This window comes from Pleurodeles waltl, chromosome 9 (assembly GCF_031143425.1).
Source record: "Pleurodeles waltl isolate 20211129_DDA chromosome 9, aPleWal1.hap1.20221129, whole genome shotgun sequence".
NCBI lineage: Eukaryota > Metazoa > Chordata > Amphibia > Caudata > Salamandridae > Pleurodeles > Pleurodeles waltl.
The window spans coordinates 782218217-782362395 of NC_090448.1; the positions used below are offsets into that span (position 1 = coordinate 782218217).

The 144179-nt window shown below is 44.1% G+C and overlaps 1 protein-coding gene across 1 annotated transcript; it reads right to left on the reverse strand.

The window, feature by feature from the left end:
• Positions 1-40148: 40148 nt before the first annotated feature.
• Positions 40149-80017, reverse strand: LOC138259973 (mucin-2-like). Its single transcript, XM_069207986.1, has 5 exons — positions 79900-80017; positions 76493-76606; positions 63623-63772; positions 62748-62891; positions 40149-48786 (listed from the first exon to the last, which is right to left on the reverse strand). The coding sequence occupies exons 1-5, from the start codon at positions 79946-79948 to the stop codon at positions 43100-43102; spliced, it is 6144 nt and encodes a 2047-aa protein (XP_069064087.1). The 5' UTR covers positions 79949-80017; the 3' UTR covers positions 40149-43099.
• Positions 80018-144179: the final 64162 nt, after the last annotated feature.

The window sequence follows — 144179 nt, forward strand, 5'->3', positions numbered from 1 at the left end:
ATAGAAATATATACGAATGTAAATCAATACGATGTCGCAATTATACCTTATACTTCAAAAATACATGATTAAAAGAACAGCATATGAGAGTAAGTACTAAGTTAGAGCAGGTATTTGTGATCACCAAGAGATTACAGTCACAAAAGACAAGACTATGACAAGACTATATTTAACGCAGCCAAGGTCAAATAACATCTTCAGATCCAAAGGAAGAAGGTGTCAGTAGCCAGAACAGTGGTGATAAAATAAAAAATCTGTCTATTGCTTCTAACCTAGTAGATGATTAAATCCCTTTAATAGCTAAAGAATATGCTTTAGGAGACAAACAAAATTGGCTTGTACATGCTCAAGTGACAAGATGAATTTCATTTTCTCATTGCTCTGACATCAGAGTAACGAAATAGCGAACTGTCTGGGAGACGTTGACCAATGCCTTCCTCGGGTCTCAGCAGACCAAGGTGAGGAGGTGGATTGCAGGTGGCCCTCTTGCACCCCCACCTGCCTCCTTCTCTATGGTCTGTGGTGTGTTCAGCTCGCGACTAACACAGGGTTCCCGCCCCCAGGTACGAGTGGCCTTTGGTGAGCTGCTGCCAGTCCACCTGACTACGTCATTCTAAGCGACAGTGACGAGACTGATTAACAAAATAGGGATAGCACACTGCCCACTTCTGGGAAAAGTACACTCAAATCTTTTCAGTATTCTGAGAAAAGGCATGCCACATAATATTACCCTACACCCCCATACTCGATTCAAAACAGGGTACAGAACGATAGACATGGACATTACTAACTATAGCAGAGAGCCACAGCGTGCTCGTCAATAACCATTCACATGTCTTCAGTACTAAGAAAGCATCAATTATAGATAATAGTTTAAGTTTTGTTCTTTATGAAAAAGTGGATCTTTGTAGAAAGATGATTGCATTGCACATGGTTTCTGATAAACATAGCGATAAAAAAATTCTACAAAGATAAGACCCACTCCGGTGTGTATATTAATGACTTGCATCACTTCTAGTATTACTCTTCTGCAACATATCAAGTAACATGAAGTAGTAGGTTTTTCATGTTGTTGTTCTGTCAAACTTAGAAAGAATGCAGAAATAAAAGTCTCATCTATCAGGAATATTCTACTATAGCGAAATTGTGTGAAATTAGACCAGTCACTATTAACCCAATGACTAAAGGCAACGATAAAAATCATTGACGTTGCAGCTTATAACAGATTAACTACTTGGCGATCTAAGAACCGAGCTTCTTCACATACAGACAAAACACCCTCATGGATACACTTATAGATTGAGAGCTGGGTAGATCAGAAGAAATAGCAATTCTCAATACCACCTATTGCTTTTTTCTATCCAGGCCCAAAACCAGAGGTAGATGTTTTTTTTTGGGGGGGGGGCGGAGGAGGGGCTTGGCCCCAATGGATAACTATTGCATAAAATGGGTCTCAGGGTGGACAGGGATGTGGCTACCCATACAATAGCTTTAAAAAACACAATGTACTGAGATTTTAAACAATGAAAAACATTTGACTGTATTTTTAAAGAAATATGCCTTGACAGTTGTAAGTCATAAGTAATATGAAAATATGTCCTTAAAAGCACAGTGATAAAGAACAGATGGACCTTTCAGGAAATGTGAATCAAATGATGTTCTGAAAGCACCTCTAAGCACAATACAACTATACCTGGGGTTGGGTATTATCTATCAAGGTACCTTTGGGGACATGTGTGGCAAATGCTGCATTTGCAGGCACATTCAGTTATAATCAAGGATTGTTATTAAAAATCCTTGATTATAACTGAATGGGTTTTAAAAGCAGTTCTAAGCACGCTGTCACACGCTGTCACACGTGAGTACACCGACACGATGCATACAAAGATGTAATCCCAGTGTCAGCACTGCACTAACTTAATCTGCTTCTTGCAGGAGAGACCTCAATGAACAGAGAGCAGAACAGAAAGATAAGATAAGCAGAGGTTGTTGAGGGAATTTCGGCACAGCTCAGCAAGTGAATGTGGCAATGTGCCCACATCCAGCAGCATCCGTCGCATAACTCAAGGGGAGGGGCGGGACAGAGACGAGGTTAAAATTGAAAAAAAAAAAAAACACTTACCTTGCCTCTGTCACTGCCGCCTCCTGCCCCTTCACGTTCCTCTTCTTCTGGTGTCCCAGCATTGACTGCTGGGACACCAGCACAGGCTCCCCAGCAATCCTGGTGCTGCTTTCATGCAAAACCTAGCATGAAAGCATCACCAGGATTGGTCTGATCGGCAGTGACAGCCGCTCAGGCACAGCCCTTTGGTCTGTGCAGTTTCTCCAGCCCGGCTGTTAAATACACCCGAGCTGGAGAGACTTAAGTTAGCATGGGTGTTTGGCCAGTCTCAGACGGCCGGCCAAACACACTTGAGCACTTAAGTGCACCCCTCCCCCACCTCCTGTAGCCCAGCCCCACCCCTCCCTGCACTTCTGGCTGTGCCAGAAGCAGAACAATAAAACTATAGTAGACAATCGTTTTAGTTTTCTGCTTTTGGTTCAGCCAGTGGGGCAACACTCCTTCGTCATAGTGAAGAAGCTGCCCCTGCCCACTTACACTATTCAAAAGGAGCTAGAACTAGCCATACAGATGCTCATCCATAATTACAGAACATGGTGCCAGTGGTTTATTTGTGTGGATGATTTAAGGTGGTGGACACCTGCACTATTTTGTGTGGCCTTGGACTTAATTTTCATTATTAGGCTTTGACCCAGATCAAAAGACAGGAAAGTATACCAATGATGGAAGACAAATTTAGGGAAGCAGCGACAAAAGAGTATAGCAAGGATGAAAAAGCGCCTGCAAGAGTAAAGCAAATTACACAGGGAAAGTATGTTGGTAGAAGAAAGAGTCAAGAGGGGGAATCAAAATTATGGTGCCAAGGTATTCAGCAGAAGAGGGTATTCTGAAAAGTTTTTTATGGCCTCCAAATAAACACCTGCACCCCCTGCACTAATATGTTTACAGCTTAAGCACTGCTAAGGCTCTAAACCACTGGCAATGAGTGGCACTCGTATGATTTGGGGGCAGAAACTCACTTTGTAATGGTCACCTCAACACAAAATGTACAGGTGGTAGGCAGTGCAACTTAAATGATGAAGAAGGCTTAAACAAAAAAAGAAAAAAGAGTCTGTAGTCTCCTTCAAATGCTCCCGGCCTAGCCCAATTGAAGCCCCTCTTTCACTACTGTGACCACATAAAGCAAAGTATATGACATCCTTGCAGTGCTGTAAACTGTATAGGTTAAGGGAATGTACATTTTCTGAGGCAGAGATCTGGTTAATTTTTGTAGGGGCTAAATATTTTGTTGGAAGATGACAGGCTGCTTTATTGTCTCAAGAATACAATTTAGGAAGTATTGCTGATGACCAGCAAGTGCCAATGTTATGCCCGCTTGGTGCTAAGTGCTGTTAAAGAACAACTTTGTTTAGTTTGGACCAAAGATTTGCTTCTTCTTATGCCCATGATCAACGTGTTGATGGTCTCCCAGTTTATCTCCTAGTCTTTGAGTCCATGCACTCATGTGTCTGTGCCCTCATGCCAGAGACCTTGTGTAACTTTCAGTGCCCTTTTCAGTGGCACTGTCTGTCTGTATTCCCAAATTCCAATGTCAGAGTCAATGTGTGTATCCCACCGTCACTGTTAGTCACAAGGTCTACGTATCAGGGTCCATCATATCATTTTCCAAATGTCAATGTCTATGTAGCAGAGACAATGTCTTCATGTCCATGTGTCTGTTTGCCTGTTTATGTCCCCATGTCAGTGTCCCAGTGGCAATATGCACAGCTCAATTCCTATGTCATTGTCAAAGGTCAACATTCCAATGTTAGTGTTCCAAGGCTCCTTCATCATCTCGTGAATGTGCTCCTCTCAATGTACAATACAATATAATTAAAGAGTTCAATTTCGACTTTTGTTTCATGAAATAGCCTATGAAATATTTTGATAGGACACCAAAAAGGATAGGTAGAGGGGTGTGCATCTATAAAGAGTGTCTTGAGGTCTTGGGTTATCATAATCCCCCAGGGACGGAGTAGAAGCGCTAGTCTTAACATTTATAATATCACCTTATCTCTCCTGTAAATGCATTCTCAACAGGGGTGTATATTTAGCGGGTGTGTGGGGCAGACCACCCCCTAAACATATTTCTGAGTCAAGTTACAGCCATGCCAGCTGGATCCAGTTGTTACAATGCGGGGATGCAGAGTGTAGGCCAGGTTTGTAACATGCAGACAGAGCCCCGTGGAGGCCTAGCGTGGGTCTGATTTTAGAATGGGGCTCGGCTCTGCTTGGATGGCCACAGTGACTTGCCCTGATGTCCTCCAGGTAGACTTCATAGCAGAGCACCTGATGTATTAGTTTTCAAAACGGTGCTGCAGGAGTTGGGCTCTGGGTAGACACTGGTCCAGGAAACCGGGTCCTATGTGGTTCTGCACAGGCTCTTTTCTCCTGCCCCACTCCCCGCCCTTTAACAGGGGATGTGGAGAATATCCAACCGCTGCTGCAAGTCATGCAGAGATTTTAAGACAAAATCTCCCCTGGGCTATGCATAATGTGGCATGTATAAATTGTGCCTTTGAGTGGGCCAGTTTAGGCCCGTTCTCCGGTACAGCACTTCATTGCAAGGTATGACTGTTGTTCCATGAGAAGTTTATTGGTATAAAAAGAGAATACTTCTCTTGTGTGAAAACCACACAATGCTACCATTGCTTATATTAATCAGTGAAGAAGGACAACAGGTCAGTCGAATGCAGAATACTGACTCTCAGTGTACAAATAATTGGCTAGTAGTACACAAGTGGAAAACAATCAATTTGGTGGATTTAAGTTGTCAAGAGAAAACTGTTTACATCTGTTGAGTCCAGGGGTCTTCAAACTTTTTAATGTTGCGTCCCCGAGTGAAAACAAAATCATTGGGGCCCTTCTCCAAATTTTTCACAATCTATCTTTAAAACAGGTAATGTTTAAATATGTCTACACTTACCTAAACATTGCAGTTAAGTTCTGCTGCTTTTTTAAAAAGGTAATCAAATACATGATGTCAAAACACTATTCTGGCCAGGCAGGCCTTTCTAACGAGTAAAAGTATTCACAGTGTGATTATTAGAAGCGAGGGTGGGGATTTTGAAGAGTATTTGGTGTCCCTTCCCTTTTGACACATACTCCCAGCTTGGATATAAATGACAAAACATGTTAGTAATGGCCCATTACAGAGTGGTTGCCTGCTGCACGTTTTTTTTAGTTTGAAACAAAGCCCTGTTAGTAGCATATTACTTCTTTTGGCCGTAGCCTGGTGCCCCTCCAACCGGGGGTTCATTTGAGGCCCCCCTACAGGGACCCGCCCCCAGTTTGAAGACCCCTGGTGGAGACATATGCTGCCATGTCCGTACATAAAGGTCAAACATTTTTAGTAAGAGTATGCTGCACTTTGCAAAAAAATAGATTATTTGAGCCCCTTGTCATCTTGTGTTGTGGCTTATGTCTCCATGTGTATATTACTGCTACCAAGAATGCACTTTCTTTTCCAATTAACTATAAACTAAAGCCTCTACACTTCCCATTACACCCATTAACCGTGCTCACCCACTCCCCCTTTTAATCAGGATCACCATGCTGCTCGTTGGGAAATCTCATGCTCACCCCACTTAGCATTAATGATGTAGCCATGACCCTGATTCTCATCTACAGACCCACAGGATCTGCTGATATTTTTATCAATTAATTTTTGGAATCTGTGGGAGAATGCCTCCTAGATAAGAACACTTACTTTTGGCCATTACTGCTCTTCATTATATCTAGAAAGCATTAAAGAGTTTACCCATGAAGCTGGCCATACATTTGATGCCATTTATGTTCCCCTTCATTGACATCAAGGTCGAAGTACAGAGTTGACTTGGACTGATCATAGTCTGATATATTTTAACTTGAAGATTTCATATTGCCCTCCCCAGCCCTCGACCTCTTCTGCATTCCTGTCAAAAGCGTGAAACAAAACTGACCTCTGAAGGTTGGAATATAGCCTTAGAACCCGCCGAAGGCTAGGGCATTTAACAAGGGAGAGGGCCTTTAATAGCCGGTAGAGCCCGCTACGGCGGGTTCTAAGGCTATTAGAACATTCTGCCACTCAGGGCAGAATGTTCTATTAAAAAAAAAAATGTTCACGGAGCCCGAGGGGATTAAAATCCCCTCGGGCTCCATGAGGCTTTGTTCACAGCTGTTGCTGTGAACAAAGCGGACATTGGAATGTTGGCGCTGCGGGCTTTTACCGGCCAGTAAAATGTTACATCCCCCCTGTCCCATGTTTAATGAGGACAACTCCACACACAACTCTGATGCCATAGCGAACTGGATATCATCCTTGCTGGACCCAGTGCTACCAATAATCAATCAATTACTCAGTAGATTGGTAGAGCATGCTTGTCACTCGTTAGGATATCCAGGCACTGGAAGGGTCCAGCTGATTAGTCTTAATAAAAGCATTCAAACCTAGACAGACTAAACTCTTAGACCTCTGGTACACTGATTAACTGACAACACAAAAAAGACAATAAAAGGCTAAAAAACTTATGGTGGAAAGGCTATAAACCATTTAAAAGAAATATACTCCATCCACTTCCATTCCTATTAGAAAACAATCAGGAAATCAAGAACAGAGTTCTTTCAAAAACAGATATTAGAATTAAAAAAACACACAAGAGATCTTTTGAAACATATTTACAATCTCACCCACCCAGAAGTAGATAGAAACTCTTCTAAATTATCACAATTTATATGCAACAGTTTTTCTTCCCTAGTCCACAGAAAAAGTATTGGCCTGGCAGAAAACATCCGTCAGACTCCAGAGGTAGAGTCTTGTGTGATTGACCCCTCCCCGCACTGCCTCCTCTAGCCTCTCTGGGAATCTTTTCACCCCACTGGTGAATTAAATGGAAGGCAGCAATTGTTTTGCTTCCTATAATGAAGCCTTCTTTAGAGCCTACAAACTTTACAACTATCGCCCGAACACACTTGTGCCTGTCTTTGCCAAAATGACTGAGATGACGATTCATAACCAGCTCATTAGCCACCTGGAATCCAACAAGTTATTGCACAAAGCTCTATCAGGAGAATTCTTGTAAAAGCTATGAAGACATCAGACACACCTTGGATATCGTTGGAGTCAAGGCTATGATTTTACTAGATCTATCTGCAGCCTTGATGCTATCTACAACTCCATTTTACTCCAAAGACTTGAGACCACCAGAATCTCAGGTACAGACCTAGCCTAGTTAACATCATTTTTACTGGGCGGACACAATTGGTGATGCTGGCCTACTTACTCAGCTAAACCTATCCTGTTTGATGTCCCCCAGGGCTCCCTCATAAGCACCACACTCTTTAACATGTACAAGGCTCCTCTGGCTAATCTCATAGAATCTTTTAGAGTTTCTATCCGTACTTATGCTGAGAATACACTGTTGACCTTCAAACTACAAGAAAACCCTGAAGACACTTCACTTATTTTAAACACCTATCTGATTGGCATTGCCAAATGGATGAACACAGACTAAATCTGTGATCTTAGGTACTAAAACAGCTGGCCTCAAAGCTGTTGGCAGTCATAATTTGAGGCTGTTCACATTCCTTCACCCCAACACACTCTTTACCCTGCCTGCAATCTAGGGCTGATGGGCGAGTCAGAATTAACATTTACCCACTCCATTAGAAGCTATGTCCCACTGGTTTCTGCATTTTAGGAGTCATGAAAATATCCTTCCTTTCACTCCCACAGCAGCATGGAAGGTTTTTGTCCAGATCTTACTTTTCTAGAGTATGTAACATTATGATTCCCTGTTAGTGGGATTACCAAAACACCTGTTACATAAATACCAGATCTTACAAAACACAGCAGACTGTTTAGCCCTAAGCCTCCTGAAGTCTGCCACCATATCCTGCAAGCTCAAAGGCTCCTGCTTCAGTTAAGGTGTATGTTCAAGCCCTTATGTTCATGCCACAAATGTATAAACAACAGAGCAAGGCTCATACATGTCTTCTATATTCACCAGGTAACGTCCATCTCACCCTGTCAGACCACAAAATGCCTTCCTGGTCACAACACCTATTTTCGGAAATCTAGAATAACATCTAAAGTCTGTACAAGTTTGCCATGTAACCTATGCACCAAAGGAGATCTAACCTTTTTCTGATGCCAATTAAAAATGATCCTTTTCTCCATCTAATCAGCTAACCTGATGCTGAATAAAGTTCTTTGACAAAATGTATATTTTACTCCGTAAGTGGGTTAGCTTGTTAAGGACACAACACCACCTTCTGGAGGTAACATCACTTTATAAAACCTGTGATCAATAAATTAATCAATCATGTAACTTTAACTATCCCCGTATCAGTTTATTATAGTACCTGGGATTTTATGTCAGTGTGAGCAATGACCTTTCCCATGTACATGATAGTATTCCAGTATCAATAGTGATAACCCTGTGTTCTGTGTCAATGTGCCACTGTCAGTGCCCTTGTGTTGGTGCCCCAATCTCAGTATCCATGTGTCAATGTCCCCCATCAATATTAATGTGCAATTGTTGGTGTCCCAATGAATGTCTCCCCTGATAGTTTTCCTGTACGTCTGGTGCTCTAGTGCCAGTGGCCCCTATCCGTGCCTTCCTGCTGGTGCCCTGTGTCGTCTTAGCATTGATGATGTGTCATGCCATACTGTGTCAGTGTCCCAGTGCTGGTGTCTTTGTGTCAGTGTCTCGGTTTTAGTATTTGTGGACTTCTCAGTGTTCCTGGGTAAGTGTCCCAATGTCAGTGTTGGTACATATGAGCCAGTGTCCCTCTGTTTGTTTCCCACTGTCAGTCAGTGTTCCAGTACCAAGGTCAGCATCCATATTTCTCTGTCAATGTCTGTACCACAGCATCATAATCCCAGGACACTGTCACCATACTAGTTCTACTGTATCATAGTAAATGTCCCAATGGCAGCATCCCAATGTCATTGTTTCTGTGTCAGTGTCCTCTTGCCCCAGTGTCTGTGTTTCCAGGCAGCCCCACTATGGCAGTAACCTTTGACAGTGTTGCAGTGCCCAGTGTCCATGGCAGTGTCCCAGTGTCAGTATCAACGGGTGTGTGTATATGTTACTGTTTCCATGTCAGTGTACTTGTGTTAATGTCCCAGTGTCAGTGACCATTATCAGCAACCAGCCGATCAGTACCCCAATGTTGTGTCCCTTCAGTGAGTGCCTATGTGTTGGTCTCCAGTGCCATCTCACTGTCCTGGTGTTGTGTTGTAGCATCAGTATTTTAGCATGAGTAGCCTAAAATCTCCTTTTCAATCTCCCAGTGTCACTGCACTGCCCTACCATTCTGCCAATATCGATGTTTGGCCCCTGTCAGGATTCCTATGTCATATTTTTCAAATCAGTATCCAACATCAGAATTGCTGCCCCTGTGTCTGTGTTCCATTAACTGCATCCTTGTATCAGTGTTACAGTGTGATCAACAGTGCCCCTGTGGTGATGGTTCCGGTGTCATTATTGGTGTCCCCAAGTCAGTGTCCCTGTGTCAATGATTTTTACCCTTGTCGCTGTTCCAGATTCACTGTCCCCATGTGAAAATCCTCATGTCAGAGTTGGTGTCTCTGTTTCAGTTTTCTAGTATCAGTGTCCCAGGGGCAATATACCAGTGTCTTAATCTTTTTGTTATTATATTGGTGCCAGAGGCCTCTGTCAGTATACATATGTCAATAAACTGTCTAGTCCTCCCTGTCAGTGTCCCTATCTCATATTACTGTACCAGTACTGTGTCCTAGTGTCAAACTCCTTGTGCCCTAGAGTCTCTGTATCAGTGTCCCATTGAAACTCCTCATGCTGGTGTCCCAGTATTAGTGATTGTGGCCTATGTCAGCACTGGAAGAACAAGCACTACATAAAATTGAAAACAGAAAAAATAGTTGTGAAACACGTGGTTATAATATTCAAAAAGAAAAATATAATAAGGTTTCTTTAATCGCACGCTAACGTTCATGATCTAATAACAAGAATCTTATTGGTCCATTAGAAATAAATAAATGATGTTTTGTCCCTGGTCAGTTACATGACTTTGGAGATCCTACACCACTAATCACAACACTTCAATGACGGCCCCAGATCCAACTCCAAGTTCAACTCCTGAATCACTCTCGGTGCAGACTCATTAGGTGAGAATGCAAACAGCTAGAATCCAGATGGAGACAAAGCCAGGACGACACCGACAAGCGCAACTACAGATCAGCTGTTAGGCAATACCACCAAATACTCCGCCCTCACCTAGGGCATCAAAAGCAGCACCGCAAGCTCCAAAGAAATCTTTGCCATTGTGAAAGATTTCCCCTCTGCGGCAGCAATCTCCAACAGTGTCACACACCCTTAAAAGACCTCTGCACCCAGCTGACCCTCTTCTTTAGCATCAAGGTCTCTAGCATCTACAACAACTTGAGCCCCAACAGGACCCCCCTCCCATGCAGCAGCCCTGAGTCTGGTTCACCATCACCATTTTAGAAACCACAGCGACCATGCCCCCCACACTCGAGAGCACCATTGGGCATCTGCCCTCATCACATAGTCACTAAAGAACTGGACCCCATCACCTCCACCGTCAACCCAATTCCCAATCTTGAATGACTCTATCAACACAGTCGACTTTGTGGATACCTGGAATTATGACACAGTTCTCCCTCTTCTAAAGAAACACATAGTGAACCCTTAAACTCTATCCAAATTTCATCCCATCTCCTTGCTACCCTTTCTAGGGAAGGTCATGGCTACGATCATAAACAAACATCTAACCGCCCACCTCAATGACAACAACCTTCTCGACAACATGTACTATGGGAGTAGTAGGCACATTAAGACCACCCTGCATCATATTTTGTCCCAAGCTAGTATTAACCTGCACTGGACTCACTGTCCCATTAACCAGTGTCGGAGCCAAAGGATCAGCACTGGGGCTCGGATCACTCTCATGTGCTGCATATGGCCGTGGGCGATTTCTCAATATCTGTAAAATTAACTCATCATCATCTGATTCTTCCTCCACTATTGAAGACTTTATAGCCTCCCTACTTTCGGTCAGACTTTTGTTAGTCTTTCTAGTAGCTTTCCTTCTGTCTTCCTCAATGTCCTGCGTAATCCCTGGAAACAAGATAATTCAGTTCAAAGTCTCCATCCTCCAAACTATCTGAGCACTGTCCACCTAACCTCTGTTAAAGTCTTTTCTGCCTTTCTCATTATCCTCGAATTTATTTTGCTGTTGCTGTCTGGCTACTAGCTTCCAGATCGATAATGCCTTGAACTGTGCTGGTCTCGGAAGGGGCTTCAATTCATATAGCACCATACTTAAATGTTCTAAAACCCTCAAATTGAACCTCCCATTTGTAGGAAATGCTAGGTTCCCATCTTTCTCAGTCACTTTGCACCATTGCTTTAGCATACGACATGGCACAACACCCTTCTCTTCCATTACAATGTAAACTGGGGTACCTTCTGGATGTGCAGCCTCGCCTATACTCGTTGTAATGTATGTATCTCCCCTTAAAGCACTCTTTAAAGCCTTAACAAATGTCATATTTTCGACCTTTATGTTATTCAAAATCAAATCAGGAAGTGACTTTTAATCCCAGAATTCTCTTCACCCACTTTCTCAACCAATTGCCTCTCATGGACGGCTGCCAATCCGTGCATGACCCTTCTCACTAACTGACCTAGCCCAGCCCAGCTCCAATGACGTCACACTCACACGTACTGCGGCTGACAAAGTTTGGTGGCTTGTCCTCCCAAACTTCGATTCACACAAAACTACTGCAAACATTGCGAGCACTAACCCCAAAATCAAAAAACAAATCTGCTGGTTTACTACAGGAAAGGTAACACAATCGCTTCAGAAACTTTACAGATTTTTCACTGACGACTCTTGCAGCTACTCCTTCTTTCTTAGTCTCCCAGATTTGCAAGTAAAATTTGACCCACAAATTTTACTTTCAGCTGATCAGTGGAACTGTCCTGGTGCACATAGGACTCGCCAGGTGTCAGTCGAAATTTTCTTCCACTCACTTTGACTCACACTCTGACTTGTCGACCACACCCGATCGACCTACTCAACCAGACAAATTACAACATAAAACCAAATGTCTCATACACTTTTCAATATACTCGGGAGTCATAGACCAAGCAGGGTCCGTACATCAACAACCACGTGGACAACTTATGAGCACAAAGCACCACAAACATGTGAAGTTCGACGACTTCCCTACTCTCACACTGCGGAGTATGCACACTCCTTCTACAATTTCATTTGGAGTATGCAAACTACCTAAACCCTCACAAACATCACAATTCACCTGTGATTTGCATAAGTTGTGCAAGCGCAAAACCTACTTCATTTACCCTGTCACTAGAACGCCAAGAAAATCCTCAAACAACCATTGGCAGGCTCCAAGATTCTGGGAAAGTCATTTCTGGACTTAGGAAAATATTTTCTCTCAAATTAATATCATTTGAAAAATAAAATCCAAATCTCAGTAGTAATGAACTCTCAAAAGGACCAAATCATCAAACTACCACATCTACATTAATCTCTATGTCTTTCTGCTACCGTCTCTAGGACTCCTATAATAGCTTTTTAAGTAGATGAACTATCAAACTGTCACTATCTCTGATGGGCTTTTAAGGAGACAAACCTTCCGTCTCTGCTACCATCTCTGTTAGTACCTGTTACTCTGTAATGGACATCTATGATGGGCTCTTAGGAGACAAACCATCCTCTGCTACCATCTCTGTTAGCGCATCAGACCTTAATAAGTAAACTTCCAAGGGACGCGAATAGGTCGATGAACCTTTTGACTTGCAATTAAGATGTTCCCACCATAACTTCAGTACATGCAAGAGCAATAATCAGTAATCAATCAATAACAGTAATAATAATCAATAGCATTAATAATCAATAGAGTCAGTATTTGTCACACAGCATGACCTTTCAATCAGTCAGTCAGTCTGTCAAAAGAACTTTATTCCGGCGACAAGAGCCACAAAAGCACAACAACAATAAATAATTACACAGAATTAAATAAAATATATACTCCCAGCAGTCTACAAGCCGGGGGCCAGCCATTTCCTACGTGAGGCAGTGTATGCAGGGCAGACAAATAGGACGTGAGGGAGGTTTTCGATGGGTGCTTTACAAGCTGGGCAGGTGGTTGTTTCATCATGTGACCAGCGGCTAGTAAATAGTCTTAATGGCAGGGTGCCAATACGGAACTGGAAGTACAACTTCCTTTCTCTTGGCACCCTGATTATGTCCCAGAAAGCTTCATATTTGCACATCTCTTTTAGGCTGGTGAAGTCACATGATAGTGTAGAGTGAAGAGCAACCCTCATGTCTTCAGAGTCTACCATGTGCCAGTACAATTTTTTAAGATCACTTTTTGGAGGGAAGGAAGTAGTGGTTGGGGAATCCCAAAGTTCTCTAAGCCCAAGAGAGTAAAGTAGTCCCTTGATGTGTCGGAACCAGGGGATATTATGAGAGTGGTCCGCTTCTAAGATGACCTGCAAGGCTATAGTAAAAGAGGCAAGCTCCGGGGTGGTTCAAAGACGCCGCCAATACAAGAGGGGACGTAGGCGGACTTTGTGGTCAAACCGTTTCATGCCTAGGTCTTTAAAAAGGGGAAACAGTGGAGTACTTGGCAGGAAGGACACTGGATTCCTTAAGAAATTATGTTCAGAAACCTTTATTTCTTGGTCTTTGACATAGTCCCAAAGTTCAGCCCCGTAGAGGGCTGAGCTTATTGTCTTGGTTTTGTTAGCACGTCAGAGCCTTAATAAGTAAACTTACAAGGAGACACATTTTGGTCGACAAACCTTTGGACCACGTTGGGGGACTTCCCAGCACAATATATTTTCTTGGCATCACCAATCAATGAATCAATAAACAATCAATAATAACAATTGCTAATCAATAAACATTTAATAAACTTAATAATTGAACTCACCATAACTCCTCAGTTCACGATTAACCACAGCAGTTTAGTCAAAGTTAAGATATTTATTTCCCTATTGGTAACAATCTAACATCATGTCTGGTAATCTTATTAACAATACACCACGCCAAACAATCCTAATTAGTAATCAAACACGACTTTGATCAATGCATCAGTTATATTCATTCAGTATTTAGGCACATCATTAATATGAAGCAACTTAGCAACGTCTCATTAGTACATTGATTCAACAAAGCAAGAACTCAGTCATTTGTCTATTTGCACAGGATAATTGTGAATGCCTTAACTAACCACGAATTAGCATTAGCATGTTGGGTCTCATGCAAAACAATTTTAGCAAACACAAATTTGGAAAACATCTAAACTAAGACCTCTATCAAAATAGCAGTTGGTACCTAGAAAGAAAAGGCAAACAGACAATCACAAATTTTGCATAGGATAGTTACCAATCCAACAGATCAGCAAACAGCATCAGTCTTCGTCCTCAGGACATCAGTCGATTCACCATCAGCAGAGATAGGACGGGGTAAAATCTCAACATAGCATAGTTCAGCAAAACAAATTACTTCCCTCAGATGGAGGAGAAGTTAATATCAGACAAGAATTGTGGTAGAGGATGGTTTGAAGTGGTAGGACAATTTAACTCTAAAGTATGGGTTTGAAGTGTCCGGAAAATGGTAAATGACATAAGTCTTATGGCAAAGGAAAAGGCAAATGCCCCCGTCAAAGTGGAGAAGGAAAAGTGACCTAGGTTTCCCTTAGGTTACACCGTTAAATCAAAACCGACTAATTGTTCCCTAGTTCCTCATTGGATAAAATTTTGTGCATCATTATCTCTGTCCAATAATTCGGTAATCACCTTACTAAAAAGTTTCCTCGTTTGCAGTTCCCATGTCGCGGATTGGTCCATGTTATTGACGTCTTCACGGTTGGAATGTCAGGTAGAAAATGTGGCATTTTTACGCTCCAGTCAGTGTCTCCATTGTCTTCTCCTAGTACGATTAATCTTGCACCTGTTGCTAATTACACTGTTGCATCCAGCAAGAATGTCGTCTTGGGCAAGCCAGTTCTCATGAGAAAGAATTTACTATGGCTACACGCATATAGCCCCCAGAAAAATACAGCTTTGAGTCCTTCAGGAAAACAGTGCATTTACACGTTAGAAAAATACAATTCGATATGAGGCCAGGCAGCTAGGCCCCAAACCCTCGCTAAGCTAAGGCCCTCTAATTTAATAAAGCAAAACTCTTAACATATAACTCTAATTATGATATACTAATACAAATTCAAACATTATTGCACAATAAAATTCAGAATTTATAAGCTTTTCATTAGTCTTTGTATACATTGGTAGCCACCCCCTGTGTGCACATTTCAAACGCATGCCTTAATTTCTATGTTAACACATTTTCTATGCAGCATCATCACACAATATACTTGCAGGATTACATAATTAATATTCGTTTTAAAAGACACACTTCAACAGTTTCATATATCCAGATTGCAGGGTGCATTGGTTTAGTATGTAAGAGGTTAAGGTCCTTTATTAAGACCCCCGTTGTTTGCTTTAACTTCAGTGCTTGGTTGCCAATATGTGATTTCCAAGACATTTTTTCAGTTAACATTATGCCCAGGTAACTAAAAGTGCCAACCTTTTCGAGTGGAGTTCCCTCAATAGTGAACTTTCCTCTAAATGAGCTGTGTGGATTAAGTGTCATCAATTTCGTTTTAGAGGAATTGATTTCAAGTCCCCATTTGGAGCAAAATTCCTCAAAACACTCAAGCAGTTTACGTAATCCACTTGGGGTCTTGGATATCAGGAGTGTATAGTCTGCAAAAAGCAGGACCAGTATTTTCTGTGTGCCTAGCGAAGGTGCGTCAGCCTCCAGTCTGAGTAAAGAGGGGATGATATCATTTATGTACAGGGAGAACAGGGAGGGGGCAAGGACACACACTTGCTGAACACCCCTTGACACCTGAATTCTGTCAGTTAGCTGCCCCCTATCGTTCCATCTGACACATGCAAAATTACCCTCATGGAGCCAAGTTAGTAATACAAGAATGTGCTCGGGGATTCCCATTAGGGAAAGAACTTCCCACAGCTTGTTACGGGGTACTAAATCAAATGCGGATTTCAAGTCCACAAAAGCAACATACAGGTTCCCTTTACCAATAAAAACGGTTTTCCAGTATAAGTGCAGAAACCTAAGGGCTTGCTCAGTGGTGGATATTTTTTTGCGAAAACCTGCTTGGAGGGGACTAAGGATGTTGTGTTCTGTCATCCAGTCTTGAATCTTGCCCAGAAGGCAATGACAGAACACTTTCTGCTCACAGTCTATTAAGCTAATTGGCCTATAGTTACTGGGGAGGCTTCTGTCGCCCTTTTTGAAAATTGGGACAACAATGGCCCCCTTCCAAGACTCAGGGATTGGTGCCCCAGATGCTATTGCATTTGCTATGATGGTGATATATCTTGACTAGATTGCTATATTGGTTAAAAATAGGTCTGCTGGGACACCATCTGCACCAGGTGCCCTACCATGCTTTAGAGAGCCTAAAGAGTATGCTATGTCCGCTTGGGAAAATAGTTGCAACACTGGAGAGGTGGGTGTTAGGGTAATATTTGGGCAAATGCCCTTATGTTGAGAAGTAGAACTATCATTGACCTTTCAATCATGAATCACCACACCTTTAGTCAAACTTAGAATATTTAGTTCCCTATATTAACAAAGCTAACGTCACGTTAGTTAACCTCAAATTCAAATGATACGCATACAGAAAAAACACTGGCTTTCCAAAGTGTCAAAAGATACGTCATCTAATCAATACTTGAACTTTCACACATTCTAAGGTGAAAGTGCAAATCAATAACAAGAACAATTTCGCAAATGATATCACATACATTTATGTTCAGCAAAGAAAAGACATCAACTGTTGTTCCCTACAGCAGACTTTCCTTAGTGAGAATCCTCAACTAACACCAGATGAACATCAGCATATTGGGTTTCATGCAAAACAATTTAGCAAACACAAATTTGGAAAACATCTAGCTATGGCTCTATCAAAACAGCACAGTTGGCAACTAGAAAGAAAAAGCAAACATACATTGCAAGTCACATTTAGAAATTCATATACCTATCCTCAGTTGGATCGTTAGGCTAAGATAGTCTTTGTCAGCAGGACATCAGTACTTTCAGCAAGGCATCAGGATTCAGCATCAAAGTTCAGAAAACGCAAAGACTTTAATCAGTAAAGTTAAGCATGTCTCTGCGCAAGAAAATAACGACCTTTCGGCCAGAAAGAAAATGGGCAAATGTCCTCTCCTCCCTTGGTGCAGTCCGGCTAAGTTAGATTCCCTAAAACTACTTCCCAAGTCCCTATTGGTCAAGGGACTGCATGTTCACACTTTGTCCAATAAAACTAAAACTTCAAGTTTATGAATTCTACCACTAATCCGTTCACATGTCGCTGATTGGCTTCTCTTGTAATGTCCTCATGATCCGGCTCGTCAGGTAACAAAATTGTTGCAGCTTATACTCCAGCCAGTGTCTCCATTGTTTTCCACCTGAGAAAGTCAGTCTTACACACATTACACTCCTAATGTTACATTTAGCAAGAACAGCATCTTCTAGCAGTCAGTTCTCATGAGCAAAGACTTTTAGCTTTGAGCACATTTAGACAGTACAGTGGAAAATCACTGTTTAATTCTCTGAACAACCATTTTATAAAATGTTAAGAAAAACAGCTTGACATGAGGCCATGCAACTAGGCCAAGACCTCCGCTAAGTTAAGGCCTACAATTAATAAAGCTAATACATAATGCATAACCCCTAATATGACATATTACTACATTAATTAAAAAAACTTCATATTTGATATTAATAAGTACATTTCGTGAGCACTGGCGGCCACTCATCGTGATCACATTTTCAAATATGTGCATTATTTTTCTATGTTATTACATTATCTGTGCAAATCCATTTCTCATAATACATGAATACTCATTAATATTTTTATTTAAAAACCTGTGCTAGCACCTTCAAAACGTCTTCCCCAGCATCCTACTTCAATGCTTACACACTATCGGTATTCATGGACCAGCTCGCAGCTGGGTCTTCTCTTTCCTCACAGGACACACCCAGTCTGGGAGTGGGACTCCTTTCACCTTGGCCACTGCCAAACTCATCTGCAGAGTACAACAATGATTCTTGCCCTTCAGAAACATTTACATGACCTACATGACCCTACTCGCCAGCATCATTCGCACTCTCGGAATCAATGTTATATGACACCCAGCTTATCTCCTCTCTCTCTCTGATAAAAAAATCGAACACCCAGACCCACTTCTCTGCCTGCATGTTGGAAATTGCCAGATGGATGAAAACCAACCAGTAAATGACAGAAGTAGCCATTTTCACCAAAGACACCTTGCTATGGGACTCCATCTTTAGGCTTTCTGATCTCTGACCTACACCCTACCCATGTGAAGAACCATGGAATAGTAGTCAACAACCAGATCACTCTGATAGGCTAAGTGTATGCAATCTCCTCCTCCTGTTGTCACACACTGAAGACACGCAAGACTATTTTCAAATGGCTTCCCTTCAACACCTGGAGAATCATCAATCAGGCCCTTCACACGCAAGTTGAGCTTTGGCAATGCACTTTGTGTAGAAATCAATGCGCAACTGACTAGAAGACTCCAGACCATATGGAACTCAGCTGCCAGACTTGTGCTTAGACTTCCCCACTGCACCCATATCACCTCAGACTTGCCCACTGGCTCCTCATGCACAGACAGACACTCTTCCAACTCCTCACACATTCATTCAAAGCTTTGCACGACATGGGCCTCACCTACCTCAACAATCACATTAGCTTGCACAGACATTCAGTGGCAGCTCCTCTGCTATGGCGGAGGAGCGTCGTCCCCCCGCCAGCAGCAGAAGATGCAAACCTTTCACAACAAAGGGATAATAAACCATGTTTATTATCCCTTCGTTGTGAAAGGGGCAGGGCCATGGGATGACAAGCAGTGAAGGGAGTGCACTGTGTACTCCCCTCACTATGCATGTATGTTTGGCCGGCTGTCTCAAGCTGGCCAAATACACATGAGCAGTGTGCTCTCTCCTGCCCAGCACTGTGTTGCCGTGCTGGAGAGAGCAGAGACAGGCTCCCAGTCTGTGTGGGAGTGCCCAGCCAGTGGGTGCACCCAGCCAATCCTCGTGCTCCTTTTAGCAGTGTGAGGATTGGCTGGAGGTAAGTTTTTTTTTCTTCTAAACTTTATTAAAATTCCTTAACCGCCCCCGCGTGTGCCGCCTCATCCCCTGTAACCCTGCGAGCCGTGACTACTTACCTACCCTACACCTCCGCTCAGCCGGACTCTTACTCGCAGTCATCCCCTGCACATGCAGAACAGGATTTGGTGGCTGTAACTTGTAAATCGCTAGTCGACATCATAATGTGAGGGGTATTTGAAGCCTGAGCAACAGTTAATATTGCAAATAATAAATAAAAAGAATAAAAAGAACAAACAAACCAGGTTACATAGGCATGCATGATGGTTAAGACGCAAGAAGCGTTGCTGAAAAAAATAGTAAACACTTATGTGAATGGCGTTTGACAGATAACTGGGCTGGAGTGGCCAGTAAATATTCCGAAAAACTAATGCAAAAATGGTATCACTAACATGAACCTGAGATTCACCTTAAAATAGCTTGCATTGATGTTGACATCAGGCCAGAATGTATTTTGCAAATATAATTCAATCGCACTTTGTCAGTTTACGATGTTTTCATGATGATTTTTTTGTATGGTGTAAACTGATTTGTGAGGGTGTGCGCTAGGAGACTGGCTGCACGCTTGACCACCCTTGATCTAGAAATATACACTTTAGTGTTACTTTATTCTCAGTACCGGGAACTGTGGGCCAGATGTACAAAAGAATCGTGATTCTGTAATCTTTTGCACGCAGATCAGTGACCGATAAAAGGTACGTTTGGAATGTTTCAAAGTGGCTTTCGTCCTCGTTTGCAAAAACTGAATATTGCAACTATATTTGTAGCTGGGGTTTGTGATAACCTATTACCCTTTTGCATTTCTTATTTTGGAATGTACTCTTGATTCGCTAATTGTGAAAGGTCGCAAAAAAGTATTTTTTCCTCGGAAATTAATATCAAGTGGGAGCAACGGGTGATGATGTGCATAGTTTAAAAGAGGTGAACATTTTGATAATTTTGGCTGCCTTGTACGCTACGGTGAGGATGATGAGGCTATTTGCTCAAAACCACCCCAGCAAAAGGAAGACAGGAGAGCATTTTCAAAGTCGGGCTGACTTTGATTCAGCAGACTGAGAAGGAGCTATACACTAGAGGCTTGGCAGCAGTGCTATTTTAGGTTTATTTGCTAAGTTATAACCTGTGATGTAGAGGGGCATTCAGGTACTTTGCTGCCTACAATGTTTAGTCTCAGAAGGCTATCCAGGGGTTGGTGCCACAGGCAGAGGGGTTTTTCGTATTTCTTTGATCATCAAGCTGTCGCTATGCCACTGGAACCAAAGCACACACTGCTGATGAGCCTTAATAAGGTAGAAACCGGTCCTGGGTTGCATATGTTCCAGTTCAGGAAGGGCCCGGTCTGGCAGCTGGGGCTGGATTGTTCCCATTGGAGCAAATCATGGCTGAGTTATATTTAGCGGGGTCCAAGCTGAGGTGGCATGGTGGGCAAACAATGCTGAATTGTGTTGCAGCCCAGAACGATTGGAAGTGGCTGAGATTAATTAAAGCATTTCATCCCTCACCTTGTATTTGATGCCCTGAGTATGGCGGTATGCCTAGGCATGGGTCCCATGCCCACTGTGCCACTGGAACTAAGCTATACCTGGCTCATGAGTCCTAACAAGGGAGAAACTGGTCCAAGTTGCTTGTGTTCCAGTTCAGAGAGGACCTGGTCTGACAGTTTGGGTTGGATTGTTCATATTAGAGCAGGGTCAGGACTGATTTAGATATGGCTGGGTGCAAACTGACATGGTGTAGATGGGCAAGAAATGATGGATTGGGATGTGGTCCAGAGTGTTTGCAAGTGGCTAAGATTAATTCATGCATTTCATCTATCACTTTGTTTTTGATGCCCTAAGTGTGATGACGTTGCTCCACTGCTTAACTCTAACACTGGAACCTAACTAAACCTGGCTAAGGGGCTCTAATAAGGGCCCGGGATGCTTATGTTCTGGTTCAGTGAGAAGCTTCCCTGGCTTTTCAGACCTGACTTTTCCCACTGGAGCAGGGCCAAGACTGATTTGCATATCGCTGGGTCTGAAATGAGGTGCAATAGTGGGTGGAAACATGTGGATTCCTCGCTTTTGATGCCATTTTGTGTTTCTTTAGCAATTTGTTAGATTTAGTGCTGCCAAACAGTTATATACTGTATGTATGTTTCATTGCCAGCTCACAACAAGACATTCAGCAAACCACATTTAATTTGTAGTTGTCTGGCACATTTCCCACAGTTTATAGACTGTGTTGATGGGACACATGTCTTAAATTGCCTTCATAGTGCTACAGAGATTTTGTACACGGAATTGGAAGAGCCAGTACTCTTCAAACCGTTAAAAAGTCAAATTCTTTGAAATGCTGGCTCTTTAAATACTGATTTTGTGGTAAAAGTTCCAGGTTTCACACATGACTCATATATATTTCTGCACTCTCCCCTATACAACCGGCTTTCAAGACGAGACTTTGGTGATGATTATCTTTTAGGTATTTCTACATTTCACAATGATATATAATAATTCCATTCTATATAGGAATAGTTTTAGTTGTATATTTCAGTTGTGTAGGTCACAGTGCTTATGCACCACACACATGGAGTGTGTCCCCTTATATCAATGCAAATACAAGAGTTAATCCAGTTATTATGTTCCACACAAGCGGACAAGGGTACTTATTTAGGGTACCTTTGGGCTGCTTATGGCAAGGGTTTGCTGCCTGTATAAGACTGAGGGGGCCTTTCAGTAATCACCTTCAGGTGCACGCAAGGTTTTGCCAGTGTGTGCTTTGCTGCACACATAGCAATACGTAAGGAACTTCTATTACAGTCTGCGAATGTCAGCTCCGATGAAGAGGAAAGCTCCTCCCACCCACAAAACAGATCCCAAAACGCCAGCAGAGCAGCAGCTGGAAGGTGGGGACACAGTTACATCACCAACAAATTATTTCCAAGGTAAGTGTAGTTCGTGTGGAACATTCAGTGTAGAATGAGTTTGTCACAGTCAGAATGCAGAAAGGTAATTTTTATTTCCATTTTTTCACAGAAATATTAAGAGTGACAACATGGACTGGGTAAATCTTTTCTTTTTCACAATTTCTTTGAAATATACATTTTCAATTTCACTAAACATCCACTCAATGCTCCTTTCTTTGTTTGCTTGGAGTGAGTCTTTTTTAGGTCAGCTGACAACAGATCCACTTTCTAAATCAACTGCCAGATTGTGTCCATGTCTAAATCTTACAGCATCAGGGACAGAGAAACTACTGTGGCTAGAATCCTCCTCACTTTCTATATCCGGGGCAGATATACCTCAAGTACCTGTTTGGGTTGTCTGTAAAAATTCAAGACATGATATAATCTGCCCTAAACCTTTAGGTATATCTTTACAACAGTGAGACATTTTATGTTAGATGTGTATGGTGCAATGACAATATCCATAGTTTAAATTGTCAATACTATTAATCATAGCAGACATACCTTCATCCATGTTTCTTGCAAGCATGTTAGTTGCGTCAAATTGTTTTGTTTAGATGTCTAACATTCAATTTTCAATTTTCCCAAATTCTGATATAGATGATATGGTGCCTGTATAAGCAGATCTGGTTGGAAACCCTGGTTGCAGTTGCAAGATTCTTTGATGTAGGTGTGTAGCTTGGTTAGTCAGATTGGTGGGAGGGATGAACTTTAGATTTTCTAACAATCAAGCTGGCATGTAATGTTAAAGTACATTATTTAACTAGCAGGGTGCATGAGAGGGACTTAAGGGGCTGTTGAAAAGGAGAGAAATGCGGACTGGCAGGTGTAGTAAGTGGGGGGAATGCAATATTTTATAAGCTAACATTTTTGACGACCTTCAAAACGGAGAGAGAAAAAGTGTGTGTGTGTTTTTGTGTCTTTGTATGTATTTCTGGTGAACAGACAGACAGATCACAATACCCCATTGATAGCCCCTGTACCCAACTATTCACCAGAAAATAAATTTTTTGGGGGGGTGCAATACCTGAAACACCTCCCTAGAAATTACGCCCCTGCTTAGTCTCTGTATAAAGTAGTTTGATCTACGTCATGTAGTTTCGCCGCAATTTCTCCAAGGTCTAGGTGTGTCTCTTATTGTAGGCAAAGTTGTTTCAGACAATACTGGTGTTAGTGTGATGTTCATTGTTTCAACCATATCATTGTAGTTACACGCTCACCAGCTACACCTTCCGCATTGTGACCATCCTGTTGTTTTGCAATGTCTTCTATCTCTGCATATAAAATTAGATAAGTGTGAATAATATGTATGTAACTTTGAATGACTCATAACAGCCTCTACAGTCTAGGATGCCCTATTTTTTTCTTTCCGAATAATAATACAAGTGATTTATGTTATTGTATTCAATTACGTAATTATGCAATTAGATGGTACACAATGTTTGAATTTGGATTCTTTTGAACTGCTAAAACCGGTAAGACTGTCATTGGACTACAAATACTCTAATGCAATTTATTGAACATAAGAAATGTTAATGGACAGAACATTTACATGAGCGCAAAATGCCTTTTAACTGTCTTTATATAATGCAATTACTGTTATAATCACAAAAAAATCAACATCGAACATTTGTATTGTGTTAATGAACAAACAAACACTAATCTATGTGCTGCCGAGGTGATTCTGAAGTATCAATACGAGTGAGTCCAGACACAGCCTCCGTGGGTAGGTGCTTTTGATGGTTTCTTCTACTGCTATCGGTGATGGCTGGGTAGAGGTCCCCTCCAGTGCCTGCAGCTTCCTTCCTTCCTCCTACTGGCCAGCTTCTTGTTTATGCATCAGCGAAGTTTATATATTTCAGGAATACTGCGAGTTGTCATACCCACACTATAACCGTGCTCTTTTGTGGCTTCAGGCACAGTTATGGAGGCTCTTCCAAATAGTTGTTCTGTGTTAGCTACACACTCCTCCACCAGTAGAGAAATCTCATCATCGGAGAACTTGTGTTTTAGCTTTCTTGAGGAGTCCTGTGTTTGCTCCCAAAGTTGCTATTTTTACAGAACAGATAGCTGGGCCCAAACATGTCTTCACTGCAAGCTCATTTGCTTCAAAATAGCAGTACAACAGTGTATTTCCTGATTGTGATGTCATCGGTTTGTGTCTGGGTGCCTTCTGCAATTTGCAAACATGTCGAAATCGCTTGTGTCAATTGTGTATTTTTAGGAAGTGAATCCTAAGAAATGTCTGTTAGGGAACATGTACTCGATTTTACATTTCATTTACTGAGCTGCAAAATGTGATTATCTAAAAAAGTGACAATCTATGATTCGGTAAATTAGGTAAATTAGACAATCATACACCTGGGCCTACGTTCCTCAACTCGCTCCAACCTTGAATATGAGTATCCCATCAACATGTAGGGCCAGATGTATCATCACGGCCCATTGCGATTCGGTAATAGAGATTTTTAAGAAATCGCTATTACTGACTCGCAAAGGGCCATGTATCACATTTGCGAATCGGTAATAGCGATTTCTTAAAAATCGCAAATGCTATTACCGAATCGCAAATTGCGATACCGGCCCCATTCGCAGCTATGGGCCTGTTGGCCCATAGCTGCGAATTTTTTCCATTTCCAAAATTGCGATTTCTGAATCAGAAATCGCAATTTTGGAAATGCAAAAGGCCAGGGTGCTGGGGGCCTAAGGCCCCCCTCTCCTGCACCCCATTTTTCTTTTTTTTTACCTGTAAGGTACACACATGCCAAAAAAGCATGTGTGCTTTACATGTTCAATTTAAAAATGCAGTACTACTGCATTTTTAAATTTTGTACCAGGTTACCACCTGGTTGCAGATCATGGTATTTTGAATGTGCAAAATGCCATTCTGCGAAAAATCACAATTTGCGATTTTTTGCAGCATTGCCTTGCGACCTGGATTTTGCGAATCGTAAATTGCGATTCTCAAAATCCAGGTCGCAACGCTAAAAATCGCAATTTTAGCGATTTCTACTTTGTGGTCTGAGAATGCCTTTCATGCATTGCAGACCACTATTTTGCACTCGCAAACGGCCGATTTTACCGTTTGCGAGTGCAAAATATTTTCATACATCTGGCCCATTGTGTGTAATTTCATGGAAAATGAAATTCACAGAATAGCAATATGGAGGAACCATTTCACTTAAAATGAATTATTGAAATTTTCAAAGTGATGAAATGTGTGTCCTTTATTAGAAACCAATTTCACAAAGTCATAGAATGTTTTTTTTAATTGCCTTTTGCATGTGTTTTTAAGGTGTCATTTATTTTGAAAATGGCTTCTCTTTGATATTAGAGCCAACAACCTTTTTAACGTGTTTTGTTAAATTGCTCTTCAGGGAGCTATCCCTCAAGCACCCTTTCATTTGCATTACCACATTTATCAGTATCTTTCCCTCCTCCTGCTGACTCACTCCTTGTGTATTTTTAAATGGGATATTCCAATCCTCTCTTTCAGCCATTTTTGAAGCTATTTTTAACCCAGGTCCTCCTTTTATCCCTTTCTTCTGGCCCCCTTTCTCTTTACCCATTCCGCCACTTAACCATTCCCCATTCCAAATTTATCTCCTCGTCTTTTTATCTGTGTTTCTTTTTAAACAATGTAAAGACTTGCTGTGGTGTAATCGTTTGTTTTTAGTAAACGAATTTTATTTGTTTAACCAAATGGTACTGCCCATAGCTTATTTTTCATTGTATGAGTTTTCATTCATTTGGCTTATCAGAAATGGGTTTCAACCATTTTCTACGAATTTAAATACTACTTCCATAACCACTTTAAATTCAGGGAGGCATAAATGTTTGGCTGTACCCAGGCATATGACGTAATCATTAACAGATCGTATTAGAGGATTACAGCGACTTCAAATTAAAAAATGCTCAATTCCCTATTTACCTCCATGTGTAAAAGCAGCACCAGTTTCACAGCATCACAACTAGAGCAAATTTCCTAAACTCACGAAACCCAGGGCGTCCAACAAAGCCCAGACTACACTTCCAACTCCCAACCAATGAGAGCAATCAGGGTAGCCTCTCACCAAGCCACCCAGAAGATGGTAAATACTTGTAAACATAACTGTATTTCTCGTGCACCTCTCTGTGCTAATCCATGCTAAAGTTCAGCTACATTTTTGCCACAAAACGATTGCAAAACCCTCTGATCCTCACAAATGACACTTAGTACTTCCGACAGAAACCAAATTATAAAATCACACCCTACTTGCAGCGCTCAAGTAAGGAGTATCCTCTTACTCAACCATCTGGAAGCCCTTCAGTGCCTTTTAAGGGTTGAGAGGCTTTCTACAATGCTGTTACATTCCAAATGTGGTATCTTAATGTCTCCTATGTTTTGCATTTTTAAAATCTATTTTTATTGTTTGATTGTTAATGGATTGTTTTATTATGAATAATATAGGGGGTCATTCTGACCCTGGCGGTCACCGACTGCCAGGGCCAACGACCACGGAAGCACCGCCAACAGGCTGGCGGTGCTTCCTGGGCCATTCTGACCGCGGCGGTAAAGCTGCGGTCAAAAAAGGGGAACCGGCGGTTTCCCGCCGGTTTACCCCTGGCCCAGGGAATCCTCCATGGCGGCGCTGCTTGCAGCACCGCCATGGGGATTCCGACCCCCTTCCCGCCATCCTGGTCCTGGCGGTTTTTACCGCCAGGAACAGGATGGCGGGAACGGGTGTCCTGGGGCCCCTGGGGGCCCCACAAAGATTTTCAGTGTCTGCTTTGCAGACACTGAAAATCGCGACGGGTGCCACTGCACCCGTCGCACCCCAGCAACTCCGCCGGCTCCATTCGGAGCCGGCTTCATCGTTGCTGGGTCTTTCCCGCTGGGCCGGCGGGCGGCCTTTTGGCGGTCGCCCGCCGGCCCAGCGGGAAAGCCAGAATGACCGCTGCGGTCTTTTGACCGCGGTGCGGTCATTCGGCGGTTCCCGTCAGGCGGGCGGCTACCGCCGCCCGCCGCGGTTGGAATGACCGCCATAGTCTTTATGGAAATAATCGTTTGAGACATGGGACTTCATAATGTAGGGGTGTTCATTCTGCAAATCCTGGAGTTAACAATTCTGGGAGTCAAGTAAATTCTTGGGCATAGAATTAATGGGGATTATGGACTGAACTCCGAGAATCTCCTGAGGAGTTAGACATTTCCTGTGGAATCTGTAATTCCACACCTCCTTCAACTGGACATTTCTGCTACTTTCAGCAGCTAAAATTTTTGGCGAAAAAATGGGAGGTCCTGTTGCGCCACCGGAGCTTTTGGCATGGGGAGCGGCCACAGTTCATGTTTTTGATGGCCGGACATGCCGTCCCCTTCTGTTTTGTATTTCCTCGCAAAAAGCCTTAAAGTGGACATGGGGGCTCGTCGAGTTTTGGGCGTGGTGCGCCCGCGACATTAGAAATGGGCACCGACTCCCCATGACCCCTCACTTACCTGGTGCAGCCTGTTCCTTTCTTCTTTTCTTTATGTCTTCTCTTCTTTCTTTCCTTGTTTTTACACTTAGCAGCCATGTTCTTCTTTATCCCAGCATGCCTTTCTTTTTCCCTGCATGCTTTAGGACCCTTTTCCAAAATGGTGTCTTTCTCTATATTCTCCTATGGTTCTTTCCCAATCCAATACAGTGTATTTTTTCTTCCTGTTGGTCATTTCCTGTTTTAGGGTATATAAGGAGTGTGATTCTTGTTCTCCTTGAGCTACAACACTTCCTTGGTGGTGATCTTCACTCCAGTTGTTTTTTCTCCAGTTTTTTCCCTCGCTTGTTCCAGTTTCTTCCAGTTTTGTTTTCTTGTTGGAAGACTTACCTTTTTGCTTATTTTTGTTCCAGGGAGTTCCTGCTATAGAGGTTTTTCCCTTTGGGGTTTTTTCATCTGGGACTCCTGGAGGGCATGGACTGCCTTTGGCGTTCCATCGTCAGCAGCACCATGGCGACCAGAATGGGCCACCCTTACCTTGGTCAAGGCAGAACCTACAAGGATCAAGACTACTCTGCAGTTCCAGTTGGACAGAAACATAAACGACGAGTAGCCCGTGGCAGATTGCAGCGTCAAATGAACCAGACTTCATCGAGCAGTACAAAGAATACCTCAACGGCTGCTGCAGAACTCAACTAGTCGCTACTCTTCACCATTCAACAGCAAGCCCAGGAACTGCAACAACTATGAAATGAAAATGCGGCTTTACGACAAGCCTTGGTGTCCCGAACCACAGATGTTCCCACTGTCTCTGTCACTATGCTACGTTTTTCAGGAGATCCAAATAAGCTACGGAATTCCTTGATGCCCTGACACTCTATTTTGCCTTCCGACCAACACAATTTGCGCAAGAGAATACAAAAGTGAGTTATTTAATCAGTGCCCTGTCTGGTCCTGCCTTGGCTTGGGCGACTCCGTTAGTAGCCTCCAATGACCCTGTGCTGTCTGCTATTCAGCTTTCATTGCTGCATTTAAATGAATGTTTGAATGCCCGGGATTGGAGTCGTCAGCTGAGGAAGCTTTATGTGATATTCAGCAAGGTACCCAAGATGTTCTCCAATAAATAACACGCTTTAGACAACTGGCAGCAGAGACGACATGGGTAGAACATACTCTTGTGACTCTGTTTCGTAGAGGTCTTCGAGATGAAATAAAAGACAAACTAGTACATTCAGCTACAGTGGAAGATTTACGAGGACTGATGGATTTAGCGCTCTCCATAGAGTATCGTCTACAGGAATGCTGTCAATAAAAGACAAATAATTGTGGATCTTCTCATGCAGGGAACACGCATACAATCGCCCATTGTTCCGAAGAGTCTCGACCTGAATTAGGAGAAGCAACAGAAGGGGAACCAACACAAATAGACACCACTCATGCCTATCAAGCTTTTATTGTGGAGCTGCTGGCCACTTGCTTTGTACTTGCCCAGTCCGTCCTGTGAAGTCCTCGGGAAACGCCAATTCCTGTCCTTTTTGATAAGGGAGGGGACAGGATTGATCAAGAAGATGCAACTGCCCTGTTTTTGTTACCTTTTACACTGCAGTTACCAGGAGGTTGGGAAGAAAGAGCATTGGCATTATTGGACTGTGGAGCCAGTGGAATCTATCTGGATGAGATCTGGGCCAAGAAACACAAACTTCCACGACTACCGAAGGTTATTCCAGAACAGGTTCAAAATGAAGATGGATCCTTATTAGCAGCTGGTCCTGTCATCAGTACTACTCCTACCCTATGTCTTCACTTTGGAAAGCATCAGGAACATGTCTCCTTTGATTTGATCTCCTCTCCGAATCATACAATAATTCTAGGAATACCCTGGTTTAAACAATCCTTATATCAATAGGGAAACCAGAACTATTTCTCTGTCTTCCAAATTCTGACAAGACCATTGTAATGCTCCGAAACATATTGGTCCCCAAAGAAGATGTTATCCATGGATCCCGAATTAGGGTGTTTCATAAACTCTATTCAGGGGGTACCTAGCTGCTATCTGGATTATTTAGACTTGTTCCAAAAACCCACAAAACCAGTACTACCTCCACATAGAGACTACGATCGTACCATATTCCTGGAACCTGAGGCGGTTGTCCCCTTTGATAGAATGCACTCTCTTACGGAACCTGAAAAGAAAATACTCAAGGAATACCCTGCAAGAAAATATACAGAGTGGTCTCATTGCACCATCTTCTTCTCCCACTGGGGCTCCCCTATTCTTTGTGCCCAAAAAGACGATGGATCGACCTCCCTGTATAGACTTTTGAGGATTAAATAAAATTACTATAAAAGAACGATGTCCACTACCTCTCATCAAAGACATATTGGAAGCAGTTAGAGGGGCACAGATATTTTTAAAGTTCGACCTTCGGGGAGCATACCATCTTTTAAGAATTAAGGAAGGTGATGAGTGGAAGACCGCTTTTCGTACACCTTTTGGTCATTACGAATATAGGGTAATGCCCTTTGGTCTAACCAATACCGCCTCTATTTTTCAGAGATTCATGGATTCAATATTTTCTGACCTTTTAAATCACACCGTCATAATCTTCTTAGATGGTATCTTAATATATTCCAGGCACCCCAAACTTCACACCAAACACATAATGCAAGTACTAGACAGAATTGGGCAACATCAACTCTACTGTAAACCAGAGAAATGTGAATTTGACAAAACAGAGGTAAAATATTTAGGATTTCACATTAGTCAGGTCGGTATCTCCATGGATCCAGATAAAGCTCAAGCCATCCTAGATTGGCCATCCCCCTCGTCCATCAAAGAAACCCAGTGTTTTTTAGGACTGGCCAACTTTTATTGCCGATTTATTTCGGACTTTGCTCAACAAACCAGCCAAATCACAGAGACTCTTAAAAAGAGAGTTTACAAAACGGTTTCATCTGGATGGATGTGACAGAAAACGCCTTTCAAAACCTAAAACGAGCTTTCACCAAAGCGCATATACTACGGCATCCGGACACCAGAAAACAATTTATCTTAGTCACTAATGCTTCAGAAAGAGCTATTGGGGCCGCATTGTTACAAAGACAGGACGACTACGGATTACAACATCCAATATTGTATCTGTCCCATGTGCCCTCTGATTCTGAGCAAAATTATTTGGTGTTGGAAAGAAAACTTCTAGCTCTAAAAGCAGCTTGTCAGAGTGGAGACAATTCCTTATGGGTTCTAAGGAACCATTTGATGTGAGAACCGATCATAGAAATTTACAGTGTCTACAAAACTTTCAGTGCCGGAACAGTCGCCAAGCCCGTTGGGCTTTCTTCTTTAGCCAGTTCGATTTTTATGTTATCTAATTCCAGGTTCTCAAAATATCTTGTGGGACACCCTGTCTCGATGCTTCCCTGAAAGTACTAACACCCCTTCACAACACCTCATTGAACCAGATAGAATTATTGATCTAGTTCAGTCTTTCCTCGATAAAGTACGGTCTGAGTACTCAACCCACTCAGAACTAGAGATGAAAGACCTACGTCCAGAATTACTCAAGAGTGAAGGGTACTACTACCATAAAGATGCGTTATTTCTACCTTCTAAGATAGTGCAAAGAAAAGCACTACAAATGTGTCATGACTCTCCACTGGCCGGTCATTGTGGTATCAAAGCCACACAGAAATTACTCCTTCGTTCTTTTTGATGGCCTACACTTAAGCAAGATACTGAGAGTTACGTAGTATCTTGTCCCATTTGTGCCCAAGCAAAAATACCCCATACGGGGCCTGCAGGACTACTTCAACCTTTACCTGCTCCATCAGTCCCTTGGCATACTGTATCAACCGATTTTATGTGTTCATTACCACCCTCAGCAGGAAACCGAGTTATAATGGGGACTGTAGACTCATTTACTAAGATGGCTCATTTTACTGCCTTGAAGAAGCTAGCCTCTTCCAAAGAATTAAGCCAAATCTTCATACAAGAGATCTATTGTCTCCATGACCTCCCACAAGTTATTGTTTCTGATAGTGGCCCTCAATACATATCACATTTTTGGAAGCATTTCTGTAAAACCCTAAATATCGAGGTAGCCTTATCTTCTGGATTTCATCCTCAAACTAATGGGCAAACAGAACGCCTGAATCAAGGACTCAAACAATATCTCAGCTGTTTTTGCAACATCACTCAGAGTAACTGGTCCACGTATTTACCCATTGCTGAATTTTCATATAATAATACCGTACATAGCGCCTCAAAAGCCACTCCCTTTTTCTGCTCATATGGATTTCATCCCAAATCTTTTCCTGCTAATGCTGAGACCTCTTCTACACTTCCTGTAATCACCTCCTTTTCACAAAAATTACGTAGAATTCAACGCCTTATACGGTCTAATCTTTTGCTTACTAAAAGACAAATGAAATGGGTGGCTGCTAAGAAACGATGTTAGGCTCCATCTTTTCAAATCCAAGACAAAGTCTGGCTTTATTCTAGATATTTTCCCCTCCGTCAATCACAAAATAAATTCAAACCCGCTATTATGGACCTTTTTCAATTCTTCAGAAGATCAATCTAGTGTCCTTCCGTGATCGTTTGCCTTCAACATGAAAATTCATCCAGTATTTCACGTCTCTCAACTGAAGCCTTATAAACCTGACCCTTTTCATAGGCAATTTACCTGTCCTCCCCCTTTGTTAGTGAATGACGAACATGAACATGAAGTTTAAGAAATATGTGATTCTCGTATATTCCGAAACCATCTCCAATATCTTATCCATTGGAAGGGTTATCCTCTTTGTGAGTGTTGTTGGGAAGATGCTTCTTCTGTTCACGCACCACTTTTGATCTGTTGGTTTTTTCGTTTGTATCCGCACAAACCCAGGGCTCCGGGGGAGGGACCTACTGTTGCACTGCTGCCCAGCGCAGCTGCGGTTAATGTTTTTGGCAGCCGGGCGCGCTGCGCCCCTTCTGTTTTCTATTTTCTTGCACGAGACCCAAAAGTGGGCATGGGCCCTCTGCAAGTTTTGGGTGCAGCGCTCCCTCGACATTAGGAATGGGAACCCCCTCCCCTGACCTCACTTAGCCTGCTCCTTTCTTCTTTTCTTTATTTTCCCTTCTCTTTTTTCTTCTTTTCTCCTTTCTTTCCTTATTTTTACACTTAGCAGCCATGTTCTTCTTTATCCCAACATGCCTTTCTTTTTCCCTGCAAGCTTAGGACCCTTTTCCAAAATGGCACCTTTCTCTAAATTCTTCTATGGTTCTTTCCCAATCCAATATGGTGTCTTTTTTCTTCCTATTTGGTCAGTTCCTGTTTTAGGGTATATAAGGAGTGTGATTATTGTTCTCCTTGCGCTGCAACACTTCCTTTGGTGGTGATCTTTGCTCCGGTTGTTTTTTCTCCAGTTTTTTCCTTTGCTTGTTTCAGATTCTTCTAGTTTTGTTTTCTTGTTGGAAGACTTACCTTTTTGCTTATTTTAGTTACACAGAGTTCCTGCAATAGAGATTTTTCCCTTTGGGGTTTTTTCCTCTGGGACTCCTTCTGGAGGGCACAGACAGCCTTTGGCGTTCCATCGTCAGCAGCACCATGGCTACTAGAAAGGGCCGCTCTTACCTCGTCAAGGCAGAACCTACAAGGATCAAGACCACTCTGCAGCTCCAGTTGGCCAGAAACATAAAAGACAAGTGCCAGTGACAGGTCCATTGTAACTTTATAAACCTCTTTTTTCCTGATGGAGCTGGTAGCAGGTTTACTAGCCCCAATGGGAATTGCAGGCCTCTCATACTGATGGCATTTGTGGACAGAAAAGGCATTGTGATTTCATAAGGAAAGTCAGTTATTCAATTCTCCCCATCTACCAACTTTCAGTCTATGCCTTATGTCATGAAAAAGGCTTGCATCTCAATCGGTGGGGAAGTTGGTGGGTGGTCTTAGGCAAGCTAAAGGCGAAAAAGCTAGTGGAGACAGCCATGCCTTGACTGGTGGCGGCTAGGTCAATAACCATGTTGGGGATGAAATGGCTAATGGAGACATCCACGTTGAAAGAAAGTGGCTTAGGACATATCTATGACATACAATGGGTAGTGAGAAGGTTTTGCAGGTAACAGTGCAGTGGAAAATAGTGGCGTTAGCACTGCAGTGGGTTTGGTGGAATTGTGTAGACCGTTATGTTGTGTGAAAAAGGTGCAGTGCATTCTCATGTTACAGGTGAGGTAGATATTGGAGTTAGCCACAGAAACTGTGAAGATGGTAGTGGAGGTAGCAGTGTTGTGTGTGGAGGATTTGGAGAAGATAGACATGTTGTGGGTGAAGCATTTGGGGAATATAGCTGAGGTTGAAGAAGAAGGTGAAGATAACTATTGCTGAAAAAGCTTCAACAGGTAGGTGCCGATGGGGACAGACATATCATGGGTGAAGTTAAATAAAGAGCCATACCTTCAGAGAAAGACCTTCAGAGAAAGAGAAGGTAGGGATAGCAGTGTGATGGATTGAGGCAATGAAAAAAGCAATGATGTAGGTAACAGAGCAAGTGGAGATAATCTTTTTATGAGTAAAGAATGTGGTGGAATGAGCCATGCTGTTTGGGGAGGATCTAGTGAGGCAGACAAACTATGCATGAGGGAGGTGGTTGTGGTAGCCAAACCAATGGGGAGGGGGCTGATTAAGTTAACTTTACTTAAAGTTAATTCCAGGATTGTATTCAGTCCCAAGAGAAATCAGAGAATGAGTGAATTAGTGAACACTTTTACTCTTTTTTTCCAAAGCACTTAACATTCCCAAGATTTCTTAGTCTTTTATATATATTTATTAAGTTTTCACCAGAAAAAAAACCATACATAGCGCAGAACAAAAGCCATTCTCTAAACAACCATCAATCCACATGCAGTTATGAACACCTCAAGAACACATCAGATAGTAGAACAACATAGAATTGCATCATACTATTTCTTGTCACTAATAGTCTAGCTCCGATGGCTGAAACAGAATATAGGTGCAATATGTCAAATGTGGAATAACTCTTGGTTGAGAGGAGAAAAAACAGGAAAGAAGAGTACACTCATGTTAACAAACACAAAGAACAAAGACAGTGTTAATCTATCCATATCTCACTTATGTAGCCACAGCAGTGTTGTTCACATCTTCAGGAGAATACATTGCGTGTACTGTCACCTGTGCAAGTGTGTCACTCTTGTGCATGTATAAGTAGCTGAGCAGGGGGGCCCAGGCATTTTGGGGGCGTGACCCTAATGGCATCATATCCCAGTAAAACTGGGATTGTTCCTGGCAGTATGCAGTATCTTTTAGCCTTCAGATCTGCGACGAGATCCCCTATTGCCCCATCTCATGGCTATTCTACACTTGACCAGTAGCAGCAGCATACCCACCAGTTTTCAAGCCCCATTTCAGATGTTTTACACATACCCCAAGAGGGCGACCAAAGAAGTGCATGGAATTGCAGCACCTGTGACTGCGTCAACCACCTCAGAGTCCTCCCACCACAATCTATGCACCTCAGGACATTCTCATGCGGAATGCAAAAAGTCCACATTCACAACAGAGCATCGCCGAAAGAAGGAATCAGCACAGATTCCCATGAGGTGCAGTTGGGCCGGAGTGTAATAAACCTGATGTAAAAACTTGAAATGAAGAAGTCATAGCCGGTAGGTTGAGGGAAGTGCACAAATGTGTGAACAACAGCAGTTCCCACTAGAGCCGGTAAAAGCCCACCTAGATCTCTTCCATGAGCTAGGACAGACAGCTGGCGCGGTAGACTGTGTAACCGTGTACAGTCTAGTGACCAGCCGGCATGGTTTTGAGGAGGCATAAAGTGTTTCCAAAGCCTGGACCACCGGTGGTGCTGCCAGGAAATTATTATTCTGAGCTCAGAGCACAGCCCCTAGCTGGAAGCAAGTGAGCCTACAGAGCAGGGCATTGAAATTTCCCTGTGGCGCCAGGTCGAGAGTAATAAATTCACCATCTGAATTGGGCTCCCATAGTGGTCAGCTGCATTCCCTGTAGTCTTGAACGAGTGCCAACATCTCTTGCTATGGGGAGCATGGGTTGATCTAGAAGTGGCATGGAGGGCGTATCAAAAATAGAAGCACCCGTTCTGCAACATAGATCGTGCCTTGCCAGTACAGTAAGTGCAACAGTGTCTAGCCTAGTCCATGGCCTCTGCAGAGGCAGGTAGAGGGCTCTTGACAGTCAGCAGGGCCGTATCAAGTCATGCTCTGGAGCAGTGTAAGGTAAGAACTGTATTGCGCAGGAGTGAGCGAATTGCGCCAGGGCACAGCTATAGTACATGTCCTTGTCCTGCACCGCGAGCCCTCCCTGTTCGAAGGGCAGCGTGAGTAATTCCCAAGACCCTTGAGGTTGTCTGACTGCCCACACGAGAGAGATCAACAGTGAGCGCAATCTCCTTCGAAAGTACAGGGTGAGTGGTATCAGGAGATTAAGAAATAAAGGCATTTTGGGAGAACCACCATCTTATTGATGGCCAGTGAGCAAATGTGGCAGGGTTCTCCGGTAGTCCACCTTATTATCCAACCATGATATTGCCTATCTATAATTGGCTCCCCCACAGCTCGGCCAGCCCTGTTCATAGCCAGATCCCTAAGTATCGTACGTTCTGTTGCCCAGCACAGCGGAAACTCCCAAGCATACGTCACGGGGATATCTGTCAGTGGCAACACTACAGATTTTGTCCAATTCATTTTTATACCTGAGAGTTCCCCGAAGTGGATGAACTCACTTATGATGGGTCTAGATTAATCTGTGGGTCCGGAAGACAGAGTGCCACATCGTTCACGTATTTTGGTTCCAGGATAGTTCGGGGTGTGAAGGATAAGCCTTGATGTGTGGGATGCTGTCTGAGGCACATAGCCAATGGCTTCATTGCCACCACAAAAAAGCAGCAGCGAAAGAGTGCAACCCTGACAGGTAAAGGCTCAGTGACAGAGCCATTGATACGCAGTCTAGTGGAGGGCTCAGTGCGCAACAGAAGGACAAGCCGAATACATTTGGGGCTGAGGCCCAATGGGCCAAGAAGGCAAAAAGGAATGGCTAATCTAGCGATTCGAACACCTTGGTAGTATCTAGGAATATCGCCGTCACTTGTCTTTCCGGGTCAACTGAGAGTGCCACTGCAAAATAAGTCCACAGATGATAAGCAGTGGACATGCCAGGGATGAACACAGATTGGTACGGTCTAAAGATAGTCGATAATCAAGGGATCAATGTAGATGCAATCAGTTCAGCTGAAATGTTATTGTCCAAATTGATTAATAACAGTGGGTGATAGGAGTTGCACTTATTCAGATCCTTACCAGGCTTGGGGATAGTTACAAATAGCGCCTTCTGCAGTGAAGGTGGGAGAAGGCTGCACTCTAGTGATTCAGCGTACATCTCAAGGAGATGTGGCGTCAATAGTTCCGCATATTCCTTATAAAACACCCCCATCAGTCCATCCAAACCCAGAGCCTTCTCTCCAGGAAGCCCTTGGATAACCTTGACTATATCTTCCTCAATAAAAGGGGAGTCGATGAATTGTTTGTGTGCATCAAAATAGTTAGTGTACGCTTTCTCTCTAGGAGGAGAAGTGGAGGAGGACAAAGTGGCATAGAAGGACTTCATCGTCTGTTGGACCGCCACCGTCCCCGTCAAGCTGGCCTGCTCGTGCTGTAGTGAAACAATATGTTCACCGGCGCAGAGTGTGCACAGGAGATTAGCAAGCATTTTGCCAGTCCTGTCGCCTTCCCCAGGTAACACACTTCACGACGGGCCGCATCATCATACTGGTCATGATGCGCTCGGGCCTCAGCAAGGAGTGAGACATCGGCTGAGACACAGTAGTGCTTTTCTAGGTCTCTGAGCTGGTCCTCTAATTGTCGGAGCAGCACACGTAGGGTACCTTGCTGTTTGGCCAGGTAGACTCCCCTAATAACTACATTATAGGCCTCCAAGCGAGTCCCAGAGGTCTGGCTGACTTTTTTTACTGAAATGACTCTGCAGTGCCAGAGGGTGACATTTCAGTGAAATAACCCAGCCAGCTCAGCGGGTAAGTTAAAATATGCTGGGCTGACTGTGATGTGTTACCTCTGATGCACCATGGGTTTGAAAGTTGGCATTACTAGGCTGTTAAAATCAGCAATTTCCAAAGGTGGCTACTAGCTATTAAATCCTTGATTTGCTTCAGTTTACTAAAATGAAACTAACAGTGGCAGTAATTTTGCTTTCGTATAATGAAAAATGAATCTGGTTCCACCCAGTTTGGCCAAGTACTACAGGCTTTCCATTCACACCAGTTGCAGCCATGAAGCATTTGTGAATGCAAATTAATTGCAAACTCTGCAGTTGCAGATAAATCCTATTTCCTTCAGCGTCACATCCTAAGACAAATTCTATAGTTCTAATTACTCACTCACAAGGTGTCCATCTTCAACACTTTCATTTCCTTGGCACCGGAAAGAAGGCACTATACAGGTAGCAGTTAATTCAAAATAGAGGAACTCAAAAAAATTGATGATATGACCTCTCAAAGTCCAAGAATGCATCTAATATATGACACTTTGGGCCTGGTTTAGATCGTGGCTGTTGGGTTACACCATCACAATAGTGACAGATATCCCGTCCGCCGAAATCTAAATACCATTTAAATTTCGGCAGACGAGATATCCATTATCATTGCAACCGAGTAACCTCTCCACCAAGATCTAAATCAGGCCCTTTGTCTTATTCTGAGTGCCCCAGGAAACCTATGTTTTCACCTGTTTCAGGATTACAAGTTGTGCACAAATTTCACTAATTTCTCTCAACACAGATTGCTCCAGGTGAATATAATACCTTTTGTGCTAGGAGACATCACAACTAAATGAGTTTACAGTTCAGATTTGGGGGAAAGTCACATTAAGTATCATCCACCAAAAAGAAGGGAAGGCTTTGTAAGCCATTTTTGCTGAAACCTGTCCTTGCATAAAGAATAGAACCTTTTAGAATCTATAAACTCCATTGAGGTGTGGCTCCATCGCAACTACTGCTTGTTGAGTTTTCTTGTTGTCTGGCTCAATGAAGCCACAAAACCCACCCAAATTCAAATGTCTCATATGCAGGATTACCCAACTCTGAATCAAGATCTTCTTGGCTTTGTATTATGGACTAAAATGTTAAAGTAAAGTCTGTAGTGTATTCATCCACATATAGTACAATCATTTGAAATTGGGAGATATGTACTGTAATGATAATTGGGAGATATGTACTGTAATGATCAGCGTCTTTACAAAGAATCGAATTTAAATGATGATAAAATGTATAATTAAATAAATACATTTATATTTTGTGATGAAATACACAGCAATGTGTCGCAAAAAATACCTTGTGTAATGAAAGATTTTTGCTTTCATTGGAATTGTGGGATCGAAGAAGTAACAAGGGCACTGCAAGTTAGAGAATAAAAGTATATTCATCCTTAAGTCCACAGATAAAATAAACTCATCAATGTAGTAGCAACCCTGAGAAAGGGGTGCACAGGACCTCAGCTTACAATTTACAGTTCAAACATAAACTTCTCTTCTACGTTCCAAGCTTCACTCCATGTTCCACTGATATCACAGCAGAAAGTCTTGCGTTCTCTAGTAGAGGATGGTAATCTAGCAGAACAGCATAGTTGCAATGTTCTAGATAAACTAAGAAATTATTTAATTCTTCCCCATGTCCGATATGATTAGACAGATCTTATTTTAAAGATATGCCATTTCCTAGTATTGTTTACAAAAATAGTGTCCCATATATATTCCATATATAAATAAATATCTATCAATTAAAATATTTTCATATTGTTCCATAAATGTTCTCATTACCTCAAATGGACCCATTTACTTATAGATAGGATTCAGAACACAATATTGAAGTCAGGCAAAATTCTGGTACCAGACCATTTTTCTTTTTGACTCTCTCAATTTAAGTTCAGGGCCATGGTCCTAAATCAGTTGGACATTTTACCATGACCAGTTCTTCTACTCTTCCCTGGTATTCTACAACAATATCAAGTTTTATATATCGTTCTTCCATAATTCATCTCCAGAATATCTACTACTCAAATATCAGGAAGGAAAGCATATATTTATCACTCATAACTACACATCTGTGTATTCTGACAATATGTAGATCGTCAAGGGGACTAGATCTATAGTTATGAATATGCTGGCCTTCCTGATATTGTGGTTGTTAATATTTTGGATACAGTATTATTACAGCACTATTTTTGTCACTCGATAATGTGACATACATCCATACTTCCTGGTCTCTTTTTTCACTGAACCAGTGGTCAGACTTATTCATGCAAAATGCCACATTGTCATGGAAATCATCAAAACAATCTGGAAAATATGGTAGAGAATAATTTATTTATTTTACATATTTAAAAAGTGCAATTCACAACACATGGATGGTGTCATCAATGTAGAAAAAAATCAAATAAAGTGCTAAGTATAAATACTGCATGATAATCTATATACAGTGCTATGAAAACATTTTTCCATATTCTTCTCAGTCTTGTATTCTGCGTTCTCTAAATTAAGAATCAGTCAGGAAAAAAATAAAGAAAAAGGACATGTTCTGCTGTTCAGATCAGAGTCCGGAGGTTTTCCGCAGCTTATGGTAAAGATTTGATGGCAGATATCTCAGTTTCAATTGGAGTGGACATACCATATTTGTGGAAAGCCTAACCAGTGTTTCTCCCCAATAAATCCTTAGGGGGAAAAACAGTGCTGGTGATTTCTTTGATGCCTGCTTGAATTAGTTTTCATACGGAACCTGATCATATAACCACAAAATGGTCGTACATTTCCAATCCCAAGTGTCATAGACAGTTTTCTCCCAGCACAAAAGAGACATGTGTATGCTGTCCTTTGCCAGAACCACCAGGGTGTGACTGGTAGTCTTGCACGGAGTAGGTGTCATTGATTGGTTGCTGATTAGTTAGCCTATATTTGCTGGCTGATGAACATCATTTTTGTCACCATTAAATCACTCACATAATGTTCCTCATGGAAAAGCCAGTGGAAGGTCTAACGTCAGGAAAGTTGCCTTTCCTCAAGACAGGAAGTGCAGAGAGGGGGGACAAAACTGCTGCTATCTTTAGAAGACATGCTGTTACGGTCCTTATTTAAATTAGGGGCATATTTACAAGCCACTGGCGCCACTTGAGCATCACTTTTGTGACTCTGTAGTAGTGTTGTGCACTGCACCCTATTTACAAGGTGGCATCAAGCCACTTTTTGTGGCTTAAAGCCATCTTGGAAATAAGGCCCCTTCACATGCAGCCCTTTAAGAGAAAGGGGCGTGCAATGGGTATTGCCGTGGGCATTCCACAGCAACACCCATTGCATTTTGATGCTGCCTCAGATTTACAAGAAATTGTATATCTGTGGCAGCACCAAAATCTAACGTTACAATGGCGTAGCAAGGAGAAATGCTTTCATTTCTCCTCTTTTTTCGCTCTTTCTATGTGTGCTGTCTTCCTCCACAAAAACAATCTCCCCCGCAACGCAGCCATCCTTCCACCATGGTGCAAGAGTGGCTGCGTTGGGGCAAGGCAGCTAATTTATCGCAGGAGATAACACTGTGATGTGCTGTATTTTTGTAAATATGGTGCATCATGGCATTTCAGAACTGACCCAGCCCGGAGCTGCCAATTTTGACGCAGCACCGCGCTGCACCAGTTCTTTGTAAATATGCCCCTAGGTCTGTAGAATGGACGTCTTCCTGGTAGCTGTAAAAAAACCTTATCATTATTGCTCACATACATGGTGCTTTATGAAATCAAGGAAAGATGTAAGCACAGAAAAAGGCATATTCACAGAGAAAAGTGGTAAATCTGCACCCAGAGTAGCATAGTTTCTACTTTGTAGATTTCACAAACATTCCCAGTAGTACACCTAATAAGAAGGTGCAGGTTCCATGCTTACCACTAGAAACCTAATTGGACATATTCCCTATGCGCTATCTTTCCAATGTAGAATTGTACAAAATGTATAATGCTGCACTGGATGTAGACAGCCGTTGCCCAAATACACATTTTTTCTTCTTTATGTTCTCCTTGGTAAAGTTATTTGCCCCCATGAAGATACTTCTTTCCCTAGATCTGTGCCAAGTTTGGACGTGTGCCAACTCTGTTCCCACCCTCGAAGAGAGTTCTCCAGTCCTTTGCTAAAGCAAAACTCCATTTCCAAGTGCAAAGGTATTGAATCCCAGTTTATGAATTACCACACATTGATCTAACTCCCAGCCCCTTGTGTTGGCTTTGCTACTACAGAATTCTATGCAGTTGTTGCAGGGAATTCTGTAGTAACAAAAACATTTACATTTTTCAGGGGAGTCCTTCTGCGAATTTAAAATGAAGACACATAAAGCATAAAAAATATGTGTATGGCATAAAATGGCTTAGTGAAACGGACCCTGTGAGTTATATCAGAATACTATTACACTACTTAATGAAGAGTACCCTTTTGCCAACAATGGACACATGGGTGGTCCAAGCTTGTATCATTCAGAGCTGCATTCTGTTGAACAGCTGATATTTTTCCAGCGGCATTGAATGGACAATTCTAATGCAGTGAGATTGTGGCCAAAGTGCAAAATCTCCCTACTATTAAGTCCTATTCATCATGAATATTTTACAATTTCAAAATCCTTATATTTGAGTCATTCAGTCCAGTCTCCAACTAAGAGTAATCCCCCAGAATGGTAAGCATGCTATGATGTATGTGGAAGAGCAACATTGTGATTGCTAGTAAGTAGGGTTGAGGATGGTCCAAGACTCCTCCTTTTGTAAACCATTATGATGATTCAGCTGGGTTTAGTTGCCAAGTCCTGCAGAGTTCTTCCTGAAACAAAAAGGCGTGCATCGGGTATTAGTCCTGTTAAGACTACAATAATAGTGAGGTTTTTTTAAGTGGGTTTAGTTGTTACTCGTTTAATGGTCTGAACTTGAGCAGCGTTCCATACTGTAGTTAACTGCATCCATGTCTGATTGCAAGCTGGAGTTTGATGTTGAGTCTTGTGACAGCTATGGAGAGAGTTCCATTGTTAGCTTGCAGTATTGTTTCGTGAGCATGTGCAAGTCGTAATTACTGTCTTGGGGAGGCAGGAGTGTCTTTTCCTTTTGCATAAAGTGGTTTGTAAGCAGGCAAGTCTTTGCAGTTGATGGATGTGAGCTTGACCATAACTCTGGGACATCGCTGCTTGAGTAAAAACTGCACAAGAATCTTCTTGGACGTTTTGGTTTTGAACTAAACACGATTGTTGTTTGAAGTTTTGAAATAAGTCCAAAAGAGGTTAGAAAATGAAACTTATTAGAAGCCCAAAAAGGACTGGAATCAGCAGGCTGTGCAGTACTTGGCGACTGATACTTGGAATTGCTAGATTAGGGCTGGTGCTAACAGTAAATGCATTAGTGTTGCTGCTAGCTGTAGATGAGTTTACTTTATTGCTGGTGGTAGTGCTGCTAGCTGTAGATAAAGTTGCATTATGGCTGATGGCGGTGTTGCTAGCTGTCGATGATGTTATATTATGGCCGTTGACAGTGGTGCTAGCTGTGGATAGAGATATATTGTTGCTGATGGCTGTGCTGCTAGCAGTTGAATATGTTTTATTAAGGCTGTTGACTGTGCTGCTAACTGTAAATAATGTTGCATTATTACTGGCAGCTGTGCTCGTAGTTGTCGAAAGTGTTTTATTATGGCTGATCACAGTGCTGCTAGTTGTAGATACAGTTGCATTCTTGCTGATGGCTGTGTTGCTAGCTGTCGATAATGTTATATTATGGCCAGTGACAGTAATGCCAGGTGCAGATACAATCTCGTTGTTGCTGGTGGCTGTGTTGCTTGCTGTTGATAATGTTATATTTTGACTGGTGGCAGTGTTGACAGATGTAGATAGGGTTGCATTAAAGGGGGTGTCCACGCTGCCAGCTGTTGATGCTGTTCTGTTATGGCTTGCATCTGTACTGCTAGCAGTAAATAAGGTTTTATTGTGGCTGGTGACCATGCTGCTAGCTGTAAATAAGGATACATTATGTTGGGTGACAGTGTTGCTAGATGCATGTGAAGTTGCAGTAGGGAGCATGCCAGGGCTTCTAGCTGTAGATAGCGTTGCATTTAGGTAGGTGCCATTGTTGGTCACTGTAGATATGATTATATTAGGGTTGGCGAGAGTGCTGCTTGTTGCAGATGAAGTAACATTAGGGGGTACTGAAGGGCTATTAGGCACAGATGAGATCACAGCAGCGCTAGTGACAGTGCTGTTAACAGTAGATAAGGTCCCACTCTGTTTCGTGACTGTGCTGCTAGCCGCAGACGAGGTTACATTAGGTTTGGGGGGAGAGCTGTTGGCTGTAGTGTTTATATTAGGGCTGTTGCCAGTATTGCTCCCTGTTGTTAAGGTTACATTAGTTGACACAACATTGCCGCTGAATGTAGATGAAGTGGGATAAGGATTGATGTAGGTTACACTAGTAAGGGTGCTATTGCTTTTAGTAGTGGATAAGGTCAGAATGGCGTTTGTGACAGCGCTGCTAGCTACAGATGAGGTTACATAAGGGCTGGTGACAATAATGCTGCCTGTAGCTAGGCTTACATTCTGGCTGGTGCCAGTGTTGCTACCAGGCAAACTGGATTGGGTGCCAGTATTGCTACCAGCAGAAAATGTTACCTTAGGGCTATTGGGAGTGCTGCTGGCTCTGGAGACTGATGCATTAGGTGTAGATAAAATTATGTTAGGATTATAATTGGTAACAGTACTATCAGCTGTATTCGAGGTTGCATTAGGGTTGGTGGCAGTGATTCTAGCAGTAGGTGAAGTTAAATTGGGGTTGGTGACAGTGGTGCCATATGTAGTTAGAGTTATGTTAGGATTGTTGATAGTTACAGTGATGGTAGGATTGCGGACAGTGTTACTAGCTGTATTTAGAGTTATGTTAGGGTTGTTGACAGCGCTGCTAGCTGTAATTAGGGTTACGTTAAAATTGTTGACAGCACTGATAGCTGTAGACAGAGTTATGTTAGGGTTGTTGACAGCACTGCTAGCTGTAGTTAGAGTTATGTTAGGGTTGTTGACAGCGCTGCTAGCTGTAGTTAGAGTTATGTTAGGGTTGTTGGCAGCGCTGCTAGCTGTAGTTAGAGTTATGTTAGGGTTGTTGACAGTGCTGCTAGATATTGCTTGAGTTATGTTAGTGTTGTAATTGGTAGCAGTACCCCTAGTTGTAGATGGGGTTGCATTACTGTTTGTGACAGTGATGTTAGCTGTCAATGAAGTTAAACTAGGGTTGTTGACAGTGCTGTTAGTGGTAGTCAGAGCTACATTAGGGTTGTTGACAGTGTTGCTTGCTATAGTTAGAGTAGTATTAGGGTTGACAGCACTGCTGGCTGTAGTTAGAGACACATTTGGGTTGTTGACACTGCTGTTAGCTGTAATTAGAGTTACGTTAGGGTTGGTGACAGCGCTGTTAACTGTAGTTAGAGTAACATTAGAGTTGTTGACAGCGCTGCTAGCTGTAGTTAGAGTAATGTTAGAGTTGGTGACAGTGCTGCTAGCTGTAGTTAGAGTCACGTTAGGTTTGTTGACAGCACTGCTAGCTGTAGTTAGAGTAATGTTAGAGTTGGTGACAGCGCTGCTAGCTGTAGTTAGAGTCACGTTAGGGTTGTTGACAGCACTGCTTGCTGTAGTTAGAGTAATGTTAGGATTGTTGACAGCACTGCTTGCTGTAGTTAGAGTAATGTTAGAGTTGGTGACAGTGCTGCTAGCTGTAGTTAGAGTTACATTAGGGTTGTTGACAGCACTGTTAACTGTAGTTAGAGTCACATTAGGTTTGTTGACAGCACTGCTTGCTGTAGTTAAGGTAATGTTAGAGTTGTGGACTGCGCTGCTAGCTGTAGTTAGAGTTGCATTAGGGTTGTTGACAGCACTGCTAGCTGTAGTTAGAGTTACATTAGGGTTGTTGACTGCACTGCTAGCTGTAGTTAGAGTTACATTATGGTTGTTGACAGCACTGCTTGCTGTAGTTAGAGTAATGTTGGAGTTGGTGATTGCGTTGCTAGCTGTAGTTAGAGTCACGTTAGGTTTGTTGACAGCACTGCTTGCTGTAGTTAGAGTAATGTTAGAGTTGGTGACAGCACTGCTAGCTGTAGTTAGAGTTACATTAGGATTGTTGACAGCGCTGTTAACTGTAGTTAGAGTTATGTTAGGGGGGTGTTTGACAGTACTGCTTGCTGTAGTTAGAGGGATGTTAGAGTTGGTGACAGTGCTGCTAGCTGTAGTTAGAGTTACATTGGGGTTGTTGACAGCACTGTTAACTGTAGTTAGAGTCACGTTAGGTTTGTTGACAGCACTGCTTGCTGTAGTTAAGGTAATGTTAGAGTTGTGGACTGCGCTGCTAGCTGTAGTTAGAGTTACATTAGGGTTGTTGACAGCACTGCTAGCTGTAGTTAGAGTTACATTAGGGTTGATGACTGCACTGCTAGCTGTAGTTAGAGTTACATTATGGTTGTTGACAGCACTGCTTGCTGTAGTTAGAGTAATGTTGGAGTTGGTGACTGCGCTGCTAGCTGTAGTTAGAGTCACGTTAGGTTTGTTGACAGCACTGCTTGCTGTAGTTAGAGTAATGTTAGAGTTGGTGACAGCGCTGCTAGCTGTAGTTAGAGTCACGTTAGGTTTGTTGACAGCACTGCTTGCTGTAGTTCGAGTAATGTTAGAGTTGTTGACTGCGCTGCTAGCTGTAGTTAGAGTCATGTTAGGATTGTTGACATCGCTGCTAGTTGTGGTCAAAGCTATGTTAGGGTTGTTGACAGCACTGGCAGTTGTAGTTAGAGACATGTTAGAGTTGTTGACAGCACTGATAGCTGTAGTTAGAGTTACATTAGGGTTGTTGATAGCGCTGCTAGCTATAGTTAGAGTTACATTAGGGTTGTTGATAGCACTGCTAGCTGTAGTTAGAGTTACATTAGGGTTGTTGACAGCGCTGCTAGCTGTAACTAGAGTCATCCTAGAGTTGTTGATAGCACTGCTAGCTGTAGTTAGAGTTACATTGGGGTTGTTGACAGCACTGCTTGCTGTAGTTACAGTAATGTTAGAGTTGGTGACAGCGCTGCTAGCTGTAGTTAGAGTCACGTTAGGTTTGTTGACAGCACTGCTTGCTGTAGTTAGATTAATGTTAGAGTTGTTGACTGCGCTGCTAGCTGTAGCTAGAGTCATGTTAGGGTTGTTGACAGCACTGCTAGCTGTAGTTAGAGTTACGTTAGGGTTGTTGACAGCACTCTTGGCTGTAGTCAGAGTTATGTTAGGGTTGTTGACAGTGCTGTGAGATGTAGTTAGACTTATGTAAAGGTTATTAACAGTGCTGCTAGCTGTAGCTAGTGTTACATTAGGGTTGTTGACAGTGTTGCTAGATGTTGTTAGAGATACATTAGGGAGAATTCTGGTAATGATTGTTGTAGATAAGGTTTCATCAGGATGTGGAACAGTGCTTCCAGCTGTGTTTGTTCGAGTGCTATTCTCTGTGGACAAGGTTACATTAGCACCGCTGCCAGGGCTGCTGGCTGTAGGTGGGGTTGCATTAGAGAGGGTGTTAGTGATGCTGACTGTAGATAAAGTTGCATAAGGACGAGTGCCAGAGCTACTATTTGTAGATAAGGTTACATTAGAGTACATGGCAGCAGTGTTAGATATATATGAGGTTGTATGAGGAGTCGAGCTGGTGCTGCTAGTTGTTGAGAAGGTAGTGTTAGGGAGCGGGACGAGGATGGTAGACGTGGATAAAGTTACATTAGAGGAAACAACAGAGCTATTAGTAGTAATTGTGGTTACATTGAGGGTGGTAACAGTGATGCCAGGTGTAGTTAGACTTACATTATGTATGGAGACAGTGCTACTAGGTAAAGATACTGTTATATCAGGTTGTGTTCTCGACATGCTAGCAGTAGCTGTGGTTACATTATGGATGGTGTTAGTGTTGTGGGATGATGAGACAGTAACATAAGGTTGGGTACTAGGGCTGCTGACTGCAGAGAAGGTTACATTAGGGTTCCTGAGAGTGCTGCTTCCTGTCGATAACGTTATATTTGGGCCAGAGGTAGTTAGCCTATCTGCAGATAGTGTTACATTTGGGCGGGTGTGAGTGCTGCTGGCTGAAGTTATGGTTGTATTAGGGTTGGTAAAAGAGCTTGGTGTAGACAAGGTTGCATTAGAGAAGGCACTGGAGCTGCTGGCTGTATGTATGGTTGTATTATGGATGGCAAGAGTGCTGCTAGCTGTAGATAAGGGTAAATTAGAGTTGGTGAGTGGGCTGCTATGTGTGGATAAGGATATGTTGGGGTGAGTGCTAGATCTGCTAGCTGTATGTGGGATTGTATTAAGGTTGGCAAGAGTGCTACTACCTGAAGATAACTTTACATTAGAAGAAGTAAAAACCTTGCTAGCTGTAGATAAAGTTACATTAAGGTTGGATAGTGTGCTGCTAAGTGTAGAAAATCTTATATTAGGGCTGGTACCAGAGCTGTTAGTTGAAAGTAAGATTGTATTAATGTTGGTCAGAGCGCTATTAGCTGTAGATAATGTTATATCAGGGTGAGTGTAAGGCCTGCTAGCTGTAGGAATTGTTGTATTGGGATTGGTGAGTGTGCTGCTAGCTGTAGTTAGGTTTATGTTAGTGCCATTGCTGGGACTGCTTGTTGTATGTAGTGTTGCATTAGGACTGGCAGGCATGCTGATAGAAGGTGTAATGCCAGGGCTGCTAGCAGTAGATGCGAAAACATTACTTTTGGTGGTAGTGCTCTTAGATGTAGACATTGGTATGTAAGCACTTGTTGCACGGGTGGGCACAACTGTGGATCCTGGTGGCTTTGGGGTGCCACTGCTGCACTGAAACCTTCTCACTTTTACAGAAGCATCTGGGTAAAGAGCCTCGACTCCAGCTCTGCAGGTACTTTGAGTGGCACATCCCCTGAAGGAGGTCTGGAAAGACCCAGAATCTGCACAAAAAGAGAAATTGAGAGATACAATGTTTAAAGATTTTCGGATAGAGTTTTTACGTCATCACTTCAGCTTTGAGCATAATGCTGATACCTCACAACACTTTCATCTTCTAAAAGCACTCCAAAGCGCCTCAATGTGCTAAGAGTGTGTGGATTACTTATAGATACACCCTACACCAGGTCTACCTGCTAAGTATTAGCAGAACACTCCAAACTTTAAGGGGCTGAAGTGGCTCCCATGGGTTCAAACTGATCCCAATTCCAGGTCCTGAGCTTTATGCACAGGACCATCTAAATTAATCTCTGCAGAGGCCATTTAGTGTGGAAGCATTTACCTATGCCCAACCACACACGAGCCAAGAGCATTACCACTGATTGACGGAATAATTCACACTGGGCCGTCATTAAGGGGGTCATTATGACACTGGTGGTTACTAGACTGCCAGGGTCATGGTGGAGGTCTGACCGCTGTGGTCATGGCGGTCCGACTGCCACATTATGACCGTGGCAGGGCCACCACGGTCCAACTTCCGACACCTCAAGGCTGCCGCCAGCCTGCAGCCTGGCAGTCCTGGCGTTCCTGGCGGTTGTAATATGCCAGGGCAGTGCTGCAAGCAGCGCTGCCCTGGGGATTACAAGTCCCCATCCGCCAGTCTGTCCATGGGAATAAACACAGCCATGGAAAGGCTGGTGGAATGGGGGACTCGGTGGCCCCTGCACTGCCCATGCACTTGGCATGGTCAGTGCAGAGGCCCCCATGCACAGGCCCATCGTGCATTTCACTACCCGAATTACGGGCAGTGGAATGCGTGACGGGTGCTGCTGTATCTGCTGGACCGCCACATTGCAACCTGGCCCAGTAGGAGCCAGCTGCAATGTTAAGGCCCTGTTCCCCGTTGGGCCGGCAGGTGGAAAAAATGTTTTCGCCTGCCGGCCCAGCGGGGAAACCATAATAGGGCCGGCAGGGTTCAGGCCGGAGCATAATGAGGGACTAAGGGGGTGATTCTAATTCTGGCGGGCGGCGGAGGCCGCCCGCCAGAATTCCGCCCCCATAATACCGCTCCGCGGTCAGAAGACCGCGGAGGGTATTATGAGTTTTTCCCTGGGCTGGCGGGCGGTCTCCAAAAGACCGCCCGCCAGCCCAGGGAAAAACTCCCTTCCCACGAGGATGCCGGCTCGTAATCGAGCCGGCGGAGTGGGAAGGTGCGACGGGTGCAGTAGCACCCGTCGCGTATTTCAGTGTCTGCAAGGCAGACACTGAAATACCTTGCGGGGCCCTCTTACGGGGGCCCCTGCCGTGCCCATGCCATTGGCATGGGCACGGCAGGGGCCCCCAGGGGCCCCGCGACCCCCCCTACCGCCATCCTGTTCATGGCGGCTTTCCCGCCATGAACAGGATGGCGGTAGGGGGGGTCAGAATCCCCCATGGCGGCGCAGCAAGCTGCACCGCCATGGGGGATTCTGAGGGCAGCGGTAAACCGGCGGGAGACCGCCGGTTTACCCTTTCTGACCGCGGCCAAAGCGCCGCGGTCAGAATGCCCTGCGGGGCACCGCCGGCCTGTCGGCGGTGCTCCCGCCGACCCTCGCCCCGGCGGTCGAAGACCGCCGGGGTTAGAATCAGCCCCTAAGTCTTTTGTACTAATATACAGTAAAAATTAATGCACATTCACACTTTTTCTTTACTGCAAAGGTCACATCAAATTCTACAGCAAAGGTCACATCAGAGTATAATAAAACTTACATCCGAAAAGCACAGCTTACATCACTGTGATTTTACTTTACTGTATAAATGTAACACTTTGAATTCTGGTATGGTTTCAATAACTTTTTTAAAACAAATATTTGAAAAAATGCATGGCATATACCTTGAATAGAGATAAATATAGTGTAACATGGTATTTAGCACCTTTGTTGGGGAAAAAGGGGCATAATTCCTAAAACAAGGATAGGGCTCTCGTTGCCTGTGCCCCTCATGCCCTCCACAAGAGGGATATATAGCATAATACATTCTCTACCCTCTCTCTCTCTATATATAAATATATATATTTTCACTGAAAAAACAAATGTCATATGGAAGTTATAGTAAGATTCTGAATTTACTTGTGTAAAACCATAAAAACTCAGCTGTTATAGTTAGAGTTCTTTCAAGCAACTATAACTCATGCCCTAAGGTAACTATAACTCGCGCCCCACCCATGCACAGTTTGTTCCTCAAAAATTTGAGTGATAATGTTTAATTTATTCTTTTAATGATGTTATAGCAGTTGTCATTAGTGCTGTAATACCTGGGGTAATTATCAGTTCATGGCAAGGGCACGAGTTATAGTTACCTTAGGGCACTAGTTATAGTGGCTTGAAAGAACTCTAACTACAACTGCTGAATTTCTATGGTTTTGTACAAGTAAATTCAAAACCTTCCTGTAGCCTTTGGTGTTTTCAGTGAACTTCTAAGGTTTTTTGAAAAATTCGATTCCCTAACTATAATGACGATGTAACCTTTGTTTTTTTAAGTGAATGTCTACTTTTTTTTTTACATTAAGTAATTTTCTTTACTATATGTTAATCCAACCACCACTGCGCAAGGCCTTTGGCCATGTGTGGCAGCAGTTGGAGGCAGAGCCTGGCCTGCCTTCGGCCTTGTGCAGTGGGGTTTGGCCACAATGTCTGGCCTTCAGCCTGTCCCTGCAGCCAACCCCTATAACAACCCAACCCCACCTGACCCAACCCTACCCAATCTCTGCCCGAGGTACCCCATCCTCTGGGGCCTGGCCTAAATATTTAGGGGCCGATCTCAGCCAGGGGACCCCATTCCTGGTTGGGGACCATAGGGGTAAACTGAAGGTACCCAGTTGGCTCCCTCCTTCTGTGGGAGCCAGCATTGCTGTTACAGAGAGGAAGCTGCTTAAGCAATTGTACACAATTGTTTCCTGATGCAGGCAGGCAGACAGAGGAAACCTCCACTACGCTGTTTGACAGCTCTCCCGTCATCGGACCGGACGTTTTGCTGTAGCTTGGCGGCAGCTTCAAAGCTGCAGCCAAGCCACAGCAAACTGCTATGTCCTGGGTTTGGTACCCCAGGACATAGCAGGAGTCAGCCCTCGGTGTGGTGGTACCCAGGGCCAACAGTTGCTCGTCGAGGGGGGGCCACGTGGCCCCCCTCCAACATGCATAGCCCCGCGGAGGTGGTGGTCCCTGGGGCTGTAGCGGTGTCTGAAAAGGACTCCCTTTCTACGTTTTACACTTTGCCCCAGGAAGGTGGTTGGTCCCCGGGGCTAAAGGGTGGCACACAGCCCCCCTGCGTAGTATTTCAGTTATGACCCAGGGAAGTGGTGGTCCTGTGGGTGTGGGGAGAGGGTGCACAGCCCCCACATAGAATTAAATCATAGCCCTGGGTAGGTGGTTCTCCCCGGAGCAGAGGGGGGGCCAGGCGCCCCCCGCATGGGTTTTAGATGCCGCCCAAGGGAGGTGGTGGTCCCACGGGCTGAGAGGGGCCAGGAGGCCGCCCTTATTTAAAAAAAACAATGCCGTGTATCTGGCCCACCCGGGGGCTTTTTAAAAAACGAGTGCAGGAACCAGTCCTTTTTAAAAAAAAGAATTCACACAAATTTGTGACAACGGGGTCAGGGTGTCTTTACCCTGGCCTTTTTTTCTTTTACACTTTTTTATGGGACTCAGCTCACGCCTAGTCCAAAGGTGGCTGCCAGCACTTCCTGGTTTGAAGTGTTTGCAGTCAATCAGAGTTGTGCATTTCCCCGCACAAACTCGTCTTTTTCCATGCATCATCGCAAAGGATCCGCATTACTAGATTTACAAATGTATTTTCTCTTTACTTTCTCAAAAACTGCTGAACAAATTTACACCAAATAAGCAAAAGCGTAATCTGCGTACAGAAAGCTAGATTTCTGACAAATTTGCTATAATTCTGTCCTGTGGTTGGGTTGTGGTTGTGTCTAAAGGTCCTATGGGAATTAACATGGGAAATGCAACTTTTTTTATCCCCCTTTTCTAGACCCCTGCTTGACAGATCACCTCAAAACTTTCTGTGTACAACAAAAATCACTGGGCCACTTTTTTTGGAAAATTTGTGAAGATTTGTCAAACATTGCCAAAGATACAGGTAAGTCAAAAACGCTTTGTCCACGGAAACATGGTCCTAAATATAAGTTTAAAGTAACTTTATAGTTAGGTGAAATGTTCAGTAACAATGTAACGTTTTAAACTGTAAAAAAAACTAAAATTTACCAGTTATAGTTACAGTTTTTCCGAGTAAGTATGACTCGTGCTCTATGGTGACAATATTTCAGGCTCCTCCATTCACAGTTTTCTTGTTAATAATTTCACTGCAAATGTTGTCAGTGATGTCACACAAGATGTAATAAGTAATGTAATATGTGGGATAATCAGTAGTGCATGGCCTGTGGCCAACAACCCTAAAAGCATCCAACCCCGCACTATGCAGGGCCTACACTCGTACACAGTGGGGTTTAACCGCAGGGCCTGGCTGCACCACCCCTTGTATCCAGTCAACGTCATGGCCAGGCCTTGTGTCCCATCCCACAAAAGGCAGCCAACCCATGCTGCACATACTCTTCGGCTGTGCGCATCAGGGGTTGGCAAAAGGGCCAGACCCTAGGGACCCCATCCTTCAGGCCCCCCTCCTCAAGGAATTATATCCTCCGGGGCCTTGTGTTTAATAAAGGGGAGGGGGCATGTGGCCCCCCCTTCCCAAGCCTTATTAGGCCCTGGGGTTCCCATCCCCCAGGGTCTCATTTTTATTAAGGGGAGGGGGTCACTTGGCCCACCTCCCCCAGCTTTAAAAGGCCCTGGGGACCCCATCCCTCAGGGCTGTTTATGTAATTAAAGGGGAGAGGAGCCTTGTTAGGCTCGAGGAACAGCATCCCCCAGGGGCACTACTAAAATTAAAGTGGAGGAGGGCCACGTTCCCCACCTCCCCAAACCTTTTCTGGCCACTGGGGAGCCATCTCCCAGCACTCACATTTTTAAAGATTAGTGCTTTAGTGCCCACTCAGGGCACCCACCATACATCTGGCCTCATCTAGCTCCATGCTTTCAGCAGGAGATGGCATTGCTTATGCCCTCAGTGAGCAGCTAATTATGCTGCTCCCTCCAGACGGGAGCAATATTTTTATCTGTTTCTCTGCCCTTATCAGTGCAGGCAGGGAAACAGATCAAAAGTCTGCTCCTAGCCATTGGAAACATTTTCAAAGCACCTTTACTGCTGGGCGAAGACTTTTTTTTCTCTCGCATGGGGGGAGTTTTGAAAATACCCCCCCCCCCAAGCGGGAGCAAACACAGGTTTTCTGCCCACGCAAGTGTATGCATGGAAGCCACTATGTCCAGGGGGTGCGCTCCCAGGGGATTGGGTGCAAGGGGCCATAAATGGCTGAGAGGGGCTATGCTGCCCCTTTCCTTCAAAAAGTACAGTGGGGCCTGGGGTTGGGGTTCCTGGGGCCGAATACAGCCTGGGAGTGGGGACATAAGCAACCTTCCCACCCTCTCACATGAAAATATGTTGGGTGAGCAGGGATGGGTCCCCAGGGGTGAAATGGGCCTGGGGAGTGGGGGTGGAAGGAGCACATGTGACCATCTTGCCTAAAAAAATAAATGTGTCATTCCCTGGCCCTAGCCCACCCAGGGGTGTGGGTTTAAAAAAGAAGTGCGGGAGACCATGCTTCTTTTGTTTAAAAAATGTTGTTCCCGATTTGTGGATCCTCCGCAGATTTGCAGGAATTATTTTTTTTAAACAAATTTTTGGCCTTTAGGGACTCCACCACCAAGCCTAGGGAATCAGGGGATCCCTACCCTGCCCCCTTATGTCTTTTTTTGCTTTTCTTTTAGGACTGAGTCCTGAGTCCTAAGATGCTTACCACCACTTCTGCCTTGATGTGGTGGCAGCCAATCAGATCTTAGCAGGAGATCTGCCAGCTCTGCAGATCCTCCGGGTCCCTAGATTTACAATGTGTTTGAGTATTAATTGCTCAAAAACTACTGAACGGATTTACACCAAATTACAGCAAGCATTGGCATAGCCAATAAGTCTTGCCTTTGGGACCTTATAATGTTTACACATACAGCACGTTATCCTGGGTAGTTCACTTGAAAGCAAGGATTTTGAAAGGACACTGAAAGAAACAAATACCAACTAAGTGGATAATATTTGTAATATTGATTTTACTAATACCCTTTTTTAATTGGGTTGTTACAGGCTTGAATAAGGGAATGAACAGCACAACTTTCAGCCTTCTGAAGAAAATAGAGTCAGTAGCACTGAATTTGGTAATGGTAATACCCAATTAATCTGCAAGATAAATGCTTACATCGTCAGAGGTACATAAGGTACGTAACACAACAAGGGTCAGATCGCTAACAGACCTAAGCAGCATGTGCTAAAGCCACTAAGCTATCTCACAAGATCTATTTTAAGGAAAATGTTGGGTTACATTTCCTGGAGAAGATTGTGTTCATGACAGCTCCAATAAACCATATTTGTTGTTATAAGCCAGTGAACTTTTCAGATTGTTTCCTGATGAGATGGAAAGAAAATGAAAACATTAACTTTGTTATGTACTAGTTCCCTTATATTCCTTCAACACAGAGTTGACATTACTAATAGGTTTCCAGTCCCCGATATAGCACTCAAGGCAGCCCTTTCATCCTTGTATGCCTTTGTTGCTTCCCTAGAAGCAACTGTGAATGTCTATAAAAGCTGGAGTTTGAGTCTTAGATCACAGTGCCAAAGGAAGAAATACGTTTACTCATGGTGTTCGGGACACAAGAATGTAGGAGTTGAGCTGAATTGCTTACATCTATTTACTATTGCCTTTACAGAAGCTCCAGGAGACAATAATGTGACTGCAAAAACCAGGAGTGACCGCGGATGCCAGCAGGAACTTGGACTGAAAGTAAAGCTATTCAGGCTGCTCACATTTTGAGTTTACGGAAGCAAAAGGAAAAACAGGAAAGCACACTATGGGGGTCATTCTGACCCTGGCGGCCGGTGACCGCCAGGGTCACCGACCACGGGAGCACCGCCAACAGGCTGGCGGTGCTCCCAAGGGCATTCTGACCGCGGCGGTTCAGCCGCGGTCAGAAAGGGTAAACCGGCGGTCTCCCGCCGGTTTACCGCTGCCCCATTGAATCCTCCATGGCGGCGGAGCGCGCTCCGCCGCCATGGGGATTTAGACACCCCCTACCGCCATCCTGTTCATGGTGGGAAACCCGCCATGAACAGGATGGCGGTAGGGGGTGCCGCGGGGCCCCTGGGGGCCCCTGCAGTGTCCATGCCAATGGCATGGGCACTGCAGGGGCCCCCGTAAGAGGGCCCCACAAAGTATTTCAGTGTCTGCTTTGCAGACACTGAAATATGCGACGGGTGCAACTGCACCCATCGCACCCCTGCAACTACGCCGGCTCAATTCTGAGCCGGCTTCCTCGTTGCAGGGGCATTTCCGCTGGGCCGGCGGGCGCTCTTTTGGAGAGCGCCCGCCGGCCCAGCGGAAATGTTTGAATGGCCGCCGCGGTCTTTTGACCGCGGTGCGGTCATTTGTCGGCGGTACCTTGGCGGACGGCCTCCGCCGTCCGCCAAGGTCTGAATGACCCCCTATGTCTGTAGCACTTTTAACAACATATCGTAGGAGGCGGGGGAGCAGTAAGGAGCTAGAACAGGGCGCAAGCAACATCATGTACTGTTATGGAGTGCTGTAAAATGCAAATAGTAGAAAAGAACTGCCGAAAGTGTCTACCCACTTATAGTTTGGGGAAGCTCTGGAGGACATGTGACCACATCGGTTGTCCTCTGGCACAGTAATATGAGACTCAAACTGCAGATTTTGTAAACATTAAATATGGTACCTGTAAAGTCCTGCTATACACGTTCTAGTGTTTCCACCAGCCACTCTGCTGAGGGCTGGCTTCTACACTCACCCCACACCCATCCATCACAGGCATCACCAGTCAGGTGACCCTGCAAATAAAAAGGGCTGGGCACACGTGCCCTGGGCCAGTTATACGAACCTACAACTATGTCTCTGCGTCACCTTATTCAGTAGCAAGAGGGCCTAGTGCCACTAACACACAATGGCTACGAGTGGGTCTACCTCATGTGAGAGCCGGCTACAGCTTGGTCGCGCCTCATTGAGGAAGTGACCACGGCGCCCCTGCTTCTGTCAGCCGCCTGTGCATGCCCCTGCAGCAGCTGCCTGCCATTAGCCTGTGGGCAGATACAAAAGCGGTGATGAGGCACAGACAGCATAAGAAACCGACACCGTTTGAAGCGTTTTGCTGCAGCTCCTGTGAGTCAGAATCTGTGTCGTGCCTTGCCGCTGCCCGCTATATGACTGTGTGCTGCCCGGGCTGAAATCTCTGTCATCCCGATGAAAAGAAAAAGTAGCAGCGTCCTCCTGACTAGAAACAACCTGCAAGCTCAGGAAGAGTGTGAGCTTGCAAGCAGGGAAAAGAAGTAAAACTAAGGACCAAGCGCTGCGAGGGCTGCACGCTCCCACATTCAACGTTGCTGCCACTGCGAGGAAGGAAAGTGGTTTTTTGACTCCCCCAGTAACACTGATGCTCAGACCACTGAGTAACAGGAAGCACCGCAGGCACTACTGGTTATACTCCCTGTCCAGCCCGCAAGAACAAAGCCCGCAGCACTAGATGGGCTGTGGGTGGTCCCAACCGTTCACACAGCAGCACCAGCAGACAAAAACCTCGAGCGACGGCCCCAACCGTCCAAAAATTATGGCTAAAATAAGCTGCATTACCGCAGTCTACATACTGTAAAACCGCCTGTATTTCTGAGAACAGTAGAAAGAATTGTAGCACCCCCTCCCCACAAGCAACTGGACTGGAGATCGGACCGTCAGATTGCCGACCCCCACAGCATGGTGCCTGCCTCCCCACCACGAGTCTGAAAACAAAAAAGAAAAGAAGAAGAGAAAGTAAAACTGCACTTACAAGAGATGAGCTGCAGCACCGGCCACCAGGGAATGGAATCACCGGTATCTACCTTCAAGGCCCACAGCCAGAGGAAAGATTGCCTTGGCCTGAAAACAGTGCCACATTGCCATCTAGTAGCCAAACCGAGGTACTGCATCGTTTATCAAAAAACAAAACAAGCATTAGCCAAAACAAACTTCAGCACCAAGACATATGCCGTGCTCAAGAACAGTGACAAGCGCAAGAGGAGCAGAGATGTGTGCCACCCCTGCCCAGCAAACGGAGCGATTGCTGCCACCAAAAACCTGCCCCAGCTGAGCAGCAAAAGCATAAGAAGGACGCAGGTGCCACGTGAGGCACCAGGAGAATGTGCATGACATGCGCAACCCCTAGCGGCCATCTGCTACCGCCAACGGGAAGACAGTGCCAAATGCCCCTAGGGGTCATGGACATCACCTCAACCCAGGAGGATGGGTACACAAGGCACCAACAAAAGGCACCCATAAAGGAAAGCGACAATGTCAGAGGTGCGCAGAGGGCCGCGCCAGCATACCTGACAACACGGCAGGAGCCCGAGAGACAGAGCCCCCAAGAGTGTGAAGCAACACCAGGGAGAAGAGGTTGTGCCAGCTGGCCACACGACAGCACAAGATGGCCACTGTTGGCCCATTGTTCAGCATGTCAGCAGAACTGACCAACCCTGCCAAGCAAACAGAGGAGGGAGCGAGAACTGCAACAGCGGAGTCTCAAGGCGCAAGAGCGGCACCCTTGAGTGAAGAGGCAGAGAAGAGGACGGTGAACCCCCGGTCAGGGAGCAAGGCCACCAAGAAGATCCCGGAAGGGACCAGTCCTGCGAAAGGTCTGCGAGGAGAGCGGATCAAGTCCTACTGGCAGGACTCAGCCTGCGAGAGGCTGTGACAGAGCATGATGCACCGGCAGAGGGGCAGCACAGCCAGTTAAAGGTCCATGTGGCACAACATGTGGACTGTAGCACAACGCCACATTGAGAAGAAAAGAGGAGAGAAGAACGTGGTATGACGCCACGACGTGACTCGGTGAAGATAGAAAGGGTGTGACAGACTTGTCACACAGAAGATGAACATGACCACAGGTGCACAGGCAAAAGGGAGAAATGTGACAGGACTGAGGACTCGTGCTTGCATACAAGAGGGCATCCGCACTGCCAGACAGCCACTGGGGTGAACGGATGTCACTGGAGACAGATCCACAGGTGGACCAACTGTAAGCGTCAGCATGCACGAACTGCCTCCAGGCCCCATGCGTCTCAGCTTGACTGTCCTGTCACCTGTCACCAGCTGCTTGACCACGATGGCATACCTGATGCCAACCGCACACACCAGGCAAGAACCGCAAGTGGCCACTAAGTCCTTTAAGTCATCCTTTCACCATGGAAGATACTGCCACCTTTTGATCTTCTGAAGATGTAGCAAGATCGTCATCTTTACAAAGTACATCACCCAAAACACCTGAGGAGCACAGCACCACCTGAGTGCAGCTAAAGTTAGCAGCAACTTCTGCAGTTGGCAAGGCATCCCCTGCACCATGGAGGCTGCCCACTCAAACACCTGTCATATGCTCCCTGAACCGAACACCTGCCGGCAAGAGCAGACCAGATCATTCGGATCATCCACCCTTGGGGTTGCGCAAGGCTCAGACGTGGTCCTGTGGCAATCCAGGGGCAAGGGCCTCAAGGGAATTCCAGTGAGAGAAGAATCCCACCATGAGAGATGTGTCTGAGGCAGCTCTGCCACAGGCCCCAAGAAGCATGGAGGTCACCAACAGAGACTGGTCACCAAAGTCTATTGCACGAAGGCCAGTGCACCTGAGTCCTGATGGCCAAGCACACCAACCCTGCGAAAACCACCCTTGTGGGTCCATGTGTGACTGGGATGTGGCCCTGTGGGCAGTTCCCTAGCGACGCCTTTGCTTAGCCTGCACTAGGCCCGGCACAGTCAACACGGTCCCGTGGCACCCCGCCAAAGGGCCTCAAGGAGACTCCTGTCCAGTGGATTTTTGGCACAAGAGGGAAGCCTGGCGCTGCTCTAACAATGGACGTCAAGGCGCACAAAGGTCTTCGAGGACGACGCTTTCTCCATCTAGGTCATCTGCAGCCTTTAGAAGCTTGCCATTCCTGGAGCCGGAATACCTTCCAGAGATCCTTCAAGTGGACTCCCCACTGCTCCTGATGTGCCTTCATCAAACATTTTTCGTAGACTCCAGGAGCCCAGGCGGGACAGGACTGACAGGCCCCAAATGAACTGTGATGTCGTGGACAGGCAACTGAAGTATCTGGACAGCATCAACACTGCCATTTGTGTGCAGAGAAGTCTGGTTAAACAACAGAGGCATGTCGTGATGCGGAGTGCCAAGCTGTACCTGTTCCATACAGCATGTCCGGCGGACTGCCTGAAGAGACTCAGCGATTGTTATGTTGTTTATGTTTTCTCTCCCACAGGTTGGACTTGGTTGTTTGCTTTTCAATAAAGTTTGGGAGGAATGTAGTGTCCTGCCAGACACGTTCTAGTGTTTCTACCAGCTACTCTGCGCAGGGCTGGCTTCTACACTCACCCCACACCCATCCATCCCAGGATGCAGTCAAGTGATCCTGCTAATAAAAAGGGCCGGGCACTTGTGCCCTGGGCCAGTTAAATGAACCTACAACTATGTCTCTGTGTCACCTTATTTAGTAGCATGAGGGCCTTTGGCCCCCAACACCACAGTATAGGGGGCATAATAATCGAGCTGAATAGTTTCCATATGTTTACAGATGCCTTTACAGAAGCTGAAGGAGTTACACAAACGTACCCAAGACAACAAAATGAGATAGTGGGTGCCTGCAGAACCTTGGAGTGAAAGTAAATTTTTGAGGCTATTTACATTATGATTAATGAAAGCAAGAGGAAATACGGGAATGTGTGCCCATGACCACATGTGTCTACAGCACTTTTGAGCAACACAACGTGGAAGGCTGGGGGTGGGAGGGACGGTCAGCAAGTAACTACAGGTTATACCTCTCAATCTTGAAGGCAACCTTACAGTGAGGAAGCCTCAATGCTCACATAAACTTTGTCAAACTTTTGAATTCATATTTTTTCAGTCCAAAAGTCACTGTTTTGTCTGAAGTGCCGCAAACAACCCTTCATTTTGTAGCTGAAAACCATTACCAGAGTTGGGCCTACTATGGTACACTGGACATGATGCTTCAGTGACCACTGATGATGTCGTCCGGTCCCCACAAAACACGCATCAACCTGGTGACTTGCGTGGTTCCAATGAGAGGCACAGAGCCACTGATAAAGAGAGAGGGTGGAGCATGTGGAGACTTCCCTATTGGCTGATGTAAAAGGGGCGGCTACATCAGCAGAGATGATGCAGTGACATAAACAAAGTTAGATACTCACTTTTAGCTGGGCACAACGTGGTGCCCCGTAGTTAGCCTGAAATAGGAAGCCTGGAATGCGGCACTGCACACACAATGATAAGGGTTTTCCCAGAAAAAACAGCTTAGTACGGGGCTAGATCCATCCAGCCATTGTCTTGACGAGAGACTCCACCTCCCCGTGCCCCCACGGAGCACGCATGAGAACTGCAGACTAGCCCCAAGTGCTTCCAGGAAAAACATACAGACAACACTCACTCACTTTGCACAACACGTGGCGGGAGAAAAAGGATGTTTATTTATGTGATACCAATATGAATTGATTTTGCTGAACAGATTTAAAACAGAAAAAAATCAAATAACTTACATACACTCACACATGCTACATTGTTGAAAACCAACAGGGAGCCAAAGGAAAAAGTTACAATATTCTTGTGAACATTTATGGTTTGTGTCCTATCAAGGGAAGGGGGAGGTCAAGAGAGGGGGTGCTTTATAAAGATGGCCAGTGCCCTCATAAGTACACAATACTTACTCCTCCATGTCTGATTGCATTTCCTTTGTTATGCGCGTTCGGAAAAGCCATGGCTACCATGTTTGTTTCCATAAGACAAAAGACATAACATTCTGAAAACCCAAGCCGCAGCAAATGAAAAACATAGTGTGCGAAAGTATCTTAAATGGCCAGACGCGAAATGAGGCATGTAACAGGGGCAGTCGCATGGGAGGGAATAAAACACCAAAAGGAGGGACAAATGGCAATAACTCACCACTAAAAAGCAAGGAATTTCCAAAGGCACATGACGGAACAAATGAAAAGAGGTGGGCGTGGTAAAAGCCCACAGATCTAAAACAGCATGTCTTGAAGAAACAGCGCATGCGCTATCCCAGCGAGACCTAAAAAGCACTCTTTCTTGACTAAGAACCAGCATTTTGGCAAATTTAGTGTAAAACTGTTCAGCTGTTTGGGCTGTAGCTGTGTCTAAAGTTCCTATGGAAAAATTAATAGGGAAAACACGTTTTGCCCCCTCCCCTTTTCTTGGCTCCTGCTTGACGCATCACCCGAAGCCTTTTCGTGCTCAAGCTAATCAAAAAGTAGCACTTTTTTGGAAAAATTTTGGAGATTCATCAAACGGGGCCAAAGTTATTAGCAACACAAATATACATTTCCTATGGAAATACGATCCTAACTACAATTAACCAGTGGTGCCTGCCACTTGGTAATATATAAGCATATACATATATGTATAGATACCTGCACATACGCTGAAAAAGCACAGTTAAAGTGGAGCTGTTATTTCAAAATAAAAACAAAAAAACACTGATATTTGACAGTTATAGTTTTCTGATGATGTCCGCTGGAGTTTTGAGATCTGATGTGACATCATTCACCAGATGTCCCTTAAATCCCCAGCATAGCTGCATGGAATATGCTTTGGTGTCCATTTTGTGTAGCATTCCAGCTTGGAAACTGGCCACCACGAGTTTGCCAATTGTTCATCACACCCTCCACTCTAGACCTGGAAAGGCATGCTAGATGAAAAAGCATGCATAAGAGCTCACACAACCTAATATCTTTTTGGCATCAATCTGAAACTCTTACCTGTTTTCACAATCCCAGCAAAGCGAATGCATCTGTTCTCGCCTCCCCTGCAGTCGATGGTCGTGTTAGCATTGCATGAGGCTGCGTTACGTGTGTAGCAGGAGGGGCACTGGAGGCCATTGACAGTGGTGTTCATGGGAGGCCCTGCAAATCAGTCAGAAAAAAGGACATCAAGTAATAATTTTTAGCTACCTCACAGGGTGGACGGAGTCCATTAGTCAAGCACCTTTCCTTTCGGACAATAGTGGGTACAGCTTATTGCCTTTTTTTAAAGATTATAACTGGAAGAATGTGGTTCATTTGCTTAATTCGTGCAGTGGTAATTGGAGTCCTGTTGTTTCCTAGCTCCAAGGACCAAGGAAATGGGTCATTAAATTCATTTAATATAGTGAGTTCTTACTTTTAAAAGTAATATCAACGTTATGTCTCTTTTCAAAATTCTTCTTAGCCTTGAATTCCTTCTCTTAAAAAATCTTCAGTCTTGTCCACAGGTGAGGAACACTCAATGAAGGTCAACAATTGGCAGCAAATAGCTGCTGCTCCTATCTTGCTCACCATCAATCAATGAGAAATAGGACTAAGATGGAACATCACGTTAGCTTGGGTCTTTTAAAGTGCATGGACTCATCATACACACACAAGGTTTGACAGATGGCCAGGAAAAAAGCTACCATAACAAACTAACCATAGCTATGTGATGTAATTCTGCAATGTACACACTGATTCTTCATTCTGTGGTAGTGAAACCTTATTTTACCATTTGATTACAAGACCTGATGTTATACAGGACAACTTTATAGGTTGGCCACTTAGACTGGTTTCACAGTTTTTAATCACGCCTTCTTGATAGCTGGCTGTTGGATTTAGGTACTTACAATTTAAGGAGCCGGTGTTGCACAAGTTTGCACTGCAGCATTTAGAGTAGCTTGTCACACGAAATTTCCCAGCTGACACGCTGTATAGTGTGTTGCATGTGCTAGGCCCTTTAAAACACGTCCTTACGAAAGATGGTGTGCTCACCTTGCCTAGGATGAGAAAGAAGAGTCAATGGTGAGAAGATGCTCCCCTTTCCTGCCATAATTAAATAGGCGCTGTTACTAGCATGATACAGAATCAAAGGGAAGGCACCACAAACCGCTTCATTCGATGAGAATCATAATCCAGGCCACTAAAATTATGCGGAAAAGGAACAACAAACGATGCAACAGGGTTGCCTAAATTATGAGACAAGAAAAGGCAAATTATGCTTCATATTTCGTGGCAGTAATGTTCTACTGTTTTGTCATCTTAACACAAATGAATAAATTCTGAACAAATATCATTGGTACATATTTAACACCTGAATACAGGAATCAGTATTTATAGGGGGACCACATAACCTTTAGGAAGAGTCGGCTACTGCGAGGCACTATCTGTGACACGTTTTTAGGAACTTTTAATTCATTTGAGTTAGAAACAATATTTTTGTTGAATCTGAGGTATATTGCAGCTGATGACATGTTTGAGAAACCTATAATTAAGCCAAAATTGATGCAGCCAGAAAATTGCATATTTCCAGCTGCTCATAAGGGTGTTGGACTGGAGTTTCGGGCAGTCTGGAAGTGTGCCATTGCTAGATGGGCCAGCTTGAAAGGGCCAGTATGTAGTCTGTTTTTCAGTCTCCTTGGCCGGGACAAGACCAAAAACACACCTCACTCACACATCCCTTAAAACTGCCCCATCCAATCGTATTGAACGTCTGGCTGAGAGAAACCATAGGAACGGTGAAAGTGTACCAGAGTGACAAAACTGAATCTACCCTGTGTTCTGTATCCTGCCCTCTATCGTGCCCTGTTAAAACAGACATAGAACATATAAAATAATAGTGTGTTCACAAGAGTAATTTCACCGCATTCTTATAGTAGCAAGCGTGAAATCACACAAACGTTGACACAAAGATGACGGGAAGCACTATTTATATTCTGACCTTAGAACTTAATTACACTACAATAGTTAACATTTTAACAGCATTAATCCTCAAGAAAAGAAAGGAAACCGAAACAAAATACCTAAAGTAGGTGTAAACGAATTCATAACTTAAAACTTTCACAGAAGATTATGTCAGGAATGAAGATACAATGAAGGTAATGGAGTCACAGTAGCAAGCCCTTGTCCTCTCTAAAAGCCTTCAGTTAATGTGGGCATGGCCATCACTTCCTGACACAGATGTGCAAAACCCAGGGTCCTTTAGAGTGGTCCCTGTGATCCGGAGGTTTCACTCGCTCCCATTATATTGATCGGAGCCTTCACTTTCAAATGAGCCATACCTAGCACTCAAAGGAATAAAGTGGCAGGCTCTACAGTTGCAGCTCGCGGGTCGCAGAGAAATGAAGCGGCGCACAGCGGGGCACATTACATTAAAAATATGTATTTTTAAAAAACACTTACCACCTTTCCGCGACGCTCCTCTTCTCCTCCATCTCGCTGGCACTGCAGGCACAGGTACCCGGCCTTCCCAGCCTGCCCTGTGGCCAATCAGGACCCTGCTCAGAGCTGCATCAGGATTGGCTCGGAGCACCCAGACAGGGCACTCCCAGGCAGACTGGAGCCTGTACAGGCTCTCTCCAGCCCGGCAACTGTGTTGCTGGGCTGGAAAGACCCTTCTGCGCATGTGTTTAGCTGGCCCGAGACGGCCGGCTAAACATACATGCTCAGTGAGGGGGAGTGCTGAGAACTCCCCCTCATTGCTCGTCATCCCCGTGGCTCTGCCCCTTATCCCCAAAAACAATAATAAACACACTGCTGGCGGGGGCGGCGCTCCTCCGCCCTTATGGATGAGCCGCCCCGGAGGCTTTATGGTGCATAACCCTGGCCCAAACCAACTAGAGCAGCGGTCTTCAAACTGTGGCCACTCACGCGCTGGGGTCGGGCATCCAAATTGATCTAAGGAGGAGGGGTTGAGGGTCCCCAGGCTCTGGTCAACATGAGCATTTACTATGCCCATGGGTATCCAGGGCAAACAGCATGCTGTAAAAAATGTTTTCTTTTTAGTGAAAGAAAACAGAGTGGCGCTGAGCCCCTATGTAACGGCCATCAGTAAGACCTTTGTCACCGATGTCCTGTAGATGTCAAAGGAAAGTGGGATGCATAATAATCTTTTGGGTAGGATTACACTTTTAGAGAGTCCTAACTGCTAGGGGCATTCTGGTAATGATGGGACATATTTATGAGAGCGTTGCGTAACGTTTGCACCATGCAAAGTGCTACACGTGTGACACAAGGCTGTAAATCAGATTTAAGAAGCCAGCAAAACCACTGAGCCTCAATCGAGAAGGAGGGCTTCCTGTGGTTCACCTCGCCTGTCCAAGACCTCAGCACGTGGGATAAATCGAGTGGCTGGGTTTTATGTGCATATGGTATTTCCATTGTTCAATTCTAGCCAAAAGGCAGCGGAGTGCTGTACATGGTCCTACATAAGTCAACGAGTAAAAGGTGATGCAGCTGGATGGAGGATGGTTAATGCACTGTGATGTAATGTTCTTTAAACAGCATATTACATGGCAGAGCTTTGCTAATCTAAGCATAGCTCCATAAAACGGTACTGTGTCGAACTGAAGACGAAAGGTGAGTTGAAATGAGGGACCAAGGGGTCATAAATGCTGGTAGGATAAAGGATGCTTCGGTAAACTGGGCAACGGGCAATGTTTAAGCCGGGTGAATGGGAGGTTGGGAAAGTGTTATGCGAAAAATACTGATGCTGCACTAAAAGCTTCAGCAGTAAACATGTTTGCAGAAAAAAAAAGAAAACAAAATCTCAAAAAATGTAACTAGGTTCTCAATGACGCTGAAGAGACTACGCAAAATGCCGTTTATGTCTTTTTGGTTTTAAATATAAAAGTATTTTCAAGCTTTAGATGTTATTCTTAAAATAATATGAATGCGGGCTAAGATAGAATTGCTACATTAAAAAAGGAATTCAGATGGTTTTACTCAAATGATTTTTCAGACACCAGCTGTGAGCACCTGCAGAATCTCAAAACGTGAACAAATGTCTGCTATTTTTAGCAGGATAGGTGTCAGCTCAGAAAAGGGAAAGGACACAGCCATAGCCACCCACCCCAAACAGGCCAGGATTTTGCTGTGTGATAGTTAAGTACCTTACAATGCATAATTTGGGGGTTGCAGTGCTGGGCACCAACAATCATTTTTGGGAACTCATTTTATCATCATTATATTCTGAGCTTCAACAAGAGAGAACGACTCAAATGGACAGAGAAGGAGAAAAGAAACTGTGGAAAACAGTGGCAAAGGGAGAAAGTGGGAATAATAAAGAATCTGAAAGAGTGAGACGAAGAGACATTTAGGGGTATATTTACAAGATCCTAGAGCCACCTTGCGTCGCCTTAGTGTTATTTTTTTTTTACCCTAACTGGCTTTTACCATGTGCCGTATTTACAGAGTGGCACAACCCCTTGAACCACATTATGCCTGCGTCAGGCATAATGTATACAAGGGGGCATTCCGACGCAGAGAACCTGAAAAAATTCTGCAGTGAAATTTACAGCATTTCACTGTGCCATTTTTTCCATCATTTTTAATGCCTACTCAGACCAGGCATTAAAATGATGCACCCATTTTAATCAATGGGCCTCCATGTGCTTTGCAGCTCTAGTTGACACTAGTCAAACAAAATGCCACAATAGCATCACAAATGTTGACGCTATTGTCCTAACAACCGCCATGGTGCTCCGTATTGTAAATACAGCGCAACCATGGTGTCGTTAGATGGGGCACCGGCAACGCAAGAAATGTGGCGCATCAGGAGCGACACGCCACTTTCTTGTAAACATGCTTCTAACTGTAAAGATGGGAGAAAGAAGCATGAGGTAGACCCAAGACTAGACAACTTCAAAACTTGGCAACCCAGAAAATTTTGCAGATTTAGGCTCCTATGAAAAATGTTGGGGACCCGCTTTTATCATTTTTTTTTAAACACAATAAATAAATAATTATCTTGTTTAAACGCGTGAGAAGATTAGATGTGGACTCTCCAACGGTCGCGTTCTGGAACAATCTTTCTGTGCTGATGGAGAGACCCTAGGCCGGACTGAGCAAAGCAGCAACCGCCAGAAAATGGAAAGAAATATTCGCCTGCCCAGACATAGCCCTAAAAACGAGGGCTTGCAATCAGCTTCTGAGGGTAAATATTTTTGAACTCTATAGATTTTTCCAATTAGATTTACTAGTGAATAAACATATTAACGCCCACCTAAAACTGCGGGTACTCACAAATGAAAGCTAATATCACCTCGAAGGTGAAGGTGTCGATTACACAGTTTAATTAAAAGACGAGATTAAGTTCAGCAAATATGAAAAACACTTCATTTCCACACCATCTAGTAAATAAAGTCTGTAACTCAACGAGACAAAATAACGTATAAAAGCAACAACAGCTGGACTGCATAACCACATTTAGATTGTGACACCCAAAAAATATAAAATGTAATGAAAGGCGTGTTTAACTAACCCACCCAAACTGAAACAATCACCCATAAAGCGATTCGCAATGAAAAAGGGAGTCGAGGCACGGAAACGTGCGAGTAAAAAAAGTATTTACTCGAGCCAAACAAACACGAAAAATACAAGGGGCCAATGAATACTGGAAAAGAGCGAACGCCCAAATCACAGAGCACTACGCAGTTAAATGGAAACACCTGGAACATTACTTCCATTGCTATTGAAGAAAAAGACTGACGTGCCACTGAGCACAGACACACACCATCAAACTGTATAAAAGCAGAGATGCCGTCGTCACCAACCACACCCTAAGGCTTGCACGAAGGAGAGAGAGCACTGTTGATAACTCCAATGCAGACAAACTGCCAGGAGTGCTCAACCTCACAGACAACCAACTGGAACTGCACACATGCTTAGACAAGGTATCAGGAAGCGGAGGAGGTGAAGCCACCGGGAAAGAAGGTTCATTTAAAGGTCAACAGTGTGACTGCATGACCATGAGGGTCGAAAGAGATGCCAGCAAGGGGGTTGCGAAATGCACTGCAATGTCCTTAAATTATACAAAATTGCATCAAATTGCGCAAAATTATGCAGAACTGGCATTGTGTGCTATCTTTTAGTGCAAAATGTATCATTAGGTCCATTTTAGACACAAGAATGAGTTTTGCGCTTCAAAGAAGTAAAAAAAAAGTGCTGTGAACAACAACCTCTCGAATTTGTTCATTCGTCTTGTTCCCATGTTTCAGAAAAAAGGATGTTTTACAAGCCCCAGGAGTAATATCCGTTATGCTAGAACAATCTTGTGCAATTTCTTCCATTTAATGTTAAGCTCTAATTGTGTCCCAAGACACAAACAACATAGCTCCTCAGTAAACTTCCGCAATCACTGATGACTCCTTCACCACCTCTATTAAGAAGTGTGATCACATTTAAATCAATGCATGTTAATGTAGGAAGGTGATGACTTACAAGGATTTTAGTGTGATGATTTTTGTTGCATAACAACACTAAAGTTTTAATTTTTAAAAGGTTTTTTAAAGTGTGATGAAAATGTGTAATTCAAGCAGAGATTTATGACAAACAGGCTTTTTTGTCAGATGGGTCATGCATGTGTGACTCTCTATTTATGTAAAAAAAATTGAATGTTTCTGTGCATAATATTGTTAAAAGTGGATTAGTGTTACAGTCTTATAAAAGCAATAAAATAAGCCTCAGTACGCATGAGGGGCCAGCTGTTGCTATGAAGATGCCTATGGACTATTGTGAAATGAATGAAAAACTTGAAAAAAAACAAGAAAGAGATAAGTGGTTGTATAATTGGACAGTTTGGCCATGTTATTGGTGCCTTCAAATTTGTTTTTCAACATTCAGGTAATCCTGTGTATTTTCCCTGATCTTGGTGTTGTTGTTGATATAACTTTAGGATATCTGAGACTCATGCAGATGTACACACTCTGGCTGCATTCTGCTCCCTGTTGACTTGCATCGATCACGATGGCCGAGTTGCCAGCATGTAACTGTACTTTATGTATGCATGTCTGTATATGCTATTTCTATACTACAAACCTTGCCAAATGGGAGCTAAATGGTTTACAGGGTGGCTATCATCAATATATCCCTTTGTGTGAAAGCAGAGGCAACTTTTGTCTGGCCCCAATCACCGATCTCCCTTTGGCACGGCTGTCGGCCATCACACTTTGGGTTGTGGTGTTGTGGCAACTCCCTGCACAACAAATGTCTTAGGAACAATGTGACAGATGTACAAAGCCTCTTTACGTTTGCAAACGGCCTGTTTACAAACGCAAAAAAAGGCATTTTTGTATGTACAACGCCCAAATTGCGATTCGGTGAACTGTTACTGAATTGTAATTTGGGTTTGGAATTCGGTATTAGAAGGGGTGTGTTTTGGGCCTCCCTTCCTAGAACAGTTTTTTCAAAAGGAAAACAGGCTGCACATAAAAAAAAGATTGGTTTATTTAAAAGCAATCATAGGCATGGTGGTCTGCTGACCCCAGTAGGTCACAGTTCCTGTGATTTTTGCAATTCCCATTGGGTCACAAATCGAGACCAACCTCATTAATATTCGTGAGGTAAGTCTATGTGCAACCCACTGGGAATAGCAAAATGTGTAAAACACATATTTATACATTGGTGTTTGAGATTACCAAATAGCGAATTGTGAAAATTTGCTATTTGGTAATCGCAAAAGATTGCCTACGTACATCTGTCCCAATAGCTCTTTTACATGAATTAGTGGTGTCTGTGATATTTACACCCTGTTCGAGAAACTTTGTCATCTCCATCACCCACTTTCCATTATTCATCTCATGCATGATATCCTGCTCTACACACCTGCAGCCAATGAACTCCTAATTTGTTCATTCTAGGTCTCAGCATGAGATTTGTTCAGCTCCATGTCATTCTGAATGCTTTATCCTCTGCCATTTAGTGGCCACAAGGAATTAGTAAGCTTGACTGCTGGACTATTAAATGAGGAGATTCTTCATGCGAAAACAGCTGGAATTGCCTATACGCGGTGGAATGTGGAAGATGTAAAGTCAAATCCCAATGAACTTCTAGAATCCTAATTCCAGGTACATGCTGCTTGCGGCGTAGGATGGAACTCACGGACTTAGATGCACATTTGTGTCAGTGAAGGTGATAAATATATCATGGCACAACAGCATGCCTAAATAAATAAATTATGAAATGGTCCAGGGTAGAGTTGCTGATATGCATGCTAATGACTGAAGTCGGTCATAGTTGGCTTCACTTTGTGAGCCTGACGTGACATGTGGCATGATGGAGGATGCAACGTTAGACAAACAAGATCACACCTTCGTCTCTTTGAGCTCGATGCTTATGAATTGTCTGTATCACTGGAGGACGTGTCTGCAAGCTGATCAGGAAAGCATGCCCGGTATTTCCCTCTTACATTGCTGTTCCATCATCACATGCAGACAAGCAATACCATGCATCTGCCCCTCAGAGGACACACACCTGCGTTCATTCACAAATGTGGACACTGGACCCTGCATATGATGTCCAGATGTCCTACCTTCAGGCATCACTCTGCAGTGCCTAGGTCCTTCTTCCTCACAGCCAGCATCTATCTATTACATAATACTATAAAAATAAACATGGCGCTGCAAAGAATTATGGAGTGCCTGTTCCAGTAACATGGTCAAACCCCCAACCCAAACCTATTCACCAGTTGCCCTATGATGTTATGGTGGGAATAGTATTAAAAAATTGCAATCATCTTCACTAAGCAGATGTCACAGAGTCTGGGTACCCAGGCTGCAGACGAGGGCACACTGTCAGCAGTGCTTAATTTGTAAATAAAAAGGTGCCGGTGCTCAAAGCTCTCCTGTGAAACACGTGGCTGCTGCAATTAAATGTGGGAGCACAGAATACTGAGGCAGGGTAATCCTGAAGCCACCTCAGGCCTCATTAATCCATTTACAGCCACTCCCTGCCCCTTCATCTCACTCTTGCAGCGTCTCCTTTCTCCCTTTGAGCGCTTTTTCGTTTTCTCTCTTCCTCCGTCTTTCCCATATGTGTCTTTTGCTCCCAGTAAATGCTTGAGGCAGAAGAATAAGTGCCAGTACACAAAAATAAGTGCTGGTGCTCCGCACCGGAAACAACAAGCACAAATTAAGCACTGACTGTAAGGCCACAGCAGGAGGAGAAATGGGGAAAAAGTGATGTCTACTTCCGCCACACTTCCCAGCTGCTCAGAACTAGCACAGAGAGTCTCACACTCGGCTTCCTCAGCTGGTATTCAAGAGTGTACAACAGAGGACGATGGTCCCCTGCAGGTCTTGGCGGGAGAGCAAGGGGAGAAGGCTAGCGGTCTGAATTGTTTGGGAGACGTTGAGGAACTGGTTAGTAGGGGTAACATATTTTCATGAGTGGAAGAACTCCTTATAAAAGCCGTCGGATTTGTTTTTCTACAACAAACATTCCAGAGATACACCGGCACGTGTATTAAATTGTGTTAGTTTCAGGTGAGTATCCGCACCAGAGCCCTAACTGACCACCAAGTCCCTAGTAGATCCCACAACAGTTCTATAAGACGAAGTCTTTCCCAGTTCGCCTTAGTCAGAACGCTGGAAGGGGAACAGCAGGCAGAGTAGTGGAGAATGTAGAATCTTCTCCAGACCTTTCAACCTTGAAAACATTTTCCTTGTGTGAATCTTTGGAAAAAAGCGCTGGGGCCTTGCAGGGCGGGGCGGGGAGAACATCATGTCTGAGCAGCCATGAAGGCGTTTTGGACACGGCAAAGTCATTCAGAGGGTGGGGAATGTGAGACCGGCACTGCCATAGATGGTACTCAGAGCCTACTGAAAAACACACACATACACTTCTAATGCCACCTCACATGATCATGGGGAGTTTGCAAAATGTGAAACGATGTACAACTGTACAGAGACTCCACACACGAGCTGATGACCTACTCTCTGTCACAAGTTCCAACTCACCTTGGGTCCACCCTATGATAGGTGGTTTTCACTTGGTACCTATGTGAAGAGTGCTGATACTGTGTGACATACTGTGTTACACTGAGAGTCATCTGCTGTGTTTCCCTGGTGTAGGGCAGAAGAGACTGACAAAGGTCATATGAAGACCATAGACTCAAAAAAGTGTAGGCTACCATCCAGGGCCAGAAAACATAAGCTTAGAGGTTGGACACCGGAAGCAACCATTATAAGATCCCAATGTCTGCTTCTAGAGATAGATGTGTTAGAGTTTTTAAAGAGATTTCTCATCTCACACTGAACCACATGGTTAATAAAATGTGCAAAGAATATGTCTTCAGAAAACTCTGGGCAAGAAATTATTGGCCAAATACTTTATCCAAATCGTATAATGTTGATATATAAGTGCAGTTATGTTATCTAGACATTTGGAATCCTTCAACAGCCCATGCTCTTGGTTTGGAAGATCAGCAGTCCACATCTGTAAGGCATATGTTTTCATTCCCGGGATACTGCCGGTTGGCAGGGAGAGTAACAGGAATTGCCTATTGAGATAAACTGTGATGACCACAGCATTCCATCAGGGGTGTTTTGATAACAATTGAATAGGGTTGTTAATTTGCCAGGTGATCCACCAACATCAGCGTAGATGAATGTCAATACCTCCGCCCACTCTTGTTAGACACATCTGCTAGCCCGGCTGGGATATCTGTGATGAAAGTGCATCCACGGTGTGCTGGAATCATTTTCCACACAGCTGCATGCAGAGTGGGCATATTCATATTTACTTTTCTAAAAGCAATTGAATTTCTGTAAATAAACGAAGAAAGCTAATGCCTAGATGCTCAGGGAGTTTTCTCTCTGTGGACAGAGTCTTTGGAAGACAATGTTTTCCTTGCCTGAGTCGAAAGGACCATCTCACATGTGGCGCACCGTGTGATGAACGAAAGGAGTTACCTTGTGGTGGACTGGTTGCCACCTTTGATCCAGTGCTGGCTCCAGAGGCAGTTAGCCAGCGGTTCTCAAGCTCTAAATGAACTGTGAACCGTGAGTTTGGTGGGCGGGACAAGTTACTTCCTTCCTTTGCTCCCGACACGGGGCTCAAACATGAATCTTCTTTTCCGTGAGTCTACTTTGTGTTTAAGAAAATTATCCTGAGAAATTCATATTTAATCCAAATACAACAATTGTAATGCAACAATGGCTCCATTATTTGTCGTTTACATAGATATATGTAGGATAGTTATTAAAGTGGAAGATATATTCACAGAGGAGCCTTAAAAATCAAACTACTGTAGCCAACTACTATTGCTTACCTACCTGTTAATACTGTATCCTCCTATTAATTCTGCAACTCTGAAGATGGGAATGATTCTCTTACTGGTTTAATGTTATCCCTTAATTTATTCCTAAATGCTATCCCTAAATGTATGGACCAAGGCGTTCGGCTCAGTGTGTGTGGTACTGGCAGCAGATTCCTGCTTAGGGGCATGCACAGGTTGGGAGTATCTAAATTTGTAAACATATTGGGCTATAGACCTAGTAGGATTCTTCAAACCACTGTCCCACAAACATCCTATTCTGGGCTTGTACCAAGCTCATCCAGATTACTTACCGGCTCTGATTCCTTGTGATCTCAAGCCCACAAGCGGGGAATGATTCACACCTATAGAGTCCTGATGATTCGCTACTGAGCTGCTGCTAACAAAGCTTTCCCATTTTAAAACTGTGCTTCTCACCACTTATACCCTGAGAGAAGAGAATTTCACTTGTTTACTCTTTGATCATCTGCTTGGGTGCTTACAGTCACACAATGCCAAAATATCTATCTGGGTGGGAAGCGGAAGAGGTGGGAAAACAGAAAAGTACCATTTTGGCCCATTTTGCCCTCTTTTGGGAGAAAGGAATGGAGGTGAAGTGGGTGAGCACAATAAAGTGAGCAATGCCTTTCTATGTATTTTTTTTATTTTGTTTAATATAATATGCTTAGAATCCGCCATATATGTGCTTATATTTCCTCATTTATCCCTCTTTAGCAAGACAACCTTGGCCTTTATAGCTATAGTTCATAAATTAGTATATACGTATTTCTTTGCCAAAATGTTGGAACCCCTTTTTAGGTCTGGTTTTAGCTAAAACCTTTGATTTTACAAAAATATACTTATGATATACTTACCTAGAGGAGCTTTAAGCCAGCCCTTCTCATCTATCGGTCTGCAGTGGCTTCATTCACATTTTGCTTTCGCACTCACAACAAACAGAGTGGGGCAGCCCATTTAGGCCATTGGTTCAATCTGTGTGAGTGATGGCATTCAGCACAAGCGAGGTTACCACCCACAAAGAAAGTAGTCCCTTTCACTGCCAGGGACTGGGCTGTCAATGTGCTTTCTTAAAAAAAAATATTATCTGCTTTCTTGTTTAAAACTTCAAGATCTAATATTTACAAAAACATTACAAAAAACATTGGCAAAGCCAACAGGCGGGCAACCAACGCTAGAACTACTGGCATTGCAATTGCTTGTTTTCTATTGTGGTGAAGAGGAGTGGTGGGTGAGTAGCATTCTAGTTGTCCATAAACTCTATTGTCCTGCCTCTGAATTTCAGGAATAGCTTTAAATCTTACCGTATGCCATTGTTTTCAATGAGTCCATCGAACTTGCAGACCTCTTCAATAAATCTCAGTTTTGTCAAAAGATCAAAACGTGTGTGATTGTAAATAAAATGTAGCAATATCATGTGGTACCTTCACTTGCAAATATGATTAATGTTAAAAGGTATAATAGAAACACTAACTGTCCACCAACCTCCTCATCACATTCTGTTGTTTGTATTGTTTCAACCAGACGCTTTCCACATATAATGCTTCTCTAGGTGCAAAATCTCAAGGTTCAAATATTTACTCCTACTGAAATAAAAAAATGTTCTTTTTAATGTTTACTGATGCTCAACCCCGTTTTTCTAAATAAAAAACACACACAGAGGCACACACGCACAAATACAGCAGCAGAATGCAGTCACTATGGGGGTCATTCCGACCCTGTCGGTCCAAGACCGCCAGGGCCGGGGACCACGGAAGCACCGCCAACAGGCTGGCGGTGCTTCCCAGCCCATTCTGACCGCGGCGGTAAAGCAATTGAACCAAAGCAGCCCTGGCAGTAATGCTCAAAACAGCCCGCTTCCTTGGTATCTTCTAGCAAGCTCTCTCTTTCCAACAATCCATTCTCCCACTGGCCACCTCTCCTCTCTGGTCACTTTCTGTCTTCCCCTCCCTCCCCCCCTCCCCCCCCCCTCTTGAAGCCTCCCGTGCCTGCTGTAATTAACCTCGGGGGCTGGGGAAAGTGACAGAGCCACCAGGAGTGGAACAGGCTTTCAAAGTCCGCATCCAGTGGGTTTCTCCCCTCACCTGGGAAATTCCCGGTTGGAGCAAAGGCCACTCCGGCCCCGACCATTATTTAGAGAGGTTAGGGCCCACAGGAAGGCTGAATTCTTAGACGCCAAACCAAAACTCCCTGAGATAGGTCTGTCGCTGTATTGTAGCATTTATACCCACTGTGGGGTGCTGAAGTGCAGTAGGAGACAGATAGCGAGCTGTACAGTGGGGTCAGGGAATACATGGTTGGCAGGCTGTTGATAATCATATCAATCACATAACTGTTATCATTATCAATGAATGTTTTGCCACTTTTTAGTTCATTTTCTTTTCTTCAACTTGTTTGATTTCGTTTTACATGTTTCGTCACAAAATTAAAATCCGTAAAATGTATTTACCCAGTGTGGCCCATGTGCGAAAGATGGCGCAGCTTTTCTCCGACGGGAGACAGAAGCTTTTCACACCGATGCATCCCTTGTAACCAGAACACGCTTTGCATACCAGAGTACTTCCTGCAGAGGTTCGAAAGACAGAAAACGTTAACATTTGCAACTATAATTTGCTAAATAAAAAAGTTTTTCTGCGGCTCTCCACATGGGTCTATGAAGCCCACTGCTGAACTGGAACACATGCTGTCACTTACTGTTAAACGGTGCACGTAGGTACCCTTTGAATCTAATATAACTCGTGGGCAACAGGCCCTTCAAATGTCTGAGCCTCCTGACGTAAAAGCCTTTAAAGGCCTCTGCCTGTTGATGGGACTTTTCAAATAAACATTGCACTTGGACGTGGGCCCCTTCAAAGGAACTTGGACTTGGAGGTGGGGCACTACAAGCCTCCATGTACGTGCAGGTAGGACATTTCAAACCTCCCAGCCCCTGGAGGTAAAACCCTTCAAAAAATGCACCTGGAAATTGGACACTTCAAGGCTCTCTGCATGTGGAGGTGGGTACCTTCAAAGCAATCTGAAATTGAAGTGGGAGACTTCAATTCCCCCGCACACTGAGGTGGGGCCTTTCCAACCTCTTGCATATTGAGGTGGGGCCCTTCAAAGCAACATGCACTGCAAGGTGGTCCACTTCCAAACCCTGCCTTGCACCTGCAGGTGGGACCCCCTCAGACCCTCATGCACCCATAGGTGGGGCCCTTCAAAACATCTTCACATGGAGGTAGGAATCTTCACACCTTCCTTGATCTGGCAGTGGTGACATTTTGACAGGTCCTGCACCAGGAGACTTGCACAAGGAGGTGGCACCTATCATACCTTTTTGCACCTGAAGATGGAACCCTCTGAACCCCGGGACCTGGAGGTGGGACCCATCAATGCAACCTGAACCACAGGGTGGTCCCCTTCGAATATTTGCTTCACCTGGAGACGGGGTCCTGTTTATGGGCAGATAAGGGACCCTTTGACTCTCTCACACTCTCAAGGTAAGATGCATGTAATTTCCCTCACCCCGAGGTAGGGTCTTTTCAATTTCCATTCAACTGGATCAGGGCCCTTTAAATCATCTTCCATAGGGTGGCAAGACCCTTGGAATCTCTATTAACATGTTGTTGAGTCTTTGCATTCCGGTGGAGGACACTCAAAATCTTGATAGTTATGATAACTTGGATATGATTAGGCCTGGATGAAATTTCGATTTCACTAGTGCAATTTGTGTATATTTTGGGAATATTGTGTAATGCTTGTTACAGGAAATTCCTGAAATTATTCCATTACACCACATTGTGTAATTACGCTGCGTTCATATTGAAATTGCAGCGCAGGAAACCAGGAACTAAGTGTATGATCAGTACGCAGGTGGCGTCTGTGTTACTTGTGTTTTTGGATTTTTTGTTTAGTACACAATGCATCAATGTGCCTCACAAGCAAATTACGCAAATTCTGCGCACTCTAAGCTTATATGTGTCTGCATCGATATATCCCAGAAGTGAGCAAATCTGTCAAAACCCCCTCCGCCCACTTGTAACTCAGGTCCAACCATGCACAGGAAATTTTAGTCATTTCACAAGCGCACACGCTAACGCTCTCCAAATTACTGATATATTACCCTCAGACTACAATTGAGAAGTTTAAAAGCGCTGAGCCTTAAAGAAGTCGGTTTGCAAACGTGATAAAACAGTTCCTCAAAATCTGGGCCCATCTTCCGATCTAAAGCATTCTTGACGCTGCGGTTATTTTTCTACTTTCTTTTTTTAGAAATATACACGTCAAACGTGAAAGCAAACGCAGGGAGACGTCCCCAAATATAGTACCAAGAGCTGGGTTAATTATGTCTGCAAGCACATCTGTTCGTGTTAACACCTCTGATGTGTGCTCACTAGAAGGCAGCGCGTTCTCACTGAATAAAATGCACAGCTGGCGGAGAAGCGCTCGAAGAAATGTCGCAGCAGTTAATTCTGTCTCGGTCTGGAAATGCCTGCGTTGTAAGCTCGACCAGTGTTTGTCTGTGCGTGTCAAGGGAATGACTGTGGATTTACAATCCAAGCTTCTTAAATTCAGACTCAGGCGCCAAGGCCTGGCTTAATTTGTCCCGCTTGTTTGCAGCAAGTGGGTACTCGCAGCCATTTTTGTGGACCAGGACTTATCTTTCATCACTAGACAGAGCAAAATGGAGAAGCAGAAAATACATAGAAAACGAGGAGGTGAAATACAGAGAGACAGTGTCTAAATGGAGAAAGGGTAGATGAAAAATACACGGGAGAAGGAGATATATATCACGTCCTTATGGGACTTAGGGTTTGAGATGAGTCAGTTTCGGGGATTCAAGGGAAAGCTCCTCCAAGGTTCAGGTCAAGCATTTTCATTGCCCAAGCGGTGTCAAAGCAAGTAGTCTCCAGCCTGTGCCAGTGTAACATATTGTGTATTTTCGTGCACCGCACGTTCCAGTTGCTCAGCTTCTAGGTGCAGTCCACAATATGATAGGTTGGGTAGGATAGGCGCAAATGAAGATACGCACATAGTAACAGACGGATAGATAATTAAATTGACATCCACTGACATATCTTTGCTCTCAGTCTGGTTTAATAAACTCCAATGCTTTCTCAGAACATACATTGTAAACTATATTTGAACTTTTCTTTCATAAATTCATATCATTGCAATTTTGTAATGCTTCGACTTGTCTTCATTTACAAACTGACGTCCCAAAATAATGTAATGATTTTATGTAATCAAACAATAAAGCTTTGTTCTGGCGTTAACTATATTAACCGAGGGATGTCTGCTGTCTGGGGCTTGAGGCGCGTACTATAACGACAGAGGGGTAGCTCTACTTGCTAACTAGTCTTGTCGAGGTAACGTGGAGCCGGTGGGATGTGGGGGTGAGTCTACTGCAGCGAGCTTAACTTTCAAGACTGTCTTTTGAAGCTCGCGAGTTCGAATCTGGGCAAGGCCTAAACAGACATCCATCCTAAAGAGGTGGGTAAATTAAGTACCTAAAAGGACTTTGCTTTTATTTTAAGAGTGGTTGGTTCCTTGCCTTTCATGCACATAGTTAAAAAACACAGGAAACACATTTAAACATTAAAGGAAGAATGCGTCATTAGCAAATAAACCAGGTGGAGAATAGAAGAATATAAAAATAAAATAAAATAGCAAACCAATAATCGACGAGTAAATGAAGGGCAAAAAGCGAGAGCTCGCATAATAGTTCATAAGCTCAATAATGCCATCCAATAGTGGGCTATTAATAATATCTGACATCTACAGCGCGTAGAAGCGGCGCTATTCAGCGCCATATAAAAATGAGCTGCTGTTATTGCAGCGGTGTGGTCCCCACGAGGCAGTGGGGCGACTCACCTCCGGACACCACCGAAAAGATGAGGCAGAGGAAGAGCAAGGTCCTCATCGCGGCGGCAGGTGCGCTGACAGTTGCTTTGTCAGGTGCCTCCGGATCCCAACTGTTTTATTGAAAGAAGGTGGGTCCAGGAATAGAGGTTTCACTAAGAGGGTGGAGGCCTCTGGGCGCTGTTGTTACGCTCAACATGACTACACATGCCTGGGGCCTAATCTCCGACCCTTTGTATCGTCGGCTGTGCAATAATTGTTTCCTCGATGTGTCGTTTTTAAATAGAACAGAAACAGGTTCTGAGGTATGCACGCAAGGTCCCATTAAGTGACGTCTCAGACCATCCCTACCGTGTATGACATCTGACGTGCCGCCCTCAGATGCTGACATCTGGAGGGATGTGGCTGGGCAGGAGGGTAGGGCAGTGACATGAAGAAAACGACTTCAAGGCGCAAAAATCAGAGCGTTGTATTGCACAACTTTAAGGTATGTTGTGAGGCATACAGACAGGGTCGGACTGGAACCGGAAATAGGCCTAGATACCAAAAGGACTTGGACCGGAAATAGGTCTGGGCACCAAAATAAAAGTGACCCCATTGGCGAATCAGATAGCTAAAAAAAGTGGCCCATGCTTGTGAATCGGAACAATTTTGAAAAGGCAGGCACCCTAGGTATTATGCGAGGTATGTGTGACTGCATGCATTTGTGCTCAGTGCAGGCAATGTTTGTGCTCTCAATTGGGAGATTATAGTAGACAAGGATCTGAGATTTGAAGCATGTTTTGTATGTTTGTGCCACAGTGTTTAGGTTAATTCATGCAATCAAAAAGATCCTGCCCTTCGTCCCTAAGTCAGCAACAAGTGACATGGTCCAAGCTCTTACCATTTCACACGTGGACTATTGCAATTCCCTCTTGATGGGTGCATTAATACAGCTTGTCCATCATCTCCAAGTTTTACAGAATGCAGCAGCCAGTGCCCATATGTCTCAAAGCGCTTTGCCTCGGCTGAAAAACTACACAGCAATAGATAAAGGATGTTCATGGACTCCATCTTTTCACTTCATATTCATACAAGAGAACTGCGTTCCGCTAAGGGAGGTTTAATAGTCTCCCCCGATTCAAGAACGTCAGAAACGGGGGGTCGCCACCAGGCAGTCACCGCTGCCAGAATTTGGAATGCTCTTCCCTCAGCCTTTTGGTTCCAACTAAATCTCCTCCCCTTCAGAAAACATGTAAAACACATGTATGTTAATATATAACACAGACAATCAATAATTTTGTTTCTCCGGCTTTTGTCCAGAAGCCAGGCTAGACAGGGAGAGCAGCCTGGATCCCCTCGTCCTCCAGCTGTAGGCGCTATACAACTTCCACACAATCAAAATAAAAACATGTAAAGGACATTAGTAATGAACACTGTCCCACCAGACCATAAAACAGACCCATACAAACGCCAAAATGCCGCCTACACACTGACCTGTTAAAGTAGCCCCTCTGGCACTGCCAGATTGCCCTATATGCCAGCCCAACACTGCATAGAGGCAGAGCCGGTCTACTGTGTGCAAGGGAAGCTCGCACTGCTGCTTCTCTGCTGCATGTGTATGTGTGCGCGAGTGAAACCCGCACTGCTGATTTTAGTGCTGTGTCTGTTTAATGTGTGTGGGTGAAGCTTGCAATGCTGCTCTCGGCGCTTTATCCGCTGATTGAGAGTGAGCAACGCTTGTCTCGGTGGTGCTTCATCTATTCTATGTGAGTGTTACTTTTGCATTGCTGCTCTCTGGGCTTTATTCGTTCTATGTGTGTGGATGAAGCTTTCACTGCTTCTTTCCATGCTTTATCCATTTTATGTGTGTGTGTGAAGTATGCAGTGCTGTGCTCTGGACTGTATTTGTTCTTTGTGAACCAGTGACGCTTGCACTACTGCTCTCAGGCATTTATATGTTTTATGTGAGCGTTAGTGAAGATAGCACTGTTGGTCTCAGTGGTTGATCAGTTCTGTGTGTGCAGACGAAGCTTACAGTGTAGTTGCTTTCGCTGTGCATGTATGGTGTGTGCGGGTGCCTCTGGTGTCATGTTGTTTGGATTAAGCATCCGGTAGGTTTACTACGACCTCTCATATTCTACCTGGTGTGTGTGGATGGATGGGTGGGACTGAGGTTGTCTCTTTTGTGCTTGTTCTGTGTGAGGAACACATATGGTTCTGTAGCATGGTTGTAGCTCCTCACTATGAGGAAGACACGTGTCAATGCTACCTCTGTTGTGGGTACTGCCAGCATCTGAGGGCAGCTTTCACCAATACAGCCTGAGATGTACCTTTTCAATGGCAAGGCAGCTTAGCTCCACTCTGCACGTTCTTGGTTTGCCGCTGTTTGAACTGTGCCTCCTCTGTGTGATTTTACTAACACTGCTGGTGGCGATGTTGACTTTGTGCCACGTTCATTTTTCAGTCGGACATTTTGGCCTTGCACTTCTGAATCTAATTAAATAGTGCTGCAGTTGGAGGTGGCAAAATGCACATGGACAGGGTGGGGAGGAGAGAAGGGCAGGAGAGTGTTACTGTTAATAGGCCTCGCATTTGTGAGAGTTAGAGCTATTGGCGTTGTAAATGACAATGGGGGTTATTCTAACTTTGGAGGAGTGTTAATCTGTCCCAAAAGTGACGGTAAAGTGACGGATATACCACCAGCCGTATTACGAGTTCCATAGGATATAATGGACTCGTAATACGGCTGGTGGTAAATCCGTCACTTTTCCGTCACTTTTGGGACGGATTAACACCTCCTCCAAAGTTAGAATAACCCCCAATGTCTTTTATCGATGTGTTTTGGTTTGGAGTGTAGGGGATGTATGTGTGTCAAGTGGAAATTTGTGGTTTGAATTGCAATTGTTAGGTGTGGAATTGTGTGGGGTGGAATTGTGTGGCGTGGAGTGTATTTGTATAGGGGAAGAATGTGACATGGTGAATATATAGGGGTGTGAGCTGCACATAATAGATAGAAAGGAAGATGGAGAGGGATAGGTAGTTTATTTAGGAAGTGATGAATGAACTTAAGACAGAAACTAAGTTGTAGAACATTGCAGCTGCATTTTCAAAATATATGTAAAGCTGACATTTGTGTGACAGATTATGTGGCACTGGGGAGAGTTTTTACAAATGGTGCTAACTTGGTACTAGAGGCATTGCAGTTATGGCTGGTATGTATTACCCAGGTAAAATGATTCCTTATTGACAAATGTTTTATTACATTCTTTCTGCCCAGCATGCCTGAAGCACTGTGGTGATCAGTGCTGGTAGTAACCTGGCAGATGATGACTACTAATGTCATTTGTGTGATACAGTGTAACAACAGTAAGACGATTAGTAGTTCTCGATGAGTTGTATTTAACATAACTAGTTCTTCTTACAAAAGAGGTTGGAGACCCCTGCTCAATATAAAAGCTGGGGTTGGAGATCAGCACGAGTAGAACATTTTATAGAAAAAACAACAGAAACCAAATCTGCAGTTCGAGACTGGGGATCCACATCTCCTTTTTAAAAGCTGTGTATAAAAGTGGGACACAAGTTATGCCAATTTGTTCTAGTTTAAAGTTTTTGACAATAAAAGGAAATGTTTTATAGAATACTGAAAGGACTGATGTTATAACAGAGAGATGATAAAAAGCACACTTGATGGATTGGAAGGGTAGATGTGGGAATATACCATGGGCGTCAAAGATTACTGGGAGATGGGGATGAGAATGTCGTTGTTGTGATGCAAGCAGTAGAGAGCAGTGTGGGGGTCCTTCAGATCGGAGAGTGCAGCTAAGGTGATGGGTGAAGACACGTGCCTGGAAGTAGTTTGGGGAGCTGCTGCAGCATGAGACATGGCTGGATGTGAAGCTGGGACACTAACTTACTGAACTCAGTGATAAAACCATGCTCCTCAGGATGCATTAAAGGATGTTATGTCCATGTGTTAAAATGTAAATTAAACAAATGAATAATTGCATTAATATTCATTCATTCAAGGCTGCACAGGAATAACATGTTCCATCACTTTTAATAAAAAGTAAAACAAGGTACACTTGATCTTCTCTTCGGGCTTTGAAGGGATAGTACAGCCATTAAAAGAAAAGTTATACTAAGTGAACATTAGCACTGCTCTGCATGTGCACATCAGTAAGTAGGTCCCTTCATGAATAATAAACATGAAGTAAGCTATCAGTATTTATTCTGCTGTGCAGGTTGTACCAGGTAGACAGTGTGCAACAGTAGCATTAGTATTTACAACCAATCAACAAATATTCATTGTTTTCTTAAAACTGCGAAAAGGTAGAAGGTGCCCGATCGTCAGGGCCACTGGAATTATGCGGCAGGAGAGGGCTAAATTATGCATCAGGGTTGAGTAAATTATAGGGCAAAAAAATGCAAATTTTGCAGCATGATGCGGCACATTTTGTAATAGTGTTACTTTATTATTTTAGCATTTTTCAGCTTGGTAACCCTGTCTGAGCATTGGTTACACCTTATTAATACTAGTTTAATACCCAACTATTGCAAAAAGCAATCAAAAAGTGACAAATCCAGGTTTGCAAAGGGCCTTTCAGTACGGGGTAACACGTGTTGCTGCATTCTTAGTAACTTTTGAACTGATTGAGCTAGGAACAACATTTTTTTAGTTAAAATCTGCAGATCGGGGAGTGCAACTAGGGCGATGGATGAAGAGATGGGTGCTTTGAAATAGTGGGGGGTTGGAGCGGAGCTGCTGCTGCGTGGACATGTCTGTGATGGAAAGCAAAGGCACTAATTTACTGAACTCTGCGATATAACCATGAAAACATGGCAACAATGAAGCATGAATACATTAATACCAATAAAACAAAGTGTATGGGATGCAGCATCACAAACTCACTTCTGTGAAATATTTATTTTATGACATCTACATTTAGTTAAATACACAACTACATGTACAAAAAACTGTTTATATTAAAGGAGAGGAAAGAAGAGAGATGAGACTCCTGCATGAAGCACAAAGAGGAGAGAGAGGGTTGGGGGTTATACTGCAAGCAGCAGAGAGCAGTGTGGGAGTCCTGCAGATCGAAGAGTGCAGCTAGAATGATTGGTTAAGAGACAGGTGCCTTGAAATAGCAGGGTTGTGGAGGGGAGCTGTCACTGCGTTAGACATGGCTGTGATGGGAAGCAGGGAAATTAACTTACTGCCCTTTGAGATAAAACCCTGAAAAAAATGCCAACAATGAAACACGAGAGCACTTAAAAGGAAAATATACAGGTTAATTTTTCTACCAAAGAAAAAAATAATAGCAAAACAATGCAATTGGGACACAAAAACACAAACTCACTTCTTCCATAAAATATATTTTTTACAAAAATAATCCATTTACATTCTTATAACAACGCACTTAAAAAGGTCATACAAATGACATAATCGACTGTGAAGCAGCACGCTTTGCTTTAAATGTGCACAAAGTTACCTTTACAAAACTGTTAACATTGCAGTTACGAAAGCAAATAGTTTGCACAAGAAGATTTCACAATTATAAAAAAAAATCCTAAACCAAAAATGCCATCAGTAAAATACGTTACACTGGCCACCAACCAAACACACGACATTGAAATATTAAACAAAAGACACAAACAAATGCAATGCGAAACAAAAAAATACGAATATCATCAAATTGACACATTGGTCGTGAACCAAGTTGAAATAAAAAAAAAAGAGCTCCTGACAGAAACCATAAAAAACAAAGGAGTAAGATGGCATGGAGGAGGGAGCGAGCAGATTCTTTGAATGCACAGCAGATGTGACCAGAGAAGATTTACAGCCATTTTTACAGCAGAGCTAGGAAAGATTAGTAGTCTGCTCCAGGTGAAGGATCAAAGTAGTCCCTGAACACATCTTAAAACGGTGAGCAGTGTATTTATATAGCTGCTGGTAGGATCTCAGTGGGAGGACACAAAAAAGAAAAAGATGGGACAAAAATTAAGATCACCCAGTAGCAAGCACGTATTTTTTAAAGGACACTGGGATAGACAAATGACAGTCACTGTGTGGAGCTGAACCTCACAAACCATCTACAACAGGTCGCTAAGCGACAACACAAGTGCTGTCTAGGTTCAACCTAAAAAAATGACCATATCTGCAGGTCAAACACCAATGCCAAGAATGGATCGGTGTTTGCTCCACAGATAAATGTCTACAAACCCTGCTGGTGCTGAACTTGCCCTGTTTGAAGGCCATTTTAACCGCTTCTGCCTACATTGTTTCTTTTCCATGTGTGAAATTATGCCCTGCTGTGGTCATTCAGTACCAATTTTGTCTGAAAAAGCTTGCATTTGTTCTGTGCTTCTGAGAAAAGTATACACTGCTGATAGGGGTGTAGCCCATTAAGATTGTGAGGAAAAATGTTACTGCTTCTGCTTGTACTGTCTCTCTTCTGAGCCTGTGAGGATAGCTTACATTACAACTGTCAGTGCTGTTGCCAGTCTTTCTAGGGAGACTTACACTGTCTCTGTTGTGGTGTGCTTGTGTGAGAGAAGCATGCACTACCTCCGCTCGAGGCCCTGCCCCATATTTGAGAGAGGTCAGTGCTACTGTTACCCATGCTGTAACTTTATTTGTGAAGGAAGCTTGCACTGATGCTTCCCTTTGTGAGCATGTTCTTTGCATGCGTCAGAGGCTTGTGGATGGTGTGGTTTAGGTGTGTGGGTCATTCTTGGACTAAGTGTAAAGGTGAAGCAGTATGTACAGCTGTCTCTGTTCTGTGCATGAGAGAAGCACTTCCACTGACATAGTTTGTACTACTGTTCACCTGTTGTGTGTGTGAGAGAGTCTGCAATTCTGCTGCCAGCCAAAAATACGCTGTGTTGGTATTTTGGTGACCTATATGTTGTGTTTGAATGACGTGTCCTTTACTGCTGCCTGTACTGTACCTGCTGAAGTCATGTAAGGGAAGCCAGTACTGCTTGTGCCCTTATTTTACAAGATATGTGTGAGTGAGGGAAGCACGCACTTTTGCTACTTGTGTTGTACTCATGTTTGCGTGTGAGTTGCAGGTACCTGAACAGCTGCATCCCATTCTTTACTTGTTGTTTGGGCACTAGCACTGCAGGTGCTGTACATTTTTGTGGGAGGGAAACTTGCATGCTTCTGCCTGTGATGTACATGATCTGCCCTTTTAGAAAATTCCACACTATCACTGGCTATGCTGCATTTCTTGTGAGTGTGTGAGGTTAGCCTGCGGACTCTGGCTGGGTTTGTGGTGTACAAATACAAAACACAGACAGATATACATACAAAGAAATCCATAAAGAGCAAGGCGTGCACGAAACAAAAACTTAAAGCATGAAAGAATGATCACATACTTTCACCAAGTCAAGATGAGGTAGATTTTATCCAGTCACTTAGGCTCAACCTCTACCAGATTCAATGATAATATATATTTAGCCTCAAACATTTTTTGATAAAGTGTCTGACTCCGGTACCCTGTACATAAATTTTATGGCAAGAACGGAGGCTCCTATTATGCTTCTCTTACTTGCTTTAATTTCAATAGCAGCAGTCAAGAAACTACAACTCCCAACAGGCTTGGAACCCCAAAGCCAATGGGAGCAAAAAACGAAATAACAAATAAACCAATCACAATCCTGAAAGACAACCTATGTCACACTTGACTGCGACCAGCCCTCTTTCTTGCTGCTCGCAGTCAAGATAAGTCACGTTATATTCTCTCTTTTACATGTTTGCTCTTATGTTTGTTTATACTTAAGATTTGATAATATTTTGATAGCGTTAGTGTTATGCACGTTTACTAATTGTATTTTAAGCTTTCCGCTTATTGTGCACGCCGCGCGAGGCATATTTTTCCGGTCCTCGCACCGGTTCGGCACAGTGCGCTCGAGCGCGTCGGAGGCAGTTCTTCTGCCTCCAACGTTCTATCGGACGCGCCCTTCATTCGAAGAGCGTCCGCTCCTCAGCGCGTTGCTATTTTCCTTCTGCTTACCGCTCGGAGTGAATCTCGTCTTGTTTCAAGGTCCTGGCTTGTTCCTTTCGGCACCGGTCCTCGCGTCTTCAACGAGGTTATTCCCGGATGGTTTTTTCTTTCGGCTCTCATTTGACCACGCCTTTTGGGCGTGTCTTTTCTCTCTCCTCCAGCTGGGCTAAGCTTTAACCCTTGCTATCCCAGTTTACTCAGATATGGAAGGGCAATCTCCTTTTGCAGATTTTACCACCAGTAAAGATGTGGGAGCCTTTATTAACGAGGCTGTGTCTAAGGCTGTTTCAGCCTCCATGACTAAAATGTCGAAGAACTTGGAAAGTTCAATGCAGGATATGGTTTTCCAATCCTTTTTGGCCCAGTCTGCGGGGGATAGCAGACATAGAAAAAATAAGGATGTGGTAAAACAAAATGATGGCGCTTTGGTTGGTGAAGTCTCTTCACCCCTGACTGAGGATGATATGCCTCCCAGGCCTCCTTTGAAGGAGGGGAATATTGTTAACGCTTCTGGAAAGCGTAAATTTAAAGCAAAAAAGACGGTTACAGCGCCAAAACAAGTGGTAATCACTCATATTTCTGATACCGATGAGGACATCGGGGATATTGATGAGGATGATGAGGATTCTGACGCATGGGGCTCGCTCTCACAGGCTTCCCCCCATAAAAAGCCTAAACTTGAGTCTTCTACCCCCTTTTCTGCTAAACTCATTCTTGACTCTGATGGTAACCCCATGTTCGATCCCTCTTACCTCCACCATCCTAACTCTACTGAGTGGTCCCCTGCGCGGCACGTGGACAATACATTGCGTCCAGGTTACGGCTTCCCCTGGATAAGCAGACGAGAGCCAAGTTAAGATCTGAATGCCCCAGACCATCTCTCTCCTCAAATATCACTACCACTCCAGTGATTGACGAATCACTTTTAACGTTCTTTTCAAAATTTGGCAAGGATCCCCGTAAAGGGGTGGATAAAGCCTGGTCCAATTGCCAGGATAAACTTTTGGATTTGGTGGGGCCACTGGCCCGTATTTTGGATCTGGCAGAATCAGCTAAATCAGATAATGCGGATATTGACCCTTCAGAGCTCTCCCTTTGGACGCAAAGAGCTTTCTGTTTGTTGGGTAACGCGAATGCAGCCATTACGCATGAAAGAAGAAAAGGGTTACTTCTTAAGTTGGATCCCAAACTCTCTAACTTGGCGTCCATGGACCCTGGAGCCAAAGCGGATGGTTGTCTCTTCGGAAAATCTTTTATCAAAGATTTAGGAAAGTTCGTGGCAACCTTTTCCTCTATTGATAAAGCCCAGCAAAACATCAAAAAAGTTTTCAATCAACGGGTTTTCACCAGGGCCGGTACAGGCAGGAGCCGCTCTACCGGCCGTTTCTCTCATCCGCAAGGATTCAGAGGCTCCTCAGTTGCGTACTCCAATTACGGATACCAATCATACAAGCCCCAGTTTTACCCTCAGAGGGGCCGAGGTTACAGAGGCCGTGGACAACGAGGATTCAGGTCCACCAAAAACCAAGGTAAGCCTTTCCTCTGGTCCTCCTCCAGTTGGAGGCAGACTCAGTTTTTTCCTTCAAAAGTGGCCTTCTTTAACTTCCGACCCTTGGGTTTTGAATACTATTCAGGGATACCAAATAGAATTCTACGCGCAACCTCTCCAAGTTTATTTCCCTCCCCTGCCAGTTTTTTCGGTGGAAATGTCTCTTCTGATTTCAGAAGAAGTAAAGTCGCTCCTTTCCAAAAACGCCGTCCAAATCTCAACTCCAGATCCTTCAGGATTCCTCAGTTCGTTATTCCTAGTCCAAAAGAAAAACAAAAAATTCAGACCAGTCATAAATCTCAAGTATTTCAACCAGTTTGTGGTATACTGACATTTCAAAATGGAGACAATTCTTCACTTAAGGGATATTCTTCTCCCGTCCGACTTCATGGTTCGGTTAGATCTGCAAGATGCATACCTCTCGGTTCCTATTCATGTAGATCACCGCAAATACCTTCAGTTTCAGTGGCTCGGTTTGACATACCAGTTTTCTTCCCTGCCATTCGGTCTCTCGTCAGCACCCTGGTGCTTCACAAAGCTGATGAAACCAGTGACGACTCATCTCAGATCTTTGGGCATCAGACTACTAATTTATCTCGACGATATTCTTATTCTTCATCAGAACCGCGACACGCTTCTTTCTCACCTAGAGATAACTTGTTCTCTGTTATCCCAACTAGGTTTTCTAGTAAATGTAGAGAAGTCAAGTATGACTCCTTCCCAACGAATTCAATTTTTGGGTTTCGAAATAGATTCCTCTTCCTCTACCCTCCATCTTCCCCTTCAAAAAGTAAACGCCATCAAGTCAGAGATTCGGAGAACTCTTCGGAAATCCCAGATTTCTCTAAGATCTCTAGCCAGGATAGTAGGCCTTTTATCCTCCTCAATTCAGGCCATATTTCCCGGCCCTTTACATTATCGGGCCCTCCAAAGACTAAAAATCCATCATCTCAGAAAAGGCCTAGCTTATTCGGACATGGTCTTTATGGATCAGGAATCCCGCCTCGAACTCCAATGGTGGACAGACCATTTAGATGCCTGGAATGGCAGAACTATCTTTCCATCAGCCCCAGATCTTGTGTTAGAATCCGATGCAAGCCTGACGGGCTGGGGCGCCCGCTGTGGACCAATCTCGACTGGCGGTACATGGTCATTACGGGAGTCCAGATTGCACATCAATTATTTAGAGATGCTTGCAGGTTCCTTTGCAATAAAGAGTCTGGCAAAAGGCAGGGTTCAGTGTACCATTCTCCTCCGTATGGACAATGTTTCGGCTGTCCGATACATAAACCATCTGGGAGGAACCAGATCGAAGCCGTTGGCGGACTTGGCAAAAAGCCTGTGGGAATATTGTTTAAACAACCAGATTTCGCTCAGGGCGGAATATCTTCCCGGTTCCCTCAACCAGACAGCGGATTGGCATTCCCGCTTCCTCAGGGATTACAGCGATTGGAAGCTTCATCCCTCAATTTTTCAATCCATCCTCCACAAGTGGGGTCCCTTCCAGATAGACCTGTTTGCCTCCCGCTTAAACGCCCAACTTCCTCTTTTCTTCAGTTGGCGCCCGGATCCTTCGGCGTTGGCTTCAGATGCATTTCTTCAGGATTGGTCCCAATCAACCAATTTCGCCTTTCCTCCTTTCATTATGATTACCAGAGTCCTGGCCCAAGTCAGGCGCCAAAGAGCGACGCTGGTCCTTGTGGCCCCCTTTTGGCAATCCCAGATTTGGTTTCCCCCTCTTCTGGAATTGGCAATAGATTGTCCCTCTCTACTTCCCTCTTTTCCTTCCCTTCTACTGGATCCCTTAGGGAATCCTCATCCCTTGGTGCTCAACAATACGCTCACTCTATCGGTTTGGAAGGTATCAGGCATTCCTCATCTACCATTCCAATTTCGGAAGGAGCTTCTGACCTCATCAACAAGGCATGGGCCCCCGGTACCAGGAAAGCATATTCTTCCGCATGGTCCCTTTGGTCTAGCTGGTGTTTGGGAAGGGACCTCAATCCCTTTTCAGCAGATATAAATTATGTAATTAATTTTCTGGCGGCTCAAGCTAGCGCAGGTAAGTCCTATAGAACAATTAATCTATATAGGTCTGCTATTTCCATGCATCACGATTACGTCAACAACAAACCGGTAGGGGAACACCCCCTACTCTGTCGCCTGTTGAAGGGAGTAAGATTTTCTGTTCCTCCTTTACCTAAATATTCCAAGTTATGGGATGTCAATTTGGTTTTGAATTTGTTCCTTTCTTGGCAGGACAATGCTGATTTGTCGTTAAAAATGCTTTCAGCGAAACTAACTATGTTGCTTTGTTTGGTCTCTATTAAGCGTTTATCTGACGTCAGAGCACTCGATGTTACTTCTCGGCAGTTTGCCCCCACAGGGGTACTATTTTCCATTAATAAACGCACCAAAACAAATTTACGTACAGTTTTTTATCCATATTTCCCGGACCAACCTAAACTCTGTGTGGGACAATGTCTTAAATGTTATGAGGAACGGACAGCCGATCTTAGAAAGCCCTCAGTTTCCCAACTTTTAATCTCTTTCCAGAAACCTCATAACCCAGTGTCCGCGGCAACTCTGGCCAGATGGGTTCGTTGGGTTATGTCCCTGGCGGGTATTGACACCTCCTTCTTCGGGGCTCACTCAGTCAGGGGTGCTATGGCTTCCAAGGCCTTTTGGGTTGGATCCAGGTTGGAGGACATTCTGAGATCGGCTGACTGGTCCAATGATAATGTATTTAGGACCTTTTATTGTAAACCAGTACATACAGCTACCTCAATAGTGATTAATATGCTTTAAAATAGCATAATAGGAGCCTCCGTTCTAGCCATAAAATGTAGATTTTCCTAGTATATTATGACGGAAAGTCTTAATTTTATTAAAGATACGGAGGCGAGTATTATCCCGCCTCAACAAGGAGATATTTCTGATTTGTCTTGTTTCTTCCCTCCCTTGCAGCTGCTTCCACTCCAGCTCAAGCCTCTACTTGATCAACGGAAGGATTTGCCACATGCCATCACATCGTCAGGAGGTCCAGTTTCTTTCCGAAGCTTTCCTTCTTCTTCTCCCCGGATTCCGGCTTCTTTACGGTTCTGCATCGCATTGCTCCAAGACTTTTGTTCTCTGACTTTAGCAATTGCTATAATTTTTGCCATTTTCCCTCTGTTCTCTCGTAACTACTAGCTTTCTCGCAGCAAGAAAGAGGGCTGGTCGCAGTCAAGTGTGACATAGGTTGCCTTTCAGGATTGTGATTGGTTTATTTGTTATTTCGTTTTTTGCTCCCATTGGCTTTGGGGTTCCAAGCCTGTTGGGAGTTGTAGTTTCTTGACTGCTGCTATTGAAATTAAAGCAAGTAAGAGAAACATAATACTCGCCTCCGTATCTTTAATAAAATTAAGACTTTCCGTCATAATATACTAGGAAAATCTACATTATTTTTCACCTTTGTAATGCCCTGTGTATTCACCGAGATCAGAGCAGACCTAGGCCCTTAGTATGAGTGGTCCAGGGATTGTTGTGATATTTATTGCACTTGATAAAATCCAACACCTCGAGTTGGAATTTATCGGGTTGGAGAAACACCACCCAGTTACGAATTTTTGGAGAATAACATGCTGATTTTGGTGATTACTACATCAAAATCAGCATATTACTGTAAGTACCGGGCATACTTGCCCTGATAAATATTCTCAGGTAGGACCGCACGATTTTTATCACAAAATTCCTAATTGTGATGTGCACTGTAACTGGAATTACCAAACATATCAAAGTAACTGGGCTGCTTGTAATAAGCGACTTAGAATAATTTCACCTCATTGGAACACCTTGCCGGTTTATAAATTCATCATTTTCTTTTTTTTAATGCCACATCATAAGACTTGCATCTCATCACATCCTGCCCCGTTCTAGATTTCTAGTTGTCTCAGAACTTATGGTGACTTATGGTGACTCAGGGCTACTTGCTGTGATATATTTATCAAACAAAAGAGCAAATTTGCTACTATTACTGTTAACTTTACTCCTTACAAGGTTTATGGAAGTTGTTGTCAGTCTTATCTGTTTGAAAAAAGTAATTCACACAGTTTTAAGTGCTATCGTGCCAAATCTGTACATATGTCACTAACTTAGGGATCACTGTTCCTTTCCACCTTAAGTATAAACGACATACGTTATAATTCCTTTATTTCATTATGTACAACCTAGTTAAAGAAGAGTTAATAAACCATAAATTATTGGTTATGTTGTGTACAGTAATTTCTAATTGTACTTTTTTCTGTAGCTCGTGAATTTTATCTTTATTAATGTAGGCACCAATTAAATCACTTCAGCTGTTAATCAATGTTATCTTTGCGATATTTTGTTAGTAAAATGTTGTAGTATTGGGAGATTTATCTAGAATTAATATACTGTTTCTGAACTGCTTCTTTGACTACAATTTCCTAACTAATGGCGTTCCCAGATCAGATCTCAGATATAAACATAATGGATGATACTGACATGCTGGTATATTTTTCTCACAACCTCCTTTGGACTTAAATACTTATTTGGTAATCAGAGGATTCCTTTCTTTATAAATGCCCACTCATTTAAAACTCTTCCTCCGCTGCAGATTTTGAAACGTTTCAGGCAATAATGCATTTTCCCAGCGTGTGACATGGTGTGAACCATAAAGGTAAACGGATGGGATGACTGATTTGCATATGGCTGGGTCCAAACTGAGGTGGCATGGTGGCGAAAAAATTATGGATTGGGATACGGAACTAGCACTCATTTCTGAGGTACAATTTAGGATTAATAATTAGAGCATGCGAGAGACCGGCAGAAAAGGGAGAAAAGAGAAAGAACTAAGTAGGAAAACACGAAAACAGTGACAGAGACAGAAAGCAGGGATGAAAAAGTAAATGGGGGTGAGTGAAGATAGGCTCATGAGGGGTGGAGTCAAAACTAAGAACATTTTGTATTTAGCAACTCCAACTCTCAGCAGCTCATAGAAAAAGCAATCGCCACCTGCACATTTTTTAAAAATGTGTATCTTATTTTTATTTGTTAAAGTAAGCACGATTTCATCACATGTGTATCACAGAGGATACTTTCCCAATAGCCAATCAGCCAGCGTCACTAGTTGAATTCCTAAGGATATTGTATCAGATCGTTTCAGAGGTGCATTAATCACCCTTGATGAGGCTCCTATGAATCTGACCCCTCCGAGCTTCAAGGAGCAGCAATCTGATGGCATTTAAATGCACAAGGAGACATTCTTGCCGAATGCAACAGTGTAATTCGCAACAGGTGCACAGCCGCCTGGACTAGGAGAAGACAATGGAACTACTGACTGGAGCGTAAAGTGTAACTTTTCTTACCTGACATTCCACTCAATGAATGTCACGTACTGCGCTGGACTTCTCAACTCTGGATTTCGGATTGGTGAATACACCGATATGCTCCGAATATCGGTAGCGCGTTCCACCCGCGAGGACAGAAAGAGACGCCGCGTCAGAGCGCGGCGTTACAGTAGGTCCCCTCCCCGAGGCACCAGGTTTGTCAGGATGATTGTCAAAAAACAGGCGAACCAAACGGGGATAATGGACGGAGGAAGCATCCTCCCAAGAACAGTCACTGAGAGGGTATCCTTTCCAATGGACCAAAAACTGTAGTTTGCGTCGAAAAATTCTGGAATCACAGATCTCCTGGACTTCATACTCAGGCTGTATGTTGATAGAAAGAGGAGGTGGACGTTGGAACTGGCGATGGTAAGGATCAGGAACAAAGGGTTTTAACTGGGACACATGGAAAACAGGATGAACCCTCCAAGTATGAGGTAAGCGGAGACGCACAACTACAGGATTCAGGATGTGCGAAAGTCGAAAAGGTCCATAAAAACGTGGTTTGAACTTATTGGTGGAAAAACGTGATGGTAGAAATCTGGAAGAAAGCCATACCTTGTGGCCCACTTGATACAAAGGTGCGGCTTGCCGATAATGATCCGCCTTTCGCTTCATAGCTTGTTTTGAAGCTAGGAGAGTTGTGTGAAGTAGGCCCTGGATTCGACTGATCTGTCGTGAAAAAGAAGTGACTGCAGGCACAGAAGAGGATGTTCGAGAAACAGTAGTGAAAGTCCTCGGATGAAATTCATAAGTACAATAAAAGGGTGTGGTCTTGGTCGCACTATGTATTGTGTTGTTATAGGAGAACTCGGCAAGAGCAAGATATTCCGACCAATTGCTTTGTGTGGCATTACAGTAACATCTCAGATACTGCTGAAGTTCTTGATTAACTCGTTCAGTTTGCCCATTCGTTTGTGGATGGAAACCCGAGGATAAAGAAATCTCAATGTTAAAGAAGGCACAAAAGGCTCTCCAGAAACGTGATACATATTGAGGCCCTCTGCCCGAAATGACCTCTTGAGGAAGACCATGGAGGCGAAAAATATCCTGTAGAAAAATGAGACTAATTTCTGGGGCCGTTGGTAGTTTCTTCAAGGCTGAAAAATGGGCCATCTTGGTGAATGAATCTACGGTTACCATGATTACTTGGTTACCAGAGGAGGTAGGTAGAGAGCATATGAAATCCGTGGATAGAGTGCACCAAGGAGTGGAAGGAACCAGTAAAGGTCTTAATAAACCTGCCACCTTAGTTCGGGGTGTCTTAGTCTGGGCACAGACTGGGCATGGTGACACATAGGTTTCAGTGTCTGTCTTTAGCGAAGGCCACCACAAAAAGATCACTGAAGCAGCTCCTGGGTCTTCCTGATACCTCGATGACCGGCTATAGGAGAATCATGGCACATTTGTAGAGCTTCTGTCTGCACTTTCTTGGTAGGTAGGAAAAGAGCATGTTGATGATAGAAGTAGTTGTCCTTCTTCTGCAAAAAAGGAGTCACTCTATCCCATTCTGAAGCAGACAGAAACTGGTACTCGGATTGAATGCGTTCTTGAAAAGATTGAGTAGCTCCGATGATCCTGCTAGACTCAATAAGATGTGGAGAGGAGTTCTGGGCTACGTCAGGATATCTGCGGGATAAGGCGCCTGCCACTAAATTCTGGGAACCAGGTATGTACGTGATCACAAAATCGTACTGGCTAAAGAAGAAAGCCCATCGAGCCTGACAACTGTTGCGACACTGAAAGCTCCGAAGACACTGGAGATTACGGTGATCAGTCCTAGCTTCAAAAGGCTCTTTGGAACCCATCAGGAAATGCCTCCATTCCTTACAAGCTACTTTAAGAGCGAGTAGTTCTTGTTCCAGTACAGATTAATTTCGTTCAGCCTCTGATAGAATATGCGACAGATAAAAGATAGGATGTTCCAATCCATCATTGTCTTGCTTCTGCAGCAGAACTGCTCCAATAGCTCTGTCTGAGGCATCAGTCACGACGATAAATTTCTTGGTATTGTCAGGATGACGCAACACGGGTGCTTGGGTAAAGGCCGTCTTTAATTCTTGAAACGCGCGTTCAGCCTCCTTGGTCCAAATGAAACCCTTCTTCAGGTTCTCTTTCTTAATTGTTTGTGTTATGAAACTTTGTAGGTGGGCAAAGTTCTGAATAAACTGACGATAAAAGTTTGATAAACCAAGAAAACATTGCGTTTCTTTAATGGACGTTGGAGAAGGCCAATCTAATATGGCACTGACCTTGTCAGGATCCATGGATGTTCCGTGTTGATTAATACAAAACCTGAGATACCTTACTTCAGATTTATGGAACTCACACTTCTCAGGTTTACAAAACAATTGGTTTTTCTTGAGTCTTTCCAGGACTTGCAGGACATGATCTACATGGTGCTCAGGATCACGGGAATATATCAAGATATCATCCAAATAAATGACTACATATTGATTGAGTACATCAGAGAACACTGAATCCATAAATCGTTGAAAAACAGAAGGGGCGTTGGTCAGTCCAAAGGGCATAACACGATACTCATAGTGCCCAAAAGGGGTACGGAAAGCAGTCTTCCAGTCATCTCCTTCCTTGATCCGAAGGAGATGATAGGCACCCTGTAAGTCTAATTTAGTAAATATCTTGGCTCCTTGAATGGCATACAATATATTTCTGATTAAAGGCATTGGATAGCGATCCTTAATCGTTATTCTGTTGAGTTCACGAAAGTCCACACAAGGACGCAGATCCTTAGTCTTCTTTGGGACGAAGAAGAGAGGAGCCCCAGCGGGGGACGTGGAAGGAGCAATCAAACCGTTGTGTAAGTAGTCGTCTAAATATTCCCTTAGCACCTTCTTTTCTTGATCTGTCAGAGAATACATTTGACCGAAGGGGACGACTTCATCAGGAATTAAAGGAATAGCACAGTCATAACTGTGATGAGGTGGCAAAATAGGATTACTAGGTTTCTGAAAAATCCTGATATATTCCTGATAACAATCTGGAACCCCCTGGATAATATTGATAGAGTTAGTGTTATCCTTAGTTGACTGACAGGACCTTTTTGGAGTCCAATAAGAAGTAGTGGAATAACAATTCTGTTGACAAAATGAAGACGGTAGGGATATAGTTCGTGTTTCCCAATTGATATAGGGGTTGTGTCGGGCTAACCAGGGAATTCCTAAAATCATGATGTGATTTGGTGAGGCTATGAGATCAAAGGCAATGTGTTCTTGATGCCCCCCAAATGTCAAACAAAGAGTAGGAGTTGAGGCCACCACAGGTCCTGAGGTTAACGGAGAGCCAACCACATTGTGAACCTGCTCAGGAGTTTCTTTAGGAATGCGGGGAATTCCTTTACTCGTAGCCCAGGTCTCATCCAGATAGAGTCCACTGGCTCCACAATCAAGGAGAGCCACAAGATGTTCTTCTTGATCTTGTGAACTTTGTAACTTGACCGAGAGGATAAACAGGGTGGACATGCTTTCTTTGGAGGAACATATGATGGTACTTCAGCTCCTCCCGTCTCCTTCCTCCTTACAGGGGACGGGAGCTGGCGTTTCCCGCAGGCCTTGAGGGACGTATCGGACAACTACGGATCAGGTGGCCAGCCTTACTACAGTATAGGCAAAGTCCCCTTGGTCGTCGTTCCTCGCTTTCTGACTCCGTCAATGGCCCACGAACCAGATCTATCTGCATGGGCTCTTCATGGGGAGGTGGAGAGGCTTCAGATGGACTATCTTCCGTTTGCCGACCGCTAGCACGGAAGGTACCGGACTTGTATGGAGCTCTAGTTCTACGGATTTCATTCTTGCGCTCTCGAAGTCTATACTCGATGTTCATAGATTGATCCATTAATTCTTTCAAAGAACAAGCTGGAGAAGAGTGTACAAGCTCATCTTTAATTTCTTCACGCAGCCCTCGGCGGAAAAGGGTTACGAAGGTGCGTTCTACCCAGGAGGTTTCAGCTGCCAGCTGTTTGAAGCGGGTTATATACTGCAGTACATCCTGATTACCCTGCTGAATGTCACATAAGGCTTCCTCAGCTGCTGCTTCTACCCTAGGTCTCTCAAACATTTGTTTGAAAACAGTCAGGAAAGCGGAATAGTTAGCCAGGCCTGGGTCATCTGCAGAAACCAGAGGAGTCGCCCAAGCAAGCGCTGGACCAGACAAGGCACTGATCAGATAGCCCACCTTAGCCTTATCCGAAGAAAACTGGAGTGGATGAAAGGCAAAGAAAACCGTCAGATCGTCCAAAAATTCCTTCATCTTTAAAGGATCTCCGGAATATCGAGGAATAGTAGCAGATACGGGTGGTATGTCCATTGATCGGGAAGACAAGACCTGTCGTAGCGCAGTGTTCTCTACCCGTAACTGTTGTAACTCTTGGGCTTGTTGTTGGACAGTCTGTAACATAGCTTGAGCATTTTCTGATGCCTCTCCCTGTGGATCTTCCATGGCGCTCTCGCAACGCAGAATCTTTTGGCGTTGCAATCTGTCACGTACTGCGCTGGACTTCTCACCTCTGGATTTCGGATTGGCAAATACACCAAGTCTTCTACAGGTCCTGGATACTCCCAGATAAGGGAGACCCCTTCTAGTAGCCACAGTGCCGCTTGACAGGCTAATCCAAAGCAGACCGTACCCTCCAGAAGGAGTCCCAGAGGGAAAAAACCACAACACTGGGGAAAAAACCTCTAACAGGAACTCCTGAAGGAAAACAAGAAAAAACAGGACTTCACAACAGGAAACAAAAATAGGCAATATCCAGGGTAAAAGGCAGGAAAAAAGGAACAGGCAAAAATATCCCAAGGCAAAAGCAGGAACAAAGAACAGGTAAAAATCTCCCAAGGCAAAAGCAGGAACAAAGAACAGGCAAAAATCTCCCAAGGCAAAAAGCAGGAGCAAAGAACAGGAGCGAACAGCACAACCAGAAGGAAGTGTTTGCAACGCAAGGAGGAACAAGACTGACTGACTTACATACTGAGAAAAGGGAAGTGACATCACAGGAAAGGGAAGTAACACCATCTTGGATTGGGAAAAGCCCTTAGACCAGTATAGGAAAAAGGAAGTAGTATAAAAGAAAAACAGAGCATGCTGGGACAAAAACACGAAAAAGACAAGATGGACACAACATGGATAGAAACAGGCAAAAGGACCAACAAAAAACCCACCACCAACAACAAAAGAAGAAAAAAAGCTACAAGTAAGTGTAGCGCGACCGGGAGCGAAATATATGCTTCCAAGATAGCATAGTCAAAAAACGCGGGGAACGGCGCTCCGAATATCGGTAGCGCGTTCCACCCGCCAGGACAGAAAGAGACGCCGCGTCAGAGCGCGGCGTTACAATGAAGGCGTCAATCACAGGAGCCAATCGACTGCATGAGAACTGTGTTTTGTGGAAGATTCTAGTAGGGTGTGTGGAGAATTATTGGACAGAGATAAAGATGCACCAAAATTGATGCAATGGGAAATTAAGGACTAGTCCGACTGTTTTAATATAATCGCATGACTCAATCAATCAATCAATCAATCATTGCATTAGTAAAGCGCGCTACATACCCGCAAGGGTCTCAAGGCGCTGGGGAGGGGGGGGTGCTACTGGTGGAAGAGCCAGGTCTTGAGGAGTCTTCTGAAGGTCAGCAGGTCCTGGGTCTGTCGTAGGATAGTGGGGAGAGTGTTCCAGGTCTTGGCGGCAAGGTAGGAGAAGGATCTGCCGCCGGCGGTGGTTTTTCGGATGCAGGGGACTGTGGCGAGGTCGAGGTTCGCTGAGCGGAGGATTCGGGTGGGGGTGTGGAAGCTGAGTCGGTTGTTGAGGTAGGTGGGTCCGGTGTTGTGCAGTGCTTTGCGTGCGTGGATCAGGAGCGTGAAGGTGATCCTTTTGTTGACGGGGAGCCAGTGCAGGCCTCTCAGATGTAGTGTGATGTGGCTGCAGCGGGGGATATCGAGGATGAGTCGGGCCGAGGCGTTCTGGATGCGTTGGAGTCGTCTCAGGAGCTTGTCTGTGGTTCCTGAGTAGAGGGCGTTCCCATAGTCGAGTCTGTTGGTGATGAGGGCCTGGGTAACGGTTTTTCTCGTGTCGAGGGGGATCCATTTGAAGATCCTGCGGAGCATACGGAGGGTGTTGAAGCAGGAAGCGGCGTTGACTTGCCTGGTCATGGAGAGAGTCGAGTCGAGGATGACCCCCAGGTTGCGTGCATGGTCTGTGGGTTCCGGGGCTGTGCCTAGTGACGTGGGCCACCAGGAGTCGTCCCAGGCTGATGTGGTGGGTCCGAGAATGAGGACCTCCGTCTTGTCTGAGTTCAGCTTCAGTCTGCTGTCCTTCATCCAGTCGGCTACGGCCTTCATTCCTCGGTGGAGGTTAGCTTTGGCGGTGTGGGGATCTTCGGTGAGGGATATGATCAGCTGGGTGTCGTCGGCTTAGGAGATGATGTTGAGGTTGTGTTGTCGTGCGATGTGGGCGAAGGGGGCCATGTAGATATTGAACAGTGTCGGGCTGAGGGAGGATCCCTGTGGGACGCCGCAGAGGATCTCAGTGGTTTTGGAGCGGAAGGGTGGGAGGCGGACGCTCTGGGTTCTGCCGGAGAGGAAGGATGTGGTCCAGGCCAGGGCCTTCTCTTGGATACCAGCGTCATGGAGGCGTGCTGATAGCGTGCGGTGGCAGACCGTGTCAAAGGCTGCTGATAGTTCCAGGAGGATGAGGGCGGCTGTTTCTCCTTTGTCCATCAGGGTCCGGATGTCATCAGTGGTGGCGATGAGGGCGGTCTCGGTGCTGTGGTTACTGCAAAAACCGGATTGGGAAGGGTCCAGGATGTTAACTTCGAGGTAGCAGGTCAGCTGTTTGTTGACAATCTTCTCGGTCACTTTTGCCGGGAAAGGGAGCAGGGAGATGGGCCGGAAGTTCTTGAGGTCCTTGGGGTCCGCCTTGGGCTTCTTCAGAAGGGCGTCGATCTCGGCGTGCTTCCAGCTTTCTGGGAAGGTTGCTGTCTCGAAGGAACAGTTGATTGTTTTCCGGAGGTGGGGCGCGATGGTTGCGCTGGCTTTGTTGAAGACGTGGTGAGGGCAGGGGTCCGATGGGGATCCGGAGTGGATGGAGTTCATGGCTTTGATGGTGTCTTCATCGCTGATGCTGGACCAGACGGTCAGGCGACTGGTGCGAGTGGTAGTCGCAGGGGTGGTGGAACCGGTGGTGGGTGCGGGGGGGTCGGAGTTGAAGCTGTCGTGGATGTCGGTGATCTTGCGGTGGAAGAAGGTGGCCAGGGAGTCGCACAGGTCTTGAGATGGCGGGATGTCATTGGTGTTGGAGCTGGGGTTGGAGAGTTCTTTCACGATGCTGAAGAGCTCTTTGGTGTTGGGTGCATTGTTGTCTAGGCGGTCCTTGAAGGCGGTCTTCTTGGCGGTCCTGATGAGTTGGTGGTGGCTGCGGGTGACGCTCTTGAGGGCTGTGTGGTTGTCTGGTGTTCGGTCGTGGAGCCATTTCTTCTCCAGCTTCCAACAGGTGTGCTTGGAGATCCGGAGGTCCTCGGTGAACCAGACGGCGTTCTTGTTGGTGTGGGTGGTTGTAGAGGTCTTGAGAGGGGCGAGGGTGTTGGCGCAGTCGTTGATCCACTGTGTGAGGTTGGTTGCGGCGGTGTCTGGGTCGGTGGGGTCGGTGGGTGGTCTCAGGGCGAGGGCGGTAGTCAGTTGGTCCTCGGTGACCTTGCCCCAGCAGCGGCGTGGTAGCTGTTGGGTGCGGTGGTGTGTGGTGGGTTTTCTGAAGGTGAAGTGAACGTACCTGTGGTCGGTCCAGTGTGGTTCGGTGGTGTGGTTGAAGGAGACGTGGGGGCTTGCGGAGAAGATGGGGTCGAGCGTGTGTCCAGCGGCGTGAGTGGGGGTCGTTACGAGCTGTTTGAGTCCAAGGTTGGCGAGGTTGTCGATCAGGGCGGTGGAGTTGGCGTTGTTGTTGTTCTCGAGGTGGAAGTTCAGGTCCCCGAGGAGGATGTAGTCCTTGGAAGCGAGGGCGTGGGTGCTGATGAGGTCGGCGATGGTGTCACTGAACTGTGGGCGGGGTCCGGGAGGTCTGTAGATGAGAGTTCCTCTGAGGGTGGTGTTGGGGTCGGTGTGGATCTGGAAGTGCATGTGCTCGGCGGTGGTGAGGGTGTCATCGGTGTTCGTTGAGATTTTGATGGAGTCTTTGTGGATGATGGCGATTCCTCCTCCCACTCCGTTGGTGCGGTCTCTGCGGGAGATCTTGTAGCCCTGTGGGATGGCTATGGCGATGTCTGGTGCTGAGGTGGCGTTCAGCCAGGTCTCCGTCAGGAAGGCGACGTCGGGGGCGGCAGAGTCTAGGTGGTCCCAGAGTTCGATGGCATGCTTACAAGCAGAGCGGGTGTTGAGGAGGATGCAACGGAGGTGGTTGGGTTCTCTGGCTGGTGGTGTGGAGGGTTGGATGCTGGTGAATCTTCAGTTCCGGCAGGTGAAAGGCACCTGGGAGCGTTTCGGGGCGGTCTCGTCTGGTGTTGAGTGCGTGGAGGGTGCTTGCGTCGTAGTGCAGTCTGGCGTTGTGGGGGTGCGGGTTCCAGGGGTTCTGGTGCTGGGTGCGGTCCAGGCACGGACGGGCGCAGACGGGCTTTGCGGCCTCCATATGAGGGCAGAGGGAGGGAGGAGCAGCTGGGAGGTGGGAGCGGGGCGGCCAATGGGAGTGAAGGGGGCGGGGCAGCAGGGGCTCAGCGGCGAGGGAAAATCCCGGGGAAAAAACGGCGGGAAAAGACGGCGGGAGAGGGACAACAGAGCACAGGGGTACAGAAAGCAAACACTGGGGCACAGAATGAAGAAAAACAAAGTGGCACAAAGCCAAGCGCTGGGGTACAGAATAAAAAAGGGAGCGAGTAGTCAGGCGGCAAAAGCGATAACGGAGGTTCAACCCACAGGGTGCTGCATGGCAGATGGGGGGAGCGACCTGCCTGGTGACAGGGTCAAAGGTCGCTCAAGGAGAAGCCAACCATTACTGGGACATTCCACGCCATCCTTCACCATTCCTTGCCATTATACTTTGAGACTTTGCTGTCCTAATACTTTAAACCATCCTCTGTTCATTCTTGCCTGATACTTACTTCTCCTCTTTATGAGGGAAGAGCCCTATTCTGAGCTATGCCATACTGAGACTTTGCCCTATCCTATCCTTGATGATGGTGAATCGACTGATGTCCTGAGGACGAAGACTGACGCTGTTTGCTGATTCATTCGGATGGGTAACTATCTAATGAAATTGTAATTGTCTGTTTGCCTTTTCTTTCTAGGTACCAACTGCTCTTTTGATAGAGGCCATAGTTAGATGTTTTCCACATTTGTGTTAGCTAAATTGTTTTACATGAAGCCCAACATGCTGATGCTAATTCAAAGTTAGTTAAGGAATTCACTAATATCGGATGCAAAAAGAAAAATGACTGAATTCTTGCTTTATTGAATAATGTTACTCTGCTAAAGTTGATTCATATTAACGTCGTGCCTCATTCTAAATGTTCATGACCTATGCTTTGATAAAGTTTTGCTCTGATTGCCAAGTTATAGAGGTTTTGACGTGCTTGTTGATATTGAAACTAATAAATATGATATTAGATTGTAACTAATAGGGAATAAATATCCTAACACATAACTGGGTTTGTGTGGTTATTCATGGCTGAAAGGTCATGGTGCGTTCACTGTATTGAGCTACATTGAATGTTATTGATTAGCTTAATGATTAGTTATTGTGAATATTGAAGGAGTTTTTGACATATTGATTGTGATGCTAAAAGGATATCTCGTTCTGGGAAGTCTCCAAACGTGGTCAAAAGGTTAATTGACCTAGAAGTGTCTCCTTGTAAGTTTACTTATCAAGGTTCTGTTGCGTTATCAGTTTTGGTAACAGAGGTAGATGGTTTGGCCCTTTGGGGCCCCAGGACAGAGGACAGCTGTTTGAAAATTGTTTTAAAATGATGCAAATTAGAGAGATGATGTGCCTATAAGTCCCGAATGACTTTCCCGGAATCTCAGAGCTTGCTGAAGTGAGTTGGGTATGTTCTCGGTGTCCTAGTGATAGTGTGAATGAAATAGGGTTTGCGCTTGCACAGCTTATGCATACCGCAGGTGAATTATGAGGTTTGTGCGAATTTTAGGTCAGGTAATGTTTTAGTAGGAGTGTGTGTACTCCGCAGTATGAGAGTAGGGAAGTCGGCAAACTGAATGTGAGTGTGGCGCTTTGTGCTCAAAAATTGTCCACTTGGTTGTTGGTGATGTACGGACCCTGCCTGGTCTAAGACTCTGGAATATACTGATAAGTCTATGAGACACTTGGTTTATGTTGTAATTTGCATGGTTTAATAGGTCAATCGGGCGTGGTTAACGAGTCGAGTTTGAGTCAAAGTTAGTGAATGAAAACTTCGATGGAGATTTGGTGAGTACTAAAGTGCATTAGAACAACCCATTGACAAGTCGAGAGTAAAATTTGCGGGTCAAATTTTGCTTGCGAGTGCGGGATCTGAGAAGGAGAGAATAGTGGCCGAGGCTAAGCAAAATCTCTGTAAAGTTCTGAAGCAATTGTGTTATCCTTTCCTGTAGTAAACCGGCAAATTTGAGTTTTGATAGTGCTCGCAATATATTGCATTAGTTTGTGTGTGTGAGTTGGGAGCAAGGGAGACAAGTCGCAAGACTTTGTCAGCCGCAGTGTGTGTGAGTGTGACGTCTTTGGAGCCACGCTGGGATAGGTCGGTTAGTGAGAAGGGTCGCGCACGGATTGGCAGCCGTCCATGAGAGGCAACTGGTTGAGAAGGTGAGCGAAGAGAGTTCTTGGAATTAAAGTCACTTCCTGACTCGGTTGTAAACAAAATAAAGGATGCAAAAATGAAGTTTTTCAAGGCTTTAAAGAGCACTTTGAGGGGAGATGTGTACATTACCGCAAGTGTAGGGGAATCTACACCGCCAGATGATACACCGGCTTATGCCGTAATGGAGGAGAGGGGAGACGCGCCATGCCTTTGGCTAAAGCAATGGTGCAAAGTGACAGAGAAAGAAGGGTGTTTGGCGTTTCCAGAGCACGTAAAGTTCAATATAAGGATTTTGGAACATTTACGGAGGGTGTTAAATGAGCTGAAGCCACCTCCGAGGCCAGCACAGTTTGAGGCGCTAGCAATTTGAGAACTAACGGCAATACAACAACAGCAACAGAAATTTGAGAGGAGAATGAGGAAAGCAGAAAAGACATTAGCGGAGGCTAGGTGGGATAGCGCACAGAGGGTTTGGAGGAGAGAAACAATAGACGGAGTTAGGCTGTTTCCAGCAATAACTCAAGAAGGTGAAAACCAAGGAGGGAAAGCTACTTGTAAGACTGACAAGGGTTCTAGCAAAGGAAAGAAGACTAAGAAGTCATGGGCAGAGGCAGATGACTCAGATAATGACGAGTTCCTTAATCAGTTGCTAAATGATCGACCACTGCCATATGCCCTAGATGACAATAGACCAAGTACTAGTGCAGGTCCTATAGATTCGACTCAAAATAAGGGAACAACAAATACGGTACAGGTTAATACTGTTGCGACACCAGTTCTGGTGCAGAATAGTATCAGTGTGTCTACTGCTCCAGAGATGCAACCTCAGTTACAGCCACCACAGGTTCAGAGGCTTTACCCTGATGTCCCAATACTAGAGACTACTACGAATTTGATGGTGCCGTCAGCTCTGGCATATACGAGACCAAAGCTGGTACAGACTGAGCCAGCTCCACTTTTACTGCCTCAGGTACAGCAACAGATGGTTCAGAATTACACTTCGGTCACAGGACCACAGTCAGCCGTAGCTCCAGGAATGAATCAGAAAATGGGAGTTAATGCTCTGCAGGTTTTGGGAAGCAGGCAGCCGCCAGCTGGCAGCCGCCATATCCTTGCCTATTACAGTTGGTCCACCTGTACCATTGTATGCGCAGGCGAAGCCTAGTGTATGCGAACAGGGAGTAATGACCCAAGAAATGACAAGAGGAGGGTTTGTAGGGAGCTCTCATGGGATGACTCCATTGGAGCCGACATTTGAAAGACCTAGATCTTTATTAGACTTCAGTTTGATTGGGGCTCCTCCAGATATCCTGAGACAATCAGGTTTGGGACTGCTGACTCCGCAGATCTCAAGTGCGAATGTACCGCAAACACCGATGATGCAGGCCGGAAATACCTCCTTGCAAGGTTTAACTGCGCAACAACTGAATGAATGGTTAGACAAGTTAAATTCACCACAGACCACTCCTGTGACAACAGAGCGGTCGGAAAGAGAAGAGCACCTGAATTTTGTGAGGTTGGGCATGGAGGCAAATGAACTAGTTGAAGGGAGCATGGGAGTGAACAGGCTAGAGTCATATACTGAAGCAGAATTGAGGTATTTGTGCCCAAAAATAACCAAAGAAGTGAGCAGGGTGTACCAGAGGTTGGCGAACCTGGCAGATAAATATGGAATATATTTAGAAAATACCAAACATCTGAAGAGAAGTTATAGATTTTTAACCTAAAGATTTTGAACACATGAGGTCTACTGGGATGAAGGCACACCTCAAAGAGACACTGCAGAGTGCACAAGTTTGGGGAGCCCTAGAGAAGTGGGAAGGCAGATGGGCGAAGAAAAGAGACAAAAGGAAGAGTGACGGCCTAGAGCAGCAGGCGAAAGCCGTGCCAGATACCCGTACAATAAAGATGTTACCAATGAGAGAAACAGCCGGAGGGGTTCTTGTCCATGTACCGTGGACCAGAGGTGATATTCTGTCATTCACAAATGATTTCCCCAGGCAGAGAGAGAAGCCAATATAGTAGTATCAGCAGACGGACTGGTTTGTGAAGCTTGCGAAGTGTCTTTGGGAAGACCTGAATACTCTTTTTGAGATCATAGTTCCAGCTGATTTGTGGCTTGAGTGCAAGAGAAGAGTGGATTGGCCGGCTGCGGAACCGGCAAGGGATAGAGTCATGGGAGCACCGTCTCCTGAGGTGATGAAGTACTACCATAAGGTGATTGAGTTCTTGAAACAGAGGGTATCGCCGCAAAATATTGATTGGCAAAAGATTGATCGAACGGTGCAGGAGGACAAGGAGTCGATACATGCCTACTATGAGAGGTTGTTGAATGCGTTCAAGCACTACAGCGGTCATAGAGGCGAAGGACATGAATCACCTTGTGTTCAGATTTGTTGAAGGATTGAGACCCGAGATTAGTCAGATGATTAAGAATAATTTGATCTGTTGGCAAGCAAAGCCGATTGACGAGGTGTTGCAGTGTGCAAAGTACCGTAGTGACGAAATTGAGTTGAAACAGAGAAAGTTGAAGGAGAAAGTGATGGTGATGCAAATTAAGGCGGCACAGTCAGGGATGCTGGGAGGTTGCGTACAGCAGATGGTGCAACAGCCGCAAGAAAACAGGTGTTTCAGGTGCAAGTGAGAGGCAGAAGTCGAGGAGGTTTTGTGAACCGTGGTCCAGATCTGAATACCGTAATGGTTCAGAACGATGTGCAGGGGATGAAGAAGGTGTTCCCTTGTCATGCTTGCGGGGCGTTTGACACTGGAAGCGGGAGTGCCCGATGATGGTGTAGGAGGGTGTTGTTCAACAAAGCAATGATGTCAGTGCGTTTCAAAATGTGAAGGGACCAAGGCTAAGAGGTCCTAATCCGAACTTTCAGAGTAACATGGTTCAGATGCAGGGTCTCCAACCCATGCAACAAGTGCAGATGTCAAGTGTACAACCGATGCAGATGGAGCAAATGCAACAGCAGGTTCCTGTGGTACCTAGACAGCAAATGTAGTTGCCCTTAGCACCAATGGAACAGAAACAGGTGATGCTTCCTCAACAGGTCACAGTTCAAAGAATGAGCCAAAATAACACAGTACAACAGTTCCCATTACGTGGTGAGAATGGAATAAACGATGAATGGTCGGATGAAAGTTCAGATTGTGAGGAGTGCAGGCTTGCAGCATCTCTGGAAGTAGATCAGAAAGGGCCCTATGTTCAGGGGAAAGTAATGGGTCACAAGGTCTAATTTTTGGTTGACACAGGAGCTACACGCTCTACAGTCAGAAGTGCAGAGGTTCAGAAGCTGCCTCTTTCAGGACGTACAGTCAAGGTGGTAGGAGTGGCAAATCAACTTCTGACAAACCCGATCACAGATCCAGTTCAGGTTGAGCTTGGTACCTTTCAGGGGTTGCACAGGTTTGTGGTTTGCAATTTGAGTCCTGTGTCCCTACTGGGAAGAGACTTACTGTACAAAACAAGGTGCTTGATCACCTGTTCCAATGAAGGAATTGAGGTTCAGACAAACAGTGACGATGAAGGAGATGAGGGACAGGTTTCAGAGCCTGAAACGGAGACCACAAATGAGGAGTATCCTCTGATTAACTTCTTCCCAATGTTCACAGGGACTGATCTGCCAGCAGACTTGCAGGGGACAGTCAGAGAGAAGGTGTGGGACTTGACAGGGAAGGAAGTAGGACTGATAAAAGGAGTGGAACCAGTCAAAATCAGTGTGAAGCCAAATGCTGTGTTCCCCCAGGTACTGCAGTACCATATGGCGCAACATGTCCTTATAAAGGTGGTGCAGTTAATTGCAGACTTTGTGAAACAGGGAGTTTTGAAAGAGGTGATGAGCAGTCCATGTAATTCACTGATAATGGAACTGAGAAAGCCTTGTGAGAAATTTCGAGTTGTCCAAGACTTGAGAAAGATTAACGACATAGTGGTGAAATGTTGCCCAGTAGTGCCAAATCCAGCTGTGATTATGTTTCAGGTTCCATGTGATGCAGAGTGGTTCACAGTAGTTGATTTGTCCCAAGCGTTCTTTTCTGTGCCTCTTCATGAGGAGAGCCAATTTATTTTTAGTTTCAAATTCCTGGATAAGGTTTACAATTGGTGTTGAATTCCTCAAGGGTTTTCGGAATCACCTTCCATTTTCAATCAGATACTGAAGAAGGATTTGGAGTCATTGGAATTGCCTTTCCAATCGACTCTAGTGCAGTACATTGACGATTTGTTGATCGCTTCCAAGACAAAGGATGACTGCAAGTATGATTCCATTGCCTTACTGAACCACTTGGGAAAGAACGGACATGGGGTGTCCCCAAAGAAGCCACAATACTGCCAGAAGGAGGTGAAGTATTTGGGTCATCAAATTGAGAAAGGGACGAGGAAGTTGTCCAGGGAAAGAGTGACTGCCCTGTTACAGATGAACCCCACAACGACACGGAGAGATGTTAGGATGTTTCTGGGAATGGTGGGCTACTGTCGTCAGTGATGAAGCTGAAATGAAGGTTTTACATTTATTAACGCATAAACGTAGTGCTGCAATAATCATGTGTGACTTTAACCGAACTAATAAAGATTGTACGGGGAAAAAATGTGCCCTCAGAGTAGTTTGCCAACATTTATAAGCGTGCTTTATATAACGTGATGTATTAGAATTGCACTAATCCGACATAATCGTAAACGTGTGCTATGATTTGCTTGTTTGAAACATTTTAGCTTAGCATTACTTTAGTGCAGGCTTCGGCCTAGTTGCCTGATCTCACGGTTTAGATGCTCGTATTTTTCCAAATGTGCTATTAAACGTGTATTTTTGCTTGAAGCTGTACTTTTCCACTGAGATCGTTCACATGCTTATCTTAAGGTTTCGTGCCAGCCTGGCATATTTTCTCTTTACTCCAAGGTCAATCTGCAGGTGCGGACAATGGAAGCTCTGAAAGTGAGTTAATTGGTATAAAATGTTGCAACTTGCGTACCCATCTCCAAGGATAATGTATGCTTAAGTAAAAGCTTGAGAACTGTTGTTTTTGATTGGACAATTTGAAGCTAACCTATGAACCCTCCAATGGAAGACCCTACTGGATTTGAACTGTTGTCTATTTAAACCAGGTGCACGAGAAGAAAGTAGCCATTACCCGGACATTACACCCATTGCGCCATTTTGCAGCTATTATGGCCCACCTTGCTGCGACGCCATTTTGAGAGACTTTGATGCTTTCTCTAATCGAGAGAAAGAGACTTAAATGATTCTTACCCTAGAGACTTTAACTTTGATTTGTCCCTTTGCATGAAGTAGTAGTTTTACCTTGCCGCCGTGAGGCAATTGCCCCGTCCACCTTGCCCCTTTGCCCCGTCCCATGCTGATCGAGAAACGGTACCTGTGAGACGAAGACTTCCTTGAATGCTGATTAAAATTGGTAAATATGAAAGGAAATTGTACAATTGCATTGTGTCTCTTTTAGGTAACCAACTGCTGATTTTTGATAAGAGCCCTAGTTAGGAGTTTTTCTAAATTAATGTTGCTAAATTGTTTTTGCATGAAGTCCCACATGCCGATGCTAATTTGAGGTTAGATGAGGATTCCTTTTGTTGCACGATGCAATTTGAGACCTTGTTATGCTGACTAAATGTATGCAATTAGCTCATTACAGATTATAGTTTTAGTGATTTGCATTGCTATTATCGAATGCCTTGTTATTCAAATGCTGCATAGATTGCACTTGTTTCGCCGTTATGGACAGCTATTAATGTTCATTTATGTTTATCATTTGGTGTTGAGACACATCTATATCGTGCTAGCTTTGTTAATATAGGGAAATAAATTCACTAACTTTGAATAAATTGGTGTGGTTATTCCTGACTGAAAGGTCAGGGTTCGCCGAAAAAGTATTCTGGATTAATTGTTAAATGTTATGTGGATCAGGGCATTGCTTATGTCCGTTATTGATTATTGGTTTGATTAAATTGACTGATTAAGGGTGCCGAGGGTCCCACTTAGCCAAAAGATTCATCGGCCTAAAGAGCGTCCAAAGTACCAGTAAATTACTAGTACGGACCGCTCTATCAGTAGATGGTAGCAGAGGACGGTTTCGTCTTTTGGGACCCCGTACTCTTGAAGTACATGGTGTTGAATTAACGGTTACGCCTTTTGAGACCCCATTCGAGAAGCTGAATTAGATTTTTCTTGGGTAAAACTGATTGAGAAAATGATGATGGGCTAGGTCCACCGCGACTTTCCCGGGATCTCGGAGCTTGCGAATGGAGAGAATGGAGGTGTGGAATCGGCGTTGACGGTACTAGTGATGGTATGAGTGAAGTTAGGGTTTTGCGCTTGCACAGCTTATTGCCGCAGATTGTGTGAGAAGGTTGCGAGGAATTTTTTTCTTTTTAGAGGATAGCGGAGGTGCGACTCCGAGTGTAGAAGTAGGGAAGTCGTCGAACTTCATAGAAAATAGCAGAGGTGCGACTCCGAGTGCGAGAGTAGGGAAGTCGTCGAACTTCATGTGCGTGTGGCGCTTCGTGCATAAAAAGGTCCACATGGTTGTTGTTGTTGAGGCGGGCCCTGCGAGGTCAAGAGACTCCGGAGTATGTTGTTTTATGTTGTGGTCTGGTCGGTTTAGTAGGTTGATCGGGCGTGGTCAACGAGTCGGGTACGTGTGTTAAGGGAGTGAAAGAAACTTCGACATCGGGCTTTGACAAAATTCTAAGTGCACTAGAATAGATCATTGACAAGTTGAGAGTGAGTCTGCGGGTCAGATTTGCTTGCGAAAGTGGGGACCGAGAAAGATGGAATAACTGCCGAGGCTAGTGAAAAATCCCTAAGGTCCTGAAGCGACTGTGTTACCCTTCCTGTAGTAAACCGACAGATCTGTTTTATATTTTTGGTAGCTCGCGATACATGCAAGAAGTTGTTACGAGAGGAGCTGAGTGAAGGAGGACTAGCCGCGAGGCTTTGTCAGCCGCAGTGTGTGTGAGTGTGACGTCACTAGGAGCCGCGCTGGGATAGGTTGGTTGTAGAGAAGGGTCGCGCACGGATTGGACGCAGTCCGTGGGGCTCGATTGGAAGGGGAAAGGCAAGCGAAGAGTATTCCGGGAATTAAAGTCACCTATTGATTACAAACTTTGTGAAATAAAAAGACGAGAAAATGAAATTTTTTAAAGCATTTAGGAGTGCGATGAAGGGGGAGTCTTACATTAAAGCGAGCGTAGGAGAGGAGACGCCGCCCGAAGGTACACCAGCTTACATTGTAATGGAAGAGAAGGGGGTAGCTCCGTGTCTTTGGCTAAAGCAATGGCACAAGCTGACAGAGAAACATGGGAGCGTAGCGTTCCCGATCCATGGAACATTCAATATAAGGATCCTAGAGAATTTGAGATTCGCGATGTACGACATGAAGGTACCTCCAAGGCCAGCACAGTTTGAGGCTCTAGCGATTTGGGAACTGATGGCTAGACAGCAACAGCAAAATAAGTTCGAGACTAGGATAAGGAAGGTAGAAAAGACACTAGCGGACGCTAGGTGGGATAATGCACAGAAGGTGTGGAGGTCAGATGTATTGCAGGGGATAAAATTGTTTCCCGCAATTACTAAGGAAGAAGAGGAGACAGGTAAGAAAGCTACCTGTAAGACAAACAGGAGGTGTTCCAAGGATAGAGAGGACGAGGAAAAGTTGAGAAGAGAAGAGGAGTTAGAGGATGAGGAGTTAATCATGCAATTGCTGAACGACCGTCCACCACCTTATGCGGAGAGTGGACAAGGTCCAAGTACCAGTTCTGCCCCTCCGGCACCGGTACAGAACAGTGAAACTCAGAGTTCAGGAGCATCATCGGGGTCTAAGGACCCGAGTTTACTGTTCTCCCCGCAGATACTGCAGGTTAGGAGAATATATCCAGATGTGCCCATGTTGAAACCTGCAGAAAATTATCAGCCGCAGGTCCCAAGGTACTACAGCAGTGACAACGGTACGGGGACGATTCTAGATCCAGCCACAATGGGAGGACAGAATGGTCACAACCCAACAATGGCACGAGCTGAATCAACCCAGTTTTTGATGCCTCAAAAGCAGATGCAGGGGGGAAATGCACATGCTCAGATGACGGGGAGTCAGATGGGCATGCCGGCAATGATGACCCATAGTGTGGGAATGAACATGTCTCAGAACATGGGAAATGGACAAAACCCAGATGCGATATCGCTACCCATTACTGTGGGACAACAGGTACCTTTGTACAGTCAGCCTAACTTGGGTATGAGCAGTCAAGGATCAATGCTGCAGAATGGGACAGAAAGAAGGTGCATAGAAAACACTCCAGGGATAACTCCGATAGCGGCTCAGCCAACTGGATCTGGGTCCTTGATGGAGTTTAGTCCCATATGTGCTCAGTCAACACTGGTGAGGTCGAGTCCCCCATTGATAATACCTCTAACATCGAACACTGAAAAGTTGCCGCAACCATCAATGGCAGTCGATGTGAATGCTACACTGATGGGGTTGAATGCGCAACAACTGACACAGTGGTTCAACAGTCTGAATTCCACACAAAGCTCAGCCAGTGGGAAGGGAGAAGATTACATGAATAGGATGAGGTTGAACATGGAAGCACAAGAATTGGTGGAAGGGACTATGGGTGTGAATAGGTTAGAGTCCTACTCGGAAGAAGAGCTGAGGTATCTATGTCCCAGGATTACGAAGGAAGTGAACAAGGTACATAAAAGTTTGCAGGAAATAGCTGACAAAAACGGGGTTGACATAGACAAGACAAAACACTTGAGCAGAAGCTACAGGTTGGATTTTGGGACCACAGATTTTGAACACATGAGGTCAGCAGGCATGAAGGCGCACCTTAGAGAATTGCTGCAGAGTGCACAAGTGTGGAGGTGTTTAGACAAGTGGGAAAGCAGGTGGGTAAAGAGAAAGGAAAAGAGGAGGGACAGTGCTACAGAGCACAATGAGAAAAGACCACAGAGTAGCGAGGCAGTAACCATGTTACCAATGAGGGAGACAGCAGGGGGAAAATTAATACATGTACCATGGCATAGAAGCGACATTCAGTCTTTTACGGACGATTTTCCCAAACTGAGAGAGAAACCGATTGAATGGTATCAACAGACTGACAGGTTTGTGAAGCTTGCAAAGTGTCTCTGGGAAGACCTGAACACTCTCTTTGAGATTGTGGTTCCGGCAGATTTGTGGGAGGATTGCAAAAGAGCTGTAGGTTGGCCGACAAGTGAACCGGAGAGAGACAGGGATACGGGTGCACCATCACCTATGGTGATGAGCTTGTACTATAAGGTGATTGAGCATTTGAAGACGAAGGTTGCCGCGAAAAATGTGGATTGGCAGAAGATCGATCGAACTGCCCAAGAAGCTAAAGAGTCGATTCATAGTTACTATGAGAGGTTGCTGAAGGCGTTCAAGAACTACAGTGGCACGGAAACAATAGAGGCGAAGGACATGCTTCATTTTGTGTTCAGATTTGTGGAAGGGCTGAGACCAGAGATAAGTCAGATGATAAAGTCGCATTTGATTTGTTGGCAGTCGAAACCTATTGATGAAGTATTGAATTATGCGAAATACTGTAGCGACGAAATTGAAGTGAAGCAGAAAAGGTTGAAAGAGAAGGTGATGATGATGCAGCTTAAAGCAGCTCAGACAGGTTTGCAAGGTCTGCAAGGGTTGCAAGGGTTCCAACAGCAGGTACCGCAACCGCAGCCGCAGTTACAGGGAAACATGGCGTTTCAGCCACAGGCGAGAGGCAGAGGCAGAGGAGGTTTTGTGAATAATGGTCCGGATTTGAACACTGTTGTGAATGGTGTGCAGGCAATGAAGAAGGTGATGCCGTGTCACGTGTGCGGAATTGTCGGTCATTGGAAACGCGAGTGCCCGATGGTGGTGCAGGAAGGTGCAGGTGCAGGTGTTGGTCAGCAAAACAATGATGTCAATGCATTTCAGACAACGAGGGGACCGAAAATGAGAGGTCCAAATTTTCAGACCGTAAATCAGCTGCAGGGGTTACAGCCCATGCAGCCGCAGCAGATGCAGATGCCTCGTATGCAGATGACGCAAATGCAGCCAATGCAACAGCAGTTACCCATGGTACCTAATCAGCAAATGCAAATACCCTTGGCACCAATGAGTCAGCAGCAAGTGATGGTTCCTCCACAGGTCTCGGGTCAGGTAATGAGTACAAATGGCACCGTACAACAGTTCCCACTACACAGTGAGAGTGGAATAGACAATGTGTGGGAGAGTGAAAGTTCAGGAGAGGAGGGAGATTGTGTGCTTGCAGCATCCTTGGAAGTTGATCAAAAGGATCCGTACGTGGAGGGAAGAGTAATGGGTCATCGTGTCTCATTCCTGGTTGACACAGGAGCAACACGTTCAACTGTTAAGAGCATTGAAGTACCAAATTTGCCACTCTCGGGGAGGACAGTTCAAGTGGTGGGAGTAGCAAACAGGCACCTGACAAACCGAATTACAGATCCGGTACCAGTCAGGATTGGTAACTATCAAGGGTTACACCAATTTGTGGTATTTGACTCAAGCCCGATAGCACTGTTAGGGAGAGACCTATTGTGTAAATTGGGTTGTTCGATTATGTGTTCGAACGAGGGAATAAAAATACAGACGAGCAGTGATGGGGAAGAAGAGGACAGTGTAGAGGGGGATGAGATGGAAACTGTCGATGAAGATTATCCTCTGATTTGTCTGTTCCCGATGATAACTGAAGAAGATATTCCAGCTGAATTACGGGAAACAGTCGGAAAGGAAGTGTGGGACATGACAGGGAAAGAGGTGGGATTGATGAAAGGAGTGGAACCAGTGAAAGTGACTGTGAAACCCAATGCAATCTTTCCCCAGACCCCACAATACCACATGGCACAAGACACCCTCATGAAAGTTGCCCAACTCATTGACAAATTTGTAAAACAGGGAGTACTGAAAGAAGTGTTAAGCAGTCCATGTAATTCACCAATCATGGGACTAATAAAGCCAAGTGGAAAGGTCCAACTCGTGCAGGACTTGAGGAAAATAAATGACATCATAGTCAAATGCTGCCCTGTCGTACCAAACCCAGCTGTGATAATGTTTCAAGTCCCTTGCGATGCCGAGTGGTTCTCAGTCATTGACTTGTCACAAGCATTCTTTTCGGTGCCTCTTCATGAGGACAGCCAATTTCTCTTTTGTTTCAAATTCTTAGACAGAGTGTACAGTTGGTGTCGAATCCCTCAAGGGTTTTCTGAGTCACCGTCAATATTCAATCAGATTCTAAAGAAAGACTTGGAAGCATTAGAATTGCCATTCGAGTCAACTCTAGTACAGTACATCGATGACTTACTGATTGCATCAAAGAGAGAAAGTGGCTCCACAGCCGATACCATTGCTCTGTTGAATCATTTGGGAAGGAATGGACATAAGGTGTCTCCTTCCAAATTGCAGTTCTGTCAGAAGAAAGTGAAATACTTGGGTCACCAGATAGAGAAAGGGTCAAGGAGAATTATGAAGGAAAGAATAACGAGTGTACTTCAGATGAGTCCACCAAAGACAAGGAGGGAGGTGAGGAAGTTTTTGGGAATGGTGGGCTACTGTCGCCAGTGGATTCCCAACTTCTCGACTCTAGCAAAGCCTTTACTGAAGTTGACCCAGAAGGATGCCTTGGATCAAATTGAGCTGAAAGGAGATGAGATGGATGCTTTTGTTGAATTGAAAGAATGCATGTGCAGGGCTCCAGCTTTAGGTATGCCTGACTACACAAAGCCTTTCACATTGTTTTGTCATGAACGTGATGCATGTTCTTTGTCTGTCTTGACTCAAGCCCATGGTGGCATAAACAGACCAGTAGCGTATTTTTCAGCTACTTTGGATCCGGTCGCAGCAGCACTCCCAGGGTGTTTGCGCGCCGTAGCAGCAGTTGGTATCAGCCTCACTCAGAGTGAAGGAATAGTGATGGGACACCCAGTAACAGTCATGGTCCCTCACTCAGTTGAGATACTTTTGACCCGCTCCCGAACGCAACTCATGACTGGAGCAAGACTCACAAGGTATGAAACGATAATTCTGGGCTCACCGAATGTGCAGCTGAAAATGTGCACTACGTTGAATCCAGCAACCTTGCTTCCTGGAGAAAATGCTGAAATTGAGAACGCTGAAGACGTCGAGCATGACTGCCTTCAGGTGACTGAATTTTGCACAAAACCTCGACCTGATATTAAGGATACTAAGCTTGATGAAAATGACCAAATTGTTTTCGTTGATGGTTCATGTCTAAGAGATGGGATGGGAATTTTGAAAGCAGGATATGATGTATGTAACGTAACAGGTGTCTTGGAAGCGGGGTGGCTTCAAGGAGTCTATTCTGCACAAGTAGCAGAACTTGTAGCCCTTACAAGAGCATGTCAACTGTCTGCATTGATGAAAGTCACCATTTACACTGATAGTCAGTATGGGTTTGGGATTGTGCACGACTTTGGACAACTATGGTCACAGAGAGGTTTCCTGACTTCTTCAGGATCCCCAGTGAAAAATGGGGAAAGGATAAGGGAATTGTTACACGCCATTCAAATGCCAGCCGAAGTTGCAGTGGTAAAGTGTAGTGCTCATACAAAAGGACAGGACTATGTTTCTCTGGGAAATGCATATGCGGATCAAGTCGCAAGATTTTGTGCCTTGAATTGTATATTACTCAGAGATGAATGGAATTCGATAAGTGAACCAGAACTCGAACCAGCTGAAGCATTTGCCTTGAAGGTCGTAGATACAATAGATGAACTAAAAGCATTACAGAATAACGTAAGGGAGGACGAAAGAGATTCCTGGATTAAATCACAATGTATAAAGAGACCAGACGAATTATGGGTTTCAAATGAGGGAAAATTTGTTTTGCCAAATAGTCTCTTATCACAGCTTGCGCGGTTCTATCATGGGCAAGCTCACCTAGGGAGAGATGCCATGATAAGATTGTTCAAAACTGATTGGTTTAACACCAGATTTCGTCAAGCTGCAGAAGCAGTTTGCCATCGATGTGTCATTTGCCAGCAGATGAACCGAGGAAAGGGAACAGTTGTGAACGCGAGCCACATTGGCAGAGCAAGTGGCCCGTTTAGTCGAATGCAGATGGACTTCATTGAGATGCCTGTGCATGGAGGTCTGAAGTATGTGTTGGTGATTGTGTGCATTTTTAGTCACTGGATTGAGGCATACCCCACACGTAGAAATGACAGCCTTACAGTTGCAAAGCTATTGTTGAGGGAGTTAATACCACGTTTCGGATTCCCGATCACTTTAGAATCAGATAGGGGAAGTCACTTCAATAACGAGGTGATAAAGTTACTTTGCGAAGCGCTGAACATTGAGCAAAAACTGCATTGTAGCTATCGCCCTGAAGCATCAGGACTGGTGGAGCAGATGAACTGTACACTGAAATCAAGAATGGCGAAAATATGTGCATCGACAAATTTGAAATGGCCTGACGCATTGCCCTTAGTGCTAATGTCAATGAGAAACACCCCTGATAGAAAGACTGGATTGTCTCCGCACGAAATTCTCATGGGCAGGGCTATGAGACTTCCTGCAGTTCCTGCAAACGCGCTTTTGAATATTACAGATGATATGGTGTTAGACTACTGCAAGGGTCTAGCTGACGTGGTTCGCTCTTTCTCTCACCAGGTGGAAGCAACCACCTTGCCACCGATCCAAGGTCCAGGACACGCACTGAAAGCAGGTGACTGGGTCGTGGTAAAGAAGCACGTGAGGAAGTCATGTCTGGAACCCCGTTGGAAAGGCCCTTTCCAAGTGATCCTGACGACAACTACCGCTGTGAAGTGTGCGGGAGTTCCCAACTGGATTCACGCCAGTCACACAAAGAAAGTGTTGTGTCCCACAGATGAGGAAGTTGAAGCGCTGAAACTGCCAGTGCCTGATAAAACAGTGCTGAGTGCTGAGACAGAGCAAAACCGAACTGAAAGCGAACAGGCAGAAACGGAAGAGAGAGAGATATTCTCTGAGGACGAAGAGACCAACTCGCTTGGGGGAGACCAAGGAGAAAGTTCAGACAGCGACGAAGCAGCTGAAGGTGACAAAGAGCCTGAAGCAGCTGAGGGTAGCAAAGAGCCTGAAGCAGCTGAAGGTGACAAGGAACCTGAAGCAGCTGAAAGTGAAAAAGAGCCTGAAGAAAGTAACGGTGACGAAGGGCTCGAAAAAGGTGAAAAAGCAGGAGAGCCTGATCAGAGGAGGGCTTTCCCAGAAACAGATGATAGAGAAAAAGAAAAGGAGAACGTGATTGATTCCCCAGAAGGAGGGGACAAGGCAGAGCAGAACGAAACAGTTCAAGCTTCCACAGAAAAGATTGCAGGTCCATCAAATGGACACGGTGCAAAGAGAAGACTAAGTGTATCACCCATAAAAGAAAGGACTAAGGAAAGTTTGAACGACGGAGAAAGGCCAAAAGTGAAAGAGAAAAGAAAGGAAGTGACTGTCGTGGTACCATCATCATGTGAAGGAAAAGACTTGGCCAAAGAGGAAAGTACCAGTGAGGCAGAATCGAAAAGAGAGGCAAAATTGAAAAGGAAAAGGATACCGAACAGAAGGTATTCCGGTCCTGAATGGGCATATGTAGTTCATGACGATTGGACTGACGAATTTGTATCTCTTAGCCTCGAGAACGAAGAAGAAGAGATACCAATAGAAAAAAAAGTTTCATGGACTCTGTCGATTGAAAGGGTGATAAATGATATTGCTTGCTACAATCCAACCTGATACAAACAACCAGCTGAGACATTGCTAAACCGGATGAGACTTTTGCTGAACTGATAAAGACTGAGTTATTGCCGAATTGAGACAAATGCTGCTAACCGATAAGTGACTGGCCTCTTGAAGAAGACGGTGTGAACATTGCGCTCGCTCAGCTTTGTAACTGAATTGCTAAATAGTTTCTTTTACAGGTGCTTCCAGCTCTCTGATTCTATACAGATCATGACTGGGTACGCTACACAAAACAATAGAAAGAAATATTGTAAATATGTGTGTATAGGCTTAGTAATTGCATGTGTACTAATAATAATGGCAATAGTGCTTGGAATGCATGGAAAGGGTGAGAATGAGAAAATTGATGCTTCTACTTTTGCTCCTGTTACTGTCACTGAACTAACTGCACTGAAAAGACTAGAATTAGATGAGAGACACTTGCATGATAAGAAAGAGCTTTCATATAATGTTTTCTATCGCTTGCTAACAGAATATGTTGAGACTATGGATGCGAAAGATTGTTATGTGTGTACACAGATACCGACATCAGTAAAGAAAGGGGTGACTTATCACCACATGCCTCTTACATACGGGATTACATGTAGTATAGTAATGTCTAGGTTTTATGGTCAGACTAACATACAGTATTTTTACTCAAATTATGATGTTACCTTTGCATATGTTCCTATAATAGTGCAGCTAAGCCAGATTGCTAAAGATTGGGATGCTAAAATAATGAGGGAATTTTTCAAGCCAATGCAACCTTTTGAAACGGCTCACGCTCATAGGGAAAACCTTACCTGCTCGCTCTCTGCAATAGAAATAAGCTTTTTAGATCGCACAGATGATAGAAGAGCACAAATGAAGGCGAAATTAGAAAAAGAGCTACATAAGAGGACTTCAGTAGATAATTATGATTTTGCCGCAATAAAGACACAAGGGAGAATAGCTTTAGATGCTTGGCATGTAGGGAAATTTTGCATATATCGAGGTGAATCCTATTATGACAATATTTTTGTAGGAGCGAGTGAGTGTAAACATACGTTTATCTTTAAGGCCAAATGGACATTCATGATGAACGGACTTGACCCTGTCATTCCAGGTGTATATTACATTTGTGGGTATAATGCCTATTATCGTCTTCCAAAGGGATGGTGGGGGAGATGTTATTTGGGTATAGTGTTCCCAAAGGTTTATCAACTGGATGACTTATCGATGATTCAAAAGACATCTGGATCCCATCGTATCCAGAAAAGAGAGACCGCAGCTGCTGTGGTAGGAGATATATTTGGAGCCATGATTCCTTCGTTGGGAGTTGTGCTGAACTCCATCAAGATAAGAAAATTGTCTACTATAGTGGATAACATGTTGACAAAGTTTTCAGGTGCTATAATCCTGATAGATGCTGAACTTGCAGCGGAAAGAGCTATGACTCTTCAAATAGGCTCGCTTTAGACATTCTTTTAGCAAAGGATGGCGGCGTTTGCAAAATGCTTGGTGCACGACACTGTTGTACGTATATTCCAGACAATAGTGTGAAGATTAAAACTATGCTTGCTAATCTAACAAAAGATAGTGCAGATTTGAAGGAACTGAAAGAACCAGGAGTGTGGGAGAAGGTTGGAAAAGGACTTGCTTCAGTGGGAAATTGGATTGGGGGAATTTGGAATGGAATATTGCTAAAAATAATACAGGGAATTCTAATAGTTCTAATTTGCATATTTGGAATTTGGGGAATAAAAAGGGGAATAATAATGATTATGGAAAGAATTAGAAGAAGGAAGGAAGAGAAAATAATGAAGAGAATGGCAGAAGAATACAAAGCGAAAACTAGGGGAATTAAAAGGAAAAGAGAACTGACAGAATTTTAATGGAATAAAATTTGTGGGCATGATTTGGTGTGATGACAAGTAGTCATCAGAGGAGGGATTGATGAAGCTGAAATGAAGGTTTTACATTTATTAACGCATAAACGTAGTGCTGCAATAATCATGTGTGACTTTAACCGAACTAATAAAGATTGTACGGGGACAAAATGTGCCCTCAGAGTAGTTTGCCAACATTTATAAGCGTGCTTTATATAACGTGATGTATTAGAATTGCACTAATCCGACATAATCGTAAACGTGTGCTATGATTTGCTTGTTTGAAACATTTTAGCTTAGCATTACTTTAGTGCAGGCTTCGGCCTAGTTGCCTGATCTCACGGTTTAGATGCTCGTATTTTTCCAAATGTGCTATTAAACGTGTATTTTTGCTTGAAGCTGTACTTTTCCACTGAGATCGTTCACATGCTTATCTTAAGGTTTCGTGCCAGCCTGGCATATTTTCTCTTTACTCCAAGGTCAATCTGCAGGTGCGGACAATGGAAGCTCTGAAAGTGAGTTAATTGGTATAAAATGTTGCAACTTGCGTACCCGTCTCCAAGGATAATGTATGCTTAAGTAAAAGCTTGAGAACTGTTGTTTTTGATTGGACAATTTGAAGCTAACCTATGAACCCTCCAATGGAAGACCCTACTGGATTTGAACTGTTGTCTATTTAAACCAGGTGCACGAGAAGAAAGTAGCCATTACCCGGACATTACACCCATTGCGCCATTTTGCAGCTATTATGGCCCACCTTGCTGCGATGCCATTTTGAGAGACTTTGATGCTTTCTCTAATCGAGAGAAAGAGACTTAAATGATTCTTACCCTAGAGACTTTAACTTTGATTTGTCCCTTTGCATGAAGTAGTAGTTTTACCTTGCCGCCGTGAGGCAATTGCCCCGTCCACCTTGCCCCTTTGCCCCGTCCCATGCTGATCGAGAAACGGTACCTGTGAGACGAAGACTTCCTTGAATGCTGATTAAAATTGGTAAATATGAAAGGAAATTGTACAATTGCATTGTGTCTCTTTTAGGTAACCAACTGCTGATTTTTGATAAGAGCCCTAGTTAGGAGTTTTTCTAAATTAATGTTGCTAAATTGTTTTTGCATGAAGTCCCACATATGCAATGCTAATTTGAGGTTAGATGAGGATTCCTTTTGTTGCACGATGCAATTTGAGACCTTGTTATGCTGACTAAATGTATGCAATTAGCTCATTACAGATTATAGTTTTAGTGATTTGCATTGCTATTATCAAATGCCTTGTTATTCAAATGCTGCATAGATTGCACTTGTTTCGCCGTTATGGACAGCTATTAATGTTCATTTATGTTTATCATTTGGTGTTGAGACACATCTATATCGTGCTAGCTTTGTTAATATAGGGAAATAAATTCACTAACTTTGAATAAATTGGTGTGGTTATTCCTGTCTGAAAGGTCAGGGTTCGCCGAAAAAGTATTCTGGATTAATTGTTAAATGTTATGTGGATCAGGGCATTGCTTATGTCCGTTATTGATTATTGGTTTGATTAAATTGACTGATTAAGGGTGCCGAGGGTCCCACTTAGCCAAAAGATTCATCGGCCTAAAGAGCGTCCAAAGTACCGGTAAATTACTAGTACGGACCGCTCTATCAGTAGATGGTAGCAGAGGACGGTTTCGTCTTTTGGGACCCCGTACTCTTGAAGTACATGGTGTTGAATTAACGGTTACGCCTTTTGAGACCCCATTCGAGAAGCTGAATTAGATTTTTCTTGGGTAAAACTGATTGAGAAAATGATGATGGGCTAGGTCCACCGCGACTTTCCCGGGATCTCGGAGCTTGCGAATGGAGAGAATGGAGGTGTGGAATCGGCGTTGACGGTACTAGTGATGGTATGAGTGAAGTTAGGGTTTTGCGCTTGCACAGCTTATTGCCGCAGATTGTGTGAGAAGGTTGCGAGGAATTTTTTTCTTTTTAGAGGATAGCGGAGGTGCGACTCCGAGTGTAGAAGTAGGGAAGTCGTCGAACTTCATAGAAAATAGCGGAGGTGCGACTCCGAGTGCGAGAGTAGGGAAGTCGTCGAACTTCATGTGCGTGTGGCGCTTCGTGCATAAAAAGGTCCACGTGGTTGTTGTTGTTGAGGCGGGCCCTGCGAGGTCAAGAGACTCCGGAGTATGTTGTTTTATGTTGTGGTCTGGTCGGTTTAGTAGGTTGATCGGGCGTGGTCAACGAGTCGGGTACGTGTGTTAAGGGAGTGAAAGATACTTCGATATCAGGCTTTGACAAAATTCTAAGTGCACTAGAATAGATCATTGACAAGTTGAGAGTGAGTCTGCGGGTCAGATTTGCTTGCGAAAGTGGGGACCGAGAAAGATGGAATAACTGCCGAGGCTAGTGAAAAATCCCTAAGGTCCTGAAGCGACTGTGTTACCCTTCCTGTAGTAAACCGACAGATCTGTTTTATATTTTTGGTAGCTCGCGATACATGCAAGAAGTTGTTACGAGAGGAGCTGAGTGAAGGAGGACTAGCCGCGAGGCTTTGTCAGCCGCAGTGTGTGTGACGTCACTAGGAGCCGCGCTGGGATAGGTTGGTTGTAGAGAAGGGTCGCGCACGGATTGGACGCAGTCCGTGGGGCTCGATTGGAAGGGGAAAGGCAAGCGAAGAGTATTCCGGGAATTAAAGTCACCTATTGATTACAAACTTTGTGAAATAAAAAGACGAGAAAATGAAATTTTTTAAAGCATTTAGGAGTGCGATGAAGGGGGAGTCTTACATTAAAGCGAGCGTAGGAGAGGAGACGCCGCCCGAAGGTACACCAGCTTACATTGTAATGGAAGAGAAGGGGGTAGCTCCGTGTCTTTGGCTAAAGCAATGGCACAAGCTGACAGAGAAACATGGGAGCGTAGCGTTCCCGATCCATGGAACATTCAATATAAGGATCCTAGAGAATTTGAGATTCGCGATGTACGACATGAAGGTACCTCCAAGGCCAGCACAGTTTCAGGCTCTAGCGATTTGGGAACTGATGGCTAGACAGCAACAGCAAAATAAGTTCGAGACTAGGATAAGGAAGGTAGAAAAGACACTAGCGGACGCTAGGTGGGATAATGCACAGAAGGTGTGGAGGTCAGATGTATTGCAGGGGATAAAATTGTTTCCCGCAATTACTAAGGAAGAAGAGGAGACAGGTAAGAAAGCTACCTGTAAGACAAACAGGAGGTGTTCCAAGGATAGAGAGGACGAGGAAAAGTTGAGAAGAGAAGAGGAGTTAGAGGATGAGGAGTTAATCATGCAATTGCTGAACGACCGTCCACCACCTTATGCGGAGAGTGGACAAGGTCCAAGTACCAGTTCTGCCCCTCCGGCACCGGTACAGAACAGTGAAACTCAGAGTTCAGGAGCATCATCGGGGTCTAAGGACCCGAGTTTACTGTTCACCCCGCAGATACCGCAGGTTAGGAGAATATATCCAGATGTGCCCATGTTGAAACCTGCAGAAAATTATCAGCCGCAGGTCCCAAGGTACTACAGCAGTGACAACGGTACGGGGACGATTCTAGATCCAGCCACAATGGGAGGACAGAATGGTCACAACCCAACAATGGCACGAGCTGAATCAACCCAGTTTTTGATGCCTCAAAAGCAGATGCAGGGGGGAAATGCACATGCTCAGATGACGGGGAGTCAGATGGGCATGCCGGCAATGATGACCCATAGTGTGGGAATGAACATGTCTCAGAACATGGGAAATGGACAAAACCCAGATGCGATATCGCTACCCATTACTGTGGGTCCACCGGTACCTTTGTACAGTCAGCCTAACTTGGGTATGAGCAGTCAAGGATCAATGCTGCAGAATGGGACAGAAAGAAGGTGCATAGAAAACACTCCAGGGATAACTCCGATAGCGGCTCAGCCAACTGGATCTGGGTCCTTGATGGAGTTTAGTCCCATATGTGCTCAGGCAACACTGGTGAGGTCGAGTCCCCCACTGATAATACCTCTAACATCGAACACTGAAAAGTTGCCGCAACCATCAATGGCAGTCGATGTGAATGCTACACTGATGGGGTTGAATGCGCAACAACTGACACAGTGGTTCAACAGTCTGAATTCCACACAAAGCTCAGCCAGTGGGAAGGGAGAAGATTACATGAATAGGATGAGGTTGAACATGGAAGCACAAGAATTGGTGGAAGGGACTATGGGTGTGAATAGGTTAGAGTCCTACTCGGAAGAAGAGCTGAGGTATCTATGTCCCAGGATTACGAAGGAAGTGAACAAGGTACATAAAAGTTTGCAGGAAATAGCTGACAAAAACGGGGTTGACATAGACAAGACAAAACACTTGAGCAGAAGCTACAGGTTGGATTTTGGGACCACAGATTTTGAACACATGAGGTCAGCAGGCATGAAGGCGCACCTTAGAGAATTGCTGCAGAGTGCACAAGTGTGGAGGTGTTTAGACAAGTGGGAAAGCAGGTGGGTAAAGAGAAAGGAAAAGAGGAGGGACAGTGCTACAGAGCACAATGAGAAAAGACCACAGAGTAGCGAGGCAGTAACCATGTTACCAATGAGGGAGACAGCAGGGGGAAAATTAATACATGTACCATGGCATAGAAGCGACATTCAGTCTTTTACGGACGATTTTCCCAAACTGAGAGAGAAACCGATTGAATGGTATCAACAGACTGACAGGTTTGTGAAGCTTGCAAAGTGTCTCTGGGAAGACCTGAACACTCTCTTTGAGATTGTGGTTCCGGCAGATTTGTGGGAGGATTGCAAAAGAGCTGTAGGTTGGCCAACAAGTGAACCGGAGAGAGACAGGGATACGGGTGCACCATCACCTATGGTGATGAGCTTGTACTATAAGGTGATTGAGCATTTGAAGACGAAGGTTGCCGCGAAAAATGTGGATTGGCAGAAGATCGATCGAACTGTCCAAGAAGCTAAAGAGTCGATTCATAGTTACTATGAGAGGTTGCTGAAGGCGTTCAAGAACTACAGTGGCACGGAAACAATAGAGGCGAAGGACATGCTTCATTTTGTGTTCAGATTTGTGGAAGGGCTGAGACCAGAGATAAGTCAGATGATAAAGTCGCATTTGATTTGTTGGCAGTCGAAACCTATTGATGAAGTATTGAATTATGCGAAATACTGTAGCGACGAAATTGAAGTGAAGCAGAAAAGGTTGAAAGAGAAGGTGATGATGATGCAGCTTAAAGCAGCTCAGACAGGTTTGCAAGGTCTGCAAGGGTTGCAAGGGTTCCAACAGCAGGTACCGCAACCGCAGCCGCAGTTACAGGGAAACATGGCGTTTCAGCCACAGGCGAGAGGCAGAGGAGGTTTTGTGAATAATGGTCCGGATTTGAACACTGTTGTGAATGGTGTGCAGGCAATGAAGAAGGTGATGCCGTGTCACGTGTGCGGAATTGTCGGTCATTGGAAACGCGAGTGCCCGATGGTGGTGCAGGAAGGTGCAGGTGCAGGTGTTGGTCAGCAAAACAATGATGTCAATGCATTTCAGACAACGAGGGGACCGAAAATGAGAGGTCCAAATTTTCAGACCGTAAATCAGCTGCAGGGGTTACAGCCCATGCAGCCGCAGCAGATGCAGATGCCTCGTATGCAGATGACGCAAATGCAGCCAATGCAACAGCAGTTACCCATGGTACCTAATCAGCAAATGCAAATACCCTTGGCACCAATGAGTCAGCAGCAAGTGATGGTTCCTCCACAGGTCTCGGGTCAGGTAATGAGTACAAATGGCACCGTACAACAGTTCCCACTACACAGTGAGAGTGGAATAGACAATGTGTGGGAGAGTGAAAGTTCAGGAGAGGAGGGAGATTGTGTGCTTGCAGCATCCTTGGAAGTTGATCAAAAGGGTCCGTACGTGGAGGGAAGAGTAATGGGTCATCGTGTCTCATTCCTGGTTGACACAGGAGCAACACGTTCAACTGTTAAGAGCATTGAAGTACCAAATTTGCCACTCTCGGGGAGGACAGTTCAAGTGGTGGGAGTAGCAAACAGGCACCTGACAAACCCAATTACAGATCCGGTACCAGTCAGCATTGGTAACTATCAAGGGTTACACCAATTTGTGGTATGTGACTCAAGCCCGATAGCACTGTTAGGGAGAGACCTATTGTGTAAATTGGGTTGTTCGATTATGTGTTCGAACGAGGGAATAAAAATACAGACGAACAGTGATGGGGAAGAAGAGGACAGTGTAGAGGTGGATGAGATGGAAACTGTCGATGAAGATTATCCTCTGATTTGTCTGTTCCCGATGATAACTGAAGAAGATATTCCAGCTGAATTACGGGAAACAGTCGGAAAGGAAGTGTGGGACATGACAGGGAAAGAGGTGGGATTGATGAAAGGAGTGGAACCAGTGAAAGTGACTGTGAAACCCAATGCAATCTTTCCCCAGACCCCACAATACCACATGGCACAAGACACCCTCATGAAAGTTGCCCAACTCATTGACGAATTTGTAAAACAGGGAGTACTGAAAGAAGTGTTAAGCAGTCCATGTAATTCACCAATCATGGGACTAATAAAGTCAAGTGGAAAGGTCCGACTCGTGCAGGACTTGAGGAAAATAAATGACATCATAGTCAAATGCTGCCCTGTCGTACCAAACCCAGCTGTGATAATGTTTCAAGTCCCTTGCGATGCCGAGTGGTTCTCAGTCATTGACTTGTCACAAGCATTCTTTTCGGTGCCTCTTCATGAGGACAGCCAATTTCTCTTTTGTTTCAAATTCTTAGACAGAGTGTACAGTTGGTGTCGAATCCCTCAAGGGTTTTCTGAGTCACCGTCAATATTCAATCAGATTCTAAAGAAAGACTTGGAAGCATTAGAATTGCCATTCGAGTCAACTCTAGTACAGTACATCGATGACTTACTGATTGCATCAAAGACAGAAAGTGGCTGCACAGCCGATACCATTGCTCTGTTGAATCATTTGGGAAGGAATGGACATAAGGTGTCTCCTTCCAAATTGCAGTTCTGTCAAAAGAAAGTGAAATACTTGGGTCACCAGATAGAGAAAGGGTCAAGGAGAATTATGAAGTAAAGAATAACGAGTGTACTTCAGATGAGTCCACCAAAGACAAGGAGGGAAGTGAGGAAGTTTTTGGGAATGGTGGGCTACTGTCGCCAGTGGATTCCCAACTTCTCGACTCTAGCAAAGCCTTTACTGAAGTTGACCCAGAAGGATGCCTTGGATCAAATTGAGCTGAAAGGAGATGAGATGGATGCTTTTGTTGAATTGAAAGAATGCATGTGCAGGGCTCCAGCTTTAGGTATGCCTGACTACACAAAACCTTTCACATTGTTTTGTCATGAACGTGATGCATGTTCTTTGTCTGTCTTGACTCAAGCCCATGGTGGCATAAACAGACCAGTAGCGTATTTTTCAGCTACTTTGGATCCGGTCGCAGCAGCACTCCCAGGGTGTTTGCGCGCCGTAGCAGCAGTTGGTATCAGCCTCACTCAGAGTGAAGGAATAGTGATGGGACACCCAGTAACAGTCATGGTCCCTCACTCAGTTGAGATACTTTTGACCCGCTCCCGAACGCAACACATGACTGGAGCAAGACTCACAAGGTATGAAACGATAATTCTGGGCTCACCGAATGTGCAGCTGAAAAGGTGCACTACGTTGAATCCAGCAACCTTGCTTCCTGGAGAAAATGCTGAAATTGAGAATGCTGAAGACGTCGAGCATGACTGCCTTCAGGTGACTGAATTTTGCACAAAACCTCGACCTGATATTAAGGATACTAAGCTTGATGAAAATGACCAAATTGTTTTCGTTGATGGTTCATGTCTAAGAGATGGGATGGGAATTTTGAAAGCAGGATATGCTGTATGTACCGTAACAGGTGTCTTGGAAGCGGGGTGGCTTCAAGGAGTCTATTCTGCACAAGTAGCAGAACTTGTAGCCCTTACAAGAGCATGTCAACTGTCTGCATTGATGAAAGTCACCATTTACACTGATAGTCAGTATGGGTTTGGGATTGTGCACGACTTTGGACAACTATGGTCACAGAGAGGTTTCCTGACTTCTTCAGGATCCCCAGTGAAAAATGGGGAAAGGATAAGGGAATTGTTACACGCCATTCAAATGCCAGCCGAAGTTGCAGTGGTAAAGTGTAGTGCTCATACAAAAGGACAGGACTATGTTTCTCTGGGAAATGCATATGCGGATCAAGTCGCAAGATTTTGTGCCTTGAATTGTATATTACTCAGAGATTAATGGAATTCGATAAGTGAACCAGAACTCGAACCAGCTGAAGCATTTGCCTTGAAGGTCGTAGATACAATAGATGAACTAAAAGCATTACAGAATAACGTAAGGGAGGACGAAAGAGATTCCTGGATTAAATCACAATGTATAAAGAGACCAGACGAATTATGGGTTTCAAATGAGGGAAAATTTGTTTTGCCAAATAGTCTCTTATCACAGCTTGCGCGGTTCTATCATGGGCAAGCTCACCTAGGGAGAGATGCCATGATAAGATTGTTCAAAACTGATTGGTTTAACCCCAGATTTCGTCAAGCTGCAGAAGCAGTTTGCCATCGATGTGTCATTTGCCAGCAGATGAACCGAGGAAAGGGAACAGTTGTGAACGCGAGCCACATTGGCAGAGCCAGTGGCCCGTTTAGTCGAATGCATGCTTGGACTTCATTGAGATGCCTGTGCATGGAGGTCTGAAGTATGTGTTGGTGATTGTGTGCATTTTTAGTCACTGGATTGAGGCATACCCCACACGTAGAAATGACAGCCTTACAGTTGCAAAGCTATTGTTGAGGGAGTTAATACCACGTTTCGGATTCCCGATCTCTTTAGAATCAGATAGGGGAAGTCACTTCAATAACGAGGTGATAAAGTTACTTTGCGAAGCGCTGAACATTGAGCAAAAACTGCATTGTAGCTATCGCCCTGAAGCATCAGGACTGGTGGAGCAGATGAACTGTACACTGAAATCAAGAATGGCGAAAATATGTGCATCGACAAATTTGAAATGGCCTGACGCATTGCCCTTAGTGCTAATGTCAATGAGAAACACCCCTGATAGAAAGACTGGATTGTCTCCGCACGAAATTCTCATGGGCAGGGCTATGAGACTTCCTGCAGTTCCCGCAAACGCGCTTTTGAATATTACAGATGATATGGTGTTAGACTACTGCAAGGGTCTAGCTGACGTGGTTTGCTCTTTCTCTCACCAGGTGGAAGCAACCACCTTGCCACCGATCCAAGGTCCAGGACACGCACTGAAAGCAGGTGACTGGGTCGTGGTAAAGAAGCACGTGAGGAAGTCATGTCTGGAACCCCGTTGGAAAGGCCCTTTCCAAGTGATCCTGACGACAACTACCGCTGTGAAGTGTGCGGGAGTTCCCAACTGGATTCACGCCAGTCACACAAAGAAAGTGTTGTGTCCCACAGATGAGGAAGTTGAAGCGCTGAAACTGCCAGTGCCTGATAAAACAGTGCTGAGTGCTGAGACAGAGCAAAACCGAACTGAAAGCGAACAGGCAGAAACGGAAGAGAGAGAGATATTCTCTGAGGACGAAGAGACCAACTCGCTTGGGGGAGACCAAGGAGAAAGTTCAGACAGCGACGAAGCAGCTGAAGGTGACAAAGAGCCTGAAGCAGCTGAGGGTAGCCAAGAGCCTGAAGCAGCTGAAGGTGACAAGGAACCTGAAGCAGCTGAAAGTGAAAAAGAGCCTGAAGAAAGTAACGGTGACGAAGGGCTCGAAAAAGGTGAAAAAGCAGGAGAGCCTGATCAGAGGAGGGCTTTCCCAGAAACAGATGATAGAGAAAAAGAAAAGGAGAACGTGATTGATTCCCCAGAAGGAGGGGACAAGGCAGAGCAGAACGAAACAGTTCAAGCTTCCACAGAAAAGATTGCAGGTCCATCAAATGGACACGGTGCAAAGAGAAGACTAAGTGTATCACCCATAAAAGAAAGGACTAAGGAAAGTTTGAACGACGGAGAAAGGCCAAAAGTGAAAGAGAAAAGAAAGGAAGTGACTGTCGTGGTACCATCATCAAGTGAAGGAAAAGACTTGGCCAAAGAGGAAAGTACCAGTGAGGCAGAATCGAAATAGAGGCAAAATTGAAAAGGAAAAGGATACCGAACAGAAGGTATTCCGGTCCTGAATGGGCATATGTAGTTCATGACGATTGGACTGACGAATTTGTATCTCTTAGCCTCGAGAACGAAGAAGAAGAGATACCAATAGAAAAAAAAGTTTCATGGACTCTGTCGATTGAAAGGGTGATAAATGATATTGCTTGCTACAATCCAACCTGATACAAACAACCAGCTGAGACATTGCTAAACCGGATGAGACTTTTGCTGAACTGATAAAGACTGAGTTATTGCCGAATTGAGACAAATGCTGCTAACCGATAAGTGACTGGCCTCTTGAAGAAGACGGTGTGAACATTGCGCTCGCTCAGCTTTGTAACTGAATTGCTAAATAGTTTCTTTTACAGGTGCTTCCAGCTCTCTGATTCTATACAGATCATGACTGGGTACGCTACACAAAACAATAGAAAGAAATATTGTAAATATGTGTGTATAGGCTTAGTAATTGCATGTGTACTAATAATAATGGCAATAGTGCTTGGAATACATGGAAAGGGTGAGAATGAGAAAATTGATGCTTCTACTTTTGCTCCTGTTACTGTCACTGAACTAACTGCACTGAAAAGACTAGAATTAGATGAGAGACACTTGCATGATAAGAAAGAGCTTTCATATAATGTTTTCTATTGCTTGCTAACAGAATATGTTGAGACTATGGATGCGAAAGATTGTTATGTGTGTACACAGATACCGACATCAGTAAAGGAAGGGGTGACTTATCACCACATGCCTCTTACATACGGGATTACATGTAGTATAGTAATGTCTAGGTTTTATGGTCAGACTAACATACAGTATTTTTACTCAAATTATGATGTTACCTTTGCATATGTTCCTATAATAGCGCAGCTAAGCCAGATTGCTAAAGATTGGGATGCTAAAATAATGAGGGAATTTTTCGAGCCAATGCAACCTTTTGAAACGGCTCACGCTCATAGGGAAAACCTTACCTGCTCGCTCTCTGCAATAGAAATAAGCTTTTTAGATCGCACAGATGATAGAAGAGCACAAATGAAGGCGAAATTAGAAAAAGAGCTACATAAGAGGACTTCAGTAGATAATTATGATTTTGCCGCAATAAAGACACAAGGGAAAATAGCTTTAGATGCTTGGCATGTAGGGAAATTTTGTATATATCGAGGTGAATCCTATTATGACAATATTTTTGTAGGAGCGAGTGAGTGTAAACATACGTTTATCTTTAAGGCCAAATGGACATTCATGATGAACGGACTTGACCCTGTCATTCCAGGTGTATATTACATTTGTGGGTATAATGCCTATTATCGTCTTCCAAAGGGATGGTGGGGGAGATGTTATTTGGGTATAGTGTTCCCAAAGGTTTATCAACTGGATGACCTATCGATGATTCAAAAGACATCTGGATCCCATCGTATCCAGAAAAGAGAGACCGCAGCTGCTGTGGAAGGAGATATATTTGGAGCCATGATTCCTTCGTTGGGAGTTGTGCTGAACTCCATCAAGATAAGAAAATTGTCTACTATAGTGGATAACATGTTGACAAAGTTTTCAGGTGCTATAATCCTGATAGATGCTGAACTTGCAGCGGAAAGAGCTATGACTCTTCAAAATAGGCTCGCTTTAGACATTCTTTTAGCAAAGGATGGCGGCGTTTGCAAAATGCTTGGTGCACGACACTGTTGTACGTATATTCCAGACAATAGTGTGAAGATTAAAACTATGCTTGCTAATCTAACAAAAGATAGTGCAGATTTGAAGGAACTGAAAGAACCAGGAGTGTGGGAGAAGGTTGGAAAAGGACTTGCTTCAGTGGGAAATTGGATTGGGGGAATTTGGAATGGAATATTGCTAAAAATAATACAGGGAATTCTAATAGTTCTAATTTGCATATTTGGAATTTGGGGAATAAAAAGGGGAATAATAATGATTATGGAAAGAATTAGAAGAAGGAAGGAAGAGAAAATAATGAAGAGAATGGCAGAAGAATACAAAGCGAAAACTAGGGGAATTAAAAGGAAAAGAGAACTGACAGAATTTTAATGGAATAAAATTTGTGGGCATGATTTGGTGTGATGACAAGTAGTCATCAGAGGAGGGATTGATGAAGCTGAAATGAAGGTTTTACATTTATTAACGCATAAACGTAGTGCTGCAATAATCATGTGTGACTTTAACCGAACTAATAAAGATTGTACGGGGACAAAATGTGCCCTCAGAGTAGTTTGCCAACATTTATAAGCGTGCTTTATATAACGTGATGTATTAGAATTGCACTAATCCGACATAATCGTAAACGTGTGCTATGATTTGCTTGTTTGAAACATTTTAGCTTAGCATTACTTTAGTGCAGGCTTCGGCCTAGTTGCCTGATCTCACGGTTTAGATGCTCGTATTTTTCCAAATGTGCTATTAAACGTGTATTTTTGCTTGAAGCTGTACTTTTCCACTGAGATCGTTCACATGCTTATCTTAAGGTTTCGTGCCAGCCTGGCATATTTTCTCTTTACTCCAAGGTCAATCTGCAGGTGCGGACAATGGAAGCTCTGAAAGTGAGTTAATTGGTATAAAATGTTGCAACTTGCGTACCCGTCTCCAAGGATAATGTATGCTTAAGTAAAAGCTTGAGAACTGTTGTTTTTGATTGGACAATTTGAAGCTAACCTATGAACCCTCCAATGGAAGACCCTACTGGATTTGAACTGTTGTCTATTTAAACCAGGTGCACGAGAAGAAAGTAGCCATTACCCGGACATTACACCCATTGCGCCATTTTGCAGCTATTATGGCCCACCTTGCTGCGACGCCATTTTGAGAGACTTTGATGCTTTCTCTAATCGAGAGAAAGAGACTTAAATGATTCTTACCCTAGAGACTTTAACTTTGATTTGTCCCTTTGCATGAAGTAGTAGTTTTACCTTGCCGCCGTGAGGCAATTGCCCCGTCCACCTTGCCCCTTTGCCCCGTCCCATGCTGATCGAGAAACAGTACCTGTGAGACGAAGACTTCCTTGAATGCTGATTAAAATTGGTAAATATGAAAGGAAATTGTACAATTGCATTGTGTCTCTTTTAGGTAACCAACTGCTGATTTTTTATAAGAGCCCTAGTTAGGAGTTTTTCTAAATTAATGTTGCTAAATTGTTTTTGCATGAAGTCCCACATGCCGATGCTAATTTGAGGTTAGATGAGGATTCCTTTTGTTGCACGATGCAATTTGAGACCTTGTTATGCTGACTAAATGTATGCAATTAGCTCATTACAGATTATAGTTTTAGTGATTTGCATTGCTATTATCGAATGCCTTGTTATTCAAATGCTGCATAGATTGCACTTGTTTCGCCGTTATGGACAGCTATTAATGTTCATTTATGTTTATCATTTGGTGTTGAGACACATCTATATCGTGCTAGCTTTGTTAATATAGGGAAATAAATTCACTAACTTTGAATAAATTGGTGTGGTTATTCCTGACTGAAAGGTCAGGGTTCGCCGAAAAAGTATTCTGGATTAATTGTTAAATGTTATGTGGATCAGGGCATTGCTTATGTCCGTTATTGATTATTGGTTTGATTAAATTGACTGATTAAGGGTGCCGAGGGTCCCACTTAGCCAAAAGATTCATCGGCCTAAAGAGCGTCCAAAGTACCGGTAAATTACTTCTCAGTCATCTCCAAGCCATTGGTGAGACTGCTGGTTAAGGATGGGCCAGATGTCATAACACTGTCAGAAAAGTAAATGAAGGCATTTACTGAGCTAAGGGAGTGTATGTGCAGGGCTCCAGCTCTAGGTATGCCTGATTACACAAAGCCTTTTGTTCTGTTTTGTCATTGTGATGCTTGTTCTTTGTCTGTCCTGACACAGGTCCATGGAGGTGTAAACAGACCAGTAGCATATTTCTCAGCTACTTTGGACCCAGTTGCAGCAGCCTTACCGGGTTGTCTGCGTGCAGTAGCAGCAGTTGGTCAAAGCCTCGCACAATGTGAAGGCATAGTGATGGGACATCCTTTAACAGTCATGGTCCCACACTCAGTTGAGATCCTGCTAACCCGTACAAAAACACAACACATGACAAATGCAAGACTGACGAAATATGAAACAATTATATTGGGGTCACCAAATGTAACGTTGAAAAGATGTACAGTGCTGAACCCAGCAACTTTGCTTCCAGATGAAAACACATAAGCTGAAGATGCTGAAGATGTAGAACATGATTGTCTGGAGGTAACAGAAATGTGCACCAAACCGAGGCCCGATATTAAAGATACCCAATTGGGAGAAAATGACAAAATTATCATGGTTGATGGCTCATGTTTAAGAGACTCATTAGGAGTGCTGAGAGCTGAATTTGCTGTATGTACGATCTCTGGTATCCTGGAAGCGTCTTGGCTTGCAGGAGTATATTCTGCTAAAGTGGCTGAATTGGTTGCTCTTACTAGAGCTTGCCATGCTGGTGCCCAGTTGAGAGTGACTATCTATACTGATAGCAGATGCGGATTTGGAATTTGTCATGATTTTGGCCAGCTATGGTCACAGAGGGGTTTTCTGACCTCTTCTGTTTCTCCAGTGAAAAATGGTGAAAGAATTAAGGAGTTGTTGCACGCGATTCAGTTACCTCATGAAATTGCCATGGTGAAATGCAGTGCTCATTTGAAATCACAAGACTTTGTTTCAATGGGAAATGGATATGCAGATCAAGTCGCAAGGTTTTGCGCATTGAACTGTATATCATTTAAAGATCAGTGGGAGTTGTTACCTGAAACAGAAAACAAGACATGCACAGGTTACGCTTTAAAGGTGGTTGACACGTTGGAGGAATTGAGATTGTTGCAAGGACGTGCCAGCAAAGATGAGAAACGTTCTTGGGTTAGGATGCAATGTGTACAAAGACCAGATGATTTGTGGGTTTCAGATGAGGGGAAAATGGTGTTGCCGAACAGTCTCCTGTCACAGTTTGCAAGGTTTTACCATTGTCAAGCACATATTGGGAGAGATGCCATGATCAGGCTGTTCAAAATTGACTGGTTTAATCCGAAATTAAGACAAGCTGCAGAAATAATATGTCACAGGTGTATCATCTGTCAACAGATGAATGCGGGGAAAGGGACAGTGGTGAATTTGAGCCACATTGGGAGAGCAGGAGGTCCATTTAGCAGAATGCAGTTGGATTTCATCGAGATGCCTGTGTGTGGAGGTTTGAGGTACGTGTTTGTGCTTGTGTGCATCTTTAGACACTGGATTGAAGTCTACCCTACACGTAGGAATGACAGTCTCACAGTAGCGAAGCTGATGCTTAGGGAATTGATACCACGTTTCGGGTTTCCAATCTCTTTAGAATCAGACAGGGGAGGTCACTTCAACAACAAGGTGGTTAAGTTATTGTGTGCAGCATAAAAAATTGAACAGAAGTTGCATTGTAGTTATCGCCCTGAAGCATCAGGACTAGTGGAGCAGATGAATGGTACCCTGAAGTCGAGAATGGCAAAAATGTGTGCAGCCACGAATTTGAAATGGCCCGATGCATTGCCTTTGGTGTTAATGTCAATGGGAAATACGCCCAACAAGAAAACAGGACTGTCTCCTCATGAAATTCTCATGGGACAAGCTATGAGACTGCCCGCAGTGCCTGCGAATGCTCTTGTGAATATCACTGATGATATGGTGTTGGACTACTGCAAGGGTCTGGCTGACGTGGTCCGCTCTTTCTCTCACCAGGTGGAAGCTACCACACTGCCACCGATAAATTATCAAGGTCACAACCTGAAAGCTGGTGACTGGGTTGTCATCAAGATAAACGTGAGGAAGTCGTGTTTGGAGCCACGTTGGAAGGGGCTATATCAAGTAATACTAACAACTACTACTGCTGTGAAATGTGCGGGAATTGCGAACTGGATCCATGCCAGTCATACGAAAAAGATGACGTGTCCAACTGATGAGGAAGTTGAGTTGTTGAAAGCACCAGCAACAGAGAAGGAAGTCTCAGGGCCGGAGAGTAACCGAAGGGGAACTGAGACTGAAGGAGAGCCCGTTGAGGACGGCTTGGTCACTCCAGTAAGAGATGAAGGAGACGAGACCCAGAGTGGTGACGGTGAGCCTATCTCAACTGAGGCACCAGGAGAGCTGAGTCAGAAGGAGGTTCTCCCAGAAGCAGATGAATATGGACATGAGCTAGAGCCCCTGACAGACCCAGAAGGCGAAGGAGTTGAGGTGGAAGAGAGTCAGAGTGTCCAGACTCCTCCTGAGCAAATTGCAGGTCCATCAAGAGAGAACACCATAGAGTCAGAGGAGGGTGAAGGGCTGCCACAGGAAAGATCAAAGGCCAAAGAGATATGGAAAGGAGATAAGTGGCCAGAACTGCAAGTGACAAAGGGAAAAGTGGTTGTCGAAGATGCAATAGAGAAAGAGGTTGATACAACAAGGAGAGAAGATCTGAGTGAAGGAGAGTTGCAGGGTGATTGCAAGTTGAAATGAAAGAGAGTAGCAAACAGAAGGTACGCAGGTCCTGAATGGGCAAACGCAATGTCAGCTGAATGGCAACAAGAGTTCTTGGCATTCTGTTTTGATCAAGAAGTCCCAAGTCAGTACTTTGGTACTTGAGTCTGGCCAGAGAGACTGTGTTAGCATGAAAATTGAATTAAAGAAAATTAAGAAAAGAGACTGATAACATACCGGATGTGACACTGTTAACCTGAATTGACTTTTGAAAACTGATTCTGACAAGCTGCTAACCTGAATTGACAAGGATCCTGGGAGTGAATGTGAAAGTTGTAAATAATTGCTGAAGAAAGACTTTCGCTTGCTGTAATTTGCTGGAAAAAAAAGAAGAAAAAAGGCTTTAACCATCCTCTGCTACTTTAATACTTCACTTTCTGATTCTTTATAGATCATGGCTAACACTAGAGAGGATAATAGGGGAAGTAGACGTTGTAAATGCTTAGGTGTTGGTTTGGGTGTCGTGTGTGTGATATTCATCATTCTTGGGATCGTGGTAATACCATTAGTGGATAAGAGTGGAGCTAACAATGCTACAATTCCTGAGACCGCCACTGCACTAACAGCTTGGGAGAGGTTTGAGGAAGATATGAAGTATTTGCATGAGGGAACTAATGCTAAAGGGGAATTATCAACTAATGTTTTCTATCGCTTGCTGAGTGAGTATGTTGACACTATGGATGCAAAGGATTGTTATGTGTGTACACAGATTCCTGTTAACAAATGGGATAAGCTGTAGTCTGTTACTAACAAGAGTCTATAACCAGGAAGAGATTCAATATTTTTACTCCAATCACGATCTTGTGTTTTCTTATGTGCCTATTAAGGAGGATTTGAGTAGTGTAGCTAAGTACTATAGCATCAAATTAGTTAAGGGGTTCTTTGACGTGACACTAACAATTAGTACATCTTATGCACACCGCAATAATTTGACATGTTCACTTACATCTGTAGAGAAAAGCTTTTTAGATCACATGGAGGATAAAAGGAGGGCATTGAAGGGAAAATTGGAGAAAGGATTGCAGCAGCGAGCTTTTGTTAGTAATGAGAGTTATAGTACAATTAGGGAACAAGGGAAGTTTAGACGCACTACACGTAGACGCGACCAAAGTCATATTTTGACAATGTGTTTGTGGGAATGAGTGAATGTAAGCATGTGTTTTTGTTTCAGAGTAAGTGGACATTCATGTTAAATGGACAGGGTCCAGCGATCCCTGGAAGCTATTATATATGTGGACTTAATGCTTGTTACCGTCTTCCAAAGGGATGGTATGGGACATGTTATTTGGGGATAGTTTTCCCAAAGATATATCAACTGGATGATCTGAAAAGGTTTCCAAAATTGTCTGAATTACATCGAATTAGACAGAAGATAAAGACTGCTGATGGTGTAGTAGGAGATATATTTGGGGCGATAATTCCTTCAGTGGTAGTTATCTTAAACTCTATAAAGATTTGAAAGTTGTCTACTATTGTGGATAACATGCTGACAAATTTTACAGGGGCTATACTCCTGATGGATACTGAACTTGCTGCGGAAAGGGCTATGACTCTTCAAAATAGGCTTGCTTTAGACATTCTTTAAGCGAAAAATGGCGGAGTTTGTAAGATGCTTAATGAGCGCCATTGTTGTGCTTATTTACCTGACAATAGTAACGAGATTAGAAGTATGCTTACTAACTTAACTAGAGATAGTACAGATTTGAAGGAACTGAAAGAGCCAGGAGTTTAGGAAAAGGTTGGAAAGGGACTCGCTAAAGTGGGAAATTGGTTTTGTAGTATTTGGCATGGGATATTGGCAAAAAAAATACAGGGTATATTGATTGTTATAGCTTGCTTATTTGGATTATGGCTGTCATGCAAAATTAGTAAAATAATTAAATTGAAAATGGCGAAAAATAATAAGAGGAGGGAAGTAAAGAAAAGGGAAAAATTGTTCAGGGCAAAATCACAAGGGGAACGATTGAGAGAGGAAATTGAAATGAGGGAATTCTAGGGTGCAAATTGTAGGGAAAAGGTTTGTGTGATGACAAGAGTCATCAGATGAGGGATTGTTGGAGTGCGACCTTTAAAATTAATATTAACATGAAAAGCATGCAATATAATGTGCAGTGAAACTGCATAGAAATGTGTTAACATAGAAAATAATACAAATGTGCCCAAGGGGAGTGGCCACCAATGTATACGATGATTAATGAAACTGACTAATGATGAACTAATAATGTATTAATGTATGGATTTGTATTAGCATATTATAATTACAGTCACGTATTGGGGTTTTGCTAAATTAATCACTAGGCCTTAGTTAGTGAAGGTCTGGACCTAGCTGCCTGCTCTCATCTTAACTGTGTTTTTCTAACGTGCAATGTGCTGTTTTCCTGAAGGACACTAAGCTGTACTTTTCCAGAAGCTAGAGATATGTGTGTGTAGCCCTAGTAAATTCTTTCTCATGGGACCCGACTTGCTCAAGGAGACTTCTTGCTGAATGCAACAGTGTAATTCGCAACAGGTGCAAGGCCGCCTGGACTAGGAGAAGACAATGGAACTACTGACTGGAGCGGAAAGTGTAACTTTTCTTACCTGACGTTCCACCCGATGAAGACATTAATCACAGGAGCCAATTGACTGCATGAGAACTGTGTTTTGTGGAAGATTCTAGTAAGGTGTGTGGAGAATTATTGGACAGAGATAAAGATGCACCAAAACTGATCCAATGGGAAATTAAGGACTAGTCCGACTGTTTTAATATAATCGCATGACTCAAGGAGAAGCCAACCATTATTGGGACATTCCCCGCCATCCTTCACCATTCCTTCCCATTATACTTTGAGACTTTGCTGTCCTATTACTTTAAACCATCCTCTGTTCGTTCTTGCCTGATACTTACTTCTCACCTTTATGAGGGAAGAGCCCTATTCTTAGCTATGCCATGCTGAGACTTTGCCCTATCCTATCCTTGCTGATGGTAAATCGACTGATGTCCTGAGGACGAAGACTGACACTGTTTGCTGATTCATTCGGATGGGTAACTATCTAATGAAATTGTAATTGTCTGTTTGCCTTTTCTTTCTAGGCACCAACTGCTCTTTTCATAGAGGCCATAGTTAGATGTTTTTCCAAATTTGTGTTAGCTAAATTGTTTTGCATGAAGCCCAACATGCTGATGCTAATTCGAAGTTAGTTAAGGAATTCACTAATATCGGATGCAAATAGACAAATGACTGAATTCTTGCTTTGTTGAATAATGTACTAATGTTACTCTGCTAAAGTTGATTCATATTAACGTTGTGCCTCATTCTAAATGTTCACAATCTATGCTTTAATAAAGTTTTGCTCTGATTGCCACGTTATAGTGGTTTTGACGTGCTTGTTGATGTCGAAACTAATAAATATGATATTAGATTGTAACTAATAGGGAATAAATATCCTAACACATAACTAGGTTTGTGTGGTTATTCATGGCTGAAAGGTCAAGGTGCGTTCGCTGTATTGAGCTATATTGAATGTTATTGATTAGCTTAATGATTAGTTATTGTGAATATTGAAGGAGTTATTGACCTATTGATTGTGATGCTAAAAGGATATCTCGTTCTGTGAAGTCTCCAAACGTGGTCAATAGGTTCATTGGCCTAGACGTGTCTCCTTGTAAGTTTACTTATCAAGGTTCTGACGTGTTATCAGCGGCAGTACCAGCACGTCCCAGGAGGGCTGCGATGCTTTTAAATGGACAATGGTGAGAATTCCCAGCAGACGTACAGTATTTATAACCTGAGGTATAGGTACATAGCAACAAGTGAGTTAGATTCTTATTAGGACAGTGCTAGAATGTCTTATAATGGTTACTATTCTTTTAATGAGGTTATTGCAATTGAAGACGAGTGTGCACAAGTACAGATCACTGAAGGCCGGGGGTACAAATGCTGATATATGCAATACTGTGTTTATCAGTACATAGGTTAGGGAGTCAGGTAAGAGAGCCAGAGCCCAACTACCAGCTCTGTCCCTTGGTAGATTCTCGAGTTTCAGTTGACACACAAAGACTTCTGAAAAAAACACATGACACAGACAGAATAAGACATGACATCAAGGCACAGAAGAACCACATGACAGACAGATGATGCAACACAGACACAAAAGAACCCAGCAACAAAAGTAATCATTTATTAAATAGAAAGAATAGTTAAAGAATACAAGTGAATGCTGAACAGAACAAGTATCTTTAAATCACATACACATAAATCGCAGATAGCAGGAATTTTCGCACCGGTTAGGTCTCTAGAATCAAGAAAAAGAAAAAGCAGAAAATTGCTGGGTATAAGTGTTGCTTGGCTAAAAACACCAGGAAAAACATGGAAGGACACTAGTAACAAAGCAGACACAGATCTCAGAATATTTCAAAGGAAAAAAAAAGTGACAGGTGCAAAGAGTCTTAGGAAAATACCCATTACATTTTATTTTTAAACACAAGAAAAGAACATACTGCAATAGAAACCCAAATTTAGAATTAAAGAAACAGAATAAATCTAGTTATTTTTGTTATATTCTATTTTCGTGTCTTGTATCACCACTTATCACTTAGATTTCTTTCTAGTGAGGTTTCTCCACTTCTTGCATGGCAGTATTAAAAGTCTTCGAACGTAGAGCCAAACATGTAATGAGAGAGTCCCACAGCTCTCAGCAGGAAAGTAACTTTATACAGTCATGCGTAGCTGTAAAGCATGCATATTTAGGGTTTCCATCTTTTCAATACAAATGGCATACCACTAAATATGCAAACAAGCAAGGGGCAATACATCAAAACATTTTTGTGAGGACAGACCAAAAAGGTCTGAGATTGAATCAAGACTACACAACCTTGATGTTCAGCATCCCACCTACGATACTGTCAGCCGCCGACTTCTAAGCATAACTTTGGCTCTACCATTCTTTCTTTTACAAATTAAGTACTGCCCTTTGTACACTGTTTGGGTCATCGTTCTTTGAGGCTCAATCCCTAGTCAACAGCATCATAGGTGGGTGACCTCTAACTTCCATTACATTATTCCTTTAGTGATGGGACATGGTTGCCATGACTAACAGTGTCTGAAACGACGCGTGCCTGGACGAAGACAGGGCCAAGAGTGGGACCATCTGCACCCCTCCGTGGCTGGGCAAGGCTGGGCTGGGCCACCCCTTTTGGTCCCTTTACCCAACTTGAATGTCACCTGAAGACTTTGGCCATCATTACAACCCTGGCGGTCGGTAATAAAGCGGCGGTAATACCGCCAACAGGCCTTAGGTAATAAATATGAGATTATGACCATGACGGAAACCGCTCAAACGGACAGCCACTTTAACACATCGA

Bases quoted from the DNA above. Each gene is read 5' to 3' on its own strand.
- LOC138259973 (XM_069207986.1), bottom strand. From the start codon at position 79,948: ATGAGGACCTTGCTCTTCCTCTGCCTCATCTTTTCGGTGGTGTCCGGA. The intron at 63,773-76,492 runs GTAAATACATTT...TTCTCATCCTAG, and splicing joins TCGCACATGGGCCACACTGG to GCAAGGTGAGCACACCATCT. The intron at 48,787-62,747 runs GTAAGAGTTTCA...CTTTTTGTGCAG, and splicing joins TGCTGGGATTGTGAAAACAG to ATTCTGGGTCTTTCCAGACC.